At 47.6% G+C, this 134,462-nt stretch overlaps 2 protein-coding genes across 2 annotated transcripts; both read left to right on the top strand.

Annotated features, from left to right (window-relative positions):
• Positions 1-13,853: 13,853 nt before the first annotated feature.
• Positions 13,854-16,317, top strand: LOC144120076 (uncharacterized). The gene is made up of 2 exons (XM_077652541.1): positions 13,854-14,390; positions 15,850-16,317. The coding sequence occupies exons 1-2, from the start codon at positions 13,971-13,973 to the stop codon at positions 16,315-16,317; spliced, it is 888 nt and encodes a 295-aa protein (XP_077508667.1). The 5' UTR covers positions 13,854-13,970.
• A 36,632-nt stretch (positions 16,318-52,949) lies between these two features.
• Positions 52,950-113,287, top strand: LOC144120077 (monocarboxylate transporter 2-like). Its single transcript, XM_077652542.1, has 7 exons — positions 52,950-53,031; positions 66,595-66,719; positions 98,942-99,088; positions 102,610-102,753; positions 105,613-106,398; positions 110,285-110,434; positions 113,145-113,287. Exons 2-7 carry the CDS (start codon positions 66,617-66,619, stop codon positions 113,285-113,287), a joined length of 1,473 nt encoding a protein of 490 aa, XP_077508668.1. The 5' UTR covers positions 52,950-53,031; positions 66,595-66,616.
• The last annotated feature ends 21,175 nt before the right edge of the window (positions 113,288-134,462 follow it).

Consider the following 134,462-nt stretch of genomic DNA (forward strand, 5'->3'; position numbering starts at 1 on the left):
ATTCGCATATGGCCCCTTTTCGTGCAAATAAACATTTCGGGGTGGAGCCCTGCTACTAATCCCCCCAACCTTGGTGGTAATTGGTTGATTTCGCGATCGACGTCTTGCTGTTTCGTCATTTTGACGTCACGCTGTCTAATTTGAGAGCGATATTGAGAGCGGTACGTAACACGGCTCCAGGTTTCTCGAGCTCTTCCGTTTAAATACAGTTCATCAGACTGTTACCGCTTGCAAAGAAGTATTTCTTTTTTTTAAAAAGAAGCGTTCTGTTTAGTGGGCGACCGATCAAAGGTCAAGCAATTCTTCCTTTGTTAGACATTTATTGCAATAAAAAGCTGCCTTCAGCAGTGTAAAGGAAGGATAAGAAGTACTTGTATCTGGGAGTGATGGTGCATATTTTGGAAAGGCATAGAACCGGGTTCGCATTTTAGCACTCCTATGTCTTTCCAATGCTAGGATGTTTAATAAGAAAGGTGAAATGCACGCTTTAAACTGGTTTTCTTTAGATACACGCGAAAGTAATCGGCGCAGTGCATAAAGCTGCAGATTTGGCTCGCCGTGTCTGTGTTACGTGATAACAGGATTAAAATTTACACGTGATGCCTACGCGCATTTATAAAAAATAAAGGTCATACTGCACCCGATGGCCGATACAAAACGGAAGCCAATGTGCACAATCATGCGCAACCGGCCAATGCCAGTCTGTTCAGCGACTTCACGATGCTTCGGACGCAGTGTGCTGTCATAAACATTGCTTCCAACTGTCTTTTTTGGCTCTGCAAATATTGGCACGTCTTTACAGCGTCGTTATCTTAGTATGAATGAACCGCAATATCGAATGGTGTGATTCCTTCTCACCTGTCATCGGTAATTTGTGCTTTCATTTTTATTCGGCTCCAATCAGCAAAGCGAACTTCATCACCATGTTCGAAGTCAGCAGTGTCTGCCGTTAGCTGACAGCCCTCGGTTAATGGAGAATGGGCTGACTGTTGTTCCCATTATATGTGGCGTTGAATTCGGTTTCTCCTCTGCGCTCGGATACTAAATTGTGTTCGTACTTGAAGCAGCGCTACTCTCATCCTGTCGCTTAACATAGCCCTTGTAATTCTTTATTGGTTGCTGCGCTGCTCTAAATTTTAAGCATATTCCTTAATTTCTGTGTGTAAGCTGGAGATCAGATAAGTAAAAAGATCTGACTGTTAGATACCTTTATCGCGCTACATATTGTAAGTTGCATTATTTGCCTAACGGTGCCTGTAATTTCTGATCCATCTCATTTGTATTCTACTGGCCGTTTACCCCGCCAGATCTGAGCTTTCCACATATAGACCGATCAGCTGGAATTTTTAATTGGAGAGCAGTAAAAAAGATCATGTTGCTTTGCCGCTACAGGTAACGCGGTCAAATAATTTCTTTAGTAACATCTTAGCGAAGGGCACAATGCAGCCGACATGCTAGGCCTCTTTAGTTGTCCATCAAAATGCAATTCCAGGCCTGTTTTGATAGTCACAGTTGATCAGCAAGTCAAACATAACTGTGTTTCACTTCAATATTCGTTAAAAATCAAACTTTGTGTCCAAGCTGCTGATATTGAAACAAACTTAGTGTAGGTTATTGGCCAATATGAATTGCTAGTACCCATCAAAAGCTCATTTTGTTTGGACAAGGTTGCCAACATTCATATTAGTGAGCTGATTGTTAGCCGATTTGCATACCTGGTTTTTATAAAAGTGTAATTATACGTGGAGTGTGCAAAGTGTTTTTTATGAATGGCCACATAAGTACCGCAAAAATAACAACAAAGTGACGGAAGAGCACAACGTTTTCAAGGCACGGTGCTATATTATTTATAATCCTAATTTTAACACGCTAATCATGAATTATTCAATTCGGTTCATAAATATCAGTGATGCTAAGAGTATTGTTAATTCAAAAATGTGTGATAAAATATTAGAAAATGAGAGCGTCGGTTGTTTCCAGGTGACCTCCTGAGGCTTATGGTTCATGCCACAACGCGAATAAGCGCACACACATCTGCAGGAAAACAAGCGCACTTTTAGGTCGCCTTGGCAGATTGCCCTTAAAACATGGTGCGCCTAATGATAAACCTCATCAGAACCGCCACAAGGGCATGGTGAGCCATCATATCTGTGAGTGCACGCAGTCGGAGGATACGTGTGATACAAATCGGGCATGGTCTCCACAGCGTCAAAGTCCTTAACATCATCGCTGAAGGTGACCTTTCCTGGGCGTTTCGAAAGCGCCGACTCTCGCTCGCTCGTGCGAACCTGGGAGTGAGGAAGTCTTTCGCGCCGAGGGATAATTTTGGACAAGCACCATTCAGAACTGTCTATCGTCGGTGGCGTAATAATTGATTGGCCGCTGTTTTGAGGGTATTCTGCTTCCTCCTGGATTGTAACAAGAGAACTCTTGCGAGCGGCTTTTCCAGCCATGGGTAATCGAAGATTGACCTTCTTGGGCGTTCGTCTCGGGAACTGTTCGTCGACGAGAATAGCGTTGACGCACCTCCTTTTTGTGACAGCCGGGTTAATTACAACTATTTTTGGATTTGGCGCTGATAGGTGTAGCAGCGCCTTTTCTTCTATATGTTTTGAGCGACGGCTGGTTGTATCAGTTGGCGTACTTGATAAACTGCACGTACTCGTCATTGTAGTGCTCTCAGCCGAAGTAAATGAAGAACTCTCCTCGTCCGATGTCGATATTCTGTATAAGGCATTGTAGATGTCAACTCCTTCTTCTGTATATATCTCCTGAAGTCGCTGCCTCCAGGGCCTGCTCAGCATTAACATGTAACTGCTGCCGTCTCCTCGGCCTCGCCGTTTTCGGGAAATAGCTTCTTCGGCAGAAGACTCCGCTCCTTGAGGGGATGACAATGTTTGGACATCGCCTGCAGATGATACAAGCACACTTCCACGCGACGCTTCGCCCCTCTTCCAGAGTTCCGAGAAAATATTACGAGCTTTCTTGTTCTCCAAGGCAGTAGCAGGGCTTCTGGGAGTGAGATAACATTGAGACATTGCAAGCGCCAAGGGGAGAATCAAGGTCACGATAGCGCAAGCTATTCCCAGTGAAAGAACCATACCTAGGTGGCGCTGCAGGAACCTTTTACAAAACAAATCCATAGCGTTCCTTAGGACGTCATGTAGGGATCTACAGTTACCTGCCGTTGCTACTCTTTCTACTGATGGGGAGGGTACTTGAGGCATCAATCGCCTAGTCGTTTGGCTCCTCGTAGGCAGAATGAAGTAAGGAATTTCTGTAGAGTTGAAACGTTGAAGGCTTACAATGGATTCTCCTTCACCAGCGCATTTTGTGAACACGGTCGCTGGCCCAATGGCCGTGAAGAGGAGACCACGGTCGATGAAGGGCCAGAGCATCATTGACAGAGTATCTAAATGTATGAATCTATTCTTTCTATAAGGTGCACATATGTAGCACTCAGCCAGAACACCCGTAGTTGACATGGCCATCAAAAGTGGTATTGCCACTCCATAAAACACCATAACGAGTGCAGCATTCGTCAGCATGACGACTCCCGTACATCTGTTGGTGACTGGCGCTGTGCTGTATTCATTGACGTAGTTTCGAATGCTGTACCCAGTGCCGATTCCCAGTAAAGCAATGATGACACACAGGAGCACAGTAGCGATTGGGGCAGCAACCAGATCACTGACCGTAGTGGTTGCCCACACCTTGGTTCTGCTTTCGAAACTGTAGAAATTCAACTCCACCTGATCGATGCTGTCCATCGCTTGGTCCAACTGACGCTGCAGGCCTCCAGTAATAATATCACTGGTCGTCGGCAAAACAGCCCCAGGCATTAACATTTCAGGAGAGACGTTCTTGCAGCGCCGTAGCTTCGATGCCAGCGAGTCATTGGTTCTCGCCACAATGCAGTCGATAGAAGCGATGCGTTCGAGTACCTCATTCGGCATCACACTGTACAGGAAGTCGCGCACACTGCTTGCAATTTTATGGTCGGCATCGGTGAGTTCGACGAGGAGTTCTTCCACTGTCTGGTTTAGGTAGCGACGCAGCTCGGACACAAGCAGAGACGAGGCGACTGGAAGGCCACTCATAGCATTAGCGAGGTCGACATTCAATGCTATCATGGTGCTCAAGTCTGCGAACAAGAGAGCTACAAGTAGCCCGAGCAGTGTATAGCAGGTAAGGTGCTGGTGCAGCGTTGAAGGTGGCGTGATAAACGGGACGTGGCCGCCAGTGAAGCAGGCTGCGATGGCGACCGGCACAGCCATTCCAAAGACAGTCACACCGGTGACCAGGAGGCTGATGAGGAAAGCGCGCAGTCGGGGGTGCCTCTGATAAGTGAGGGTGAGGGCGTCCAACACTCCACAGTGAGATGCAAGGTCAGCCAAGAACGCCTCGGATTTGCCGCCATCCTCACATGAATGATGGCCAAGGAACTCCGCAGCGTGGCTGGCAGCGCTGCCCCAAGCGGAGAGGAAACTTCTGTGCATGGCCACTCGTGGTATCGAGGGAGCCGCCTTTGCGCGACCAGAAATTGGTGAAGCTTCACAAGGTTGCAACGAGACGAGGGTCCGGCACACAATGATACTGAGAGCCAAAATCCCTTGCATCGCTCTGCGTCCATAAGTCATACTGCCCCAAACATTGGTTCTTCTTCTTTATCATGCGCATGCCAGCGGTGGCTGGAGACCACCGAACGAAGCATTGCTTCTTTTTCTTTGCTTTTGGTCTCAAATTGATATCTACGCCTTGAGTGTTTGGTATCTAGACCTATGCCGCTGTTAAACAGGCCAACAGTTTTAACCTTATCATGTATCTTATATAGTCTAGGGAGAAATTAAGAGCACAATAACAGGGAAGTTTTGTAATATGGAGCTAGTGCAACAGATACAAAGTATTGGAAGGTACGCAACTCAGCTTACTTTTCGAAAGCAGTTTCTTTTGGCAGCCGAGGATCCTCAAGTCAAGAGAAAGGTGCAACTTTAGGTGACAACAGATCGTAAACTTTTGTCTGTGCAGGGGTTCGCTTGTTACAATAACCCTGCTTATAGGCTCTACATTTCATAGGTCAATAGGTCTCATCGAATCCTTTCAAAAAGCAGGTGCTTTAAGAAGCACCTCTCGAGACACTAATTTGTTCCCCATAAGGCGGAATTATCGAAGGCCAGTTTTTTCGGAAGTAATACCCGGACACTTGAATTTTTAAAACCTGTAACAAGATTAGATAGGTGAAAGGTTAAAAGAAGTGAACAGCGCAGAGTGGGTGAGGGAACAAACGCGGTTTATTGACATTTCACTCCAAATGAAGAAGAAATTGGCTTGGGCCGGGTTTGTAATGGGAAGGCAAGATAACTGCTGGTCTTTAAAGCGGTATTCACAAGGGGGATGTCGGCGCGGATGGATGTGGTTAAGAGGTGAGCGACGTCACCGATCCGCGGAAGTCCGCGCCTACTCTTAGATTCAGGATTCACATGGGTAGCAGGTAGCCGCCGAGAGGGACGAGCGAAGTGGGCGGGCTGTGTGGGCAGAGAGGGAAGGGTCGAAAAGGAAAAAAAGAGGACGGAACAATACCCCTTTCGGGGGGTTGTGTGGGTGTCTAGTCACTGGAGGCGAAAAAAAGAAGGAGGGGAAAACAGAATAGATGCGCTAAAGAAGGGAAGAGAAAAAAAACGAGAACCGCAAAAAAAAAAGACAGCAACGGGCTGCACGCCATCGAAGACCACATCTCCCGGAGAGACAGGGACTGAACGTACAAGCCGAACGACCGGTCCCTTCCTCGGTCGGCAGCAGCCGCTGGAGCAAAACCGGAAGCTGCGTCGCCGCGAGCACTTTCGAGGGAGCGACGTGTACGCAGCCGCCGTCACTTAGATAGGGATTACCTCGCCAGTGTGAATACCCCTTCAGGGCAACGGAGTGGATCCCAAGCGAAGGCAAGAGTAGCAGGAGGCGGCAGAAAGTTAGTTGGGCGGACAGATTAAGAAGTTCGCAGGCAAAGGGTGTGCACAGCTTACAATAGACGGGGTTAAAGGGGGTTAATTGGAGAAACATGAGAGATGCGTTTGCTCTGCAGTGGGCGTAGTCAGGGTGATGATGATATCTCAGAAGTCTGCCACAGATCACTACTATCCAATTGTCGGCGTAGTCAGGGTGATGATATCTCATTAGTCTGCCACAGATCACTACTATCCAATTGTCTTAAGGACTTTTTCTCATAATAAAAAAAACTGCCATTTTCTTTGTTGTGTATGCACTACCCTTTCTTTACCTTCCCCTTTCCCCCAGAACATCCTCTCTTCAGTACTCCTTTTTTATTCTGAACAGCCTTTCCCATCATATCCAAACAGATCTCGCGCATGTCTTTTCTCTGCATCATCTTTTTTGCGCTGTTGTTGGCCGGCAGTAATGATCATATCCATCGCTTTCTTCTTCAAGATTTAATATGTAGTGTAAAGGGGTTTATTCGAAGCGCAGGTCGGTTGGCGTTGGTCGAACGGCGACCTGACGAACACACGCACAGCCGTCACTCGAAAATCCCAGCTGCACTTCGTCTACCTCTTCGCTGCGCTGCTTCAACTCCTGCCCATCGGTCCCATTAGAGTTACTTCCCCGCCGAAGAAGGAGCCATTCTGGTGACTTACGGGGAGGAAAGCATGGGCGGATCATAATAAAGCTTAAGGCACTCGACGTGCACAGTTTCGCGCCCCCGGTCACAGTGGTGTGAAGGGGGATCGAGCGGCTCAACTATGTAATTCACGGTAGAAGTTTGTTGCACAACGAGGTATGGTCCGTGGTAGCGAGAAAGCAGTTTCGTGGCGAGGCCGGGAGGGGAGGAAGGCACCCAGTGCCAAACGAGGGCGCCAAATGGGTATGACGCGGGAGGGTATGAGGAACCTCGACGGTGGTTCTGATGTCATATGAACTGTGTAGCGAAAGAGCGGCCAGGGTGCCGGCACTCTTCGGCATACAGGTGAGCTTCGTAAAGTTATGTGGTCTCGGAAGGCTCAGGGCGATAGGGAAGGATGGTGTCCATGGTGGATGCAGGCTCCCCGCCATATAAGAGAAAGAAAGAAGAAAACCTCGTCGTTATCTGCGTAGCCATATTATACGCGTACGTGACGAAAGGGAGCACTTGGTGTTGGAGTGGTCGGTGTCAACGTACATGGCGAGCATGTCGCTGAGTGTGCGGTTGAACCGCTCAGTCATGCCGTTAGTCTGAGGGTGATAGGCGCTGGGGCAGCGATGAACGATTTGGCATTGCTTTAGCAGGGCCTCGACGGCGTCCGAGAGAAAAACACGGCCGCGGTCACTTAGCAGTTTTTCGGGGCGCTGTGACTAAGAACAAGACTGTGTAGAATGAAGCGAGCGACATCGTTTGCGGTAGCAGGTTTGAGAGCCGGCGTTTCGACATATTGTGCTAGGTGGTCAACGACCACGATGACACAGCGATTGTTAGCCGATATAGTTGGAAGCGGGTCTTACAGATCAATGCCGACCAGGGCAAGGTCGGCCAGGGCAAGGTAACGGCTGCAAAAAAGCGGCGGTGGGGTGAAGAGGTTTCTTGCGACGTTGGCAGGCGGTGTACGACCGAATGTACTGACGTATGTAGCGGTACATACCTCGCCAGTAATATCGCAGACGAAGGCGAGCATATGTTTTCAGTACACCCGCATGGCCGCATTGTGGAGGGGCGTGGAAAGAGGCGCAGATGGCAGCACGGAGCTATCGAGGGATCACCAACAGCCACTTCCGCCCGTCGGAGAGGTAGTTACGGCGGTATAGGAGGCCATCACGAACGCGAAGTGGTGGACTTGGCGGTGAAGAGTCCGGGACGAAGAATACGGCGAGGAGTTGTTCAGGAAGGTGAGCAGCGAGGTGATCTAAGGATCCTTCAATTGTTCGGAGAGCATATCATGGACGTCGAACGGCGAGAAATCGTAAGCACAGACGAGGGCAGAGGCGGAATCGCATGGGAGCGGTGAACGACAAAGGGCGTCGGCGTCCGAGTGCTTCCGGCCAGAGCGATAAATGACGTGAATATCAAACTCTTTGAGACGTAAAGCCCAGCGGGTGATTCGGCCAGAAGGATCTTTGAGGGAGGATAGCCAGCCGAGGGCGTGATGGTGTGTGACGACATAGAAGGGCCGTCCGTAAATGCAAGTTTGGAACTTGGAAATCACCCATATGCTGGCCAGACAGTTTTCCTTCGACAGAATAGTGCGATTCCGCCCTGGTGAGGGTGCGCTGGCGGAAGCGACAACATATTCCGGATACCCAGAGTTTTGCTGGGAAAGAACGGCGCCCAAGTCCACACCAATCGCGTCAGTGTGAGTTTCTGTCGGACAGGCGGGATCAAAATGGGGAAGGATCGGTGGGAGAGACCAGCAGGCGACGTAAACGGCTGAACGCGGTATCGCAGGCTGGGGACCAAGACGAGAGGTTCGGGCTGCCGGCAAGAAGCTGCGTTAAAAGGGCGATGATACAGGTGAAATTGCGAATGAAGCGGCGAAAATATGAGCATAAGTCTATAAAACTGCGTAGTTCTTTTAAGGCGGTAAGTTTGCAGAAGTCAGTGCAGTCGGAAAGTTTGGCAGGGTCAGTAAGAACGCCGTCCTTTGAGATGACATGTCCTAATATTTTCTGCTGCGTAGCACCAAAGTAACATTTTTTTCAAGTTGAGTTGTAGCCCGGCATCAGTAAGGCACGTGAGTATTCGCTGAAGGCTCTGCAGATGGGAAGGAAAATCTTTGAAAAAGGTGACAATGTCATCCAGGTAACATAGACAAGTTTCTCATTTCAGGCCGCTGAGAATATTGTTCATCATTCTCTCGAATGTGGCTGGAGCATTGCAGAGGCCGAAAGGCATCACATTGAATTTATACAAGCCGTCTGGGGTGACGAACGCTATTTTCGGCCGGTCAGCGGCAGCCATCGACACTTGCCAGTAGCCAGAGCGTAAGTCGAGAGATGAATAATACTCCGCTCCCTGCAAGCAATCCAGTGCGTCGTCGATTCGGGGTAGAGGATAAACATCCTTGCGAGTGACCTTGTTGAGACGGCGGTAGTCCACAAAGAATCTGATTGAGCCATCTTCTTTAGTCACCAGGACAACAGGAGAGGTCCAAGGGCTGTGAGAGGGCTGTATAACGCCGCGCTGAAGCATGTCGTCAACATTGTCACAGATGACGCGGCGCTCACTCGGCGAGACGCGGCACGGTCGCTGGCGCAAGGGGTGTAAGTACCAGTGTCAATTGCGTGAGAGACGGCCAACTCGCGCCCCCAGGAGGGCTGGGAAAGGTCAAAAGAGTTGGGGAAGTGGCAGAGAAGTTGCAAGAGCTGGTCACGGTAAGTGGACGGAAGGTCGGGAGTGATGGTACGATGAAAGACGTCGGAGGGAAGCGGATCGGGCGCAGTCGCGCAAGAGGGTAAGGAAGTAACTGGGGCACAGGCACGCGTATCGGAGAACTCAGAAGCAAGAGCAGGGTCTACTTCATCAATAGAGCTGATGCATTCGCCGCGAAGAACAGACGACGAGCAAGAAAATGGGTTGGTGACATAAACGGCGCAGTGGCCGTCGGAAATCGTGAGAACAGCGAAAGGAAGCAGACGGCAGTGGTGGCGGGTGGCGGCTGCGGTGAGTGAAAATAACAGGGATGCTGAGGGAAGAGTCATGTTGGAGCGGAACGAGGGCAGAAGAGAAGAGAAGTATGTCGGTGTCGGCAGCTACAAGCATCTTAGAGGAGCGCACAGGCAGGTCACAGAATGAAACACTACACAAGGAAGAAAGTTCAAGTTCAGCACGGGTACAATCAATCACTGCGCGGTGGGTCGAGAGGAAGTCGCCCCCGAGGTTGACATCGTGAGAGCAGGCGCTCAGCACAACAAACCAGATGGTATAAGCGACGACATTGATAGCAACGCGGACCGTGCAGGCTGCGATGGGTTGGATGCTCTGAGACGTGGCCGCACGTCGTGACAAGTGAGATAGCGGTGCTGTCACCTTACGCAGTTTGAGGCGAAGGGCGTCATTAATCACTGACACGGCAGCACCCGTGTCCACGTGTCCAAGAACAGGACGTCTACAACAGACACCTCAATCGCGTTAGCAGGAGGAAACGGGGGGCTTATCGAGTTCGCAAAACACACAGTTATTGCCTCCGGAACTGCGGCATTCAGTTTGCTTCTGGGAGGGGGTTCGGGCGGCAGAGCATCGGAGTACTGGTGGCTCGGCTCAGAAGACGAGCCTCCAAGGGCCAAGCCAGCAAGATCTTCTGCAGGCGCGCCGGGCTGCCGCATAGATTCGCGTTGTTTTTTCGTAGTTCGTCGTAGGTTTTGCACAGCTGGATGAAGGTACCGACAGATCGGGGGTTCTTCGCCAAGAGCATCTGAAAAGCGTCCTCAGCGATCCCTTTTGCTGGGTTGAGGAAAAACGAGAGCGTCGAGACGCCAACCGGACAGTTATATTCCAGCCCAGCGCATGCCGGCACGAGCACGAGACGCGCGCCAGTCGCCACGAGCCGCCGCCCGCAGCCAAGCCAAGTAACACAGACGCCTAGCCATTGCATGTTGCTACTGGCTACAACATCTCTCCCGACAGAAAAACAACCTCTTGGGAGGAATGACGCAACGTCCACACTTGGTGTGCCGGTGGGAGGCGTCAGCACAGGTTGTTTGGGAATCTTCCTGAGAAACTGAAATCTCATGGAGAGATTCGTCGTATACGTCGTCTTGGTGGCCTCTCTCCTATTTCGCAGGATTGAGAAAAGGGATAAGATGGGTTCGATTTCGCCGTATAGTGCTGTTTCCAGTGTCAACTATATATGACCTAGGCTCACTTGCGGCCGACACCATGTTCCCTTTTCGCTTTAGGTCTGTAACCCAGACTTCATCTCCTTTCAGAAGGGTCGGAACTTGCCGTACGCCATGTCGTCTAACGTAATCTCTTCGCTGCTGTTCGCGGTATTGGGTTTCGAAATTCCGAAGTTAAGTGGCGTCTGGCAAACGGGGAGCAAGCCTTCCGGGAGTCAGAGGAATCTTGGTCCGCAACCGCCTCCCCGTCAATAGTTCAGAGGGGCTGTATCAATATATTTTTCAACGGAATTGACCTGTAGGACAAGAGGGTCAGATACGGGTCTTAGGGCTTCTTCATTGACGTTTTGATGATTTTTGCCGCGGCCTCAGCGAGTCCGTTGCTCTGAGGGTATTGTGGGCTTGATGTGACGTGTTCGAGCCCGTATTCTTGAGGAAACTTTGCGAAGTCGGATGACGAGAACTGCGGACCATTATCGGAGACTACCACCTCTGGAATGCCGTGCTGGGCGAAAATTGATTTGCAGTGATTGATCACTGTACTAGATGACAGCTTCTCTAGACGAGTCAGTTCAGGATATCTGGAGTAATAATCAGTCACGATTAACCACCAGTGGCTGTTGAAGATGAACAGGTCCATTGCAACTCTCTCCCATTGTCTTGAAGGAAACTCGGTGCTTCGAAGGGGAATTTTCCGGGTGCCGGACATCATGACATTTTATCGTGGCTTCGATGTCTTTGGCAACTGTTGGCCACCAAATGGTGTCCTTGGCGCGAGCTTGCGTCTTCGTAATGCCGAAGTGGTCTTCGTGCAGAAGACGCAGAATTTCTTTCCTTCACGTGAGTGGGACAACCACCCGGGCAGCGTAGAGTAGCAGATAATCCTCTACGGTGAGTTGGCCACGATGCTCGTAGAAAGGCCTGACATCAAGGGGCAAATCCCGTCTGGTAGGCCAGTTTTTCTTGCAGAGTTCTCAGATATGCAATCATACGTGATCTGATTTTTGGGACTCTTTCAGCCACTCAAGGCAGTGCTGTTTAATGGGAAGATTGTCCTCACACAGCGGATGAACACTTCGATGTCGCCCTCCAACTCGGTGTCACCGGTCTGTTGAAGCGGCGCTCTGGAAAGCGTGACAGCGGCGAGGTCTTTCCCAGGAACGTACGCCACCTCGTACTGGTACCGCATCATCCTCATTTTGAGCCTCTGTAGTTGAAGTGTAAGGTCATCAAGACTCTTTGACATAAAGACTGGTACCAGCGGCTTGTGGTGGGTCTCGAGCACGAAGAACTTGCCGACGAGATAGTCGCTGAACTTTTCGCAAGCCCAAACCAAGGCAAGAGCCCCTTTCTCTATTTGCGCATAGCTTTTTTCTGTGTCAGAAGCCGGGAGGCATAAGCGATGACCGAAAACTTGCAACTGGCCTGTTTCTGTCGAATCACCGCCCCCAATTCGTAGGAAGAAGCGTCTGCACTGACTACAGTATGCTTTGCAGGGTCGTACACCCCTAGCCCTGGGCCTGACGAAAGTAGTCGCTTCCACTAGTCAAACGTTTGCTGCTTATGAATGTCCCAAACAAATTCCTGCTTTTTTGACAGCAAGCAAGTGAGCGGTTGGAGCACTTCATGGAGGTTGGGGACAAAGCGGGCAAGATAGGTTGCCATCCCAAGCACCCTTCGCAGCTCGCTTCTGTTGGTCGGGCTGTTCATCTTTAAGAGGGGCGTCAACCTTTTTGTCGTCCGGTTTGATTCCTTGCTGGTCAAGCTTGTGACGCAGGAATGTGAGCTGGTCGATGTTAAACAGGCACTTGTTCTCGTTTAGCGTGACACCTGCCTTAGTTAATCGTTGAAGAACGGTGCGGAGTGTCTCATTGTGCTCTGTTTTGTCTGAGTCCCAGATAAGGATGTCGTCCATGTGACACACAACTCTGTCGACACCTTCCTGAATTTTTGACATCTGCTTTTGGAAGTACTCGGGAGCGGACGCGATGCCAAATGGAAGCCTGTTGAAGGAAAACCTCCCGAATGGCGTGATGAAAGTAGTGAGCTTCTTGCTGCCTTCACTGAGTGATATCTGCCAGAACCCTGAATTGGCATCCAGCTACAACACCTACAACACCTTTAAGGATGTGGTTGAATTTATCAGTTTCGCTCATGAACGGATTGACACGCTTGGACAAGTCAACGATGGACAAGTGAACGATATCTTCGAAATAACTAGTGAATGACTCGGCAGAGAGCTGCGCTCGAGCACGAAGACGTTGCTCGGCGCGAAGTTTCCGGACGGCGGGGCGACCGAAAACATCAGCGAAGCTCGTATTAAAAGAGGACCAGGTGGGAAGATTGGCCTCATGGTTGCGAAACCAGAGGTTGGCAACGTCCGCGAGGTAGAAGAGGACGTTGCTCAGTTTAACGAAATCGTCCCACCGATTGTAAGTCCTGACGCACTCGTAGGAGGCCAGCCAAACGTCGACGACTTGGTTGTCAGTGCCACTAAATAGAGTAGGTCACGCTGGCGCTATACCCCGGAACAGAGGATGGGGGTAGGGATGGGCTGCGAGGGTTCGCTCGGACCTTCCAGCATGGTTGCGGGGACGAGAAGCGTGTAGCTTCGAAGTTCCAGGATGAGGACCGGGACGGGAACCGAGACACCTCCACCAAGTGTAAAGTTGTTTATTCGAAGCACAGGTCGGTTGGCGTGGGTCGAACGGCGACACGACAGAGACACGCACAGGCGTCACTTGAAATCCCAGCGGCACTACATCTACCTCGTCTACCTCTTCGCTGCGCAGCTTCAACTCCTGCCGATCGGTCCCATTACAGTAGCAATAAATCCCGGTTAACCACTAATAATTCCCGAAATCTGCGCAGGTGCATGTAATTTCTGTGGATATATGCACGCAATTGCTAACATTAACAGTTTTGAGCATAATTCCTTACTTCTTGGTATATTTCATTTCGTGTACTCCTAGCCCAGGCGCGTGGCGGTTCTTCCGAAAAAGAGGAAGAAGACCGCGCTATCGATTTGGTATGTGCCAGCAACGTCTGAGGCCTTCCTTTCTTCCTTCCTTCCTGTACTCTGTTTTTCTGCACCTGAAATATTTCTTCGTTCTGATATTTAAAGGCACCACCAAGGCAAACGCAAAGTACCTCCGATGTTGCCACCAAAGTCAAGCCCGGATGGCGTCCAGCCATCGAGATCCGAGAAGTCCTTTGAGAGCAGCACAGTTGGCATATACCACACTGCGCTGGAAAGCCACTTAGCGTCGCATTTTTCTCCTGCGTTGTCGCCGACAGAATCCGCCAATACAGTGCCCACAAACCTGTTGATGACTAGTGTTCCAGAAGTGGTGCCGTCTCCACAGGCCTATGAGGCTGTGCCTACAGACCTTTTGAGTACGCGTGTTCTAGAAGACACACCGATACGACAGGCTGGCGCGCCAGCCGCCGTGGCATATTATCCGCAGGTAAAGGAGAACGCGACGGCGAATTTGCCTGGCCAGCCGCAGTTGCAAGCTGCAGGCATCCCCACACCAGCCCCAACTGCATATATGCCTCTCGTCTCATCCTTGCCGGTAAGAACGCGCTCGAAATACATTGTGTTTTTATGTAGTCCGTCCGCAGGCCGCACATAATGAGTTGTATGTATACGAAACTGAGTGAAGTATTCAGGAGAGCCAACTATGTTGATGGAATGCTATGACTAGTTCTACATCGGGTGAAGCATTCGGCAGACGGCGTCGCGATGGGAAGAGAAGGGCCGTTATGCGTGTCTGCGAAGAGGCTGGTGAAAGAGAGAACGTGTGAGAACATGCAGCTTCCTCGCGTCGCTCCTGCCCATACGTACCTTACTCCACGGTACTTACTATCGCCGTTGTTATGTGATTTAAGTCTCCAGTCTCGGGAACTCTGTATATACGGTCATAGGTTGTACATCAGGCCTAGTAAAATACTTCATGCTATAGATTACAATTATTGTGGCCATGACTCGCCAGTATTGATTCCCTGCTGAAACTGGATACCGCATTCAACGATAGTCAGCTCCAAATTGAAAGACGCAAGAACGAAGGTGACAACATAGGGAGTGGTACAGCTCTAGAGAGTAGTTAGTTGCCCCAGAAACGGACAGGTGTGTGAGGTTTTGTAACGATCGCTACAATACGCAACCTATGGGCTTAAACATAACTGAGTTTATTACATCGCAGCACCAGGACCAGGAGTAAGCGTACCGAGATTGTGCTAATGCAATCATGGTCTGACAAACTGGTATGGTATGCTACCTAGATTTCGCGCTCTTGCTTTCCCTTGCCTCTATCAAGAATCGTTACATTTATGAACAGTCCATAACACCTACATTTATTGGCAATCGTTCAGTCCAGTCGTTGTGGCGTGAACACTCCTTGTTTGGTCCCTTGTCTTTTGTGACATTTTATTTTTTCTCAAGTTTCAAATTCTAGCATAAACGCTTTTACATGTTTTAACAGCAAGTATCGGGCATTCAGTCTCTTTATAAGCTTCTAGAATTCAAAAACCTGCTCTGTTATTCACAAGTACTAATTGTTGTGGTGTAAATTCTCAATTGAGTCCGAACTCCGAAGCCTGCTCTGTAGTATTATGGTCCCGAATCTACTCATGCGCGACGTGAAGGGGGGCGCTGTCCACTCCCGCATTTTTTCGCAAATAATAAAGGGTGGTGATTTGTTGCTGCTGGTTCATCACAGAAGAGTAAATATGCGGCGCTTGTGTTGTTCTTCAGTTGTCCGTGTGTTTTTGCGGTGCATATTAACTCTTCTTTTTCGGAGATATGGAAAACAATTGAGAAATTTTGCGACTAAAGTCTCCTTTTTTGCAAAACGAAACCATCCTTTTTTTCCCGTAATCATGAGTGTTAGTTAACCGCTTTAAAATATTCGGATTCCGACCGGTGTTAAGTGACTTGTTTACCTCACAAGTCAAACTCTAAATTAATTGTTCGTTCTATTTTCACACAAAAACCCACGTTAAACGTGAAATATATCGACGCCCTGTTCGCAGACTGTGCTGAGAGAGCCTTATCTTGCGGAAATGGTGAGCGCCAGCGGATATGTTCAACCCGCCCTGGCGACCTCCAGCAGCACCCCCTCCTCTGCGTCGGCCGGGTCGACCGCGGCGACCAGCTCGACTGCGTCGACTGACAAATGCAGCACTTCGTCCACATTCGCCAGAAATTACGGCCTAGTCGCTCACCTCGAGCTGTGCCTCGCCTTTGCTGTGCTTGTGTTCGCTGGCGTCCTGATACTCTTCATCTTCTTCAGCGCGGGAGTGTGGCCCTTCAAGGGGGAGACCACCGTTACTCCCCTGTTGGAGACGGTGATGGACGAACGCAGTCTTTCGGAGCCGTTACTTGCCATCGAAGCGTCCACTGTCACTGGCGCGACTGGCAACGCCAGCACCGAAGATACCGGGGACTACTTTCATGGCCTTACCGCGCTCGCCAACGAATCGCTGCAACTTTACTTGTGACGTAAAGTAGCCGGTGTTTTCTCTATACGGAGGGACACTTAGGTTTCTCTACTCTTGTAAACGCTTCATACAACTGAATCGTTTCCTGCTATAAAAAATGTTTTACGCTCCGATAAGCACATTGCCGAGTTCAAATTTGTTTAAATGTGCTTAAGTCACGTTGACCTACTATCTGGACGCGTATGGAAATGATGAAAAAATTATTCACCTTGTAGTTTTTAGTGAGCTGCTTTGGCAGCGTTAAGGCAGAGCCTAAGGCGAGGGAAGGATAAACACTGATTCTGAGCTAATAATATATTCCAAAAAGCAGGTGCTTATAACCGACAGAAAGAATATATTTGTTGAGAATCATCACTTGTCCTGTAGTCACCTTGCACTAGTTTCTAGTTCATTTAGCCTATTTTAGAATTCAGCATTCAGGCATTCCTGGTTTCCTCGTCGTATGCTCCTTGGCGTAACCGTTTTTCCTCGCATTCAGGAGGTGCTGGGTTTGATCACAAGTGCCGCCGGTTTTCTAATGGTACAAGATTTCCACCGGCCTGGTACTCGGTTCTTCTGGGGTGAAATGCTTGGGAAAAGGGTCTTGGACCAGAGGGAACCGCCACATGAAAGCCACGGGTAGATCCCAGAAGGTGGCTAGCAGCGGAACACCCAACCTGCCAGCCGTGGAGGGTTGCGCTTATATTTCGAATTACAGGATATCGTAACCGTCTGTCACTTTTGCGCCGCAAACAGCCCATATCCAGCTTGGTCAAATGATGTCCTGCTGATTGGGCGATTTCATCTGCAATTTTAATATTATCAAGATGAGTTAATGCGTGGTTGAACGTGTCGAATTTGCACCGTAGTCCATCTCTTAGCCGTCATCTTGTCCATGCTTACATGAGAAGTGACAAGCGTCATCAGGGCATACATAATGGTTTGGTTAGAAGTAACACAATTGTGTCCCGTTTACAAAGATTCACATTAGTGTAATGATCGCAGAAACAGTGAAGAGCTGAGTACTACGTTGGACTTTTAATTGTGTATATTTTACTGAATATCACATGTTAATTCCCCAGCGATAATTAAACACCTGGACATACACGACATGCTTCGAATGAAAACGATGAAAAAAATTTTCAATTGGCGGTGGTTTAGCTCTGGCTAAACCTAGAGTGACGTGGGTGGAACTTGCTCAGTTGAAATGCGAAGTCAGTTCCGCGTCTCCGTTTCGCTGGGCGTTCCTTCTTCATCTTCGCCCCACTTGAAACGGCACTTGCGCACAGCTGTTGCAGCTCCAATTGGACTTATTTTTGGAAAGGTGGCGGAGAGTTTGAAGTTTGCTTCACTTCCGTCACCGGTAGGCCCGGTATTGCCCTACCTCCGGGATCGGCCTTGTCTTTAGCGCGTATTTACTATCCTGTCTTTCTATCCCATTTTTCAACTCTCCTACTATCTGCACGTGGTAGCGATTGTGGCTCGGCTTGAGCCAGTGAGCAGGCCTCTGCACGTTCCTTTTCTCCCTGGCAGCAGCAGACAGACAGCTGCTCCGCACCACGTGGTTGGTCACGTGACGTGATTGGTCACGTCACCAACAACGTGACGAACCGCGTGATCAGCCATAGCGCAGTGCCGCCGGCAGCTGATGTGCACCACGTGACGAATCGCGTGACAGCGTGGCGGCGCCGCCACGCTGAAGGCTTTAAATTCTACCGTAATGTAGCTATCGCTACAACATTACACGGAAACGTTCATCAAATTGTGAACCAGGTGGTCTTCTACGACTACTGTATAGAGCTTAAAAATCTCATTTTCTTATTCAATGGGCTAAATCAGGCCTCACTAGGCTATGCATCCGCTGATTTTCCTCTAAACAGGCGTATAAAATTTTACGCAGGCCCATCGCTGAAGTGCATGGGCAAGTGAAAACAAGGCACTAAAGTGAAAGTTTAAGGGAACACCACAAAACAATATTTCAGCCGGTTATAGAAATTGTGCGTAACTTCCGTGTTACATATGTGAAATTCATTGAAATACAGTGAATTGAAGGCCTAACTCCTTCCGATATTCTCACTGTGTCTGCTGCCCATCGGCTAGTTTTATTCGAAGTATCCTTGTTCAACTGGCGCCGCTCTCCACTCTTCAGAATATATCCCGTGTCTTTCCATGTCTACTGTTTTGAATGACTCGGCATGAGAAGTCTTAAAGCTACGGTTGGAGCACGGAACAATATAAGACTAAAGGGTGCAAATAATAGCTGTTAATTTTTTCACAGTGTGGGGTTGACTAGGGGAGATAATAGTTTCTCCCCCCTCAATCGCGGCCGACACGGTTCAAAGCCGCCCTGACCCAACCCCGTGATCGCGTACGCTACCGAGCGCACGCCAACCACGGCGGGCCTTGCTCTGAGAGAACAAAGGAACGACACATTGGTTGACACAAACAGGCATTTATTGCTGCAGCAACAATAACGCCAGCTAGCGACAAGGTACGCTAATGAATCAAGGTCGTCCGACTCACCAGTAAGGTTCCGAGGGAATGCTCGCCCGCGCTAGGGCAATATAGGCACCCTGCACCTTCGGTTGTCGTGAAGCGCCACCGCGTAGCCACTTTTGCGTTCGCTGGTTTGCGTTCACTGTTATGAATTACAAGAAAGCAGAGGCAGAATAATTTTTAAACGACTTAACTTTCCTGAGAGGTTTGTGTAATTTAATCCTTTATTCAGCATGTCATTATTTAGGAATTAAGGAAGCCATTTTTCAAAGACCAAATTAATATTTAATGATCTTGTATCACGATACTGTTTAAATCGTGCAGGCTCTTGGGCGTTGAGCAAAGAACATATCACCAGTGCATTATGGTGGATTCAAAGGACATCAAAGACATGCTCCAGAATAGACAGACAGAGGCCTTTGGAGTAATAAAAGATTCTGGAGAGTCACAGCCACAAAGGTATATCAGTAGTGCTTAACTTCTCTTTTGCGCAGCACAGAACCTCTTCTGGTGTTCATGTGCACGTGCCAGTGCTAAAACAGCTGTGTTGTTTTCTTCTGCACGCACACAGGGACTGACCTGCAGTGAAGAGCTCCTCTATGACCGTGCTCAACGCATTGTCTCAGAAACACAGTTCACTGGTCCTGCGTTACAATACAATTTGGCAAAGGAGCCAGAGGTGAGATAAAAATTTGAGGCTGAACATGGTACAAGGGTCTCTCAATTTGGCCTTGTTGTATGCTGAGATGATCCATGGTTGGCGTGCTCTCCGGACGGGATTTTCAAGTAAGCAGTTGCATAAACATGTTTTGTCGTTCACTAAATAAAATGTGATTTCAGGGATCAAGACGGTGAAACAGTTCTGCTGAAAATAAAATTTTCCTACACAAGGAGAAACCAGCAGTTGACAGAAAGACCCTCGCTAAAGTACCTATGTGGCGACAAAGACATGCATTTAAGATGCAGTCGCCCATATTAAACACACATACAAGTTAGCTTGCATGTTCTTGGCCTCGAAAAGTGCTACCTGTATGTATATTCAAGTCTGGACTCCCTCACAATTCCTGTTGTGAGGGACAATCGATTCTTGTCTTCGGCAGTGCCAAAGCTGCGTCAGTTTTATTTTCAACACTTTTAGAAGGCAATATCTGAAAGCAGAAAAGTGTGATATTCCCCCCAAGCAGCCCTTTCACTGGCCATAAGGCTGAGCAGTCGTTTATTGCATGTGGATGCAGTACATTTTAATTATACTATTTACAATTGCTCCACTGCAGTCATTTTAGACAGTCGCATGTGTAGTACCACATTCTCTACTGTAATAGTCTGTCAGTGCAATAAACAGTTGAAATCAAGTGTAATCCTGCGTTGTGTTTACTGTCCGTCTTCCAGCCTTTCCAGCAAGTTGAAGCTAACAATTTGAGTTAATTGCAGCTTTTGACAATACAGTGCAGCATTCCGACGGTACCACTGCAAAAAGAAAGACATGAATCCTCTTTCTAGGCCCCTAGCAGCACATTGGTGTCACATCACAAGCAACGGTACAACAGCTTTGCTCATTGCAACAGCAAACACATAACTTAACAGTTCCACTTTGGAAAAAGGAAGAAAACGAGAAAAAATAGAAAAATAATGCATTGATCACCAAACATACTGACAGTGTAGTAATGAAACAAACATAAAAGAACAGATTGGCTTTGGATGTGCATGAAAGGTAACGAAAATGCACTCACTGCTGAGACAGAAAAATAACGGATTGTTTTTGAAGCACAGACAACCTGGGATACCGTTCCATTATTTCAATTAATGAAGTATGGCGTTTAAAAGCTAAGGGACTTGCCATGATGGTAAAATTGTGCCATAGGTCGTCCTATTTTTTGTTTTCCTGAATATGTGTTAGAGCACTTCACTTTTGGTTCAACGCATCAGTCACTGCAGTAATTCTTTGCGAAGATTCCAGGCTTAACATTAGTAATAACAGCAACCACATGAAAGAAGTCGTCAAAATATCTAGCCAATTCATGTGGAATTATGTTAGTTAAAATTTGAAATATCTTCACTCGTTGTATAACTCGCTCTACATGGATGCGTACCGATGCTGTTTCATAAGTAGCATCCACTTCTGACTCGGTAAACTGAGGACTTGTTGGAAAAGGTGGCATTACCAAAGTTGATTGCTGTGCACCTACCCCAGTTCTAATGGCTGGAAAGCCCTTGTCGGCCAATATAACGTCACCGAGTTCCAGAAGAGACAATAATTAACCCGTTAGGAGCTATGCCAATTAGATATTTCAGGGTATACCGTCCTTAGTAGTGAGAATACCACAGGTTACGCTTCTCAATGCCTGGTGAAATTTATATTTCAAGTTATGTGCAGTCAATAATAACTCTACAAATGGTGTAGTGCTTACGAAAGCTAGCTGGCATTGTACGTTGTACAACTAACCGTGACGGCCAGAATATCCAGGTCTTTGTAGCTGTCTTGAGGTTAGCAAGAATTGATTTGATAATTCGAGAAGCTGTAGTGCTGTGAATGGTAAATAATATTGCTAGAAAGGAAAACAGAAGGCTATGTTTTAACTTGATCAAAAACGAAAGGAGTTTGTCTTCAAGGGAAAGTTCATTCAAACGTTGTGTTGAGGCAGGAAGAACAGTAAGCAGAAGGGCAAAATTTTGAAAAGACACTGCTGTTAATGACTGCAGTGTAGATTCATCATTAAACAGCGCTTTAAACCCACCGAAGCAGGGCTGCTTATGCACTGGGCCAATGGCCTTGTCAAAAAATCGATATCACACACAGTTCCTTGCTCCACTGTAGATAATGTCTTGTGGGAAACAAAGAAGCTTGCAGTGCAATTAGAAGTCACCGAGAGAAAAATAAGCTCTCCAGTAACGCCCTCCGGTTGATCTGCTGTCATTGTAGATGCCTGCATTACAGAAATACTGATAAACAGCACAGAACACATTTTCATTTGTGTGGGAGTCCAATATGTATAATTCATCACTCGAGGAAAAGAACAATCGTACATCAACCAGACTACATTCCATAGGTGCAATTTCATTAGCTTGTTCTGCGGAGTAATCAATGGCAGGGATAGGTGAATCCGGGTGTGGGGCAGGATTCTGATGCTTTCCTGCAGCTTTCTTTTTTCCTTTCCATTTGCCTAAAAACAATAAACAATAAAAATCACAATGACCAACCGCAGCCTGTCTTTAACTGGAACGCATTTAACACTCTACACTTTAGAGGAACACGCGTGTACCTTTCAAATCGTCTGCTTGAGCCAGGAGTTTGTTTCTTCTTGTAAACAGACGGGAAGATGCTTGGATGATATGAAGGATGACCTTCTTTGTTGGCCTTGACTTTTCCGACAAAATGCTTACTGCATATCCTTGAGTTTTTCGTTGGAAGCCAACCCGTCCTATCTTCACTGCGCAGTACAAATAAAAAAAAAGCTGGGTAGAAAGACGCAATAAAGGACTTCATGCTAGCACAGCAGCACGCTGACGGTGCCTAAAAAGCAATAAACACAGTTCCCAAAGCCCGTAATATAACATAAAAAACAAGTACAGTAAGAACCCGAGTAACACGCAAAGGCTACCGGCGGACCTCTTCAAACGTTTAGCAAGGTTTGGAACCTACGATAAAATAAAATCAACAGCATTTTAAAGATAAATGCTTTAAAAGGTCACAAGCGCAGTGGAGAGGAAACACGCATACAGTCCGCGATGCTAGGGTCGTTGTGAGAGGGCCGCGGTTTCGTGTAAACGATGCTAGGACAGACGTGAAGATCGTATTCGACCGCCTTGGTCTACAAGTGCGGGCGCTTCTACACTTACGTTAGACCTCGTTAACGGAACGAAGATAGCAATCTGAGCTTCTTTCTTCGTGCAGTGGCTTCAAAACGATAAATAAAAACACCTCTGAGTGCCGATTTCCTAAGTATATTGTCAATGACATTAATAAGAACTAAAATCTTACTTTTGACGACGAGCTAGCTGTATCCAACGCTGGCTCCGTTCTCTCTCCCAGGGTCTCGATGGGAAGGAGGAAAACTTGATGCCTGGTGAGTTGCTGTACTTGCTGTTACACCCTACTACACAGCTATTTTTGTTGTTGGGACGCGGACCCATGGAAACGCAAGCGCAAAAACAAGGCTTCTCGACGAAAAAGCGGCGGCGATGCTACTCGGTCGGCGGGACTTGCTCGGCTGCAGCCCCCAGCGGACGCTCAGGCCGCCGCTAGAGGCGCCGTCGCCGGCGCCAAAGTTACATCTGCAGGGTGCCTATACTCCGAAGGCCGGACTGGACGAGTACGGGAGCCTGTCTCCCCGCCGCTTCCTCGCCCCGCCGGCGAAGAGCGGAGCCGCGATCGACATGTCCGCTCGCGCCGACGATCCCAGCCGAAGTGCCCCATCTCCCGCGCGCGGGCTTCAGCACTCTCCCGCGCAGCAAGGCTGGCGCCCTCTCTTGCCAGTTAATGTAACTGACAAGGGAATGCGTTCATACTTGGGGTGAGACTGTTGCTGCACGGTGCCTCGCTGAAAAGCAAACACAGGGGGCTGCAGGGCAGGTCCCCACATCCCCCAAACCTTAAATAGACCCACGCGCCTGAACGTACATGCTATGGAGGCGTCTCCGGGTATTCATGTCCTTGAGGCACGTCTTGCAGCGGAGGTCACTCCGAGAGCGTCCACGCAGTCTTCCGCGGTGTTCCGAAGGCGGCGTGAAGGTCTCTGCTGGACGACTCGCATGGCCCGCGGACTACCGTGTCCGCAGGCCCGCGAATAGAAGGTCGGTGGGAAAACTGCAGGCCAGGATTCTGCAGTAGTCGCAGGGCAGCAGCAGCCGGAGGTGACTGCTGACTGGTCTCGCCACAGCTGCCCCGGATGGATGCGGCGAACAGGGTACAGGCCGCACCGTCACAGCAGGTGGCAGCGAGACGATGTGCACCGGACAGCAAGCCTGGGTGGCTGCACCGGATGTGCAAAATTGCCGAAACGCTCTCGGCGTGCCTTTAAGGTAGGTCACGGGAGGGGAAACGGCATCCTCAAGGGCCTCGTGGCAGAATGACTAACTCGCTAGGAAAACGTGTCGGCGGCTGTCCAAACGCAAAGTTCGAGCGAACAAAGCCCTTTCTTGAGTTGAACGAGACTGCTCAGTTCGTGCGAGGTTACAAAAAGAAACGGGCGGGCAGCAAAGTGCGCCCCATCTCAACAACACGGTCCGGTGGTCGTGTCTCTTCTGACGTGGTGCAGGCAGCTCCGAAAAGCCTCAGGCCTAACTAACACACCGACAACGACCGTGAACACAACAAAGACCCAAAACGGGTTATGTGCGCGCAGCCGTGAGGAGACATCAGCTTTGTGGGGTGGTCCTACCCCGCCTACTGCACAAAGCAGCTTCTGAGCGTTCGGCGCCCACCGTATCAGACGGTGTCGGAGCGCCTGGTGCCGAGCTGCAATACCAGCGAGCTCGTAGCGGCCCCGTGGCCCCAGGCCACCCGGCTCCCCGAGCCGCGACTCCCAGACTCGAAAAATAGACAGTAGAGAAAGTATATACAGAAACTCGGACCACCCACGCGGCTTCCGTACTCACTCGCTTCGGGCTCGGCGACTCCGCGGGCGCTAGGCATCGCGCTCCCTCAAAGCGGACCAAGTGATTCTCGTGAAGAAACTCCAGGGAAATCTTAATTAAAAATGTGCTGAGCGTCTGGAAGAGTTCAAACATGCTGCAGCGCAATACACCTCGCACTCAAGAAAGCATGCCGCAGGTCCTAGCGATCACAATTCACTCTACGCCTAGCACTTGTCAAGTCCGGACAAAGAGCGTTCCTCGAACCGAACCGACAGTCGTCCAATGTTCCAAGAGCGGGCCACACGTTGGGCTGCCAGATGTAGGTTTACTCGGGGAGATCTCCCCGCTTAATCGTGGCTGACACGGTTCAAAGCCGCCCTGACCCCACCCCGTAATCGCATACGCTACCGAGCGCACGCTAACCACGGCGGACCTTGCTCTGAGAGAACAAAGGAACGACACATTGGTTGACACAAACAGGCATTTATTGCTACAGCAACAATAACGCCAGCTAGTAACAAGGTACGCTAATGAATCAAGGTCGTATGACTCACCAGCAAGGTTCCGAGTGAATGTTCGCCCGCGCTAGGGCAAGGGATATATACTCCGACGTCCGGACGGGACGAGTACGGGAGCCTGTCTCCCAGCCGCTTCCTCGCCCCGCCGGCGAAGAGCGATGCCGCGAGGGACACGTCCGCTAGCACCGACGATCCCAGCCGAAGCACCCCATCTCCAGCGCGACGGCTTCAGTTGTCTCCTGCGCAGTGCCGCTGGCGCCCTCTCTTGCCAGTTAATGTAACTGACAATTAATTAATAATAACAATTGGTTTTAATAATAGGTTTTTTGGGGGGAAAGGAAATGGCGCAGTATCTGTCTCATATATCGTTGGACACCAGAACCGCGCCGTAAGGGAAGGGATACAGGAGGGAGTGAAAGAAGAAAGGAAGAAGAGGTGCCGTAGTGGAGGGCTCCGGAAGAATTTCGACCACCTGGGGATCTTTAACGTGCACTGACATCGCACAGCACACGGGCGCCTTAGCGTTTTTCCTCCATAAAAATGCAGCCGCCGCGGTCGGGTTCGAACCCGGGTACTCCGGATCAGTAGTCGAGCGCCCTAACCACTGAGCCACCGCGGCGGGTGACAATTAATTTATAATTGGTTTTTTGGGGAAAGGAAATGGCGCAGTATCTGTCTCATAAATCGTTGGACACCTGAACCGCGCCGTAAAGGAAGGGATAAGAGAGGGAGTTAAAGAAGAAAGGAAGAATTAGGTGCCGTAGTGGAGGGCTCCGGAATAATTTCGACCACCTGGGGATCTTTAACGTGCACTGACATCGCACAGCACACGGACAAGGGAATGCGTTCATCCTCGGGGTGAGACTGCTGCTGCACGGTGCATCGCGGGAAAGCAAACACAGGGGGCTGCAGGGCAGGTCCCCACAACAGACATTAAAAACAAAATATATTGATTTATTCTTTACCGTCTAGGCAGCACGCTCCCCAGTTATGAAAAGGCCAGCTCTATAGGATCAGAGTAAAAGGTAATGAAACTGAAGACTTCAAACTATCTCATTTTGCCCTACTTCATGGGGCAAAACGAGGCAGCACGGAGCAAAATGAGGCTCCCCTCTGGAATCACCATAATCCTCAACCTTGAGACAGGTTCATCGAAAGAAGGCTTCATGGAGATCTAGACAACCTTTGGCCGCGTCTTCAAATGACAGGCAGTCTACTAAACCCGAACCTGGCATTGCTTTATTTCATGGCCCACTACAGTCTACGTAGTTGTACCTCTGAAAATTTTGCGCAGGAATTGTACACGATGTTTTTGAATTATACATTAAACACGGTTGCTTTCTGTTTCAGTGTCATATTTGTTGTTCTTTCACTAAGCCATGTTGAACACACGTGCGATTTGATTCGCTTCTCAGCTGGTGAACTCGAGTTCTTAAGAGTCATTGTGGGCAAGGCGTAAAGGAGGTTTCTGCATTGGCATATATTTCGCAAATAGCTGTTCATGCCGGCTGGATAGAGGGCAGGGCTACGGTTCGCATGCCTTTTTATACGCTGTCTTCTTTTCATATTCTCTCATTTTCTCTACTATTTTGCGGTAGGCACTTTTTTGGGAACGCCAACCTCTTGATGGCACCAATGCTGCTTGAACCTCTCCTGAACTTTCGTAAAGTTTTCTGTGCGCTACACAGAATTCGTTGTCTTCCTTTTGTACGTTCTGATCGACTGTGATATAGAGCGTGAAAACAGCAGTTAGTGTTTGCAGTAAGCAATAAAATTAATTATAATTACTTTGGCCGCACCAAACGGTAGCAGCGTCGCACTTCATTTCACTTGTAGCCTTTAGCTAAAGTAATTCTAAACCAATCCCTAAGGATTGCAAATTCACCAACTTCGCAAAAGATAAGTGCGGTAACCATGTGTGTTAACATTTGCATTAATCTAGGACGTCCGGTTGATAAGATTCACTGTTTTGAAAATGCCGCCAGGCAGATCCCCGCCCGTATTTGGTGACATTTGCGCTCACCAATGCTAACTTCACCATTCTTTGCTCAGCTTGAAAAAGGCCGATATGGTCATCGTTATACTCGATTGTAGAAAATGTGTGGCGGTTCATGGTTATATATTAGATCATTTCAAAATTTGGGGGCCACTAGGAACCTAATGGCGCATTTTGCCGCATGTCGCGTTTCGTCCCACCCTCCCTTACAGGTGCAATTTTGCACCGTTTCGTGATTACAAGGCACCTTAGTGTGGAACATAAGACCCTTAAATTGATAGGGCCTTCCATAATTTCTTATCCCTTCGTACCCATTGCTATGAGTACTGCGTTCACGATTGGTGACTAGCCATAAAAACGCAAAGGACATGTCAAAAATCTGCGCGGTATTCCATAAAACATGCGTGTTTTTGCTTGTTCGCCGCATTTTCCCGTCGTGCCAGTGCGGCGGTAGCTTTCCAGCTAGATCCTGCTAGCCAGAGTACATCTTCTCGTAATGCAGCTGTTACGTCACAGCGGCCTTTTTGTTCTAGCCCATTTGTCTAAATACAGACTGCAATACTAATAAAAAAAGTCGGCAGGGGCTATTAAGCCAGCTGGTTCGTTGTTCACCTTTCAACAAACAACGTGGATTTATGTCTATTGGTAATTTATTATTTGACGTTGTTCGTTGTGTCTGGTCGTCTATCGTAAATGTTCTGTGTTCGTCGTGCGGGACCTAATGAATGCAAAAGCCTGTCATAATTTTGTCTAGTACAGCTGACTACACGCTGCAGCACCCACTCGCCGTTCCGGTTGAAGGCAAGATGAAATTGAACACGCGTCGAAAACATGCCCCTGGCATTTCCCTATGTATTTAGAGAAAAATGAAGTACAGTCAGCTCAACGGTACCAGGCGCCATCTAACTTAACAATGGGTGTCGTCAGGGGATTCGCACATTACAATGATTGCCCTTGCGTATGCCTCTCTCTCATGCACGTGCCCGAAATGTAGCCGCGCGCTATGCCGAATGCAGAATAACAGCCATATAGAAGCGACCTACTGCAACCTGGATTGAAGAGTTAGGGACTTTCATTTTTCATAACCCTTATGCATCTTACCGTCTCATAGAAACTATGCTTCGAACAGTGGTACCCACAAACATCTTCAGAGCTCGTTAAAAACTTCATTGTTAAAGGTAACATTTTCCTTATGTCAATGCTGTCTTTAAAATTCATGTTCACCGAATTCATGAAAGGAAAATTTAAGTGTAAACCAGAAAAAGAGGAGGGTAAACGAGCGCCAGGATAAAGCGAACAGCCGAAGAAGAAAACAAAGAAGCTATGGCTGGCCGTCAGGTAGCAGCTGTTCAGGGTCTGACTCCAGCTCTGCAGCCTGACCGGCCATACTGGAAAGCAGCCCCGATGCAAGCAGATGCAGCCAAGCAGTTGGACGCGCGCGCAGCGGCGTTGTCTAAGAGAGTAGCAGCCAAGACAAAGTCTTACCCAAGGAGCGAACGCATAGAGCTCACGCTGCCTGATTCCTTGGATGACTTGCCGGACGAGTACAAGGACCTCCGAGCACCAGTGGCCGACCTTTCCTACGAGGCATCGCGTATCGCCATCAAGACGCCCAGACAACCCCCGTCGGCAAAGTCCCCCCGCGTCATATCTCGTTCCGCGGGGTCGCCGTTAGTCAAGTCTCCAAAGTCCAAGTCGCCAGCAGGGAGGACACCTGCTTTGAGGTCCCCGATGGCCAAGTCGCCTCACCGTAAGCTGGTTGCCAACGCCAATGCAGTTCCCTTTTTGCCACCAGGAAAAGGAGCAGTTGCTGCTGCTGATAACTTGCCGGCGCAAAAAGAGGCGAGGCCTACGGGTAAGAAAAAAAAGAACCTGGCCGGTGCGTCGCCCAAGGCTCAGTTGTTGACTGCAGCAGCTATCGCACCACCCCCAGGACATACTGCGGCTGCACTGACATCTCTTCCCGGAGCGGACCGTGCGCGGGCCGAGGCACCAGCAATCGACCCCCTGGCTATCTCGCAGCCCAACAGCCCATGCGCGAACGTTCCCCTGTTTAAGCCGCCGTTGCTCCCGCGACGATCCTTGTGGAGTCCTGGCACTCGATCGCTTGTGCCGGAAGGGGTTGACGACGGCCCCGCTGTTGTGAAGGACTATGTGCGGGGACCGCCGAGTCCTCTTCCGCCCGACGAACAAGTCTCGGCCAAGCAAGCTGCTATGGTCTTCGCGGTCATTCTCGTCTTCTTCGCCTTTGTTACGGCCTGGATAAGACTGACTAGTCGCGGTGGTGCTCAAGTGGACGATAATGATGTGGGCGGCAATACCACGCGCAATGAATACATTGACAACGACCTGGTAATTATGCCGAACTTGAAGATCATAAGTCCACGCGCAGGGAGCAACCCCTGGCGTGATGCGGCCGCTGGTAATTTCACCAGCCCCGAGCCAACTGCTGTCAACACGGACCTTAAGCTCTAGTTAGCGCGAACTGACGCGTCGCGTATGGCGTTTTGCATGCATCGCAATGTAAAGAATTTTGTCACACCGGTACCGCGTAATAAAGTTTACGGCTACGGGGCTATCTCTATAGAAAGTGCCGCTGTCGTGCTTACATGTCTTCGTGTGAACAGCCAAGCAGGAACATTGTTTTTCTTCCTACACAGATAATACATTCTTAGAAATTTATTCACTGCAAGAGAAAGAGTAGATGCGATTCCATAGGAAAAGTATTCTTGGTGGTGATTGGAACTTAGTTGCTCATCCCTTTACTACTTCCTTACACACGCCTGTCTTTAGAATAAACCATATTAAGGCCAATATCTATGAAGTTTACAGTATGAAAAATTCGCATGGCAGGAAATATACTGCACTGCAATGCAGTGCAGTTTGTCTTGCTGTCTTCCATGCTGAAAAGGAAAACTAATGTCGACGGCGGAGAGTGCCGTCCGGCCAGCAAAAGGGCTTTGCCGCCGAACTTATGCTCTCATTTCAGGGAATGGGCCAATGGACGCCTGGTAACGTGCGAAAAGCGCGACGGGCACCGGCGTACCGCCTCGCATAACTGCGTAGCAGCGTGACCAAAGCGGCACTTTCTAAACACACTAGGTAGCGTTTAGCCTATCGTCATGCAAAAAATTGCAAGCTTCTGAGTAACGAACATTTATGATTGGTTGAGAGTGTCGTGACATCATCATAACCGCGAAATTTGAACATCTGAGGAATAGAATGTTCGAGTACCTCTCGTTGGATTATCGTCTGGGAATATACTAAAGTGATCAACAAATTCACCTTAATCCGCCCACCAATGCCCAATAGTCTACTACTAATCACAAACGATCAGCGTTAATCCCCCACTAATCCACATTAAACCATTATTTGAGATGGGCCTGCCTCCAAAATTTTTGATAGTCATCTGTTATTCTGAGGTGGGTCAGATCACTAGTGCCATTGCATTTCCTTGTTTATGAATTGTTTATGTTTATGTGAGGGATGCCTCCAAATTTTATTGCTGCAGTGGGAGTCCCGTCATATACACACCATGAGCTGCTGTCGTTATGGTTTGCAGCATTATTGACCGTGCTGCGATAACGTAAACCAGAAAACTGACACACATGAACATGAAGAAGCTTTCTTCGGCTGTTTCAACATAACTTGCTCCCGTAACTTTGGAATCCTTCCCGGTACGTATTAAACTGGTGAGGTCTACACCACTTTTGTTCCTGGGAGCAAATTTGCATATAAATCATAAATTATGCTTGGTTCTCGGCCTTTTTTAAGCCATACACATGCCAAGGAAGAGTTAGTCATTTTATTACAGCTTGTGTCCCGCACGCATTATAAAATAGGCCAAACTTGCTGCTTGCCGTAGTGAGTAGTGGCACGAAGGGTATGAATGAAGAATCCCTAAATCATAACACTGATTGACTTTCTTCAGGAAAGTTCTACTTGCTGAGGAGAACAGTAACAAAATTTTGCTGCTAGCGAACTAAAATTGTTCGGAAGTTGTCTCGTTCGTTGTTGTTTCTCCGGCAACAAGATACGTATTTATTGCTGAGATGTTTGAATTCGAAGTTTTCAAACGTTTACCCCACCGTTCCAAATCAAACTCGAGACTCTGGTGATGTCTACGCGAAATGACTTAAACGAGAGCTCCGTTGCTGCTGGAAGCAAGCAGTGCAGTCTAGCAACAGCTGAAATTATAGTTCCCGGTAGCCGTGCATCGCAGGCATATTTTTTTAAACCGTTACGTTATTTTCACCAGCCTTGTAACGAACCTCGTACCCTTGTCTTGACTACGAAGTACTGAAGAACTCCTTTCTGCACCTCAGCGAACTCAGCTCGATATAACGTTCAATCTTTTTGAGGCTGTTCGACTAGCTTGATACCAAGAATACTCGAGCATCTAAAAGACAGCAGTGTCGGCAGCAAGAGAAGTTACTGGTGTGGCACCTTTAACTTCCAACCCACCTTGAGGACTGATGAGTATAGAGGCTGCTGCGTGCAGATATTTTTAAATTCTTTAAGGAACACTTCAAGCTGCGTGTAGTAGTTTGGAGGCTCGTGCAACGTTTTTGAGCCACAGGTGTTTTCCTCTGCTTTCTGCGAACCGTGACCGCAGAGTGCGCGAATGCAACGTTTAAAACCTAGTAGCAGCTATAGCTTACCGATATGTGGTGCGGCCTTAATAAGCAGCAGTCATAACAAATTAACATAAAAATTCAACAGCTTCACTCGATAATGTTACTGACACCAATTTATTAGCACAAAAGTACAGCTGCAGGCGTACCAACCACGATCGATAATCTTGTCACCTTGTAATCTTGTCTTGTGCTCCGTACTAACCGCAGTTCTTTTTTTCAACTTTATTCGCTATCGCGCACAATAATAGTGAAGAAATTAAAATCATTACAGAAGGAGGTGCTATATTACACGGCTCTCAGGGGGACCTCGTTGAGCAAAGCAAGTGGGTTAAAATCTTAAATAATTGAAGGCAGTGTATCAAGCAGTCAGCATAAAAATACAACCTCCAAAAAAGCGACGGAAACAAAAATGTGTGAAGAATCGGAACAAAAATACATACAGCAACAACTTTGGTGGAAAATACAGACAAAATAAAACTTTAAACAAGCGTTATTACAGTTTAGGCATGTGAACTACAAAGCAAATTAATTCAATATTCTTTAATGCGATGTTGGAATGAGTGAACAGCAAACGACTCCAATTTCACATGGCAAAGAATTCCAACAGGATATGCCGGACAACATTGCAGTAAATTTTGCGTAATTAGCTCTCAATTTAGGCAAGATAAGATTATTACACTGTTTAAACCTAGTAGGATTAGTACATACAAGCTGGTCAGTATATAGCCATCGATGTGATCGTGATGAAAAATTAGCTCTTATATGATTATGGTTAATACCACAGTGAATAACTGTTGAAGTGGAGGTATGCACAAGCTATGATAAAGTGGTAAAGAGTGTTTAGAATGAACTGAATGGCATGAGCCTGACGGCTTGATTCTGAAGGCGCTGAAGTCTTTCGATGTGAGTGAAATTTGTATTTCATCAGCAGGATAAACAGTAACTAAGGTGAATATGAAGATATTGTCCCCGAAAGCCGGCAGAAAGGACACACCAGGACTAACAAAGCAGTCAGGCTCAGTGAAACAACGCACGAGCCGGGAAAGAGAAGGAAGACCAGCGGGTGCATTCGCACCGCATGGCGGCGCCAGTAAATGGCTAACAGTGTGGCATTACCCCCTCCCTCCCTCCTCCCTGGAAAGGGCATCGCCCCGATGCCGCAGGATCACGAGAAGCCGTAATAAAGCCAGTGGCGTCAGACTATGGGGAATAAGTTCTAGCGGGCGTTGTAGAGCTTCATCCTGGCAACGTGGTCGATTTAGGATGCCGCCTGCTGCCTGGAGGAGCGAACAGACACTTGCGGGGAGCACTTTGTAGTTAATGTCACTAAGTTTGCGCAGTACCTCGCAGGGGCCGAAGTAGCGGCGCAGAAGTTTCTCGCAGCGACCCCGCAGACGGATTGGGCTCCAAACCCAAACTTGATCGCCAGGGCTTGTAAAGCACCGCCCGGTGATGAAGGTTGTAACGTCGAGCATCACTTTCCTGCTGGGTACGGGTTCGCTGTCTAGCTAGCTGGCGGGCGGCTTCTGCGCGCCGAACGAACTCCTCAGCGCCATCGACGGAGGGACGTGCAACATCAGGCAGTAACATTGCGTCCAGCATAGTCGTGGCTTTGCGGCCGTGCACCTAACGGAATGGCGTGAAGCGCGTCGTCTCTTGCAAAGCAGTGTTATAGGCGAACATGACGTAAAACAAGATCTGCTCCCATTTCTTATGGCCGGTGTCGACGTACAAGGAAAGCATGTCGTTAATAGCCTTATTGAGCCGCTCAGCAAGTTCATTTGTTTGAGGATGGTAGGCAGTGGTAGGAGGATGACTGGTGCCACTGAGACGCAAAACTTCCTGAGTAAAGGCTGATTTAAAAGCCGTGCCTCTATCCGTTAAAACGACCGCTGGAGCACCATGACGGAGGACAATGTTAAAGATGAAAATGATCTCAATTTCGGCAGCGGTGCCGCCGGGAAGGGCTTTCGTTTCACAGTACCGGGTGAGGTAATCGGTGGCAACTATAATGTACCTGTTGCCAAATGATGATGTCAGGAATGGTTCCAGCAAGTCCATGTCGGCCTGGTGGAAAGGAATTCGAGACGGATCAATGGGCTTCAATAGGCCGGCCGGCTTCAGAGGTGGTCTCGTCCGACGTTGGCACTCGCGACAAGAATTAACACAGTGCTGGACAACTGTAGCAAGCCGGGGCCAGTATTACCTCTGCCGTATCCGTGCCAATGTTTGAGAAAAGCCGAGGTGGTCGGAAGGAAGGTCACCATGGCATGCGTGCAGAACTTCCGTCTCGACGCACCGTTGGAACCACGAGCAGGTACGGAGTGTCCATGGGACCGTAGTTTCTCTTATAGAGGATGCCACTCCGCAAGCAGAACGACGACAGCCCGCCTGTGAAGAAGCGGGGCGGCGACGATGTGAGGCCTTCGAGGTACTCTATGAGTGGTCGTAGCTCGGCATCATCTCGCTGTTTCTGAGCAAGGGTGGACGTGGTTAAAGCGCCAAGATAAGCGGGATCATCTTCCATGTCCGCAGTGGTGTACGGGAGAGGAGCACGGGGCAGGCAGTTTACGTCGCTGTGTTCGTTGAAAGGTTTTTACACGATGGTAACATCGAATTCTTGCAACCGCAGGCTCCAGCGCGTTTGCCTCCCCGATGGGTCTTTAAGGTTCGCGAGCCATCAAAGCGAGTGGTGATCGCTCACGACTCGAAATGGGCCACCATACAAGGCAAAAGCGCGGAAAAGCGCGAGGACGGAACAAACACGATAACACGAGCGCGACTATACAAGTATGGGCGAAATTTCGTTACGGCCCAAATGACAGCAAGGCACTCCTTTTCCGTGGTAGATTAATTTGCTTCAGATCGTGACAGAGTGCGGATTGCATAAGCAATCACGCGCTCAACACCATTGTGCTCCTGAACGAGGACGGCACTCAGATCGACGTCACTGGCATCGGTGTGTAGTTCTGTGCTTGCCTTCTCGTCAAAGTGGCCAAGAATAGGCGTAATTTGGAAACAGTTCCTAAGGTCGTCGAAGGCCTTCTGCTGTTCTTGAGCCCAGATGAAAGGTTGATCGTCCTTTGTCAAGCGAGTTAGAGGCTCGGCTAGTCGGGAGAAGCCTCGCACAAAATGTCGGTAATAGGGGCAGAGACCCATAAAACGGCGCACACCACGCTTATAAGTGGGGGTCGGAAACGCAGCGACGGCAACCTTCTTGTCGGGATCAAGGCTAACACCTTCAGCGCTCACGACATGGCCCAGAAACTTCAGCCGTTGGAACGCAAAGTGGCGTTTTTTCCTGGTTTTAGCGAGAGGCCGACCGATCGTATGGCCTCCAGTACTGCACTCAATCGCTTGAGATGCTCGTCGCAGGTGAAAGCAAAAATGACATCATCATCAAGGTAGACGAGGCAGGACTGCCATTTGAGGCCAACGAGGACAGTGTCCATCATTCTTCGAAAGGTGGCAGGAGCGGAACACAAGCCGAAGGGGAGCACCTTTAAGTCATTCAACCCGTCGGGAGAAACGAACGCCGTCTTCTCGCGGTCCAGTTGATCCACCTCAATCTGCCAGTACCCACTGCGGAGGTCAAGAGAAGAAAAGTAGCGGGCATGACGCAGCCGGTCGAAAGAGTCATCAATTCGTGGTAACGGGTAAGCGTCCTTTTCGCTAATTTTGTTACGTCTTCGATAGCCGACACAAATTCCGAGTGTTCTGTCTTTCTTGTAGACGGTTGTATGACAGTATCCCGGAGCATTTCGTCCACCTGCAGTCGTATCGCTTCACGTTCCTTCCCCGACACGCGATAGGGGTGTTGTCTTATAGGCCGGTGAATGTCATCAACTATGATGCGACGTTTTGTTATGGACGTCTGCTTGACCTTAGAGGTGGTCGCAAAGCAGTCATGCAAATAGTCAAGGATGGTTTGCAAGCGGCGATGCTGATCAGCGTTCAAAGCAGGGCTCACATCAGCCTTAACTGTTTGACTAGGCCCTCCTGGAGGGGTGGCGGGCTCGCTAATTTAATCGAAATAGGCGATGGCTATATTTTTCGCAAAGTGGCGATATTCGTCGCTAAATTTCATAACTAGAAGCTGAGTTCGCTGGTTCTGCAGGGCAACGACGCCCCGTGCGATTCAGACTTGTTGGCTCAGCAGTAAACACGTTTGCTCCTGCGATGCCGTTGGACGCGCGGGGTTGTCGCAGTCCACCGTAACCAACAAGCCGGCACTCGGTGGTAGAGTGATGTGGTCGTTGGACACGCGGAAGACGGGTCTGCCTGGCGCACTGTCGTCGGCTAGGGTGCATGGGGCGGAGAATGTCACCATGAGGTCGCGGAGGTTGATGACAGCGCCATTTTTGTGAAGAAAATCGAGACCGAATATCAGGTCCTTGAACCACTGAGCCAGCACAGTAAGTAACCAGTGATGACGATACCGCAAATCTCTATATTAGCGGTGCTGACGCCGAGCGGCATCACCACATGGCCGCCAGTGGTTCGAATTTGTGTTCCGTGCCAGTGTGTCAGCACTTGTCTCAACAGGGTAGCAATACCACGACTCATAACGGAGAAATATGCGCCGGTATCGACGAGGGCAGTCACATGATGGTTGTAAGCGAGGACCAGCATTTCGGCGGAAACAACCTCATTTTCTGGAGCGCGCTTCGTGGAGGGTTCCGGAGAGAAAGGTCGAGGTGTTCGCCGAAACAGGGAGTCGAGCAGAGGCGGTTTTGGATGTCGTAAGGTAGTCGGAGCGGGGGGTGGAAGATTGCGTTGAAGGGTCAAGTTGGCGAGCGGAAGATTTTGTTCGAATTGCGGAGCAACGGCGGCCCTACCCCCAGAGGTTGCCGTCTTCATTTTTCCCGGCGTGGGCTAGAGGACTGCCGGATGGACGGCTGGCGACCTGGGGAAGAGAACCGAAATGGCGATGATGAACTGGACCGGCGCTGTGGCGAAAGCGCAGAGGGGACGCTGGCTGTGAAGTACTGCTCGATGTCACGCGGTCGTTCACCATAGCGTGGCCGGGGTGCGTCTGGTGAAAGCCCGCGCAGGCCCATCCGATGATACGGGCAGTGGCGCAGTATGTGGCCGGCCTCTCCGCTGTGGAAGCACAAGGGTCGGTTGTTCGATACGTGCCAGCGTATGCTTTGCTGAAGGGTGGTCGTGCGTCAGAGAGAGCAGGCGAAGTCGAAAAGCGTTGATGCGCTGCAGGAGGAGCAGGGCAGTAAAACGCAGGTGGTGCTGGCGTAGAGTTGAGTAACGCTTCACTGTACGTCATGACATACGGCTCAGGCGGCGGCTGGGGGACGGGCCATTGGCTGCATCGCTCGACGGACTTCGTCACGAATGACATCTGAGAAGGCTCCGACACCCGGGTGTTGCTCGACAGGAGAAGCTTCTATAGCTCTTTGAGCACAATGCTCCTGAAAAGCTTGCGGAGGGACTCACTCTCGGTGCGGGGCCGCGGCATGTTGGCGTCCATAGCATTTATATTCGCCGGACGGCCGTAATGCGCGAACCTCTACTGCAAGGCGCGCACCATGCTTGTAGCTTCCCGAGCAAAGTCAACCACTGTACTAGGAGGGTCGCGCACAAGTCCGCCCAAAAGCTGCTCTTTGACTCCTCGCATAAGATGGCGTACCTTCTTCGTTTAAGACATGATAGGATCAGCGCGGTTGAAGAGCCGCGTTATGTCTTCTACGAACACGGCGACGTTCTCGCATGGCCGCTGCGCTCGGGACTTGACGGTAACGACAGCTCGCTTCTTCCGTTCGTTGCTGCCGGAGGCGTCGAGCAAGCGTCGCTGGAAGTCTCGCCAGGTGGGGATAGCGGACTCGTGGTTTTCAAACTACGTCTTGGCGGAGTCTTCCAGCGCAAAATAGACATTGTGTAGCTTGCGATCCTCGTCTCACAGATTGAACGCTGCGACCCGGTCGTAGCTGGCCAACCAGTCTTCCACGTCTTCGAACTTGTCGCCATGAAACGACGCGGGAGTGCGAGGCGCATGGAGAAGCAGCGGTGGGGCACTGACGGTATTTTGGGTGATCTGGCTTGCCGCAGTGGACGTCATTGCGCGGGGTGGTGTCGTCAGGGGCCAAAACTCAGGATCCAACTCTCGCAAGCGACGGCTTGCCTTGTGGACAGGTGTCGTGTTCACGGGGTGCAGCTGGACGTGGTCGGAGGCTCCCGGGAGCTCTTTGTGCATTGGGAAATTACCAAAAGCCTGCACCAAACTGTCACCGAAAGCCGGTAGAAAGGGCATACCAGGACTAGCAAAGCAGTCACACTCAGCGAATCAACGCATGAGCTGGGGAAAAGAGGGAAGACGAGCGGGTGCTGTCGCACCGCATGGCGGCGCCAAAATATGGCTAACAGTGTGGCAATATGCATAAAGTAATGAACGTATGATGTGGGGTTGAAAACATGCGCTGTTTTGGTGCCGAACGAAGCCTTGTGCATGAGAGATTGAACATGAAGATGAAACTTCGTGCTTATCTAAAGTGACGCCCAGAAATCTGGAAGTTGCGTAGAGAGGTAGGCATGGTTATCGAATGCCAGTGATGGGGGAACATTTATGATTGTGACAGGAGAGTAAAATAACATGAAAGTTGTTTTTCTGGTGTTCATTTGCAGCGTGTGTTTGATCCTCTGGCTAATATTGTTTTAGGTCTATGTGAAGTTAATGTTTAAGTGCGGTGGTGGATTTGTGGGAAGGGTAAATGGTCGTAACCTCCACATACAACGCTCATTTTTTTTGTGATTTACCGCAACAGGTAGGTCATTAATGAACATTAAGAACAGTAAGAGGGCTAGTATTGACCTCTGCGGGACAGCTTGGTTCACAGTCTGAGGGATAGAAAATTATCATTAATAACAACAACTTGTGATTGGTTACTTAAATAACAGCGTATGAACTGAAGACGGGGGGCCCGAAATTCCAAATGATTCTAGTTTATGAAGTATTATGCGGCGGTTAATTGAGTCAAAAGCTTTTGCTAAATTGTTGAAGATGGCTCCCAAAATTGAACCATTGTGAATGGCTTGTTTGACATTTTCGATGAAAGTTATCAGTGCTAGTTTGGTTGAATAACCCGGTCTGAAGCCAAACTGTTCAGGAGGTAAAAGTTTATATGTAGTCAGGCAATTCTTTATCGGTGAGCAAAAATGCTTCTCATTTGCTTTGCTGAAGGAAGATAGAATGCCTCTACAGGGTAATTAAAGATGCCTTTACGATCCCCTGTTTCAAAAATGGGGATTATTTTAACAGCCTTAAGAAAATCTGAAAAAAACACCTGTCTTGAACAATTTGTTAACTATAATGACCACAAATAGAGATATGCCTCCCGTAATAATGGCCACAATTAGGTATATGTCTCCTGAAATTAGCTTGACTTTAGAAGGATGAATATATTCTTATCCTGCACGTGTTGTTTTGAGCGACTTTATGACTTGATGGACTTCTGCAGATGTAAGCTGTAAGAAAAGCGGGAACAACTCGACAAAGAAGGTGAAGTGGTTACATTCTCTAAACCATGGGAAAAGTTAGTGCTAGCTAGAAGCAGTGGATATGTCTGTTGGTTTATTATATGTCGCATTTTCACATCTTACCTGTGCAAGACAAGTTTCACGACTTTCATTGTTAAGAAATTGGTTAATAATTTGCAAAGTACGTGTATACTGTCATTTCCGTTTTTTTTAAATGCAATCTTGATAGTAATTACGCCCGGCAAGGTCCAGTGCCGCTGAAACAATCTTGGAATATTTTTTTTAAACCGGGATCTCAGAGCGTTGTTAAAAGATTGGGATTTCAGCTTTCTGTGTATTTTATTTCTTTTTAATAACAGAACGGATCCACGAGCTATTAATTCAAGAATTTCTCGTTGTTCTAAACCACCGCACAACAGAGATTCACATGGTGCTTTGTACACTGTATGCGTCAATTTTCGTCGAGAACTCATCAAACGCTTTACTTTGGCATTTTTCCTTCAATAATAATTGGTTTTTGGGGGAAAGGAAATGGCGCAGTATCTGTCTCATATATAGTTGGACACCTGAACCGCGCCGTAAGGGAAGGGGTAAAGGAGGGAGTGAAAGAAGAAAGGAAGAATAAGTGCCGTAGTGGAGGGCTCCGGAATAATTTCGGCCACCTGGGGATCTTTAACGTGCACTGACATCGCACAAAACACGGGCGCCTTAGCGTTTTTCTGCATAAAAACGCAGCCGCCGCGGTCGGGTCCTTCAACTCAGAATTGAAACAAATGCAGCGAATAAATTCGAGAAATTTTTCGCAGTTAAATGATGCTTTCTTATAGTTATTTATGAGGCTTTTGTTTTTTGAACCTTGACATAAACAATGCGATTGTGAACAGTTATTGAGTATCCAATTACTACTGCTGTGTAATCGACATTCGTATTGGTCAGTATATGATCGATTAATATATTCGAGTCAGCTGTGTCAGATCGAGTAGGAGAAAGAATTAGAGATGAAATGCCAATGTTCAGTTTACATTGTACAGGGACGTCCAAAATATGTGCGAACAGGGCTCAGCATGGCCGCGCTCTGCGGAGCGCCTGTGTGTCCGGCGCGGCCGCGCATCAAAGCGAAGCCGCACAAGCGCTCATGCACTAGGGGAGGTACTCCGCGTCGCCTGCTAGAGCGCTGGAGCACACCACTCTTGCTTTGGAGTGCACTTCAATGAACGCCAGCGACGGAGAGCCCAAAGCGGAGTTGCTGGAAAGCACACTTCACTCACAGCGCCAGTCAGCCGAAAAGCCGTTGTCTGTGGCAGTTAGTGCGGTCCCTGGTCTGGCCTTGATGAACGCAGTCTATAAACTGCATAACATGATAATGATGATACAGCATGACTCAGCATGCCACTAAAGCTATCGGCTCATACCCTCACGGCGTAGCTTAAAGGGGCTCTGAAACGCCTTCCTAGGAGAGCACATTAACTCACTTAATCACTGCACTGCGTTGCCATGAAAACCAGAGCCAAATAATACCCTTCTACACGCAGCAGACGACCCAAAATCGCGCGTCAAAGTTGGCGAGCCCTTCCCGACGACTGTTTCATGCTCGCACTCTCCTCCGTCCCCCGCATATGCGTAGACAAGGTAAAAGGTGGGCCATTGGATTGATTCTTTCAGACGTCAGGCAGCTACCGTGGCCGCGACCAATAAGCCGCTTATCACCGGCGGGTCGGGAAGCTCCGCTTCCAGAGGGGCGTGAACCTTCCAGCGTACAAAAAGTGACGAGAGGAGATGGAAAGGCACGAAGACGCTTACATTCAAATTTTAACTACATATAACTCAGCTTCTACAAAGCGCATTTAAAAAAAAAATATTTGCTGGACACTATTCATGAAGCGGCGTGCTTCAATATTTTGAGGCATGCCGCAACTTTATTAGAGATCCTTTCACAGCCCCTTTAAGTGTCCACTCCTCTTGAAGACAGACCACCTGTTTTCGCATGTATACTCGCTTTAAATAAGTTAACCCTATTTTTTTCGCGCTTATAATGCAGTCAGCTCCTGAATAACAGCCAGAAACATAATAAAATTTCTACCTGATCTCCTCACTGTGAACATTGGCGACCATATAGATGGGCCTTTTAACAGACACATTTATGTGAAAGCGCGCGTTGTGAAAAATGCTACGATTTAGTAGAATACATACCATAGGAAACCTAGCCGAAACATTCAACCATCGTAGTGTTGGCTTTCTGACATCCGTTGTTTACGTGAAGGCATTATTTCTTCCCGGAAGAGGCACCTCTCACAGAACAGGCGTCATCGCGCTCCACTGATGATTCCTGTTCACTTCTTGCCGGCATACAGATTGAAGCGACAATAAGGTTGTGCGCGGAGCTCCCAAGCTATTACAGAACACTCGCTAAAAGATATATTGAGCTAGTAGCCTTCAGGATGATACAGGAGGGGCCACACGTACGCAGACAGGGATGCCCTCCTTCTTGCTTGTCGTAGCGGCGTAGCATTCAACGGTTTGGTCCACTTCTGGTCATCCGCGCGGAACTCTATAATGCACCATCTCACCGACAATGCTACTATCCTGCTGTGACTCAGGGACGCCGTAGTTACTTATGACGTCACCATTGTGCTCCCATTTTTGTTGCAGCAACCACCCTCCTCATTGCCACGACGGCACTGAATTACAGATAAAAAGGAGAAGCAACGATGCAGTAGATTCGAGTGTATCTGTCGTTGAGCGGCGTATATGGAGGCACGAAATAGCAAACAGTGCTCTGGCATAGGATGAACTGCGTTGAATGCCGAAAAATCTAGCGTGGAAGCTGCGTACCTATTCATCAAATTCGTCCCAGTGGGACAGTTGGGTTCCCTCTTTTCCGAACAGCAAATCGAGGCGTACCAAAAACGAAACCACTTGGCCAAGAATAGCTGGCCGCGCCGCGAAGCGCCGAACACACCAAAATGTAACTGAGCACCTATGGTGTAGCCAAATATGGGCTTTATTTACAACATTAAGGTTGCCTTCTTTCGTATGTTTTCTGTGAAAAGAATGCACTGGCAGTTAAGAAAAAAATACAGAAATCAGTATTCGGACACTCAACTCTCAAGCACATTTGACAGCCCCAGAAAACGTCTTGGCTTTGGCCATTTTCGTCATCGCGCTTGGAATTGAAAGAGTGGCCTGCGGCAGCGAAACCTTCATTATACTTCTTGCACTTTTCTACCCTACCGTAGCTTTTTTTTTTCAGTAAGAATGGGGCTTTTGTGATTAGAAGCTGGCATTGTATCGATACAAACCAACTTCACTTTCTCATTAGTGTCAGTTTAATTATTTAATATTATTTGGCAACATTCTATCGACGTGGATGAAAGATTAAAAATGAAGCAGTTGATCGGACATGCTGAATGGACGTCGGAGTTGTTAGGCCTGCCTGTATATGCCATTAAGAATCATGTCGTATTCAATGTTCTCGAGTGAGGCTCTGTTGTCTGTGCGATGTCAGCGCACGCTTAGAACTTCAGGTGGTCGAAATTTACGGATCCCTTTGCTACGGCTTCCCTCTTAGCCTGAGTCACTTTGGGACGTTAAACCACCAAAAAAATATAAACCACGACATCAATAAAAGTGGCGCAAAGAAAGAAGCGTTTCTCGATATCAGTACGCTTGGGCGCATTTATAGGAGCAGTGAGGCCCCACTTGGGTACAGCCGCGTCGAAATATTCGTAGCAGAGCTGCCGCCTCGGCTTCGGGAGGTGGTGGGTTCAACTCCCGCTGCCAGCCGGTTACCCACTGGTTTCCTCAAAATGGGTACAAGGTTTGCCCTGGCCTGGTGCTCGGCTTGCTGGGGTTCCATGGTTTGGCAAAGGAGCCTACGCCTTCAAATCCTGTCTCTGTGGGTTTGGAAGAGACAGCTCTAAGTAAGAAAAAAAAAGTGCCACAAATAGGCTTCTGCCGCACGAGTCGGATTTAGGGTTGCTTGACGTTGGAACTTTCCTCTGATCTGTAAAGGCAACTGTGGTCAAGACCCTTTTCCCAAGCATCTCAACCCAGAGGTGCCGAGCATCATGCCGGGGGAAATCTTGTACCCATTAGAAAACCAGTAGAAAACCGTTGGGTACCCGACGGCTCTGGGGATCGAACCCGGCGCGTCCCTAATGCGAGGCGGATGCGCTACGACAAGGCCAGAACTTCGGTACTGGTTTCAGCCGACATTCCCTGGAAAGTCCCGGCCCCGCGGAATCGGGGGAAACGGAGTGCTTGCTCTTACACTGTGGGTGCATCAGGCACTCGACGCAGCTCCTCGAGACGTGGTTCGTCGTCTAGTCGGCCTCAAAGCTTTCGCACCGAAGTTTTCGACGGGCGAACAGCCATTAGAACTTTTGGTCGGTCATGTCATTAAGCACCTGCAGTCGGTCATATTGCTCCCAATATATATCATGTTCCTTGTGTATTCCTTTGCAAAGGAACTCATATTTTGAGCATGCTAGTTCGATTAGTACCTTTCCCAGTGAACATTTTTATATTGCAGATGCGTGTTTAGTGCGTACCAGCAAACTCGTTCTCTCGAGCTACTCTAGTTGACAGTCGCGACAAAAATATCAAGTGTTTGGGAACTACCTCAGGCTCTGCTGTGCACAAGAACAAAACACTTTCCTCTTTTATTAAATGTTCATATTTTAGATATTATTCTTTAACGTATTCGAAACACTGGAAAGGTTGGGCGGAAGAATGCACCACGTGTGCACTGCTCCCCACCTTCGATATACAGATGATATGCGCAAGAGAAGACGCGGCGAATAGAGGCACGGCAAACGGGTTAAAGTGTATGTTTTGACAGATAGCGGATAAGTGAGGACATTTTAACATGTGACACTACATTCTCTATGAGTCAGCATAGGGAATGATGATCGGTCACGACTGTAAACGGACAGATGTAGGCGGAACTTGTGGGCAACAAAGACAACAGAAACCTTCCAGTTCAGTCACAGTGTAGTTGCTCTCGGACTTCGTTAGCACGCGACTGGCATACGCAATCACGTGTTTTGCGCCAGTGTGAATCTGGACAAGCACCGCCCCAAGGCTGACACCACTGGCATCAGTGTGGATCTCATTGGCAATGGTAGGATAAAAGTGGCGCTATAGTGGTGCCGAGGTTAGAGCAAATTTCATCCGGTTGAAAGACGAAGCTCATTCGAAGGTCCATGCGAACTGCGAGTTCTCATGCATAAGGCACGAGAGGGAGTGCACAAGGTGCACAAAACCGGGAATAAAGGGGCAGAAATATCGCGGCAGTCCAATGAAATTCCAGAAGGCTTTTTGGGAAAGCGGTTTTTCAAAATCCCGAACTGTGGCAAGCTTCTGCCGATCGGGCTGGATTCTGTCCTTATCCAGTAGGAATCCCAGAAGGAGTCTCTCGGTCTCCCGAAGTTGCACTTCTTAGAATTTAAAATGAGTCCAACATTGTTCATGCAGTTGAGAACGATAGCGTGTCGTTCATTGTGGTTTTGAAAGGACTTGCCAAAAAATATCTCCGCCAACACTTCCTCAGTGTTCGACTTAAGAGAGTTAGCTACGGCAGCTTGAAGTGCTTACATCAGTGTGCTCAGTAAACGAGTGGATGGATGGATGGATGGATGGATGGATGGATGGATGGATGGATGGATGGATGGATGGATGGATGGATGGACGGACGGACGGACGGACGGACGGACGGACGGACGGACGGACGGACGGACGGACGGACGGACGGACGGACGGACGGACGGACGGACGGACGGATAGTAAGAGCTGCTCCTTTGAAATGGGGCTGTGGCAGTTGCCACCATGCTCGTTTTGTTGTATTTTCGTTCAACTCTGTTGTAAGTAAATAAAATTCGCCATTTTAATTAAATACGTCTTCCTAGACTTCTAACCTGATATCACCTCTGTGCTTTTGAGCCACCAATATTCCAATTGCTTTTTGCTAATTTCCACCGCAGATTAATTTACATGACCATTGTTAACTTTAAGCCTTAGGGCATCAGGAAGAGTGACTGTGCCTGCACCGACATCATGATAGATGCCATCACATTTGAGTATGAGGTGCTCAATTATTTCTACTAATTTAGCACACACACAGCACATGTGTCATTTTCTTCATTAAATTTTTTTTGTAGCTGCGCGTTCTAAGGCACCCTTGCCTAGCTTAAAAGAAGGGCGCTGCCTCTTGGCTTATCATAGAGCTCCTTCCTTCCTAATTTTCCTTTTCCATTCCCGTTATAGTTGTACACTATGCTTCTCATCCATTGAATTGATCCAATTTCCACCTTCCGCGCTTTTAATTTGTTATTTGATGCTCTTTCTTTCTTCCTCCTTTTGCCCGCAATATTTACTGGATAGTTTCCTAGTTCTTCTTCTGCCAATGTGAGTCAACACTCTTTCTTTATACGTATTTAAATACCTTAGCTGACTACCTGTTATCGCCAAATTTTCTCAGGCGTTTTTTATATAGTATTTTACTCTGAGCTTCCCGTGCTTCGAAAGATTCCCAGGCCATATCCCCCCGTACTGCCTCGTTTGTGATTTTCCCGTGGGCACCTGGTGCTAATCTTCCAACAGCTGTTCTGCTTTACTTCTTTCTCGAAGTTACTTCTAATCTAGACTGAACTTTTGCCCCTATAAGTACAGAACCGCACTCCCAAAAGTAAGCCCCGGCACCAGTCTTCCTTTCCAAATACCTCTCAGTACTTCATATTTGTTGTACCTTCATAATGCTCTATGTTTCATTATCCCGGCATCTCTTCGCCCTTTTGCCATAAGAGACTGTTCTGTGTACATCTGCCCTTCGTTTACCCATATCCAGACATGGGTAAACACAAGCACAAAGAGCGCCATCTATCTCATGAATTTTGCACTACTAGCGAGATTTACAGCCATATTCGCCTTATCCCGCAAGTTTCCTTGTCATATCAGATAATAAATTTTATAAACGTGTGCTTCAAGACAGGAAGAATCGTTTGACACCATCCGTTACCCCCCGCGACAAACAGGTTCTGCCGTAATGGCCGTTCCTTTCTTCTTTCACTCCCCTTTATCCCTTCCCTTACGGCGCGGTTCAGCTGTCCAACGATATATGAGGCAGATACTGCGCCATTTCCTTTCCCCCAAAACCAATTATTATTATTATTATTATTAATGGCCGTCAGAAGCTCCTCGGAATGCACGATTTGGGGGAGAAGGAAGGCTGTTGTTGCGAGTCCCACACATATTTTGGGCTTGTTCTAAATTAGTAATTTGGTCCTCAGGAACATGTGGAGTCATTTAACACCACTTAGGACTTTCTTCGTCCAACGGGTGGCATCCACTTCGTTGGCCACAATACTGGGAGATATAGAACGGATCAATTATAGGTATGAATTCAGGCGCAACGGGCCCACTGCTGCTATGTAACATAGGGTAGTGACGTAGTTGCTGTTTTGTTCAATTTGACCTTCATTGCAGACATACTAGCCCTTGACAAACGTTAGTCAGAGCTAACGCTCTTAAAAATAGGTGTTCATCTAAATAGAACATTTTTGGTTTATGGGGTTTAACGTCCCAAAGCAACTAATGCTATGAGGGACGCCGTGGTGAAGGGCTCTGGAAATTATAGACCACCTGGGGTTCTTTAACGTGCACTGATATTCGTAGTGAAAGCTCTGGAAATTTAGACCCCCTGGTGTTCTTTAACATGCACGGACATCGCGCAGTACACAGGGCTCTAGAATTTCGTCTTCATCGAAATTCGACAGCCGCGGCCGTGATCGAACCCGCGTCTTTTAGGTCAGTAGCCGAGCGCCATAACCACTCAGCCACCGTGGCGGCTAAATTAAAGAGAACATGTAGATGTCCCATTGTAATCCACGGAGGATCGTATCCATGAAACGCTCGAAAGTAGGGGGCACATTCCCAAGCCGAACGGCATGGCATTGAATTGGAAGAGGCCGCCGAGAGTCATGAAGGCTGTTTTCTCTCGGTCTGATAGATGATTCGGTATTTGGCAATACCCAGATCGGATATTACCGGACGAGAATTATGACGCCGAGTGCAGATAGTTAACATCTTCATCAAAGTAAGGTAATCGGTACACGTGCTTCTTTTTGACGGTATTTAAGCAACGATAATCGACGCAAAATCATTACGGGCGCGACCAACGGGCTGCAACGCTCGCGAATGAATTCTTTCTGCACATCTCTTGGACTTGATCGTAAATGATGTTGCGCTCGGGCGCGGAGACTCGATACGGTTTCTGACGAGTAGGGCTAGCATTCCTCGTATTAATTTTATATTGCATGCGAGAGACTATCAAAAAGGAAGTAAATGTGGCGCGAGTAAAGTTGAACACATGTGCATGTAGAGCGACAACGTCCTGAAATGCACGCCGCTCGGTAAGAGGAGCGACTTGTTGCGAATGGGCAGAACAGTGCGACATCTGGGATGAAGTGTAGTGACAATCGGAAACGGCCAAGATCTTGTCAAATCTTGTCAAATATTGACAAAATCTCGCGAGTTTAAAGCTAGACGGAAGACGCACTTCTTGTAGGCGAAGAGTCAGGACCCACACATGCGTGCAACCGTCCGATGTGTCCGTGACGGCTTGAGAAAGCAATACGTTTTTCTTCAACACGTTGGGTATGTCCGGTTCAATTATGATCTGTCAAGGCCCCAGTCTAATTCCAGAAAATTGCATGGAAATGAAAGCTGCTGTCTGAGCTAACAGGACCACGTCTTGCGTGAGCGAAAGCAAGCGCCTCGCGACCTTGAGCGAATCTTCAACTAACGCAAACAGCATCTGCCGTTGCACATAAAATTCTCCGGCTCTGATGCCTGGTGTAGGTTCCACACACACGCCAAAAGCCAATGCCCAGGTTCACGTCAAGCGTAGCACGTTCTAACACAAGAATTTATGTCCTGAAACTTTCTCTACCCAGTGCTACAGAGGCAAAGCAAAGACCTGCAAGGCTTAAAAGTTTCACATCTAAAGCCGCAAAATGTGGTGGCTCCGTCTCAAGCAGACGTAACACTCTGCCCAAGATGATGCCTAACGAAAGTGTCATTACAGACACAGCGGCCCCAGTGTCTACCAAAGCAACATATCGAACATTGTTCACACACGCAGACACTTTGTTATTCAGCATGAGAATGGGAGGAGGTATGAGTGAAGTTGACCGTCCGGCTTCCTTACCTCCATCGCTCGCACCAGCTGGTTTCCCTGTGGTGGAGGACTGGAACGGTGATGGTGCGAAGGGGAACGGCCAGTTCGCATTTGGGGCGGAGTGATGCAACGCTTGGAGACGGCAGACTCACCCGGTCGGTAAAGGAAGAAGGCGGCTGGCAAAGAAAAGCAGCCGGCTGCCACGGTGCATCGTCTCGGAAGCATAATTGGCGTCGTTCCGAAGGAGGCCCAATTCGACGGCGCGGACAATAGCTGGAGATGTGTCTGCTGTGGCCGCAAATGTAACAGACTGGCGCCTCTCTGTTGTCGTAGGAGTGGACATGAGGCTGCTTCGACTGAGAAAATCCTGCATGTGCGCAAAGTGGTGTTCCAGGTTGCATGGACTCTGGTAGGTCACCGGGTAGTAATTGGCCAGGTTGATGCCGGTGTTTGGGGAAGAGGACCCTATTCTTGCGCCATACCTGCTGCGCGACTTGTCATAGGTGTGACGAAACCAGATATTGGGCAGATTTTTATAAGGACAAAGCAAGGAGCGCGGGTGGTACGGGTAACTGTGAGTGACATCTAGTGGATGAGAGGTCAGCTGCTCACGCACGATCCGCCGAACAATTGATGCGATATCCTCCGATCCAGAAAGATCGACGCTGGCGACACTTGTGACATTGGATAGCCGACCAATCTAGGGGAACATCCGCCACGTCTTGAGTGCCTCAAATGCACAAAAATCCTGCATCAAGTCCACAGCGGCGGCCAGAGGCAGCAAACATGTTCTGATATCCTCCTTGGAAGGTGGTCCACTTTGTGCTTGACAAGCCCGCAGAGTCTGGGCATTCTCCGATGCACTTCTTGCACGGAACACAGTATCTGAGCTATGTGTGCAAGTGTCTGCTCAACTTGTTTCTTCTTGGCCGTAGTATCGTCGAAGCACTTGGTAACTTCGTCCACAAACCGAGTCCAAGTGGCCAAGGTGTCCTCGTGGCTCTCAAACCACAGCAGGGCGGTCCCTGCGAGAAAGAAGACGACGTTACTCAGTTGAGAATCCGGGCCCCAGTGTTTATAATTGCTCACACGTTGCTAATGATTGTACTTAGAAATAGCGTGCCGAAACGCAGACAACAGGAAGAAACGACATACACGAGCGCTGACTCACATGTTGTGAATCAGCGCTCTAGTGTGTCGTTTCTTCGCGTTGCCCGCATTTCATCGCACTGTTTCTAAGTACAATGCATTACCAACTAGCCCGGAACCTTGCTCTTCTGAGTTGCTAATGAGTCAGCCAGTCTTCAAGGTGGTCCTCAGATTCACCGGAAAACGTGCGGGGTTCACGATGAAGCGGCCAAACTCTGAGTGATCCAGACTAGGTCTAAACCTCCCGAGTGGGCAGGACGCTGACTTCCATTGAGAGTGATGGCAAAACAGTTATGCGCCTCGTGCGACAGCGCATCGAGCAGCTCCACCAGGCATTGTTACGAATAGAATAAGTTTATTTACAGGTGAATGGTGGGCCGACAAGGACAAAAAGAGCAGGCAACCAAGCGAACGTCCTTCGCGCATCTTCAGCCTCGTTCTTTTCTACTGCGATTGCTCTTCTACCTCGACTACCACGCTTCTTGCGTGGAGGGTGAGAATATTATTCAGCGGAGCGGGCGCGCTCCATAGCGCAATCTGATGTGTATGGAACATGGATGCGAGACACGCAGGGGCGCTCCTGCCGCCATATGTGCCTTTATCCCAAGGAACAAAGAGAGAGAGAGAAATTTCATTCAAGAACGCTCATCAAGCATTCGGCTCCAGCAAGTAGTGGGCATGGTTAACCACGGCAAGCTGTTCTTCGAGCTGCTCCGACGGCAGCCAGCCATTCCAGGAGGGCGGTGAATAGAAGGGGATGTAGTGACGTTACAGGCCTACGCCAGCAGGCGTAGCCGTGCTCTAGATTGGCACACACTGCGGGTTTTCTGATTTTATTGGTGTTTGACGTCCCAAAGGGACTTAGCATATGAGGGCACTCCCCTAGTGAACGGCTCCGAATATTTCGACCACGTGGATTCTTTACGTGCACTGACATCGCACAGTACTCGGGCCTCTAGCATTTCACCTCCATCGAAATTCCAGATGCCCGAGTACTGTACCTCCATCGAAATGCGACCGCCGCGGCAGGGATCAACCCGCGTATTTCGGGTAAGCAGCCGAGCAACATCATCACTGAGACACCGGAGCGGCTGTTCTCTTTTTTTCTATGATGGCGATGTTGTTGGGGTGTAATGCAACAGCCAGGTTTATCGCGACATCTTACAGTCTGCTGCTTTGCAGCGTTCCGCGCTATATTTGTTTACTGGCTGCTGTCGCGCAAACTTGTGTAAAATTCCGGCGAGCGCAGAACTTTGGACATTCTACACAGCATGTCTGACCACTACGTTTCTAGGGCACAAACTTAACGGAAACGAAGAAAGAATACAAAAGAAATGCGCCGCTCTCAGGACTGGTTTATTCCAAACAAATTCCGTCCGGGAGAACTTCAAGGAAGCGTTTGTTTAGGTTCCTGAATTTAAAGGACGAGACTTAGAACTCTTTCGAGACATGAACCTACAAAAGTCGTAGGCGTGTTAAAACTGGCCCTATTTGAACGCTTTCAGGCACTTTTTTTTCCCGATGATGCATAAACATAGCAGTCTGTTCCGAACCATCGTACTGAAACGAGGGACTTGGAAGAACAGGTCTCTGTACTTCCAAAAACATCTTTCCAAGTGCGTCCACATGCATCTTTTTGGTATTCCCAATTCATACCTAATTGTGACTTTTCGCAGAGGCCAGAATCTTGGTACTGCCTATGCCCTCAGTATTGAAAACAAGATAAGTATTATTCCTTATGGCAATATCGGCTTTGGTCATCCGTCAAGTCTCGCTTTATGGATGATGTTGATGAAATAAAAGCTTGTGAACGAGTCGACTGTTTGTGCAAAAAGCGTGGAATTTTTTTCCAGTCAAACATCGTTCCATAATGGTAGGGTGTAGCGAGGTGCTTTCTCTACAGAATTCTGGTATTTTCATAAGGCCACCTGCCGCACCTGTTCTGAGTAACATCCTTGTTTAGCGAAGTTGGTGTCCTACTTAGCCTAAGATTACAAGGTATGCATAATGGTATCTTTCGTTACCTTGACATTTTTTTAGTTGTAGTCGAGAGAGATTGCTGCAGTTAACGCGTTGTGAATATTTTGCAAGCCTTAAAAATGTGTAGCTCAGGCGTCAAGTTTACTCTACTGGTACCCAAAGCGGATGAGTTGCAGTTTTTACACAAGCTACATCTTAACCACGCGCATGTCTGCAGGAAATGTTCTCTTAGGTCCAAGAAACCGCTACTCAACCTAAGGTTCCAGCATACAAACTCAGGCAGAAAGGTATCCCTGTTCTATGTCTCCAGTCTAGCCCAGAAAAAAACTTGCTTCCATGTTCTGCGCGATAGCTTTATAGAACAAGTAGCTTGATTGAGATACGCGGGCTACCCAAATAATGTCATCGGACAGTCATGTAAAAATTTAATGAAATGGACTAAACGTTATTTATCCCCTCAGGAATCGAACTCGAGGAAATTTGCTGTAATCCCAATTATGCACCATTAGTCGCATGGTTTAAGAACATTACCTAACGATACGATGTCAATGTAGCTCTATCCGCCTCCATAAGATTAGGCAGATTTTACCCTCTGGTACAAAGAAAGGAGGAAAATGTAGAACGGTGTTCCCGAGTTTGTCAAACGAAACACATTGAAGTTAGTGCGTTGTGAATTGGTTGTCGCTTACAAGATACTTTCCTCTGCAGACTTTGTACTTAGGCTAGACTAAGCAATGTTTGAACAATTCTCTCAGAAAACACAAACATGATACGTCTGACGGAGCACATGGACACTACCGCGAAAGCAGAAACTTCCGGCCTGCCTTCGAAAAAAAATGCGTCCATTTTCTTCTTTCTTCATCCGCATCAGCACACCACAGCGGTGATGAAGACATTCCACAGCGCCTTGTGTGGAAGTTTGGTCAGGATGCTATCGCTTTCACTGGAAGAGAAATAATTCCAATATCTTAGGATACTCATATTTCGTTTTCTTTTTGACTTTGAATAGATGACTTCCGCCTTTTTCCGTTGTTCTTGTATTGTAGTTAAGCATCTGTTCACTTTCCAAGAAACAAGTTGTGAGAACAGCGCGTGTCTTGTGTATTCTGTCTTCCTCCTTGTTATGTTTGCTCCCACAAAATATCACGAACGGCTTCCAGCTCGCCCATCTTCTTTTTCTCTTGAGCCCCGACCATACCGCGAATTGGCACTCGTGGGCTTAGTAGGAGAAGTCACAGTGATGGAGGCAGGGTCACGTCATTGAAAATCTGCTAGCCAGCATTGCAATTTGGTCCATCCTGTGCATCCATGTTTATGAACAAAAGACGCGAGGAGGGCACGGCCGCGACAAAAAAGACACGCTGCGCTGGCTCAGAAGAAGAGATAAAAGAGGTGATAGCTAGCGCAGTCGAGAGCTCGTACTTTTACACTGCAGTGACATGTCGACTCGAAATAATAGTGGACGACCTCCGCCCTGCAAATCGCTGGCGGCTCTTATCGCTTGAGATGGTCGTCTTACCTCAAACCTAGAAATATGCGGGCATTGACCTGGGTTCATGCCAATTCACGGTTTACCTGAACAGAGCGCTGACGACCAGCCTCGTGCGCACTCTAGGAACCTGACGTCGTTGAAGATAATGTCGCAGAGAGCGGACCGCCGGGAACTTTGGGAAGGCATTTCCTGCGAGAAAGCATCGCTGAAGGCTGCTCTAGGTGCTTCAGGTTAGTTGTTTCCCTCGTGTGAAAACGGTCATTATAATGCGTCGTTAAAGCCGAGTTTTCTGGTGCTCGCATATATGATCAGCTTCTGTTGGTAGTGAGTTTGTTGTAATATATAGGTCAAGATATATCCATACATGTACTAATTTTATTGTAAACATACTGCATAGTGTGCCCCGTCGACAAAATTACAGGTGCGTGTTATTTTTAGTATCAAAATCACTGCCGTGCTTGATCTGCGTAGTTTATATATTAAACAACAGCTCTACAAGGGATGCACAGCGCCGCATGCCAGCAAAATACAATCCAAGGGCGAATGAGTAGAGATGGTTTTGTGTCTGTACAGTGGATCCTTTGCATGAAGGAGAGGTGTACAGCCGGTTAAGTTAGCGACGCAGAGGTCCCTGATGAATATGTACGCAGATGTTAGACTGTGGATATTATAAGGCAATTTTTTGAGTCGCTCCCTTTTAAATTAAGGTGACCAGCAGCAGCAAAGTTTCTAAGAACGCACCACAGTCAAAGGCAAGATGTGAACGCATTGCTCAGCTTTATTATTTACCACAGTTTTCAGCTACATGCAACGTCAGTAGCGTATTCAGCATTGTTTCTGACTTCACATTCTGCCTTTGCAAACGTGACAGCACCTTTCACCTGGCTTGCATTAGAGTAGTAATTGAACGCCTATAATTCAAGAAATGTTACGTATGGTTTACGTGCTGTCGCCTTATCCACTGAAAGACCTAAAACAAGCTATGGAAAACAAACTATACATAACCAATTGTGTAATCTTATCACTCTCTAATAAAAATCGCCGTAGAAAGCCATAGCGTATCTGGTTTTAAGAAAAAACTAAAGATTCTTATTTCCTGTGTAAATTCAGCTAACTTTGTACAATTTGTTTTTTTCGTTGCTTCCTTTACTGGCGAGTGTGCATATCGTGTTCTCTGCCAACTGCTGTTTATGATCTTTGCATCGTTTTTTCAATGTTCGCTATTTCTATCGTATAACTTTCTTTCCTTGCTTTGAAAGTGTATTGTTTTGCCATGTGGCCACTGTTCGATGTTTTATTTGGAGTCTAGGCCTCGTCAGGAGGTTTGCCTCGCCTCCCTCCTTTGTCTGACCTCGAGGGCATATTGTATTATATGGCCAAATAAAGATACTACAACTGCTACTACTACTATAATGTGATAAAAGGGTGGACCTATAGCCCACTTACAAGGGAAAATCTGCGCGAAGCCTTGACAGGGTCATGAATATTATCATGAGCCTTACTCATCCATTGCAGAGCAAGTGCTTCGTCGATATCGCTCGATAGAACCTTCGTTAAAGTGACTTATTTAATATACTCCGTTATAAAAATCAAGGAAGTTCATGAGCAAAGATGTTTTTTTAATTGAATATGTAGGTCTTCCAAATTTACTCTGTTTCTTTGTGTTGTGCGGGCAAGCAGTGCCTTGAGCCCCGGCTGCGATTTGGATTGGGGTATTCTGCAATGATTTGTCTTATTCTCTGCAACGGATCGGTGTTGCCTTTCTTACGAATGCTTTTGCACTATTTCTTTACGAAGTGCAGTCTGTTCAAAATATGTGCAACTACGTTGCGTACAAATTCTGTACACATCACTCAACTGGCATTTCACAAAACTTTCTCATGCACTTCCAGAGACAAGATTCTTTGTCCCTTTGACTTCCAGGGCTTCGACTGATTGACAGCTTCACCCTTAATATAGGCGAGGCTCAGAACAACCCAACTACATCAAAATGCAGATCTGGCACAGCGCAGGCCTAGTTACAGGTGAACGGGAGAATCATTCGTACCACAGTGGACATACTTAGGAAAGGTGATAATGATAATGTCATCATGTCTTCCCCCTTCTAATTAACTCAGGGAGCTAACTGGCATAACGGTCATTGCAAGCCAAAAGTCTTCGAAGTTGCGCTGTTTCCACCTCGAATTTATTTTAAAAATTCATGTAAATAACGCACCTTGCGTAGCGTAAGCGAAAAAATGTTTTTGGTGCGAAAAAATTATTCTTAGGGTTAGCTCATTTTCGAACGCTTCCAAATGGCGTGAAGCCACGCGCCGCTCAATGATTTATAAAAAATCTAAAAACTCTATAAAATATTCTAGAGGCCGTTCATTATCTGTCAACTTGCTTTTCCTTTACATCGCGCTTTGTTTTCGAAGGCTTCAAAGAACACTTAGCAACGAACGTTTTAATCTCACTGGGCTGGTGATTTTTGTTAGGCTCATGACTTCAAAAGCGATGCTGTTTTGTCTTCAATCACAGCACAACTTGCTGGCGAGCTGCGGCACTTAGAAGACGTGAATACCACGACGATGGAGCGCTGGTATTAAAAATATTGTGAGGCGTGTGTGTCACATATAAGAGGGAGTCTGAAATAAAGTATGAAGGAATGATGCTTGAAGAAGACAAAGAGGATAGCGATAAGGCTGACGTGGATTAACCGTAGAATAAAGATGAAGAAGAAGCATTCGGTGAGGTGGAGAGAGATGATTGGTGGAAAAGTGAAGAAGGGGACGGCGACGATGCTTACGTGGACTAACGCCAAGGCTATAAAAGGATGAGGGAGAGCGAGGCACGGGGGGAGGGGGGAGAACAGAGAAGAGGAGGATCCGGCGGGACAGGGACGCTTCGTCTAGAAGAGAGCGACGCTGGCTACTGCTCCGGTGAGCTCGCGTTCTACGGCTTCGCATTGTGGACTTCCTGCCGTTCCTGAGCCCGTTCCGGGGAGTCAACGGAGGACGCTACCACCTGCTACGGCCAGGGGTGTCTCCAGCGCTGTTGCCACTCATCCGGGTGGTGCCCCAACACCGGCATCACCTCCATGGGCGCTTTGACCGGGAGCTCGTACGACGTAGCCAGCGACGCTGCCAGCGACTCCAGCCGCAGCATGTCGAACGCCATCTCGACGCCAGCTACTGGACTTATACAACGCCGCAGCCGCACCTTACCAATCGTGAGCACGAACGCCGACCGCTAACAGTAGAGCGATAGTAGTAGACGCTGGTAGCAGAGTTCCCGGGTAGTGTTCATTTATAGTCTGTGTTTTTTTGTTTGTTAGTTAAGTTTGTGTGCAGGTGTGTATTGTCACGTATGGTGTTTTAAATGCGCGTCTGAGCGGGTACACCTCTCGCCTAGTTCATTCTTTCGGTCCGAGTCTCCTCCAGGAAGATCCGTGACAAAGATAAGTGGCGAGCCTGCGCCAGGATTCATTTCCTTGTTTCTTTTTTGCTTTGTCTTGGATCTTTACTATCTTTCGACAGCAGAAATTATGGATTGGGCTAAAACGTTAGAACTGGTGCTCAAGCTATGGTTAACCAATGAAGAAGCGATGCGTCTCTATGACGAGGGGGGAAAGAGGCACAAAGAGGAGGCAGACAAGCAGAGAGAGGAAAGGGCGCAAGCACGCACAGACGCTCGCGAAGCAGATGAGAGAGCTCGCGAAGCAGATAAAAAAGCACGCGAGGCAGGCGAGCGAAGGGCAAGGAGAGCTCGCGAGGCAGAAGAACAGGAGAAAGGAAGGATTGAACGGGAGAAGGAGTTTCTTTTGTGGAAACAGGCACATGTCGCGGGAGGATATGAGATGACACAGTGATGAACGTTCCTTAGCGGGTAGAGAATCTCCAAGAGCGGCCAGAGTTTGTCCAAGGAAGCTGATGGCTCCTTTCGATGACAAAAGAGATGATCTGGACGCATATCTGCAACGATTCGGGCGGATAGCTTTGGGGCAAGGCTGGGAGCGCAGGGAATGGGCCACCGCATTGAGCATGTGTTTAGTTGGAGAGGCGCTGAATGTGTTTGGAAGGATGCGTGCTGCTGATTCCATGGACCACGAGAAAGTAAAAAAGGCACTCCTCCAAAGATTCAGGCTTACGGCAGAGGGTTTTCGTTAGAGGATTCGCACCGCGAAACCTGAAGATTCTGAATCCGCTAAGAAGTTTTCCTGCAGGCTGACAAACTATTTTGTTAGGTGGCTTGATATGTCAAACAGAGAAAAAAAGTTTTGAAGGGCTGCGTGACAAGCTGGTCACAGAGCAATTCTTAACATATTGCAGCTCAAAGCTAGCACTATTCTTGAAAGAAAGAAAGTTGTGTTCATTGGAAGAGTTCGCCGACACAATAGACCTATTCCTCAGGGCTCAAAAGCTGAGAAATTTGAGTAAGGCAAAGGAGGAAACCCAAAAGAATTTTGAGACGGATGCGACAAAACCAAGTGCATATCGCGGTGCATCTAAAGGCGCCAATAAAGTGTTTTCTATGCGGCAAGGTGGGACACCGTGCAGTTGACTGTAGGACGAGCAGCGTTGCCCAAAAGACACAGGTTGTGTGTCAAGGTTGCAAGAAGAGGGGTCATACTCTCGATGAGTGCCGAAAGAGAACGCAGGACCGAACTGAATGCGTTGTCGACTCTCGGGCAGAACTTGGCGCACCTCCTGAAGTTCCACAGATAAAAGGAGAGCCAACGTCGCTCAGAAATGAGGCGGTGAGTGGAACAACCAAGTCGAAAGCAGCAATGCAGGTGGTGGTTGGGCAAATAGGCGACCGTTCTATATTGGTTCTTAGAGACAGCGGAGCCAACAGAGTTTTAGTTCGGGGAAGCCTGGTGAAGGACGAGGATCTTACAGGGGAAACGTCGGCCGTCACTCTTGTAGATAGCACAGTAAGGTGCCATCCCGAAGCCAGGATTCTAGTGTCCACGCCATATTATACTGGGCAGGTAGTAGACAAATGCGTAGAACAACCCATCTACAGTCACATCTTGGGAAACATTAAAATTGCAAGTATCGGAGACCCCGATCCCGATTGGAGGGTGCTCGATGTTGAACATCCAAAGGAGGAAAGGCCCGCGAAAGTTCAGACGGGTGCAGTCAGTTTCTCGTCGTCAGTGGAGACAAGAGCTCAAGCGACAACCCGAGCAATGCAGGGTCCGCTCCATACTCCTGTTACGATGTGTCTCAGTGTAACACCGGGCGAAATTGCAATTAGGCAATGAGAAGACCCGAGCTTGAAAGCCTGCTTCGAAAGAGTTGAAAAAAAGGGAAAAGAAAGAAGAGTCGTACGTCATTCGAATATCAATTGTAAATGGTCTTCTGCACAAGGAATGCATATTTAGTTCAGGAAGGCGGGTTCAATAGCTAGTGGTACCGAGAGATATGCTAGAGACAGTGCTACACTTAGGACATGACGCCATTATGGCCGGAGACCAGGGTGTTCAAAAAACGGTGTCTAGGATCCCCGAGGAGTTCTTTTGGCCGGGTGTTCAGAGTTACGTCAAGCGCTTTGTTCGCTCATGTGACGTGTGCCAGAGCACAGTTCCGATGGGAAGAGTTGGTCCCGTACCTCTGCGCAAGATTCCAGCCATCGACCTACCGTTTCAACGAGTGGCTATTGACATTGTAAGGCCAATCTCGCCGGTATCCGCCAGAGGCAATAGATATGTGCTTACTCTGGTTGACGTGGCCACTCGTTATCCAGACGCTATTCTATTGAAGGTAATTGACAGTATCCAAGTGGCGGAGGGTCTTGGGGAGATGTTCTCTCGTTATGGGTTCCCGAGGAAAGTTTTCAGTGACCGGTGCTCGAATTTCATACCGGAACTAATGTAGGAGGTTATCCGCCTTTTGTCAGTAAGGAAGTTACTGACAACGCTTTATCATATCATGTGTAATGGTCTTGTAGAGCGGTTCAACGGCACCCTCAAAAATATGATCAAGAAAATGTGCCAGGAGAGACCTACTGATTGGGATAGATATCTCCCAGCTCTTTTGATCGCTTTCCGCGAAGTACCGCAAACGAGTCTTTGTTTCTCGTCCTTCGAGAAGTTGTATGGGAGAACCGTTAGAGATCCACTTAAAATACTGAAGGAGCTGTGGGCTAATAACGAGATCGCAGCAGATCTCAAGACAACATTCACATGCGTTCTTGAGTTGTGGGACAAGTTGGAGGAAACATGCATGCTGGCACATCCAGGCCTGGAAAGGGCGCGCGAACGCTATAAGGGATACTATGAGAAGAAAGCCACTCACAGAAAGCTGAATCCGAGCGACAGGGTTCTTATCCTGCTACTCACGCTTCATAATAAGTTACTGATGCAGTGGAAGGGCCCTTAGTTTGTGATGAAGAAGAAAAATGAAATGGATTATGAGTTATAGATAAATAACACCAAGAAGGGTTTTCATGCAAATATGTTGAAAATGTACGAAGAAAGAGTTCCCGTACAGTACGCAACAAGGTAGCATGCTCGGTAGTGGCCGAGAAGACACATCATGTTGCCGACGTGCCCACGTGCAGTGGGGAGAAAAATGCAGGAGGGGATGAGGTACTAATCAAGCCCAATTTGAATGAAGACAGACGATCAAAGCTCTACTCCAAATCAAATGGGAGGGGTTTTCAGATGTGCGGGGCAAGACGGAGGTCATATGTTTCAAATAAGACCTCTCTACAGATAGAGCCAAATAAACGGCTCTAGGTATTTCTGGATAGTATCTTTTTGGTCTAGTTGATTTGTTGTTGTTGCTTGTGTTATGTGATTTTGCAAGAGAGTGTGTTGTGGACATCAACATGTTTATTAAGGACACCGTACGGACAACGGCAGTGGTGTGTTAATGTTCCGAAAATGCAGTTTGGTGTGCTGTGCGTGTTCGTGGTGAGCTTTTGGTGTTTGCTGGACATCTGCTTTGTTTTGTGTGCTGGGTCCAGAGTCGCCACAGAAGATAGTCGATCGACTGGATGGATTGACGATAATGACGACGTGAACAGTCTTTTACGGAAAAACTCTTGACAGAGAGGGTCCTAGTCACATATAATAGGGATTCTGAAATAAAAGTATGAAGCAAAAAGGTTTGGAGCAGAAAAAGAGGATAGCGAAAAGGCCGACGTGGGTTATCCAAAGAAATAAGAAGATGAAGGAACATTCGGTGATGTGGAGAGAGATGATTGATGGAGAAGTGAAAAAGAAGAGGACGATGACAAGGCTTACGTGGACTAACGCCAAGGCTATAAAAGGGCGAGGGAGAGCGAGACACGGGGAGGGGAGGGGGAAAGAACCGAGAAGCGGAGGTTCCGGCGGGTCAGGGACGCTTCGGCTGGAAGAGAGCGACGCCGGCTACTGCTCCTGCGAGCTCGTGTTCTACGGCTTCGCATCGTGGACTTCCTGCCGTTTCTTAGCCCGTTCAGGGGAGTCAACGGAGGACGCTACCACCTGCTAGGGCCAGGGGTGTCTCCAGCGTTGTTGCCACCCATCTGAACGGTGCCCCCAACGCCAACAACACCGGCATCACCTCCACGGGCGCTTGGACCGGGAGCTTGTACGATGCAGGCAGCGACGCCACCAGCGACGCCAGCCGCTGCACGTCGAACGCCATCTCTACGCCGGCTACTGGACCTAACCGACCGTGAGCTCGAACGCCGACATCTAACAGTACAGCGCTTTTAGTAGCCGCTGGTAGCAGTGTTTTGTGTTAGTTTGTTAGTTAGTTTTGTGCGCTAGTGTGTGTGTCACGTAGGGTGTATTAAATGTGCGTCTGTGTCTGTAAACCTGTCGCCTAGTCAGTTCTTTCGGTCCGAGTGTTCTCCGGGAAGATCTGTGACAGTGTGTAACTTTGTTTTATTAATGACGGAACCCTGTCTGTATCGTATGCGGCGCCACTTCACGAGCATTGTGGCGCTAGATGCCGGCGCGTTTGGCGAGCGTCCCCGTTTAAAACACCCTTAAAGTGTGCGAGCTGTAACTAGTCCCGTCTGTTAGCCGCACCTCTCCCGCCTGCTGACCCGTCTATGCATGTATGTAATTACAGATCAGAAGGGTGGAGACTTGGGCTTGTTGGTTGATTTCAACGGTAGAAATGTGTGAGAAAAAGAAAAAATACAGGGGCACAGAAAGAGCGCTGTGTGGTGTCATCTTTCTGTGTCCCTGTCTTTTTTTTTGCGCTACGTTTTCTACCCTTAATTATAGATGCTGCGAAAGTTATGCGCACGCTGTCTCCAGCTCAAATACTGTGTTCTTGAACAGGTTCAGCTGCAGCAACGAGATTATCTTTAACGTTTTCTGCGAACGAACCAAAATATGCGAGCAGCCGTCCTGCATTTTTTGTTTTGCTCTGAGGTAGTGCAACACTGCTTATTTCCCTAGTAAATGCCGAAATACTGCAGTGACCGCGTACGTCGCCTAAAATGAAGGTTTTGCAGGTCTTGTGGTTGTTGAGAATGAGGGGACAGAGCCTCAGTTGGGTATTCATTTATTTATTTATTATTTCTCAAAGGTCTCAAGGGGGAAATACATGAGGGGTGGGCTACCAAAATGGAATTATTTCGGATACAGGTGTTCTTTGATGGAAAATTTGAAGTGACCAGGATTAACGATGGTCGCCATTTCGGCTGGAAGGCTATTCCAGTCGTTGGCTGTTCTAAGGAGAAAAGTCTGCTGGTATGCTACAGTGCGAGATTGCTCGGGGTATACGGCATTGGGGTAGGAATTTCGAACATCTGATGAGCGCGTGTGATCATAGAGCACTGGGTTTAAAGGTGTAATCAAATCTATAATACGCAGAAAGCGGACGATTTGGTTACGACAGGATGGAGATAGAACTGTGATTTTAGTGCAGAAACTCTATTGTGATCAGATTAGTCGGAAGAAATGAATCTGGCAGATGCTTCTGGACAGATACGGGTGAGGTTATAAGGTTAGCAAAGAAGGGATCATACGCGGCACCTGCGAACTCACGTTTTAGGCGTATAAAATTTCAAGCAGGCAACAAGTTTTATGGTCGTAAAGCTATGTAAGCGGAGCATGATTCAACCAGAGGTCGTAATGCATTGGGGTCTACTCTGCGATTACACCGCAGCGGTGGCGAAGTGGTGGAGCATCCGCCTTGCATGTGGGTGGTGCGGATAAGATCCCCAGTGCCAACGGGTACCCACCGGTGATACAACGAGTTCAAGCTTTACCCTGGTCTGGTGCTCGGCTTATTTAGTGCGCAATCCTGGGGAAATGGGTCTTTGAACCCACCTTGAGAAGTGTAAAATACCTTGCGCAATGGCGCTTTTTGGCCATAGATGCCCTTGTGCAATGAAAATCCATCATCATCATCGACTCTGCGATTACACTGCGGATATTTGAGAACAAGAATGATGACTGACATCGACGAGTTTGTTTTAAAGTGTTATTCTCTCAAAGTAGTTGCTAGTTATTGACCTAAATTACGTTATTAGTGGTGGGGTCGAATACATATGCCTTATTCCCGGATATTAGCCTGTCATATCGCGTTTGAAAGGAGAGTTTAATTATTTACCGTAATCATACAGGTATTCAATGGAGTCTCAGAGTGCGGGAAAACGCAAGTACTGAATATCTTAAACACACATCAGTAACACAAGCCGCAACACTGAGCTAAAGGCTTTCACCTCACCGCACTTTAGGTCAACAAAGCGCCCCATGAATTTTTTCGGTACCATGCCATGATCCGTTATTGGTGCCATCGACGTCGATTAGGCGCATATCACTTCGGCACACGTCTCTTCTGCTAGTGATCGGCAGCAATGCGCACTTGAAAAATCTGTCACTCTTTTTGCATTCGCACCCCTTCCTACACCCAAGTAATCTGCATTCGGCCGCTCAAGACCCCGCGATCAGCCGCTTGTTCACCTGAGGTTGACAAGGAAGGTAGCTGACGCAGAGAACTTGGAAGATTACGGGAACAATGTTCTTTCCGGATATTCTGCACTGTGCGAAAAACCGCACTATACGAATGATGTATTAAAGCATCGTGGATAAGGTTGATGGTCTAGTTGACACAGCACTTTTTACTTTTTTTGCGCTCATGACTGTTGTGCCATCATTCATTATAAAAAAATTAAAAAATCTTCCAAGCAGACGCCTCAAGATTTTAGAGGACAGTTCTAGTTACCACAGACCACGCCGGGTTATTCGTATCGATTTCAAGCACTTATCGTATCAGAAGTTTTCAAGCTTAGTGCTCTGGAAGCTTCATTTTTGTAAATTCGGAGGTCATAATCTCAACAGTGTGGTTTGGTTTGGTTTATGGGGGTTTAACGTCACAAAGCGAGTCAGGCTATGCGGTGCGCCGTAGTGAAGGGCTCTGGAAATTTCGGCCACCTGGGGTTTTTTAACGTGCACTGACATTGCACAGTACACGGGCCTCTAGAATTTCGCCTCCATTGAAATTCGACCGCCGCGACCGAGATCGAACGCGCGTCTTTTGCGTCAGCAGCCGAGCGCCATAACCTCTAAGATACCGCGGCGGCGCCATCATCTCAACAGTAAAGGCAACAATGCGCTGATAAGTTTCGCCTGCTTCCTCCACCATTAATACACCGAACGATTTAGCGCTGAATTCAGATACTTTAAAAATAAAAGAAAATATCATTGCCCAAAATTCAATTCAGATCAAACAAGATTTAGCAACGAGATCAAAAACACATTTTTAATATTATTTTCACCTTCTGCAGGTATTCATTATATGGGCAGGCATGATCATTGGAAACATAACGCTTGTTTATTTTCGTGGCTGGATTGAGATTATGGCGGGTCAGTTGTTACTGATATTAGGAGATTCCACGTGTGCAACAACATCTTAGCCGAAGCGAATCTTGGTGCAAATGTTGGTTAATGTCTCTTAACTTTTTAAAAACATGTTTGAATTTGTTACATCGTCGGCAGATGCATACACCTTCTAAATACACTCTTTCTAGTTCGGAAGTGTTGTCCGTCTGTCACATATATTAAGGAGCCTAAATAAAATTTTAAAGGAAAAAGGTGTGAAGAAGACGACGCGAATTAACCGGAGAATAAAGAAGAGGAAGAAGAAGCATTCAGTGAGGTGGAGAGGGATGATTGGTGGAAAAGCATTCGGTGAGGTGGAGAGAGATGATTGGTGGACAAGAAAAGACGACGACGACAAGGCTTACGTGGACTAACACCGAGGCTATAAAAGGTCGAATGAGAGCGAGGCCCGGGGGGGAACAGCAGAGAAGCGGAGGCTCCGGCGGGTCAGGGACACATCGGCTGGAAGAGAGCGACGCCGGCTACTGCTCCGGTGAGCTCCCGTTCTACGACTTCGCATCGTGGACTTCCTGCCGTGCCTGAGCCCGCTCCGGGGAGTCAATGGAGGACGCTACCATCTGCTACGGCCAGGGGTGTCTCCAGCGCTGTTGCCACCCATCCAGGTGGTGCCCCTAACGCCAACAACACCGGCATCACCTCCACGGGCGTTTGAACCGGGAACTTATACGACGCAGCCAACGACGCCGCCAGCAACGCCAGCCCAAGCACGCGGAACGCCGCCTCGACGCCGGCTACAGGATCCATACAACGCCGCAGCCGCACCGAACCAACCGTGAGCACGAACGCCGACTACGAATAGTAGAACGCTAGTGGTAGACGCTGGTAGTAATAATTCATATTATCATATTATTAATATTAATTCATATCATCATATAATATTATATCATCATAGTAAATCATATCATAGTAGTAGTGATTCATATCAGCACCATCCATTTTAAGAACGCTATCAATACCATTGTAGATTAACTTGTCCTGCCCATCCCTCATGCAATGCCCTTTACCGGGGGCCTTTGAGGTATCAAATAAAAAAATACATGACCACAGATTTAGTGGAGGTGAACGCCGCCGCCTAAACCACCATTGCCCGAAAGGGGAGCTACGAATTACTCATACACGGCGTAAAAAACCCGCTTCTCATCCACTGCATGCTGCTGTAGGTTTTTAGCGGCAGAAATGTAATAGCATGCATATGTTTGGCGGCAACTGACGGTTCTAATAAAGTCAGGTTCTTCTCTGCTCTTCTAGAGCTCAGCTCAGTTTCGGACGACTAGTAGCACACAGTCACCTGAGCAAGGTAGACAAACACCAGACAAAGAACAGCTGAAATTGTACTTGATACACACAGGTATACGGTGAAATAGGCACGAAGTGTGCTCAAAAGCAAAACATTTATTTAACACTCAAGAAGTCAGCTACGAAAGCTGACTGAAAACTTGCGACCTCCAAGGCTGAGACCACTTTATACTCAGCTACAAAAGCTAGTGACGACTTCCCAAAAGCCACGGCTCGTCTTCTTTCGCATCGCAAAGCCTGTCTGAGAATCGCTGACTGCAGTGCTACACGCTCATTTATCGCAACGCATGAAATTTCCAGAAGCTAGCAGAGACGCTCAGAGATAGAGTACCCACTGCGGAAGGTCGTGCAAAGCTGCGCCTCTCTCCCCGAGCCTACCCGATTGTACTCGAACCTTCTAAGCTCTACAGGAGAGCAGGACATGACCGCGTTAGAGAGCATTCATTTAGTTCCCTTCAGTCTCTTGCTTTGGTAGAAGCGCCAAAAACGCTTACCTTTTATAACAGAGGCCTTATAGATTCCACCGGTGCTAAGAGTACTGCTGGGCAGTTTTTGCAAAATATCAGGACAAATAAGGATGGCGACTGGCCGTCTGCACACGCTTGGTTCACCTGCTTAAATCTCATGAACTGTTTTCTTTTGACATGCAGAACAATTGCAGAAATCACAGCTCTTGCATTCCACCGCACTTCGGAGAGTGAACTTGTCCTAGTTCTCGCTATAGGGGCACTTTTCTATATCGTGCATATTTTGGCGCTAGATGCCCAGATTTCCAGAGAAATAGTGCCCAGCGTTAACGAAATTACAAAAAATAATCAGTATTACTAACGGCCGGCTACAAATAAAGAATATCAATCGACATCCTGAATGTAAGTTCAGAAGATTACCATCAGAACGTGGTTAACTGGCGTACTATTTAGCTAGAATCAACTTTGTCCTGATGTCCGCCATCAATGAGATTAGAACGCTGCAGAAACCATCTGTGTACGTTAATAAACAAAAAAGGATGGATAGGTGGGAAAGTTGGTATTAGTTCCGGTTTCGTCCTGTGTCTTGTCTGCGCTGCACTTTCCAATATGGACTCAATAAACAACCTTATTTAGAAATTATTACCGGGCCCCCGGAAACACCTGCTTGAAGCGATGGCACAAACTTGTTCACATCACTGCCTTGAGCAGCGTTTCCTACACTCTTGGCTCCCCTCTAAGAGGGCAGCACGAGGAAAGCATCTATCAGGCAGGGACTTTCCAAAGTATGCAGGGTGCGCAGAAACTGCCAAACCCTAAGCCTGGGCAGTGGAAGGCCATGGCCCTGGACTAAGGGCCCCTCCAAGTTATGGGGCGCAAAAGTCTTTAGTGATTAAAGTTTATCACAATCACCATCACCAAACAGGTGCATAATTCAGAATTTTCCGCGTATAAATATTTTCTTTGCCACATAATGAACTTTAAATTCGTGCTGAGATCTCTCCAAAAGCTTTAGTTTCGGACCTCCTGGTGGAAAAAAAATCTAAAAATGTCTGCATTAATATTTCTCAAGATTGATTTCTTGATTGTTTTGAGAGTCGCTCGGCTGCATGTCAGTCGACCACCTCTAATATATTTACGCATTACCGCGCTATGGGCCGTGAGATTGTGGACTTGTTCGATCCTTGTCCCAGGAACCCCGAGTTCCGCATTGGAATGGAAGTCAGGGTGCCCAAGGATGGGCAGCGCCGTCTCTGGAAATGGGACACCGGAATGCGCCAGCATGGCCCAGACAGCGTTCACAGCTGGCTTGTGGCTGGTAAGTAGCTAAATGCTTTAAAGAATAATTTCTCACAGTGCACCTTTTCTTGCCACAGTTGCTTAAGTGCCGGTCATGCTTGGTTTTCGCAGCTCTAAAATTTTTGCGGCTTTGCAGTGCTTATGATGTCCCTAGTGCCAGCTGCTCCATTTTGTGGTCGAAAGCAGCTTCGCGATCGCACATATAGGAGTTTCTTAACGTGGTGTGGCGCTTACGTATACTACCTCATTCACACACGGAGGAATTTCTTTGAGACTAAAGACGCAGCTTCGCAGAGTCATACTGATGTGGCGTTTGCCCGTATATATTGTCTCCATATAATTCCAGCTGCTGGTTTCGTGGACTTCTTACGCTGCTGAGGGCATGCCAAGCTGCCATTTAAAATAATAAATCTTTTTTCCTTGACCGCTACAAAGGCGAGTACCCGTGGTGTTACGAAAGACTGGACACATACCACGAAACGCCGGACTGTAAGGGTCCAAAACCCTCGGATATCATAATACAATGGGAGGCATCTCTGCTCACCCCAGAGCTCACGACGCAAATGGAGATTGTTGCTCAAGCAGGAGCAGCAGGCAAGGCCACTGGGGTCTTGGGACAAACACGCCAACTGTTGTACATTTTTCTACGAGTCGCAATTTTCTTGTAAATAAATGTTTTCTACTACTACTACTACAGGCCGCCACATCGACCTAAGTGTGCTCAATCGCGGCGCTGCCGCTAGTGTATGCCCCCTTTGAATTCAGCCGTTCACAGCACTGCAATATTGCCACTGCGTTACCATTAGTACATTTGGCGGACGATGCTTAATGAGCGTCACAAAATTTGATGCACATGCAAGAACGAAGAAGGCTCCAGAACGATGGAGCATTACCTTCGATTACGAGTTGAATGTACGCAACCATGTGCGCGTTGAGTTATGCCTTATTCCCTCTGCACGCAAGGGGCGGCGCCTGGTCTCATCGGGAAAATCCTGAATGTTCCAGAGAAAGACTTTTCATCTGGTCAATGGGAGTACGCAAAATGGCTGAAAGAAATGAATGCTGTTTTACAGTAAACGTTGCGTGTATATGCGCACCTAGCTCAGCAAGAATTGACGAACAGAAGCGAAATGTCCTATAAATGAAAGACGTTTAGCGTCGGCGAGCAGCCTGCGATGTAGTTAACTTCATAAGAAGCGCTCCCGCAGGACTGACGAGGAGCAGCACTGATCGGCCAGGTATTAACCTGCGAGAAAGCGGTCGCCAGTCTTAGGGATGGCCTCATCTTGACCCTTCAGTCGTCGAACTGTCGTAGTGCCAGTGAACAATTTGCTCTTACTTGATCTACCTCTCTCGCGCATTAGGGTACTTTTGGTACAAGATCTCTGTCTGTAATTTTCCCTCTTTTATGCAGTGAATGATGTATTGCTATGCTTTGTAGCATGTATGTGTTCAGATTAATGGTTTACAGTTCGTCTCTATTACAACTCCGCTGTGTAAACTTTGTTTTGGCTCGTCAACATTTGACTCCACCCCTCTCCGTCGCGACTGGTGAAAGCTATGTACCAAACGACCGCCCCCTTAATCACCTGTTATTGTGGTTGCGGTTCAGCTTGTCAATTCAAGGGCATCTCGTGAGAGATCGGAACAGCTACCCCCACTCGTTCTAACGACGTCTGGGAGCGTACACCACCAGTGGGCATGTGAACCAAGAGTGCGTGGCGCAGTATGTAATGCACGCGCGTTCGATATAGTCGTAAACAGTCCGAACGGTAAATGTTCCGCGAGCAGTCACTAGGTTCCCGCTTTTAGCCGTTGTCCCCCTTCCCTTTCGCTGATATAAAGGCGACCAGCTACACGCCCTAATGACGCACGTGAATGGGACATTGTTATTGCTGCATGTAGCTCTGCACAAAGCGCCTGTGCCACTTACAGGATGTGGCATGACCTACACAGATGTTGCGAATTTTCGCAGTGATTTTGTGGTAAAGAATTCGGACGCGACAAGACGGTGATCGACTACGATGTCACACACTCGCACTTTGCATATGCAGGGAGGCCTGTGCTCTGTGTCTCACAGCTGTCTCGCCTCCTGTGCACGCTACGTCCGCCCGCCGTCTCGCGTTCTCACGGGCTCAGCCCAGAAGCCACACCTACATAAACTGTTCACCCTCTTACCAGTGAGCCCCTTCTTCATGTAACAACTAGCGACGAGGATTCCAACGAGACCTGCGCGAAGAAGTAATAGGTGAGCTAGATTTTCGTGGTTCTCGCTGCGGGAATACCAGCTGCCGAGGCATCCACGAATGGTATGTTTTGGGACAAATTGGCCAAAGTGAGCCTTGTCACGATTCCTCGAATGGCTGGACTTCGTACAATGAATAGTTATAATGTCTCTTAAACTCAACGCAGCGCTAGAAGAAAACAAAGCTAATGCATTCTTTAGCTTCATTTGACCCAAGACCTGCAGCCTAACGAAGGCTCTGACCGCAAGATGTCTGTCAAGCAAGAGTTTCGACGAGCTGCGGAAGTTACTTGTAGACCAACTGGCTTCCAGGCCGTCTGTAATTGTTGAGCAAGACAATTTTTACTGTCGTTCAAAGCTTAAACCTGTGTCTAGCACCGTGTTTGACGCCGAAATTTAGGACTCTCTCATTACATTGACTTTTCAGTATTTTTTATTCTGGCTCTCAGAGACAGATTCGCAGTGGCTGGAAGATGGCTGACGTGTTTTTTGCAAGGTGGATAAAGGGTTGACGCATGAGAAAGCTGTCGGACAAGCCCTAACGCTGGAAGCCGCCACGAAAAGCGCCATAGTAGAGCATAGGGCCGCAGGTTTTTTCTGACGTGCAGAAGATGCATACCGTGAAGAACCCGGGACAATAACTGATTTCATCTGCGAGGCAGTGTACGGGAGCAATGATCAAGGATGACAGCCAAGGCTTGTTTCCAATCTCGTTCACCAAATAACAGTAGCAGAGACTGTACGCACGTGTCCGCTACGTGCTGCTGTTAAGAAGGGCATGATCAGCCTGTGTGCCAGGCGGACAAAGGGTCACTGTCTTCAAATCGAATGAAGACATAAAAAATTGGAGGCTTATCAAATTTAAGCCCAGTGGATGCGAAACACCCTCGGAGCGTTGTCGTCGAGCCGCATATTGAGCGCGCCGCTTGGCTAGGCGTTCTTCGCGTTCTTCATCGGTTTCCGTAGCACGCTGCAGCCTTCGTTTTGCATTCCTATTATTAACGTCCTTAGCGTTTGGAGGCATCTTGACCGCATACACGCCCGGCGCAAAGACGCTGGCGCGGTTGCGGGCACAGAGACTGACGCGACGGCGGGTGCGCGCCGCTTCATCCCTGGCGTGACGTCACTTATCACGTGATCCAGCGATGGTGGCGCCGACGGCGCGAACCGAAGCGTGGAGGCCTCCGCCGGGCGACGTCCGACGGCGCGATATGAGGCCCCATCTGCAGCCGGTGTGACGTCATCACGTGACGTCACATCATGCGATCTCACTTCAGGGTCAATGGTGGCCACCGCCAGGAGGCGACCGACGGCGCGATATGAGGCCCCATCTGCAGCCGGTGTGACGTCATCACGTGACGTCATGTCACGTGACCTACTTGAAGGTCACTTGAAGGTCAATGGTGGCCACCGCCGGGAGGCGACCGACGGCGCGATATGAAGCCCCATCTGCAGCCTGTGTGACGTCATCACGTGACGTCATGTCACGTGACCCCACTTCAGGGTCAATGATGGCCACCGCCGGGCGTCGCGCGAAGGCCCGAAACCTACGTTAATATGCTTCGCATAAAAGATTTTTCCGAGGTGAAAGATGGGTCTGAATAACGTAAGCTTCGCGAAGCAGAAGACAGTACAAATTCGCATCATGTTCAACGCAGCAATCTTGGCGGTATCAAGAAAGAAGCAATGTGAGCCATTTGCTCATCTCAAGATACAAACCACGAGGATGCGCTGGTGGACAGTCGCATAATGTATCAATTACCTTCAATTTTCCTCTCTGCATCATAGCTTGACTTCTCGACGTTGTCCGCAGAAAGGGCCTAAGAAGAGCCATAGGAGTTCCTCAGGCGGCTGCGAACAAGGCAGTACTTCATGAGTCTCTATCGAAACTTCTTAGCCTTGTCGCTTCTCAGAGACTACTAATGCATTATGGCCGCCTAGGAGAGACGGTAGCTGGGCGATCCTTTCTCCTGCGGCTCTACAAGAGATGAGAGTCGAATGCCTACTTGGCACTTAATATTCCTAGTTCTTTAGGCCTTAATGTCCGAAGGCAAAGGAAATGGTTGAAACCCACCTGGCATTTTCCGACCACCGACTGTAAGGTCACGATTCCCCATGTGAGCGCAAAGCGCAGCTCTCCTTTGGCAGGAACGCGTTCGCTTGTACTTGAACATTTGGAAGCAGAGTATGCCGCCATCTTCAAATTTTCACGGATGGTTCTGTGGACAAGGTCAAACAAGCTAGCGCAGTGGCTTTTTACATTCCTTCTTTGGACTGTAAGTGGTCCGTACGCTTCACTGCTGTCGTATCCTACGACACGGTCTAAAGTGTTGCTATTGAGGCAGCTTTACGGAAGTTGGGTCATCTACGGCTCAATCTGTTGTCATCCTCACTGATTCGAAATGTGCCCTTCAGAGGTTAGAGCGCGGATTCCCTACTGATGCCATGTCTATAAAATTTTTACGCTTGGTGCAGAATCTGCACAGCAGAGGCTTTACTCTATAATTTGAATGGGTGCCCTCTCACATAGGAGTCAGAGGCAATGAGGGGGCAGACAGTCTCACCCATAAAGCTCTGTCAAGGAATCCATAAAAAAGTACCTCAAGATGGAAACCTCTCTATAAAAAAACGGTGCTCGATCATTTCAGTACCCTGTGGAGAGCGCCCCACAAGCCATGTGTGACCAAGGAACGGAAAAGATCCTTGGCCACTCTACTACATCGAATTCGCCTGGCCTCTGATGGCACTCCTGCCTGGACGCAAAAGACGGTCTTAGCATCGTCTCCGCTATGTTCTTTATGTGGTGTGTGCGAGGATATCGAACATTATATTATGTACTGCCCAGAGCGCAACGTGTAAAGGTATGTGATGTTCGCTTCCTTCAAGAAGACAGGAATCTTTTACAGTACAGTTCAGGACATTTCCTACCCGAGTCGAAACCAGACATGCAGAAGGGAGGCTGCACGCCTTCTTTTAACATTTCTGCAGGACACTGATATTGTTTTTAAATTGTGACAGCAGGGACGGACTTGTCGGAGACAAAAGAGTTGAGACGGCGCCGTGCGGTGCGCGATGTTATCGGCCAACGATCCCAGGACGACGGGAGTGCTGTGTGTGTGTGTGTGTGTGTGTGTGTGTGTGTGTGTGTGTGTGTGTGTGTGTGTGTGTGTGTGTGTGTGTGTGTGTGTGTGTGTGTGTGTGTGTGTGTGTGTGCACGTGTATGTGTGTGCGCGCGGGCGGACCAGGCGGCGGGCGCCCGGATGAACCGGGCGGCGGTCTGCGGGGTCATCGGCCGGCTCGTTTGCCTGTCGCCGCTTTCCAGGAACGGCGCGGGAAAGGAGGAAAGGGAGGACTCGGCCCGGCATCGGGACAGTGGTTGTGCGGGACGCTGAACGGAAAGGCCGTGTTTCCAACCTCTGCTGTAAAGTTTTCTTTTACCATTCGGCCAATTAAACAAGTTAAGTTTTACCGGATTATCTTTTTTCCTTGTGACCGGAAATATAGAACTCGTACGTGGCGCACGTATTCTTTCACGTACAACAAGTTTGGTGCCGAAACCCGGGACTTCTGCTGTGGATTTGTGAGATCATCGCTACATCGCTCCAACGCTCACGATCAACGCATCCACTTCACGTAAGTCTCGGCAACGACGAATATCGATGTCAACAATCCGGTAAACTAATTGGCTAAACGAACTGTAGAAGAGAATGGAGCGCCTTTTAAAGAAACGAAGAGTATTACGCTCGCAAATTACGAAGCTTGCCAACGAAACTGAGGAGCGACAAGCGTCCCTCACGATTACAGAAGCTGTATCGTTCCACGCTCGACTCATTAAGCTGCAGCAACAGCTAGAGCACGTCAACGAAGAAATTGAGCCATTAGTACCGGAAGAAGATGCTGAAAACGAATATCAGCAAGTGTACGATTATCAAGACCGTATTACAGCGTGCCTTGCTGTACTGCAACTTCGAGTCGACAGTGGTTCGTCAACAACGCAGGCTGAAGTGAATCCGGCGGGCAGTGGCACTGCCATCCAAACGAGCACGCCAGCCCCCATAACGACCACGTCGGTGAAGACGAGAGTAAAGCTGCCGAAAATTGAACTGATCAAATTCACCGGGCGGCGCTTGGACTGGCAAGCCTTTTGGGAAGTGTTTGAGCAGGTAGTGGATAAAAACGAAGACTTGACTGACACAGACAGGTTTCACTACCTGCGAGCATCGGTGACAGGCGATGCGGCTGCTGCGCTGGCGGGCCTTCCATCGACGTCACGATGTTGCAACGACGTTATCGAACTCTTGAGGAAGCGGTTTGGAAACGAAGAACTTCTTGCGCAAGAACACCTCAAGAGTCTAATTGATTTGAAGCCGGTGCGTACTTCAGATGATGTCCGTGGTCTTCGCCGTCTCTACGACACATTGGCGGCGCACATCAGAGGACTGGAAGCGCTCGGACGGAAGTTGGACACCTTCAGTTCATTGCTACTTCCGATTGCACAACGAGCAATGCCACGGGACATTCTGCTAGACTTCAACCGAAGGTGCGTTGCCGACACCGACCGTCTCGCCAGCGAGCAACAAGGCTCCGTCTCCGATGCCTCATCGCACACTACGGACGAGACTGGAAAATGTACCGTCTCTTCATTTTCTAAGTTACTCTCTTTTTTTGAGAGTAGAGGTCGAAAGCAGAGAGAACTTGGCTGCACTGCAAGGCATGGACCTCTGTCGACAACCTAAAGAAGGCACTAAAGAGAGTCACAAGCAGCTTCGTAAAACGCATGACAAGCATGTCCGATCCGCAGCGATGTTGCATCAGAGCTCGAGCCCGCTGACCTGCTTCTTCTGTGACTCTAACGATCACCAAACTCACAACTGCGACGCCTCAAAAGGTCTAGAGGAGAATAAACGACTTTTGCAGTCGTCCGACCGTTGCTTTAGGTGCACGAGAACTGGACATCGGTCACGAGCATGCCGCGTAAGCCTGCAATGCAACAAATGCCGCAAGAAGCATGCCAGCACGATGTGCGACCCGACGTACTCAAGTAACAGGCCACCCGAAGCGAACCGAACAGTGACTAATGCACAGATAAGCCTCGAAGCTACGACCACGGGAGACGGCTCCGCTCTCAAAAGAACAGTTTTGCTACAGACCGCGACTGCGTTATGCAGTGGAGAAACTTCCAACGCGCATGTGCGAGTCCTGTTCGACGGCGGAAGTCAGCGCTCCTACATCACCTCTCACACCGCACGGAAAATGGGATGCACGCTTCTCGGGCATGAAAGGCTGACTGTCGGTGTGTTCGGAGGCCACCAAGAGGAACGCGAGTTCCGAAGAGTGAGAGTTACGCTAAAGACGAGGCGCGGATGTGAGCGCGAGCTCGAAGTGCTGGAAACAGATGTAATTTGTGACCAGCCGATACCCTCGCCACCGGGAAATGTACTGCAAAAGTTGATATCCCTCGGGTACGAAGCAGCTGACTTCTCAACAGACAGCGGTGCAGAAAAGGTTCAGCTGCTCATCGGGTCTGATCATTTACGGGACTTCACGACGGGCAGATGTGTCAAATTAGGAAAAGGACTGAGGGCAGTAGAAACATCAATTGGGTGGACTTTTCAAGGGCCTATTGAGAGCGATATCGAGCAGACAAACTGCCTCCACACCGTGACACTGCGAACTTCAGTGATTGAAAAAGAAACAACTGATATTCTGACCAAATTTTGGACCTTAGAATCAATTGGGGTGAATGAGAGCGAAGACAACGAAAAACCATGTGAGGCCTTTGAGTTTCTTTAGGACAACATCAAGCGAGACGGTAATCGTTATGCAGTTGCCTTGCCCTGGAAATCCGAGATTTCACTCGAGGACAACAAGGAAATTGCGCTGAAGCGACTCAGTCAGCTGGCCAACCGGCTCAGGAGGGCTCCTGACCTGCTCCAAGAGTATGACACGACCATTAGGCAGTATGGCGTCTCCGACATTGCAGAACGGGTAGATGACGAGACCAACCGCAACCACTGCGTTTATCACATGCCTCATCAAGCGGTCATTCGCGATTCCCGAAAACTGAGGGTCGTATTTGATGCTTCCTCCCGCGGAAAGAATTCCAAGAGTCTCAATGATAACTTAGAGACTGGACCCAATCTAACTGCGGACCTCGTGGGGCTCCTTCTTAATTTCCGCAAGTACCGAGTTGCACTTGTCGCTGACATCCAACAGGCCTTTCTGCAAATTGGAATCCGAGAACAAGACAGAGACGCCCTTCGATTTTTTTGGTTCCGAGAGACCCCTCAGCCCGGTTCTCCGTTGCCTCCCATTAAAACGTGGCGCATGAAGCGAGTTCCGTTTGGAACCACCACGAGCCCATTCTTACTCTCCCCTACTCTTCAGCACCACCTGAAATCGTGCGAGGAAGGTTTTCCCCACACCGCGAGCCAGCTGCAGCAAGGCCTTTATGTAGATGACCTACTAACTGGTGCAGATGACGAAGAGGAGGCAGTGAAGCTATACACCGAAGCCAATGCAATCTTCCACGCCGCCTCGATGAAGCTGCACAAGTGGTCGTCGAACAACGAGAGGCTGCGCCAGCTATTTGGGCAAGACTGTAACGAAACCAAGCCTCTGGGATTTGTGTCCGGTGTACTCAAGGTATTAGGACTGGCATGGGAACCCATTACAGATCGCCTGACCTTTGCGTCTTGCGTCACAGACGACACTGGTAAACCAGACACCAAACGATCCATGCTACAAACTACGGCACGGATTTACGACCCGTTGGGATGGCTGTCACCCTTCATCGTGCGGGCCAAGATCTTGTTTCAGAATCTGTGGCGACGAAACGTGGAGTGGGATGATCCCCTACCAAGTGATGTAGCCGAAAGGTGGCTTACATGGCACGGTGAATTAAAACACCTCTCTGATGTACAGGTGCCGCGGTACTATGGGGCGGACGTAAACGGGCAGTCAACAAAGACGGATCTACACATCATTGCGGACGCCAGTCCCGTGGCTTATGGGGCGGTCGTATACCTTACCATCGCCTCGGAGGACGGCCTGAATTCAACGGTCGTGATGAGCAAATCGAGAGTGGCCCCCCTGAAAGAACTCACTCTAGCGAGGCTGGAACTCATGGCGTGTTTGCTCGCTGCTCGACTATGCAGCTACATCCTAAGCACGATTGAACTGCACCCTGGTCGAGTAATTTTGTGGACCGACTCTGCGATAGCGCTCCACTGGATACGAGGAGATGCGGGACGCTGGCAGCAGTTTGTGCGAAACCGTGTATGCGAGATTCAGCGCGTCACCGGCGGCTATGAATGGAGGCACTGCCCAGGAAAAGAGAATCCTGCGGACCTCCTGACGCGCGGCGTTTCCGTTTCTCGCCTTGCGGCCAGCGACATGTGGTGGACAGGGCCCCAGTGGCTCTGCAAACCTAATGGCGAGTGGCCACAGGGACTAGTGCAGAACGCGTTCTCTGATGCGGAACTGGAGCTAAAACTGCCAACGAAGGCGCTGCCGGCCATGTCATCCCAAGTGCAATCCCCTTCATTAATGGACATTCAGCGCTACAGCTCCTTCATCAGACTGATCAGAGTCACAGCTTGGGTGCTTCGATTCGTCTCAAGGATGAGACGACGCAACGATGAAGTCGGAGCTCTTACCGCCGAAGAACTCGATCAGGCTGAAATATTTTGGATCCGCAACGAGCAGAGGGAAGGCTTTCACAGAGAGCTAAAAAGCGTTCATAACCAGCAAGCTTTCCCCGTCGACTCTCCACTCAGAAATGCTTCTCTTATGGTGGACGACAAGGGAATCCTGAGAATTGATGGACGGCTACAACGTAGTCACCTGGACTATGACGCTAAGCATCCCGTCGTGATACCTAAGCAGAGCCACCTATCGAAGCTGCTTGCTCTTTACTGTCACCGCAAAGTGCTGCACGGAGGGATACGTTGCACCTTAACGCAGCTCAGGGAAAGGTATTGGGTGATCGGAGCGAGGCAGCTGGTGAAGAGGACTCTAAAAGAATGTTGACATGCCAACGGTTCAACGCTCAACCAGCAAATCAAGTGACTGCTCCACTACCTAAATCCCGCATAACCGAGGCCCAACCCTTTCAGGTGACCGGTGTTGATTATGCCGGGCCACTCGTTGTCAAGGGGACCTCTCCAACCAAGTGCTATATAGCGCTGTTCACTTGCGCAGTCACTCGAGCTATCCATCTGGAACTGGGCAGCGATATGTCAGCGAGCTCATTCCTTCTCGCATTTCGAAGATTCACCGCCAGACGAGGACTTCCGAGCACCATCTACAGTGATAACGCTCTCACATTCAAGAAAGTGAACAAGGATTTGGGACGTCTCTGGGATGCGATGCGAAGTGGCCAGGTGCAAGAGTACATTGTAAGCGCTCGGGTTCAATGGAAATTCATTGTAGAACGCGGACCCTGGTGGGGTGGCTTCTACGAGCGTCTTGTCGGACTGACGAAGCAAGCGTTGAAGAAGACTCTCGGAAGAGGCTACCTTACACCTGAGGAAATGACAACTACGCTGACCGAAGTGGAAGCTGTACTGAATTCCCGCCCACTTACACACGTTTACACAGAGCCAAATGAACCGGAGCCCCTTTGCCCTGCTATGTTTCTTACCGGAAAACGACTGACCTCTCTACCAGCGCTACAACGAAAGGAAATCGCCGCTCTGACCTGTGACCACCTGCGGCATATGATCTCGACTCGTGATAAAGCGTTGGAGGGGTTCTGGAAGCGCTGGTGCTCTGAATACTTAAAGGAGTTGCAGCTGACACATTCCAAAGGCGTTCAATGTGGAAGACAAGTTGACACTGGCGATGCGCAACTCTTAAAAGAAGCTCTGCAGCCGCGCCAAATGTGGAAGCTTGGAATGATTGAAAGGGCTTTCACTGGAAGAGGCAAGGCAAGAGCTTTTGAGGTCCGAATGCCAGGGGGGGGCAAGACTTCGGCGGCCGATTCAACTTATATGCCCTTTGGAACTCTCCGGCTAACAAATGACTTCCATCATTTGGGGGGGAGTGTGTCGGAGACAAAAGAGTTGAGACGGTGCCGTGCGGTGCGCGATGTTATCGGCCAACGAACCCAGGACGGCGGGAGTGCTGTGTGTGTGTGCGTGCACGTGTATGTGTGTGCGCGCGGGCGGACCAGGCGGCGGGCGCCCGGATGAACCGGGCGGCGGTCTGCGGGGTCATCGGCCGGCTGGTTTGCCTGTCGCCGCTTTCCAGGAACGGCGCGGGAAAGGAGGAAAGGGAGGACTCGGCCCGGCATCGGGACAGTGGTTGTGCGGGACGCTGAACGGAAAGGCCGTGTTTCCAACCTCTGCTGTAAAGTTTTCTTTTACCATTCGGCCAATTAAACAAGTTGTTTTACCGGATTATCTTTCTTCCTTGTGACCGGAAATATAGAACGCGTACGTGGAGCACGTATTCTTTCACGTACAACAGGACTATGGTCTACTGGTATTGAATGTGTGCGTATATGGTGTCTTCTGGAGTGGACTATGTTATACTGTGAGTGAATGTGTGTATAGACTGTGGCACTGCAATGAACTATGTTACACGGTGACTGAATATGTGCATATATGGTGACTTCTGGAGTGGACTGTGGTGTGGACTGTGTGGAGTGATTGTGTGCATAGATGGTGACTGCGGGAGTGGAATATGGGCTATTATCAGTAACTGTGCGCATAGCGGGGTAGATCCGACAGGTTTTAGGACATTATTAACATAGAAGTGACGCTACGGTGGAGCAATTGCCAGTAGAAGAAGCAAGGCTAATCTCACCTGTAGCATTCAATACATCAACTCAACTCTGCAATTTCGAATGTACACAGATGTCTTTGCGAGGCTCGCAACGGCGATCCAGGTTGATGTTGAACACAACGAACAAATAGACGTTTCCTCTGCACGACATTGAATTAGGTGCTCCGCCACTCCTAGGTCAGCCATTGCTCGAAAGTCTTCGTTTGGACTGGAATGTGGTCTCCTCATGCAACAAGCTGCGTCCAACGCATGGCGGCATTACACCAGAAGCGGAGGTCTTGGTGATGAACCAAGCTTACGCACAAGCATCGTGACCTCTCTAAACAGATCTAGGATGCATCAAGGAAGGGATCACATAATTGTCTAATGCCGCCTGTCTAGGTTCCTAAAGATGCGGCATTTACCTTGCTCTCTTCTACGCACTGGGATTAAAGAGTTAGAAAGCATAAAATAAATGGGCACGATGACACCCTTCGGAAAAAACGAATTTCCGACTCCGGCACTGCCAGTCGTCAAGAAAGAAGGTAATTTTAGATTGTGTGGGAACTATAATACAACACTTTACCCGAGTATTTATTATGAGCTATACACTCTACCGCGTGTGGAAAAAACCTTCGCTGCAGTGTCTACAGACAAGAGTTTTCGAAGAATGAATCAAGTAAGGCATACCAGCAGATTGTGCTTGGTGAATTTTGGCGCCAGATGTTCGATATCGACATTCACAGCAGCCCTTTGTTTGCTTTGAACAGTTTCCCTTTTGGTATTTCCTCCATGCCTGCAATTTTACACAGAATAATGAATGCAATGTTCAAAGACCTGAACGATCTGGTATGGCATTTCGATGACATCCCACTGACTAGAAGTACGAGAATAGAGAACCTGCAGAGGCCCTTGGTACCACAGTATGGGGCAGGCGCAGCACTATCGCTCGTTTTTTCTTGACGATACTGTGCGCTCCATGGCATACAGACCAATAGGATTGTCAGATGAGAAAACGTACAGCCAGCTCTAAAAAGAAGTGCACTCGCTCATTCTCGGCATCCATAAATTTCACGTTATTTGTATGGTGGCAATTTCATGATCATCACCGACTTCAAGCTATTGCAGACTATACAGTCGAGCCCACTTATAACGGCCGGAGTTATAACGAACACTCGCCTGTTACGAATGAGGGTGATGCTACAGTCAAAATATGCATTCGGGCAATGGGACTGCGTCTCAAATACAACGAACAACCGTGGCGTTTAACTAGGTTGGAACTATCTAAGAGGCGCCCTATAAGCGGGGCCTCGCAGTCGAAAAACCTAATGTTCCGGTAAGCGCGCAGTTGGGAGAGTCTCTTTAGGCCCCAGTGACACCCTGCTCCGAAAAAAATACTGGTGGTTTAGCTCTGTTTAAACCTAGAGTGACGCGATAGATACAGCTGGCCGAGTGGAACTTGGTCACTTGACCAACCACGTGACAGTGTGGTGGTGCAACCACAGGGTTGCGGCGCAGTGACAGGGTGGCGCACAGTCACAGGGTTGCGCGCCGCCACACTGAAGGCTCGAAATGCTACTCTAATGTAGCTATCACTACAAAATACGGCGAAAGCGCATGCCTTGAAATGCGACACCTGCACTGGTGAAAGCCACGGCGGGCTTTTGCGTTAACATCCTGATGTGCAAGAGGACAAATGGTAGCGACTAGCAACTGCCCTTTATCATCGACATGTGTCGGGCACTGCGATGCTTTGGAAGCTACGTATTCTTACGCAATAGGCCGAACACAAATGAGCGGATAATGCGTGAACGTTTTCACACGGCGCGCGTGCAACCAAGCATAACGTTCAATGGCGCGATGGGCTTTACGTACGACTTCCTCGCCTAGTGGCTTGTTGAGAGCGACCATGACAGCGAAAAGAATACGAGATTCAACTGGCGCACCCCGTGTTGCTTTCTCTAGCTTTGGTGACAACGTTCTCGTCACCAAATGCCACGTGCACAATTGAGCCAACGGATATGGGGGTCATTCACGCACCCCAGATGTCCTATCATCGGTGCGTCATCAAGCTCATTCTGGCAGCAATTCATACAATAGATGGCGATGTTCCGTTTGGGATATCTTTGTTTTGCTGCTGTGAAAATGGTAAAGGCTATCATGGTGAGACTGACAGCGGAGTGCATCAGGCATTGCTTTCGTAAAGCGTGCTTTATGGGGTATTTCGCGACTGAAAACACAGTGGAACCTCTGCGTGATTAGAAGCATCTGTATTTATAGCAACGTGTTGTTGACGCACAGAGAGCCGGACATGGTTTAGACTTAGATGCCTGCGTTGGTGCGGATCATGACGATACGCTGACGAAGATACTGTATGCGAAGCACGAGTGCTGCCCGACTGCAGAGAATCTGATGACGATGGCGATGGAGCTTATGTTTCACTAGTTGCCGTAAATGTTTTTGCCATGATTAGCTAGACCCTGTTTCTAATCCAGCCTAACTGTTTGCACTTATGACCTTGGCGAGGAACATAAAGTATGGCTGCTCTTGAAGGCTTGAATAGTGCCGTGTTCCAATGGGCATAACGAACTGTTGTAAGACATCAACGCCAGCTTTGTTAAACTTCTCATTACTGGCTGTAAATAGAGAAGTCCTCTTAGTACAATATTTGAATACGACGAACGCATTCCGCGCGACTATCAGGCTCGTTATAAATGGGCTCGACTGTACTTGGACAGAGACAGTGTACTCCGAACGCCGCAGCGGCACAACTGCAACTCTGTTCACTGACACGTTTTTCATACGTATGTACGTTGAATTTCAAGCCAAGTGGCCACAGAAGCTTGCTGTTTTTCCCACTTGCCACCGTAGACTACTGAATAATGTGAGTGTGATGAAATGTACTGCAGGCAAATTTCAGCGTTGTTGCCAACTTGCAGAGACATAGAGTGAGCAATGTCGGAAGATCGAAAGAAGCTGTCCAAACTTGTTCCTTATACGCATCTGAAGATGGTTTTCGACAGGTGCGCTGAACAAGCAATGCATCATGGTTGAGTCTTTATCGCTATGCACGTTGTCATCCCACCTAAGCTGCGACCAGTACTTAAACAACAGCTTCAATATGAACACGCATGGCCAGTCACAAGCACAGAGTTAGCGCGGAGCTACTATTGGAGGTCTACCTTTAAATCTGACATATTCAATCCAATCAATCCAATTCAATCCAATTTATTCCAACATCAATATCAACAGACAATGATGTAACGAAATGCTCCGAACACCTCTCCTTTGCAACCATGGTCATGACCAACATCTCCTTGAAACTGTAGGCGCATTGTTGTGGCAGAACTATCAACACATTTTTTTTCTTGTCGTCGACATAAATTCTAAATGGCCTGAAATGTCCAAAATGAGGAACACATGTAGGAGAGGCACAGTTGCGCAAATTCTTGCGATATTCTCCAACTTTCTGTACATTTACATTGTTCTCTATTACAATAAACCATGACTCATCATGAGGATTCATAGCGCACAAAATTCAAGGGACACAACACGAGGACTTGTGTTGTGTCCCTTGAATTTTGTGCGCTATGAATCCTCATGTTGACTACCCACTGTTGTGCTCGCGCTCTCTTCCTGCTCTTGAGTTCGGCGAAGTTGGACATGGGAGAGGATTCCCTGAAAACCACCGCGAAAGTGAATGAGCCCTCTGGAAGAAACGTGGCTGCAGGAACATCGTGTGCAGCGACGATGATAGCGTCCCCACGTATTCGTTCCGGTCATCAGACGACGAAGTACAAGATCAGTGTTGCCCTCTTCAGTCACGCTGGGTTTGAACAATTGCCCGAGTGCCTCGCATTCGCAAGAGGGTCCGCGTTCCGGTCATCAGTACAATATCTTTCAACTGCTGCTGAGAAACAGCCTGCATTCCTGTGTCACGCAGGCGCCTTCCGGGTCCACATGGGCGCGGTCCGGACACACGGGCGCGCCCACCTGGAGGCCGCGTGGACGACAACGTGACCGGGTCCTGTTCTCTTTCCCTCGACCGAGCTGCGAGAGAACTTTAGGACCGCCCTGCCGTGGGGTGTACCATCAGGGCCATCGTGTGATTGGACATCATTCTTCGAACTGTATTCCCTAGCTAGGGATTTGGGGAATACGAAGAGTATTTAACGAGCTGCTGGTTTGGTACCAGAAGAGAGCCCCCCTCTTGAGAGATACCCTTTGCTGGGAGACACTCACGACTGCTAAGAAGCTCTCTTTGCTGAGAAGCACTCTCAGTTCGCCTTACTTGTACATTATGTAAATAATCCTTGTATAAAGTTTTTCAGGTTTTCTTCCTCCGATCGTCCTCGTCTCTTCTCCGGCCCAGTCACGCTACCTGAATCCCAACACCACTAGCCCGAACCCTGACTCTTCCATGATTCACGCCAGCAGAATTCGAGGCATTCGTTAAGGAATTCGGTGCACGTCTTATCACTGCGGCACCGTTTCATTCAAGTTCGAACGGCTTGGGCGAACGTCTCCTGCATTCATCAAGAATACATTGCGGAAAGAAAGCAGCACTGACAGCCTGGAGGCAACACTTCAGTCTGTTCTATGTACAGAAACACTTCTCATGCTACTGAGAGAGCAGCTCCTGCCACCCTCAATTATGAAAGCCGTTTTCGGGCTAAGGTAACATCCTTAAGCTGGCAGTCCAGCACAAGCAGTTCTTGCGACCCTGTCAAAGTTATTATACTTGACGCGCCTTCGGAGTTAGGTACTATATTTTGGCTCGAAACTGCAGAGGAATGTCGAAGTAGGTTCAGAGCTCGATAATTAAACGATTGGATCGCGTTTTGTGCATTGTGAAGGTACAAGCACATGAAGGCACCCCAATTGGCAATGTTACCGAAATCAGCCCCTACGCATGTCTCCGAAAGCTACCTCGATTCCAGGGGCCAAGACAACCCATCGGAGTTACGCATGGTTCCTGGTGCAGCGCCGAACAGTTCGTTCATGCTGTTTTGGTGATAGCACAATGTGCGAAGTCCGACTTTGTGCTATGCGCTTTTATGGATTGGTTCAGTTTGTGAGGGTTTAACGTCCCAAAGCGACTATAGCTATGAGGGAGGGCCTAGTGAAGGGCTCCGAAAATTTCAACCTCCTGGGGTTTTTTAAAGCGCTGTGACATCGCACAGTACATGGGCCTATAGAATTTCACCTCCATCGAAATTCAACTGCCGCGGCCGGGTTCGAATCCGCGCCTTTCGGGTCAGCAGACGAGCGCTATAACCACTCTGCGAAACGCGGCGACTTGCTTTTATAAAACTCCGGCGTAATACGAACTGTGGAACCAGGTTCTTATATGAGTGGAAGGAAATGCGGTGTTTTTCAGTGCTCTTTTTGGTAAAGGCGTCAGCAGTGACTAGACTTTAATCGACATCGAAGTCATGCGAACAGGCTTTGTAGGGGCAGGAAGCCCTTTCCTTTGTCTCTCTTGTGTCTCGCCTTACTCGCTCACCGCATCTGCCTTGTCATCTTAGGGTATCACGGGCTCAGGCCGGAAACGACATTCAAATACTGTGGTCGCCTTTCTAGCAGTTTCGTCTTGGTCACATAACAATGGTGGCGACACAATACTACCTGGAGAAAACGGATTCACAGCACAGAAACAAGTCCACACGGCTATGAGCTGACGCGTGCCGGAGCACCGGATGATTGCTTCTTCAAGGGGGCAATCACTTGCTTTGTAGACGACGGGGTCTCGCTAAGACATCGGTGGCTAAGCTGGTGAAAACCTCCTCTAGACACGCCCAAAGACCTTGCGCATAGGTACCATCTGCGTCTACTTGACAGAAGCAAAATTCAATTATATTTACACTTGATTAAAATACTCAAGAAAGTATAAAATTCTTTGAGTTAATCAGATATAAAACCGGTTTTCTGGACAGCTTCTGTAAGAGTAAAAAAGAAGAGGGTGATTTACTACAAGAAAGAAAGAGATCTTCTTGAGTGGCTTTTGCGGGCTAGCAGCAATCCAGCCGAAGGAGATTTTCGCTTTGAATGCTACAAAGCTTCTGGCGTAGCACGCCACGTTACGATAAGTGGATTGAAAATCAGAAGACAGTACTCACACCTTTCTAGTTAATTTGAAAAAATTGTGAATTTTATTACTGGTGTTATCCTGTGCATTGTCGCGTTGTTTAATGTCTAATGAATATATAAGCTAATCAAGTTTACAATAGCGGTCTAGGTTTTACTGCACACTCAATCCGTCTATAATCAAAGAAACGTTGAATGTTGGGATTAGAGCATAAGGACGTTAATGTCCGTGATTTCTAAATTGGCATATTCCAGAACTAACTACTGGAAAGCATGACAGACATCACTTTTGGTGCAGTGCCGCAAATGCACACTAAAAGTGGAGCTCAACGCAAATGCATACTGAGGTTGAAAAGCAAGAAATAGTAAAAGACACGCTAGCATAACACTTCCAGGAAGGCAACACGAAGAAGGTAATGCTGTAAAATCATTGAAAAAACGCAACATTATATTTAGCACTTTATGGTCGTAACACCTCTTTGCACGGAAGATCACGCAATGTGCATAAGCATGGTGGTGATTTTGCCTGAATGCTTTTATGATGAAAGTTTTTCAAGTGATGTCTTTGTTTACATGCTTTTACAATTTTTTTTGCATCAAAATTTCTCAACTTGCGCCAGTTGATCCTTACTAGAACTTGCCGAACTAATGCGTTCCTTTTTAATAGGCAGACTTCCCTTGGCTTGCCGCTGCTATGTTCTTTGCGATGAACAAGTAACCGTAATGCTTGGCGCTGTTGTTTTCGCAACACCGCGAGCGCGTCGGGACACCTCCAGCATACCACCGGATCCTTGCTTGCGTCTGACATCTTTCCTGACGCTCGGGACAGGAAGCGTGAGCAATGACCTTGGAATGCGCTGAACACTAATGGGCAAAGCCCGTGGGGGCACCGGTCTTGGGAGCGAAGAGACACCCTTCAGCAAGCAAGCTAGATCCTTTAAGCGCGAGAGGGACTTCGGCGTGGCTCCGCGTGGGGATTGTGGTCGTCGCTGACTGTCACAAAATTCGTCGCATTTCCGAAAAAAAATCGGCGCAGCACAGAAGCCCGCACGCCCCATAAATAGAACTAAAACAGCGGAGAAGGAACTTGGGAGAGCGCGTAACTCTGCGTGTGCTGCTGCCCTTTCCACTGCGCTCTCCGGCTCGGCAGTAAGGGAAACATGGGCGCGTGAGCAGTCGATTTCTCTAGATTTAGTAATTTCTACTCAAAGTCGACGAAGATGGCGTATCCTCGACCGGGCTAAGTGACGAACTCTCCTCTTCGCTCTCGCGCCGGCGGTGGCGGCACGCTAGAAAGATCTGGATGCTTCTGGAAACCGGTTTCCGCGCTCGGCCAATGGGCTCGCGCACCCGGCACGAGAAGGAGGACATTGTGCAGTTGGTACTGTGTGAATGTGCGCGCCTGCTTTGTCGTTAACAACGAACGGACGCGGACGGCGCCTATAAATGAGGGGCGTTAACCGCTGTCTGTCAGCCCGAGCCGCCGTTTAAGTTTCAGAGAAGCGCGCCCGCTAGACTCCCGGGAGAACACTACTCGCCCAGCGCCGTACGTATCAGCGATGCAACGTGCGCCAGCCTGCGGATCGGCCCCGTCGTGATCCTCAGGTCGTCGGACTGTCGCAGTGCCCGGTGAACAAATTGTGTTTTTATTATTTGTCTCTCTCTGTGTTAGTTCACTTTAGGTGCAAAGATTTTGTTGAATTGTTATCTCTCTGTAATGTTACTTTTCACGAGATGCATTGTATAGTAAATTACTTTTTGTGAGCTCGTACAGGTGATTGTGAAATCCTCTGTATCGTCTCTGCGCTGTATAAAGCGACCGCCTCCCCCCCCCCCCCCCCCTTGTCACTTGTTCGCTGGTCTCCGGCTGAGCTCGCCATGCTGAGTCGAGGCAATTTCCTTTGAGACCGAGACCCCTCCCCGCGCGCTCTAAGGGTATCTGGGAGTGCATGCTAAAGTGCGAGAAGTGGTGACACTCGAGCATCGCAAGACGTGTATGGCTAACGAGCAGCGGCTTTTTCCCTTATCGCCCCAGCCTCTCGGTATCGGCACTGCATCCGGACCTCTAGTCATGCTATCCCTGGGGCGAGTGTCGAAAGTCGTTTCTCTCTCTTATCTCGCTTGCAGGTTTGTGTCTTGGAGGACAACAGTTTTTTTGTATGCCTTGAGTTGATAATCACGTCACATTTCTTAGTGTCCTCTCGGCCCGTGCAAAATCTGTCTTTCAAAATACCAAGTAGAAGTATTTAAAAAGTGCAAATACAAAGAAAGCGAAAGCGACACTGGATTTCGACAGAAAAAATAGCATAGTGTTAAGATAGATCTGCCTAAGACGTCATAGGCTGACCTAGGCATCGTCACGAGGGTGAGCCCTCATGCGGGCGTCTCACCCTCACATCATGAGGATTTCATTAGGCGAGGTGAGGACAAGAAAGGGTAAAAGGCACGGCCTGTGGGCGAGGGCCCAAGCCGCACTCCAGGCTACAGTTTCTTGTCTGTGCAGGCCCTTACGATTTCCCGCTAGTTCCTGGGAGATGTTGTTTATGCAATGAGGAGGCACACGAGGCGAACACGAAAGGCGAGGAGTAGCACGCCTACTCCATCGCCGCGCCCCTGCCCAGTTGAAACACATACAGAGTTTTAAGACAAAATGTCTGCAGTCTGTAGCCTTGTATTTTGGGCATGTCTTATGTAGCCTGTCTTGTCATGTGTAGTATGTCTTGTGTGGTCTGTCTTGGCTTTAGTAGTTTGTCTTGTGTAGTGACTCGTACGCTGTGTCGCAGTCCCAACTGCGTTACCGGTCAATTAACACAGGTTTTGTGCATTCTGCACTAAGTCATGCACAAAAATGCATAGCTTGTTAACGGTCACCTGCCAATTAGCACAAGCTTTGTGCATTCCAGAGTAATTCATGCACTAAACTTCATAGCTTCATTGAAATGGAAATGATCAATTTATTTACTGCTATATGCTATGTAGTTTCAATGAGATCAGAGATGGCGTAGAGGCACAGCGTCCACCTCGAGTGCAAGAGGACCGGGGCTCGAGTTGCGGTGAAGCGCAATTCTCTACCGGGTTTGAATAAAAACTACGCGTGTAGATGGAATTTCATAAGCAGGCCTGGGGTCCGGCCTGATCTCGGTGGCCAGAACCCTCAACGCACTTCATCACCAGAACCGGTTTTGGCCACCCTGGTGAAATACATGGCCACCACCTTCTATGAACAAAGTAATTAACTCTCGGCCCTCAGTCCCGAGCGGGTGCGGAGCAACTGAACAAGGCAGTGGTCAGACCTGTGACGCAGCGGAGGGTGCTAAGAATTTCTGGCTCCGGACAAGCCGCCATTGGAATCTGAACCTGGCAACGTTTAAAACTAGAACTTAATCTAGTGAGGCTAGCCTAGCAGTGCTGTTCGAGGAACTAGCGGAAATCAAATGGGATGTCATAGGGCTTAGTGAAGTTAGGAGGACAGGTGAGGCGCATAGAATACTAAAGGACGGGCACATACTGTGCTATCGTGATTTAGAGGATAGACGAGAACTAGGTGTGGGATTCCTCATCAGTCAGGATATAGCTGGCAACGTTGATGAGCTCTATAGCATTAACGAAAGGGTGGCCGCCATCGTAATTAGGCTTAATAAGAGGAACAAGATGAAGGTGGTGCAGGCCTACGCACCTACATCCAGTCCCGATGACCAGACTGTTCAATGTTTCTATGAAGACGTGGAATCGGCAATGAACAAAGTAAAGCCACAGTACACTTTACTGATGGGCGACTTCAATGCGAAGCTGGGCAAGAAGCAGGCGGCTGGCGACCGGGCGGTTGGCAACTATGGGATACGTTCTAGGAATAGCAGGGGAGAGCTATTAGTAGAGTTCACAGATAAAAATAATTTACGGATCATGAATACCTTCATACGCAAACGAGAGAACAGGAAGTGGGCCCGGAAGAGCCCCAAAGATGAGACAAAAAACGAAATGGGCTTCATACAATGCACTCAAGGTGGCATCGTTCACGATGTGGACGTAGCCGGAAAGGCGCGTTGTAGCGACAGCAGAATGTGAAGGTCTCGAATTAGCTTAGACTTGAAGAGGCAACGGAAGAAGCTATTGAAGACGAAGTCCATTAACAAGCTACCGGTAAGAGGGAAAATAGTGGAATTCAGAATATTGTTGCAGAACAGATATTCAGCATTAACTGAGAAAGACGATATTAATGTTCATAAAATGAACCAAAATCTGACAGCTAACAATATGGAATGAGCAGTAGAATTAGGTGGTTGGATGGTTCGACAGGATACCGGCAAGCTATCTCAGGAGACGAAAGAGCTGATGCAATAAAACCCATTAATTTGGAAGTGGTGACCCTTTTTTATGTCACATTGTGCATTCTGAACTGTTACCTATAGTTTTATCAAGCCTTCTTTTAACGGTGGCGCAAAGGCCTCCTATCTTTCACTTAGGTGTTGTTACACTTTCGTGCACTTTAGCGTGCACTCTCAGACACCCTTAGAGCGTGCGGGGGTAGCGGTCTCGGTCACAAAAGAGGTGCCCTCGGCTCAGCGTGGCAAGCTGGGCCGGAGACCAGCAACCAAGTGACAAGGGGGGTGGTCGTTTGGTGCCCAGCTTTCGCCGGTCGCGAGCCAGAGAATGGGTTGAAGCCAAAGGCTCACAAAACAACAAGTTTATATAGCAAAGAGAGGATACTGAGTATTTCACAATTACTCGTATGAGCACATACAAAGGGATTTACAATACATTGCAACTCGAGCAAACTAACACTTGAGATAGATTACATTTGAACATAATCTTTGTCACCTTAAGTGCACTAACACAGGAGAGAGACAATCAACAAAACACAATTGGTCACCGGGCACTGTGATAGTCTGAAGACCTGAGGAACACGAGCGACGGAGTCGTCCCGCAGGTTGGCGCACGTGGCCTCGCTGGCGCATGGCTGGGCGAGTGGTGTTCGCCCGGGAGTCGAGCGGGCGCGCTTCTCTGAAGCTTGAAGGGCGGCTCGGGCTCACAGACAGCGGTCAGCGCCCCTCATTTATGGGCACAGTCCGCGTCTGTTTGTCTTTCGCGCCAAGGCATGCGGCACATACACGAAGTTCACAATTTACGTCTCCTGACCTCATTGGTGAAGCGCGGAAACCGGTTTCTAGAATATTCAAGGGCCTTCTCGTCTTGCGCCGTCGTCGACGCGAGAGAAAATGGGAGAGGGCATCACTTAGCGGTGTGAAGGCTACGCCTTCTCCATCGAAAAGGAGTAGAAATCACTCGGACGTTCTTGAACAATCGACGGCTCGCGCGGCATGTTTCCTTTGGCGCCGCGCCGGCGAACAGAGTGGAAAGGGCTGCAACACACGCAAGGTTATGTGCTCTCCAGGGTTCGTTCTCCAGTGTATTAGTTGTATTTACGATGCCCGCGGGTGCGATTGCTTTCGCACTGCGCTGTTTTTTTTTCGAATATGCGCCGAATTTTGCGACGCTGCCCCTTCCTTTAAGAATAATGTGACACAATATTCACAAAAGACGAAATTTGTGTGTACATTCTTGCGTTCAAAACTCAGTGGCGAATGCAAAAATACATGCATCAATACAACAATGTCTCAACGTAAATAATACTAGATAATTGTTAAAATTTACTTCAATACAAGCCGCCACTCGGCAACACATTAACGCAACCTTCCAGAGAGGCACGCTTGCGCCTATATGTCCACATTCGGCCTGCATGGGCTCAGAACTGCACAATTTCCCTCAAGCTTTCGGTCGGGGTTTTCTCTTTCGCACGCGACTCTGGCATTTCTTCCTCTGACGATCTCTGCTCTTCTTCCGCCTCCTACTTAGGCTTTGGTTCCTCGCGCGAATTTGACTCTGCTTCCTGCTCGTACACCTGATTGGTTTCGCTCCAAGAGTTCGATCTCTTCCTTTTTCCCTGCGGCTAACGCGTCTGTTGCGAACTAATTTAATGCCATTTCTTCTTCTTCTTCTTCTCCTCAAGTAATACATTTCGCTCTTGGCGGCTCCTCTTCTCCTGTCTTCTTTGTTCTCGGCGTGCGCTCTACTATTTGAGCTTGCGCCCCAGAGTGAGTCATTGCTTAACGGTGGACTCGTTCGTCTCAGCTTCTCCCTCACTTTGCTGCGATGTTCGTGCAGCTCGTTTACAAGCGACTCAGCTGTCTTCAGCTTTGTTCTCTCCTATCCCAGTTTCTTCCTGAATTTTCTCCAGGGCTTCTGCTGTTCGGGGTCCCCTGCTTCGGTGGTGTCCGACTCGCTTCTCTTTGTTTTTACTTTTTCCCCATTCTTCTTCGGGCAAGGCCAGTTCATTTTGACTTGCATCATCCGAGATGAGTTATCGCGATGAAGCCGCAGTTTTAGTCGCATTTTTTTCTTCGAGGACTGATCTTTTTTATTGGTCAGATGTTTTCTTCCTTCTCTATCGTACCTTGCCTCGTGTAGCGTGCTTAGAGCACGGCTCACAAGAGTTTAGAGTTTGGAGACTCATCCTCCTCAATTGCGCTGAATTCTTCGTCAATTCCTTCCTTCAGTTGGTCAGTTTCAGTGAAGTCTTCACAAGACTTTTCCTCGGCCTGCTCCTTGCCTTTCACAGCCCATTCGCCCGCCTCCTCGCTACTTGAGGTTTCATTAGGAACAAGTTTTGGTTTTTCACTTGATGTGCTCTCTGCAGCTACAGTGACGCCGGGGCTTTCGTGCTCTTCATCATTTGACAGCTCTATCTCACGGTAACCACTGCAACTCTCAGGCAAGTAGCACTCTGGCGTCTCAGCGCCTCTAAAGCTTTCTTCCTCATCTTCAGGTCACTTTCTTAAGGTTACCTCTGACTAAAGCGTCAGGTTGGCCTCCTCCTCAGTGCCTACTACCTCGGTGTTAGCTACATTTTCACTTTCTTGAGGAAGCGACACTCTGGTGTTGCCTTCACTCTCTTCGATCTCAGTTGTAGGGTCCGGCTGTTCCACAACCACACTCTCACTAGTGGAGCTAGTTACAACCTCTTCCGTGGTTGCCAACAAATTAGACTCGTTAGTCTTTCAACAGTCCTCTCTGGGGTTAAGCTCCACTGGCTCACTGATGATGTTCAAACGCAGAACTGCAGCAAGCTCCCTCGCAATAATTGCGTACTTTCTTTCAAATTCTCTTTCTCGCTCCAAGGCGAGCTTCGCTGTTTCTTTCCGTCTCCTCTGCCATTCTCTTTTTCTTCTTGTGCACTTTGTCTTTATGTATAGGCATTTAAATCCCTTAGATGCCCAAGTGTTATCGTCCAATTTACTCAGGCGTTCTTTGTATAGTATTTTACTCTCAGCTTCCCGTTCTTGGAACGATGCCCAGCTCATATCCTCCTGTACTGCCTCGGTTGTGGTTTTCCAGAGGGCACCTACTTCTAATCTTCCAACAGCTCTCTGAGGTACTTCTAATCTCGACTGAACTGCTGTCCTTAAGCACAGAACCACATTCCCGAAAGTGAGCCCCGACACCATTATTCTTTTCCAAATGCCACAGAACTTCATATTTTGTACCCCCATAATGCCCTATGTTTCATTATCCTTTCATCCTTTCGTCCTTTTGCTATAAGAGACTGTCCGTGCTTTTCCGTGTAAATCTGCCCTTAGTTTACCCATACCCAGATATATTTGTATTCAGCCACTCGAAGTATTTCATGCCCTTGTATTGTAAGCACCTGGTAAGTTGCATCGTTGAAAATTATCGCACCTGACTTAGGTCGGCTAGAACTGCAACCTAGAGTGCTTCCTTCGTCTCCAGAACAATTAACCGAAGTTTTCAAATCTTCCTGGCTATCTTTTGACAGTACAATATCATCGCATACATTAAACCCGATAGTCTTTGCTCAAGATCCTTTCCGCCTAATCTGTACGCGACATTATAACCTTTATTGCTTCCTTGTAGCCTTCTTTGCGTACTCATCAAAGAAAGCATGAACAGCAGCGGTGATAGAGGACACCCTTGCCTTAATCCTTTGTGTACCTCGACAGTTGTCGTACTCTTAATTCCTTCACAGGTTATGGCAACTTTATTTTCTCGACATATTTCCTACGGTAAATTAATTACCTCACAAACGATACCTTCATCTTTTAATATGTTCCACAGTAGTTACCTTTTCACGTTGTCGTATTCACCGCTTATGTCCAGAAAGCCTAAATACAGCGGTCTGTTTCACGCCTTAGCTATTTCTGTGCATTGAGTAAACACGAACAGGCTATCCTCTAAGCGCCTACCCCTTCTAAACCCCATGTGAAGTTCTCCGAGCATCCTTTTGCTTTCTACCCATGACTGCATTTTTAACTTCACCGCCTTCTTTGCCAGCATGTATACAACTGATGTTACCGTAATCGGTCGGGAGGATCTTATGTTCATCTTATCGACTTCTGCTTTATAAATCAAATTCATTTTAATCTGTTTCCAGCTTGTGCAGAATTTTCTTGTTTGTTATGACTGCATCAAATGCTTTTATGAGCGTTTCTTTGCCTGTTGGCCCCAGTATATTATTTAGCGTGGTTGGAATTTCGTGTATCCCTGAGGACGTGCATTTAGGAATATTTGCTTCTGCCTTTTTCGAGTTAATACTGGCCAGTTATAAGCTGTTTTCTATTGTGCTGTCCTGTGTTGCTCTCTCATTTGAGGTGATTACCCTATCGTCTATCTTAAATGACACAGCTATAACTGATGAAATGTAGTTCACAGCATCGTCTCCCTCTAAATATTTTCCCTCGGCATCGTGAATATGATCCTGCTTTCTGTGATTCGCTTTGCGCAGCCAGCGTATATGGTTCCAGAATTTTCTTAGCACCCGTTTAGTTGCATCGCGAGCTTCAGCCAGCCAGCGATCATAGGGCTCCTTTATTTTAGCCTGGGCGATGACCAATACTTCGTTTTTTTTTTTGTCGAAAAGATTCCTATTTTTGGCCTATTTCCTCTTCAGATAACTGCGCCCTCTTTGCTTCTCTGTGTTCCTATGAAACCAACCGTTGTTGTTCGATGGCCTTCCAAATTTGCCTAATTTGCGGTTTACTCTATTTGCTTGTTTTATTTTTGCACTAATGAGCGGTTCTAACTGGTCATAATTCCATTTTTCCATGGGGCGTTTCTGTACTGCTTCCTCTGCGCCGGCCGCTATTAGCGCTATTTGTTAATTTATTTTGCGTTCTCTTTTCGACTTCCTGCGTTTCTCTTTTGGTCAGGGCTCCCAACTGTAGACTAATACACTTATGATCACTTTCGAGCGAGTCTGTACTACCCCTCTTCGTCTATTTCCATTATTGCGAGCTTTCTATACGCCCCCTGTCACATTAAGCACTAGTCATTGGTCGTCTGCCTGTTACGGGATTCCCACGTGATTTGTCCCTCACATTTAGTTTCTCGATTTACAATAACTAGGTTGTGTCGCTCACAGAAGTCTAGCATGAACATCCCTTTACAGTCAGTGTATCCATCCAGATCCTCGATGTGGCCATTCATGTCACCCAGCAGAATATTATTGGCGCCGTCTCCAAACTGCTTTATATCGCCATTGAGACACTTAACAAGATCTCTGTTGTAGCAACCGCTATATTACGGTAGCATTTCTAGCCCTCAGCGTGACGCTGGCAAGTGACCGTGGCGGCGGCACGTGGTTGGTCACGTGACCAGCCACGTGGTGCGGAGCAGCTGTTGCTGCCGGCGGCGTGGCGCGACAGCGAAACACCGAGCTGCAACAGCTGTGCGCATGCGCCGTGTCAAGTGGGAGGTAGATGAAGAAGGAACGCCCAGTGAACCGGCGCGGCGAAAGACTGACTTTGCAATTCAACTGTGCGCGCGCATCTCAGTGCGAGTCTTCGTTGTTTTCTTCCTTTCAATAAAACTTCAGTTGTTAGTCCAGCCTCGTCTTGTTTTCTTCTTCCTTTGTGTCGCGTCTTCTGGCTGGTTTAAAATGAATACTTACCAACTCGCCCAGTCCTCAACCTTGTTGAATTTCAGAAAGTTCCACTCAACCAGCTGTAGTTGTCGCGTCACTCCAGATTTACCCAGAGATAAACCACCGCCAATCATTTTCTTGCCTGCATTCATTTTGCCGTCAATTGTACCTTTTAACTTGACATGTTCTCTGCAAGTTAACGTAATTCTTTGCCAATTTGTTCCTTGATGTATCAGCGTACCTACACCTCCTCCCTTCCTCTCCGTTCTTGTTCTGTTGCTCCCTTCCCGGAAGTACCTCTTAATAAACGGTGGATCTTCTAGATCCCTGAGATGTGTCTCGCATAGCGCGTATGCACCTACTTCTTCATCCTTTATATGCTCTTCGATTTCCAACCATTTCGCTCTTTTTATTCCGCCTTGCATGTTTATGTACCTGATGCTGGTGTTAAGTTTCATTTTAGTAGCTTTCTTCCTGAACCTCCTATTGGTCATTTCGGCGGCCTCAACCACCATTGTTGCACTTTCTACTTCGCTTCTACCTAACCCTACGCCCTGAGTTGCAGTGGATCCCCTAAAAAGCTACTGCCCTGCCTGCAAGGCGTCAGCCAATCTCTGCTCTAAGCCTTCCACTAAAATTGATGCCATCTCATGCAAAGCTTCTGCCAAAGCTTGCTTTATGCACTTCCCTGTTTTGTCTGCCACTTCAAAGCACTTCTCCTAGCTTAACTTCCTTATCTCTCGAATAACCATAACCACTTCCTTGCGACCTCTCCGTTCCGTCCTTGGACCTCTGGCACTGTGCACACCATGATCTGCACTTGCTGTGCTATTGCCCGTATATCATCAACTAGCACCGCTAATCTCTCCACTACTTGTGCGGCTTCACCATTCGCAATATCATTTATGGTGTCTTCGACTGAGCCGCATTGCCTCCGTGCCGGTGCTTAGGAAGTGACGTCAAACACTACACGAGTGGCACGTCCACTTGCACCTCATCCGAACGTGCAAAACATTCTCCGAGTGCCGTTACTCTTTCTTCCCTCTGTTCACCGTGGCCTCAGAGACCCTCACAGATCTCAGAGGCCATTTTTACGAGCGGCCGACCCCAACGACTGCAGTCAGCAATTTGTACAGTTAGCGGCAACCTCTTCAGTAACAGCGCGCAGCGCCGGCGTTCATGGGCAATGCGGAAACCACAACCATGCTCATGAAATACTGCGACTGTGCTTGTGCAGGTTTGTCAGACGCACCACGGCGTTATGCTCACTGGTTCTGATGGATATGCTTTAGAGCAGCTAGAGTGACTGCCGAAAATATCTGCCGACGATTCTCAATCCAATCTCAGCTCCCTACATTGTCACTGTATTGGTATATCTTTTAACCTATGCTCACGTTCACAAAAAGTATGATGTCATAAAGTGCAGGCGTGCCAGATGAACCGCATTTGCCGTTCGCCGCGCTAAAGACACTGACGAACCTTTAATTTTTTCAAACGGTCAAGGCACAGCGCTCGCTGGCCGGTGGCTGCATGATTGCAGCGTGAAAGCATTGCAGCCGCTACAATATTCAACATTTCTTTAAAATATGCCCACTTGTGATGCTTCGCGTTTTTTCCTCTTCGTCGATGCTTCCTATCGGCCACTGTGTAGTGATATTGTCTGCGCCAACAGCATCGTCTGCCCGCGACGTCTGCTAGCGCGAGCAGCACGACGGGATTGCACCGCGCTCCACCGTCGGTCTCCACGGTGGCGCGGCGGCGCGCACTCGTGTCGTGCTCGTCCCAGCCGAACGTAAGGCACTGCACGAGTGGCATCCAGCCGAACGTGGAGCACCGCACGAGTGCGTGGAAAACTCCACGAGTGCCGTCAGCCGAAGACGCCATTTGTCCCGCCGCTACCGCAACCAATTTGCGCTCTGCAACATACTTAGAAAGTTCGCTGTTAGTCTCGCAGTGCTCTAAGCGAAAGTGACCTTTTCTGCCTCAGTTTTGGGCTCTCGTTCGGGACACTCTACTAGTTCACTCTAACGAGGCTGTTGCATAATGGGATAAAATAGTAACAGGTGGCATCATGGTGCTCGAGCACCACAACTCCAAGGTAAACTTCGTCGATGCGGTATATATATATCCCTGTCTGTCAGGCGTCAAAGTAGGGCCACGTAGTTGCGGTAATCGTGTAAGATTTTCGGGCCACACGTTTGCCGCAGAATTTTTCGGATGGTGTCATACGATTCAGCGCTTCGTACAGCTTCAAACTTCAAAGTTAGAGCGTAGCTGGCGGCAAGGATTCGAACTGGCGAACTATGTACCCCCAATTTTACGTCTTTATGAATCCCCGTATAAACATTGCGGCTCAACCGTTTCTCGAAGTGTGTTCGGGATGATGGTATACTGATTTCGCGTTTCGTGCAGCATATACTTACTAGATAAGTTAGTATCTAGCTCGTGGAGGGATTAAAACCGGCGACCTATGTTAGGTGTGTTAAAGCTCGATATTCGATCACTGCCTCAGAGTCGGCTCATTTCTTTTTAAGTGTTTGACTCCCACAATGAACAGCGAACATATTGTATTTGACGCGTTATACTTTACATAATTTGTTTTACTACTTACTATTACCCACCCCTCATGTAATACCACAATCTGGAGGGCCTTTAAGGTAATTAATAAGTGAAGTGACACCATGTTTTCTAGCACAATATTTCGTTACTACTAGTTTCGATACTTGAGGGGGGTTGATATTTTCGGCAACACTTCCTCTCTCATTATCTTCTTCATTACATGAGCTAATGTATGTGCAGAGCTCCTCGGCAACTTTTTCTGTCTTTACCATATTCGTAATGGCATTTCCTTTCCTGTGTATCAGCGCACACGTCGGACTTCTTCATATCATTCGTTTCTTATTGACCGCTCATTAGGCTACCTACGTCCTTTACAGCATGCTCGGCTCTCTCCACGTCATACTTCGTTATATCTGTTGCCTTACTGTTATGGATAACTATTGATAGCTCTGTCAGCTCTATTCTGTCTGCTGAGTTCGAGGCTTTATTGTTTTGACCTTTCTAAATCATCTGTTTTGTCTCTTGCGAAAGCTTTCCAGTATCTTGACTGACAATCGAAACCTACCTCAGGTATCCAGTGCGCACTCCCAAATGATATCTATGAGAGAGTTAACTCGCGGCGGAATGGAAAAAAGCCACATGTGAAGCGGCAATAACCGATGGCTCCTGTTCAATAATTGTCAGTCCCGAGCAATTTACTCAGACCATGCAACTGTATGAATTTGTAAAAAATTATGCGAACCTAGTCTTGAGCACCTCTATTATCCAGCATGCACCGACTGCTACATCAATACCAAAACGTTACTGGTCAACCTGAAACCTTAAAGCGTGAAGAACTCGAGTCTGATTTCGGAATGTGTAAGGAAAATTCGTCGTAAGAACAGGCATTGCTCACTGCGTTTGCGCTGTCGTAATGAATCCTCATCCATGCTCCCCACAAGCCAATGAAGGACATGTCGGCAAATATGTAGGAATTGCTGCTCCGGAGCACAGCTCACACATGTTCCTCACAATGATAACACAAACAACAGAGACTTGTGGTACCACGCATGGTACCACATCTAGCAAAGAATTCTTATGTTTCGAGTGCTCCAAAAGAAAAACTTCAAAAATCGCAGCAGGCGGCGGGGAGCAACTGGCTCCCGCGCTGTTGTTCTGCTGCGCTCTGCACGATGAGATCCAAAGGCAGGCGTGTCGGACGTAAGTTTTGCTCGAGCACAAATATTTGTTTCTTGTTTTCATGGCCTGGTTTCAAGAAGCAACAGGCTTAGGTAGCCAAGAATGAAAAGAAACTTTTACTTCCTTTTATCAGCGCACGAGGTTCACCAACTCTTTTATAAGTTGTAAACGGGGGGCCTCGTCTTGTAACTTACAGGCTACCAAAACGCAGCTTTCAGTCATACTGACCAGGCAAATACTATGAACTATTGTATAACCCGCCGTCTTCAGGCATTATAATCTTTACACCGGCCAATATTTTACGAAGCATAAAACGAACGTCGCCCTGACAGTTACTTTTGAGGTCAGCATGCTTGTAGCATTTGCAGAAGAAGCTTTATACGCTCCAGGAATTAGAGCGTGTTAGGAACTATGCTATGTATGGCGGAGGTAAAGATTTGCTTTTGATGTAAGTTATTATCTTACGCAGGGGCCTGCGCGCTGACCAGCTTCTTTGCACTGGCGGGGAGGCGTTCTTCAGGGTTCCTCTTCGTCGCCATACAGGATACCTTCCAGACTAACAAGAGCGATGGCTCTTGGCCTATTATGGCCATGGGCGCTGTCATGTATCTCGCTGGTAAGGAAAAGCTACTATTTTCTACATTTTAAAATAAGCTCTTATTCTCTGCTTATACATAATGTAAAAATGCTAATTGAAGTGTAAGTTCTGAAGGCTGCGGGAATCTACGCACCGACGTTTAGTCAGGGTGAAGAGATGGTGGAAATTAAGGTTCCATGAAGATGTTTAACTGAGTGTGATGGTAAAAACACTACTGTTCACTTCTTAAAGGTACCTAAATTGGGAAGGTAAATAAGCATGGAATAGGAAACTACGGCTAAGTACCACGAATTTAATAAGAAAAATATTTTTGGTAGCAGGTTTTGGAGCAAGAAAAAACCTAAGGCTCCTGAATACCTTATTCCACAAAGGCGAGCAGAACAGAAAACGGGTGAGCCGGAATGGAGGCAGCGAAAATATAATAGACTGCACATCATGCGCACACCGCGGCATAGCGCAGACTATATACATGCTAGGTAAGGTGAGGTGTAGCGACGGTGACTAGAAATAGCACAGATTTGAAACGAGAACGGGAATAGCTAGTGAGGGACAGGATGTTCGATTTAGGAGTAACTAACAAAGCCGACGCAGCAAATCATTAGTAAAGGAAATCGACATGAGGGTTGTTATTGTCTTCTCAGCACCGAAAACAAGCGAGGCTCGTAACATGCCTACCAATAACCACAAAATGAAGAAAACGAGTCATTTTAGAATCGATAAAACGAAGGTCTTAGTTTGAAATTACAACGGTTATGGTTCGGGGAAATGGGTACTTCACATCAGGTTCCATAGCGCAAAAGGAGAAAGAAACAAGACACAAGCGCTAAACATCCACTAAACGCTTTAAATGGCTGCGCTCACAGTAACCAGCTAACAAGAAGAGGATACAGAACACTCGAGCCATGCCAGTTGAAGGGTTGCTGCCATTGTCAGAAAGAGGCTCGCCATTTCCTCTTAAATACTATACTGGGGGCCAACTTCTATATTTTCAAGTTGTAAATGGGCGTTCAGTAACTTACGTTTCGACGTATGTCAAGTCATTATTGACAGTTGTGGGGGTTTAAATTAGGGAAATAATGCGTTCTCCCCACTTAAACGCGGCTGACACTGTTCAAAGCCGCCCGGACCCCACCCCGTGAATGCGTACGCTGCCGTACGCACGCCCTCCACGGCGGGCCTTGCTCTGAGGGAACAAAGGAATGTCACATCAGCTGACACAAACAGGCGTTGATTGCTACAGCAACAATAACGCCAGCTAGCAACAAGAGATGGTAAGGAATCGAGGTCGTCTGACTCGCCAGCAAGGTTACGAGCGAATGTTCGCCACGGTAAGGCAAGGGATGCTCCGATGCCGGAAGGGACAAGATTAGGAAGCAAGTCTCCTCGCCACTTCCTTTCCCGCTGGCGAAGAGGGGAGCCGCGAGCGACACGCCCGCTCGAGCCGACGATCCAAGCTGAAGAAAGAGACCCGCGAAGAGAAGGCCGGTTGAAAATTTAAGACCAAGATTCTGCACCAGTCGCCAGGGTAATAGCAGCCGGAGCTTACTGGCCTCGCCACAGCTGCCCCGAATGGATTCGGCGAACTGGATACAGGCCCATCCACCGCAGCAGGTTGCAGCGAGACGATGTGCACCGGACAGCAGGCGCCTGGGTGGCTCCAGCGGATCTGCAAATTTGCCGAAACACTCTCCGGCTTTAACGCTGGACACAGGAGGGGAAACGGCATCCCCAAGAGACTGGTGGCACAATGTTTAACTCGAAAGCATAACGTGTCGGGCGGCTGATTAAACGCAAAGTTCGAGTGAACAAAGCCCTTCCCTGAGTGGAACGAGACTGCTCAGTTCGTGCGAGGATACAAAAACTGGTGGGCAGCAAAATGCGCCCCTTCTCATCCCCACGGTCCGGTTGTCGTGGCTCTTCTGACGTGGTGCCGGCAGCTGCGAAAAGCCTCGGGCCTCGCTACCACACCGACTACGACCGTGAACAAAACAAAGACCCGAAACGGGTTAGGTGCGTAGCAGCCGTGGGGACACATCAGCTTTGTGGGGTGGTCCTACCCCGCTCACTGCAGGAAGCAGCTTCTGAGCTGTCGGCGCCCCACTTATCGGACGGTGTCGGAGCGCCCGGTGGCGACCTGCAATACCAGCGGCGCCCGGTGGCGACCTGCAATACCAGCGAGCTCGTAGCGGCACGCGTGGTCCCAGGCCACCCGGCTCTCGGTGCCGCGACTCCCAGAGTCTAAAAAGAGATGGGAGAGAAAAATATATACAGAGAACTCGGAACGCCTACGCGGCTTCCGTACTGATTCACTTCGGGCTCGGCAACCCTACGGGCGCTACGCCTCGCGCTCTCTCGCTACGGATTAAGTGGTTCTCCTGCTGAAGATACTCCAGAAAAAATCGTGCTGAGCACGTCGAAAAGTACATATATGCTGCAGCGCAATACACCTCGCACTCAAGAGAGCATGCCACAGGTCCTAGCGATCAAAATTAACTCTAGGCCTAGCACTTGTCAAGTCTGGCCAAAGAGCATTCATCGAACCGAACAGACAGTCGTCCAATGTTCCGAGACCACGCCCCACGTTGGGCGCCAGATAAGGGGATTTTAATCAGGGAGATAAATACCTTTGCGCCATATAATCGCACGCGCCGAGCACAGTGAGCCTTGCTCTGAGGGTGCAAAGGAACGAAACATTGGCTGACACAATCAGGAATTTATTGATACAACAACAATAACTACAGGTAGCAACAAGACACGCTAATGAATCGAGGTCATCCAACTCACCAGCAAGGTTACGAGTGAATGTTCGCCCACTCTAGGGCAAGGGATACTCCAAAGCCGGACGGAGCGAGATACGGGAGCAAGTCTCCCCGCCACTTTCTCGCCCAGCTGGCGAAGAGCGGAGCCACGAGCGACACGTCCGCTGGCGCCTACGATCCCAGCCGAAGAGAAATATGCTGTGGGCTGCGTCCCCCCGCGCGTGCAAGCAGTCTCGCGCTGCAAAGTCAGCGCCCTCTCTTGTTAGTTAAGTTAACCAGGAAGAGTCACTTGGCGCGCCCCGCATCGAGGCGATGTTGTTGGTAGGGGGTGCATTGTGGGAAAGCCAAACGAAAGGGGACGGCGGGCCAGTGCCCACACAGTTAAGCGAATTACGTTTGAATGCGAGGGCGTGAACGGTGCCGATCGTATCTCAGGAGGTAGGGTGATCGTTGACCCTAGAAATCAGAGGAGAACACCCGTTCGTGAACACATTGGCTTGACGTTTAAATCAAACGCAGATTCGATTTCATTCTGACAACGGAGAAATACGCTGTCCGCAACCTGTGTATTCGCGAAGTCTCCCGCTTTCCCATTAAATATTTTTAGAGGTACATAATTTTTCAGCATTTTTTGCTATTACCGCAATAAAACCAGTTCCAAAAAGTATTCTTATTGTTTTTGTTTTTTAGTACTTACTAAATGTGGCTTTTGATATTAAAAATTCGGGGGATGCGGAGTTTGCAGTGCGCATAAAGAATTTTTATTGCTTTTGCTTCCAGGGTTGATAACGGGTCCAGTGGCTCATAGGTTCACTGCGCGGCCAGTGATTATAACGGGAGCAACTTTGGCAAGCATTGGCGCCATCGTGAGCTACTTTGCCGCAGACATTGGCGTCATGACGTTTACAATGGGCGTTGTACATGGTAAGACGCTAAATGCTTCGTAGCGCTGAAACACAATGCTAACTTACTAAATTGTGGGTTTTCCCCTCCTGAAAAGTCACATCCCTTAGCGAAAACATACGTTTGGAATATACGGCGGGATATTTATATTGTATTTAAAACATATTTTGTATTCATGATTGCACTAAAATATGCCGGAAATAGGTTCCTGACTTTTGATGCTTGATATTCGAAATATATTCTTAAAATTTCCCAAAAAGACCTCAGTTTAAGCATGCTTCGAACACGTTTCAAATTCGTGAAAAATCATGTATGCTGTTTGAGCATCTTGTCAATGCATTAAATGTGTACTTTCGCAAGTATGGAATTAATTCGTCTTAACTATTCTTCAAATGTATCAAAGGGGCTCTCCTTTTAAACATATTTGAAGCACACTTTTAGCTGCTGTAGGACAATCTAGTGCGCAGAATTGCGTTTCAGGATATGGTCTTTGCATGTTGGCAATCTATAGAAAGTGTGCTTTAGGAAATACGAAATTAATACTTCAATTCTTATGAATGAATTGTCCGTGTAACCTTATTTGCAGCACACTGGTTACTGCCTTCGAACAGTCAGTGCTCGAAATTGTGTTTCGGGACATGATGTGTTGGCAATGCATTTAAAGTGTACTTTCGTAATTATGAAATTAATTCGTCCACAGTATTCTTCAATTCTAACTAATGAGCGGTCCGCGTATGCATATTTTCAGCACACTGCAAGCTGCCGTTCAACAACCTTGCGTTGGTAATCGCATTTCGGGAAATCTCATTTGCATGTTGGCAATGTCTTTAAATTGTGCTTTCTTAAATACGAAATTAATTCGCCCAAAGCATGCTTCAATTCTAACAATTGGGTAGTCCGCGTCAACATATTTGCAGCACACTTCAAGCTGCCGTGGAACAACCTAGTGCTCGAAATCACGTTTCCGGGAACAGTGAAAACTCTCCCTTTTCTGTTGTCCATTCATTTATGGCAACTTCTAGCAGGAAGGCAATCAGCACTTAGTTAAATTACGCGTTGACAGTGTGATATCATTATACCGGCAAGGGCTCCATGCCCACCTCTGGGCTCGAACATGCCATCAAAAAGGACCCCGACTGGCAGGGCCGACCGGCTCCCATAGACGCCCACGTATTTGTTGGTTGACAGTTCGACTCCTGACCGCTGCCTGACGCAAGTTACAACTAGCAATTCTGTTCTAGAGAGACCGCAGATTTTAAAGCGACCACTCCGACACTTGGACGACAATTTGGGGGCCCGCAGTCTTTGCGCAAAAAACGCCTCGCCGGGTAAGATAATGTGTCCCCTCTCTGCAGGTATATATAAGCCAAGCCAAGTATTACGCTTGTCGCAGCCGTTCCGGTTTGCTTACGTCACTTTCCGTTGGAATTTCTTGTGTGGCGACATCTTTCCTGTTCAGGTCTCGTCACGTGACATTCCATTGTTATAGACAACTTGAGGTCAACGCGTTTTCACTGGGATTGTCTGTTTACGTCACTTTCCGTTGCAATTTCTTGTGTGGCGACATCTTTCCTGTCAAGGCCTCCTCACGCGACATTCCATTGCCATAGACTACTTGAGGTTAACGCGTTTTCTCTGGGATTGTCTGTCTCGTGATGCTTATAGCCAGTTCAATCATTACTTTTGCTGTTCAGAACGTTGATAAGTGTTATCCGGTGAATCCAACTAGTACACCGTTTTCAAGTTTAGCCGAAGTATTGTTCATGTATTGAATGTATATTTTAGTGTATTTTATGTAATGTATTTAATGTATATTTTTAGTAAATTTTAATGTAGGTAATGTATATTTTAGAACATCTTTAATGAATTTATTGTATATTGTAGAAAATGTTTAATGTATTTATTGTATATTTTAGTACATTTCTAATGCATACTAGATATACAAAGCGGAGAGAAAATGTTCAAAATATTACTCCTAGCATACTTAGAAAGCATTCGTATTGCAATTTAAGCATAGGGATAAAAAGTTCAAAATTAATATGAACATAATGCAATGTGTTCAAAATTCAATTTTAGCACAGACTTTTTCTCTAAGGGATGAGCTAAGAGGCACGGCGTAACAGAAGGCTCTGTATTAATTTAGACCATCTGGGGTTCTTTATTCAACATGCGCTTTATTCAACCCTATACGGACATTTTTTTTACTTCTACCTTCTTGTAAGTATGGGCACCACGGCTATAAATATCCAGTGACCACGAAATATGAAGCCGAGCGTAAAAACACTGAGTTACTACGAAGGAACCGCTGAAAAAAAAACGACGTATAAAAATTTCATTGTCTGATTAAAAGAGCTGACGTGTCAGGTTTCCACTTTAAAGCCTATTTGTAGGAGCTGTAATGCGAAGGCAAGATTGTCGATGGCCCTTAAGGGTAACAGACTCGAATCCAGGAAAAGAGAAGCGTAGCAGGGGGGCGGAAGAAAGTTAGGTCGGCGGAGGAGATTAAGCAGCTTGCGGCGACAGGTTGCCCGTAGCTAGGGCAGGTTTAATCGACAGATTTGGGAAAGGCCTTTGTCCTGCAGTGGGTTTACTCAGGCTGACGATGATGATAATGATCGATGATGTATGTCTATTAAATCAACTAAATAGTATTCATGTGTTATTTTTTAGCTTACTTCTTCGGTCGTTCCGATGGCGGAAAAAAATTCCTGCAATGACTGCTCATACTGCGGCAGTCGTTTGATGTTTGAATCCTTGGAGACATTTTTGAAATTAACAGTGCAACATTCCAAAATGTTTGCCTGTTGTTGTCTAAATAAAGAAATAGCACAGCAGTGTGTACATAATAGTGACTAATTTGCTATAAATTTTCTTTTTCAGCGGTCGGCACTGGAATGGTGTTCATCATTGCACCCACAATCATCAACGAGCATTTCGACAAACACAGGGGTCTCGCCATGGGCCTAAACTATACAGGTGTCACCATGGGCCTGTTCGTGTTCCCCAAGCTACTCGAGTACCTCACAGGAATTTATGGCCTGCGCGGCTCTCTCCTCATATTCGGAGCAGTCCTTATGAACGGTTTAGCTTTTAGCCTCTTTCCACGAACTCCAAGGTGGAGAATTTGTAAGGACCAAAACCAGGGGATATCCGGAAATTCACCAACTGCCAGCCTTGAAAAGAAAGATAGAACGCTGCGCTATGGGCTCACGGTCTTCAGAGACCCTATTTTTTATCTCATTATGTACAGCTTCAACGCATTCTGTCTCATGTTCGAGTGTTATCTAGCACTTTTTGTCGACTTCGCCATCGACCGAGGGGTAACTTTGGCCAGTGCCGTGACGATGACATCATTTGGAGCAATTGCCGAAATCGCCGGGCGACTGATGATCCCATTCGCTGTCGACCGTGGCTTACTTGGGAACAAAGCCATGATGTTGATTTTATTGAGCGCAGGCGGCATTCTTCTTATTCTTTTACCCATAATCTCCACTCAAGGGCTAATCTTTGCCACAGCGCTGGGTATAGCGTTTCTTGTCGGCACTGGCTTGGTGCTTTTTCCCATGGTTCTGGCTTCTTACTTCGGGCTCGAAAGATTGTCCATGTCGTTTGGAATGGTGATGGCTTCTGCAGGACTGGTGTCATTTCTGAAGCCTTCTCTCATAGGTATGTACCTGGTTAGTTTGCATGATGCACTGAAAAACACATCGACACATGGGAAACAATATGAACAAGGGTCGAAGAGGCGGAACAGCTCGGTAGCGAACGCATCGACGAGAGAACTTGTCTAGCGGACGCAGACACCCTATTCACCACCGTTCATTTGTTTTGTGCTGTGAAGAATCCCATCATTCAGCCTTCTCCTTGTCGTGGACTCAAACACGTGATACTTGACTAGAAGTCTTAGAACCTATAAACTGGGGACAGTGCGCTGCATGATCTGAAAAGACCTTTGTGAGGAAATCTATTCACGGCCAAACATCATATTCGTAGCTACGGTGATTGCTGGATGATGCGTACGTAATAGATATAATAAGTAAATTCCTAAAAATGATGTGCTCTTAGTAGCTAATAACCAAATCTTCAAGTTTTATACTCTAAGTTGATCTTGTGCGAAGGAGCGTGAGACGGCTCCTGTGACAACAGGTTCCCAGAGTGAATTGGAAATTAAATTGCTCTGAAATAGGCAGCAAAATCTGTGACGGTGGACGACTGGGAAACAATAGACTGCTTTATAAATGCGGTCGCCGTGACAATCAGGATCACGTATGTCCTTGTTACGTGAGTAGAACAGTTTAGCCACCGCGTGAATATTACGTATTCAACGCACAAACATAGATTCTTCAAGTAATTCCCACGTAAACCTGCTTTTTAAAAATACTGCACTCTACGAACGGTCAAGTCACACCAAGAATTTATCAACCATAATCAATACACACAAACAAATGCTTCATTGTTGTCTCACTATAGGCAAGTGTTCTTTATGGCTGTTCGTAGCACTCAGTTCAACTACGAAGCGGCAGTGACGTCAAAATATAAACCCTGCACTGCACACTGATTGCAGTCTGGTAAAATGTGCCGCAGGAAACCTTCGAAGAAACAGAAATGCTAAAGTGGACAAATTGGCAAGACACATTGGGCCTCTTTCGGCGATGTACCCCTTTCCCGCGTGCGCAAATTTTCATCCCTTAAACATTAAACGATTTCAAGGAATTGCACCATAATAGAAGAGGCCTTACTGAGTCTTAATATAGTGCGTGTATTTGGCACTTGTCAAGATTGACCAAAAATAGAAAGTAGGTCACGCGCCGAAACGCCACATTTTACGAAACATTTGTGTATGTGAATGCAGGAATTACGGACGGACAGCTTCCGGGTTTCAAATAGGTTAAATTATATGTATGTCCACAGAACGGCCTTCGGACAACAAAAGAATTTATGGCTTCATATTCCTCCCATAAAACAGGTGGCGGTGTGGCCCTTGCAGTAATTAGCCTTAGGTGAGGCGTTCAGGATGTCCTAGGCCAAAGTTACAAGTTCGCAGGGCAGGCCGAGGTCACGGGAGGCAAGTCGGCGAAGCTAGAAAGCAGGTGAAAAAGCTAGGAGAAAAACTGTTTAAATGCAGCTTACTGAATCCGTACCCTGAGACAATAGCAACAGGTTGCGCATCTCAGGTCACACAGAGAAACGAAAGCACTACAAACGTAATTTAGCCATCCCGGAGCAGTCAAGCGAGGCATAATTCACGCGGAAACGACTCCTTCGTATTTTATTACATATTTGGTACTGCTTAGAAGTGCAACTTCCACTTAAACATAAACGTGCCTACAGTGTGTAAAAAATACATTAGAAAGAGTAGCATACTTATTAAATGAAATGAAATCTAGTTCACTCTGATTAGGCAGCAAAACACCCTTTTTAATACGATTCAGCAGCAGTTCTAGAATGTGATCATTTTTATACGCAACAGTACCTAATTAGTATAATTCAAATAAGATATTGCGGGTAAATTTACAAGGCAGTCAAAACTGGCTCTCGATGGCAACATTTTCTTGGAGACAAAATGCCAAAACACCCGTATGGTGAACAATGTCAGAGCTCGTAAGAGGTTCAAGAGTGGTCAAAATCAATTTAATAATTGAATGATGTCTTCGGTGATGAATAAATTTCATTGTTTTCAGAATAATGCAAGCTCCCTGCCGCTTAAACTGTTTCCTTTGATTTTATTCACCTATAAAATAGAATTCAATTAGACAACACCACTGATTGAATAAAGAATGCAAGATGCTGTTAATGGTGTGAATTTCGCGGGGAAGCAAACGGGTAAAGATTTAAAGGCTGGCCCCTCAAACTGCTTTTCTCGCAAAAAAAAATGCTTTGAAATATGCTTCGCTCAAAATTTCTAATACTTACAGAACACCTTTGTGATACTCAGTAATTTATGATTTTCAGAATTTATTTTCGTTTTTCAGAATTCAGTGATAAATTCAGAGTTACCTTTACCTTACGTCAACCTTCTTTGTATTCGTTGGCGTCAGTAACATTTGCATTTACGAGGAAGGGCATTAGGAAAGCTCACAATTACGCGAGCATAAAACCATTGAAGTGTGCCGTTTGTTAACATCCGGAAGCTTCTTGAAAGCCCGTGTTTTTCTGCGCGATGTGGCCAAAGTTTGTTCGGCCATGGTGCCGACGGTGATTGCGTTTTCGAAATTCTAAAATCTGATAAAGGCATTACTTACAGCGGCTTACACGCGTCTTAATAATTAAGGAGGCTAGTATTAATAGTTAAAAAGTTAACTATGCAGTATTAGTTAAGGGTCCTGCTAGTTAGCAAGTCTTAGCTGTATTCTGATGTAGCACACCACTTACAATGATATGCTGAAAAAATCGCTCTTCTAACTGAAAAAGCCTATATTTAAAACTCTGCACAGTCTTAGGAGAACCCCTTGTTTATTCTTCCTGCAACAGTCTGTAATGTGAGTGCGCCAATTAGAACAAAACATTTCTTCTTTGAAGCCTGACCTTGGAACCCAAAGGTTAGCTCTTGGCGTTAGTATTAATTTATATGTTTGCTCTACTGTGGCCAGCTTTGGTAGCTCCCCGGTTTTAGTGTTCGCCGACTGAGCCCATGGTACCGAACCAAAATACTGGCCAAGTCTGCCGTATTTCGATGGAGGTGAAATGCTAAAACGCGTGGGTATTGTGGATTTTTCACCCGTGCGGATGAATTGTAGTGTATTATCCCTTGGCACATGTGTTACGTCGGGATGTTGAACTCCATATACAAAATAACTCAGCACATACTATTTTGAAAAAATATGTTGCCGTACTGTCCTTAACTTCAATCAGGGGAATGAACCAACCGTTGAGATGTGGTTAGATATCGTTTTTATTGTAGGAATAATTTTCTTTTGTGAATTTCCCTTAAAATATATTTTGCTGTTTTATACAGCTTCAAGCCTCATGTACAGCGAATATTTGGTTTGGTTCATGGGGCTTTCACTTCCCAAAGCGACTCAGGCTGTGAAAGACGCCGTAGTGAAGGGCTCCGGAAATTTCGACCACTTGGGGTTCTTTAACGTGAACTTACATCGCACAGTACACGGTCTGGGATCGAACCTGCGTCTATCAGGTCAGCAGCTGGGCATCATAACCACTGAGCCAACGCAGCGGTTTGTACAGCGAAGGATATCAAGCGATGTATTAAGGACAACTAAAGCCTAACAAAGAGAAAGCGGCAGCACGCGCACACGGCCCACTATTGAGACGGTGTGTGTGTGGCCAATTACGCAGTGGCCAGAACCTGATACACGTTTAGGAATGAAATTGCAAGCGGCTTGGTTTTCAGTTAATGCAAAGGCGTAGGTTTTAAGCAGAACACTTGAGCTGCAAATAGGAAATTTCCTTAAATTGATCGCTATATTATTCTAGGGTGGGACACATTGTGTCCCACTAAGACCGCAATTTATTTTTTTTTGCTCTGTTTTACAAGTCACCGCTGGATAGCCTTCTGGCTTGTGTGTAATAGCAAGGGGTCCTCTTTTTGCAGGTTACTTCAGAGACAAAGTTGGAGCCTACGATTGGCTCTTCGTGATTTGTGGATCTGTCAACCTAGTTGGCAGCGCTGTCTGGGCTTTGGTCCTGACGTCGGAGGCAAAGCAAGAGGAGAACCTAAAGATCCAAACAGCAGACCATAAAAGCAAAGCCACAATCATCGTAGAATATAGAAATGCTAATAAACCCCAACTAATTTCTTGATAACAAATATCTAGTGATTTTGAATCGCTAATTTGGACATCGTCGTGAACTTTTCTTGTCCACTGGAAGAGAGTTTTTTTTCACGCACTGAACCGGAGACCGAGTGCGAAGAAGTTTGTGGGTTTCGTTGAGAGAACAACAATTCTTGAATCACAACATGTGCTTCTCTTTTGACGATTGATGAACATAAGAGGCGCTTAAGTCAAATCCTACATCTTAACAAAGGACTGAATCAGTAGCTATTTCTAATGCATCCGAATACAAAAGACCTGCAATTTACGGCCCATCTGTGAAAAAAAAAACGAAGTATTTCATTTTATCCTCGAACGGGGAGCGCGGGAAACGCAGGCGAAACAATTCTTGGCGTTTTCCACAGAATGGGTGGAGACAGGCACTTTGATGAACCCGTCGTCTTGTCGAGTTCAAGAAATTTATCGAATTTAAGTGGTTATGAAAATGTCCTGCAAAGCCTGAGTTTCTCACCAGCTTTAATGACTCGTCTAGACTGTAGCAAAATTTTGCGATGAAAATCACAATACTCCTCTACCTAACGACGGCTGAGTTTGATCGGCTTCTTGCACCACTGTGAAGGTATCTGATTGATTCTGTACGATCATTATTTTGTCACAGTTATGATCAGAACCAATGTTTTACAATGCGGTGTCGGCAGGCACCTTCAATGCACGGTTCGGTTCAAGCAGTGCACCAGAAAGAGAGACAGGTCCACATGTCCTTAGCCATGCGCGATTATGCATGCCAGACACCAACTTCCGCCCATGAAAAAGATGCTGGTGGGTGTCAAACAAGTGTTGTCTCTGCTGTAACCTCTCACAGCGGTAGCTGTTAGAGCGACGTTCCAGCGAAAGAGGATGTCGGACCTATCACCTGAAACCTTTAGAGGCTGTGAAAAACTACGCATCCGCCGAATTGTTAAGAGGCTATAGATAATAAATAAGGCGGATTTTTGACAATAAACAGCAGAAAAGTACTAGCGTCCCAAGGAGAGATCTCCGGATTTATTGATTGTATTGCTGGAATCTGGCGGTATGAGAGAAAGATGTATTCATAAACCACTTCCCCGCAAGAAACCCATTTGTCCACAATTTCTCAGTTTGGCAGGAAGCAATTCTCGCTTTTTATTCCATCACTGTTAGATTGATTGTCCTCTCTGACGTTTTCGAAAGTGATGAGAGTGAAAGATTCTTTAAAATCATGGCTTGCTTTGCCGCTTGATGGGCTGCATTTGCTGGGAGAAACCTTCATGTCACGAGCCAAAAGAAGAAGCGGACGGGGCGGAACTGGTATTGAAACTGCTCATTTAATTGTACGTTCAGCTCCGTCCTGTTGGCTTTGTCTCTTCTCTGGCCTTCTTTTATATTACCTTTCGCTATCACCTTAGAGTTGTTGCAGTGAAACGATAAGTCCTGTTCAGAGGCGGCACCATTTTACACATATAAGAGCGAGTGTTTTAGTTTTTTTGCAGTCACATGCCCAGTGCCAAGCACAGTGAATATTGGCAGAAAAACAAGTGAACAAATTGGAGCCGCTAATACTATTAGGCAAAAAATTTGCCTGTGGGTATTATTTCAGGGATAAGTCAGGCAAATTATCGACAGTAATTTCTCACTCTTTCTTCCGTGGTAGCTAACAGTTTTCTTTGGCCAACAGTGAGGCGAGGGTAAGAAAATCGTTGTAAATAAAATGCTGCGCTCATCGCATGTTGTTGAAAGTATCGCGTGCAATACGACATGGCGCACGCGGAAGATGGAAGCAGCACGCTGCGGGCAAATATGGTGGCACCAGCATGTGACATGCCCGAGAACGAAACGCACATGGTCTGGCGTTCCGTTTCTGCGCATCACCAGTGTCACTCGCTGAGCTGTCCCCCGCGATGCCTGCTTTATTCCGAATCGTTAAGAGTCTCGCAGAACAATGAGGGCACTAGGTGTGAAAGGCGGCTTTCTGTAATGTGCCTATGATGGACGGCTTGCACAACCTTCGTCCGTAAAATTCTCAGACTGAGTCCATTAAAAAAATGTGTTTAACATTGAAATCTTTTGTGCAGCACCCATTTGAAATAGTCTCTCTTGCAATCTATGCACAGCTTCCAACGCTTCTTAGAGTATTGAAAAATGTTCGAAAACACTTCTTTTGGCAAGGCTGTCAGGTCCTTTGGCGTGGCGTCTTGAAAGGCCTCCGCGCTCCCCATCCAGCGACCTTTTAGGGCTCTCTTCATACGTGGAAACAGGAAAAAATCGCATGGGGAGAGGTCAGGCGAATATGGCAGATGGGGAAGTACAGTAATGCTCTGCTTGGCGATAAATTTTGTCACGCTGAGAGCAGTGTGCGGCCTTTCGTTATGGTGCAGAAGGCTCCATTGTCCAGATGCCCATAAGTCAGGGCGACGGCTTCGCAGTACGTCAAGCATGTGTTGGAGCACGCGGATATAAAAATACTTATTCACCTTATACCCTTGTGGGACGAATTCGTCGTGTATGACACCTTCGGCATCGAAAAAATCTATCACCATCGTCTTTGTTTTGGGCTTCTCTCGCCGCACCTTTCTCGACGCCGGAGAGCTTGCAGACCGCCATTCGGCGCTCTCCCTCTTTGTTTGAGGATCGTATTAAAACGCCATGTTTCGTCTTCAGCAATGATGTTGTCGACAAATGCTGCATCCTTCTCTGCTTCGGAGAGCAAATCAGCGCTCACTGACGCCCGCGTGTCCTCCTGGTCCTGTGTGAGGGAGTACGGCACAAGTCTGGAATTCAGCGTTCGTTTCCCCAAGTTCTAAAGCAAAATTTGGTGGCATGTTGTCTTAGTGATGTCGAGAGCACCTGATAGCATGCTGACTGTAATGGTGCGGTCTTGCTGTATGATTTCCCCGATCCGATACACGTTGTTTTCAAGCCGTGAGGTTGAAGGGCGCCCCTCCCTTAAGTCGTCTTCTACCGACGTTCTCCCCGAAACGAACCTCTTGTGCCACTCGGAAACTCGCGTCGGCGATAATGCCTCGTTGCCGTAATTGTCACGAACGAGCTCATACTTCTGTGTGGCTGTCTTGCCAATCTTCACAGACAATTTTATGTTTACACGCTGTTCGAGGTATACGTCCACCTCTCCAAATTCACTCATAGTAGAATGCGCAGACTAGTGACAACGTATTTTTCTACGTGCAGTGCCATCTAGCGGCTGTCACAGCAATTAACATAATTTGCTCAGGTTATCCCGAAAAGATGGCACTACACATAGGCACCAACATTTGTTCAAGGGAATAATTTGTAGAGAAGAAAGTGAATCATGTCGAAACTTTGCAGAAGAAGGTTGTATGTTAATTTAGAAAGATTATCAAAATTAAATATAAGGAAATGCTCCCCAGTGTAATGGGAAAACAGGTGCACCGGGAGTAAAGGTTCGAATGAAATAATTCGTTTTCAGTTCCCTGCACTGGCACGTGACGCAGCGATTGCATATCAATTGCTGCACTGAGGTTTTTTTTTTTACCACGTCTAGAGAAAACTGTATATGCGGCTGTATGAAGGCACCGGATCGTAAATATTGACTAGCGCTACATTTATATCAAGCGTGTTCCTGAGTATTCTGATCCATATTTGTAGCTACGACTTTTACTTTTTAAATATATATTTGTAAATATCTTTTAATTAATAAGTGTTGTGTTGTTTTGGGTTTAATGGCTTCAAACCCGCATCTTTTGCCTGGCTTAGCGCTTTTATAGATGCTCGCAGTGCTTGACCTTTGTTGCACTGGAGAGCATGGTGTCGTCAAAATAAACCGCCACCGCTCGCAATGAAATTCCATACCCTTTTGAAAAATGGCTCGATCCGAAGACACATGCAACGAATTGTGCTGGAATAGACTGAGGGGTGTGTTGATTATGATATATTTAATTGTCGTCAGTTGCAGCTCCTACGGTACGCGTCACACAAGCGTAGCTTAGAGAAACACTTTCCTCTCATTATCATCATCATCATCATCATCATCATCATCATCATCATCAGCCTTACTACGCCCACTGCAGGGCAAAGGCCTCTCCCATGTCTCTCCAATTAACCCTATCCTTTGCCAGCTGCATCCACCCTTTGCCTGCAAACTTCTTAATCTCCTCCGCCCATCTAACCTTCTGCCGCCCCCTGCTACGCTTACTTTCTCTTGGAATCCACTCCGTTACCCTTAAAGACCAGCGGTTATCTTTCCTTCGCATTACATGCCCTGCCCAAGCCCATTTCTTTCTCTTGATTTCGACTAGGATGTCATTAACCCGTGTTTGTTTCCTCACCCACTCTGCCCGCTTCCGATCTCTTAACGTTACACCTATCATTTTTCTTTCCATGGCTCGCTGCGTGGTCCTTAACTTAAGCTGAACTCTTTTCGTTAGCCTCCACGTTTCTGCCCCGTAGGTGAGTACCGGTAAGATTATGCTGTTGTACACTTTCCTCTTGAGGGAAATTGGTAAACTGCCACTCATGATCTGCGAGAATTTGCCATATGCGCTCCACCCCATTCTTATCCTTCTAGTTATCTCCCCCTCATGATCCGGATTAGTTGTCACTACCTGCCCTAAGTAGACGTATTCCGGCACAATTTCTAGGCTCTCGCTGCCAATTGTGAACTGTTGTTCCCTTGCTAGGCTGTTGAACATTACCTTGGTTTTCTGCATGTTAATTTTTAGACCCATCGATCTGCTCTGCCTGTCTAACTCGTTGATCATGATTTGCAGTTCACCTCCGGAGTGACTCAGCAAGGCAATGTCATCAGCAAATCTCAGATTATTTAGGTATTCTCCATTTATTCTTATTCCCAACTGTTCCCAATTCAGGCCTCTAAATACCCCCTGCAAACATGCGGTGAACAGCATTGGCGAGATCGTGTCTCCTTGCCTGACGCCCTTCTTTATTGGAATTTTATTGCTGACTTTATGGAGGACTATAGTAGCTGTGCAGTTGCTATATATATCTTCCAGTATTTTGACATAAGGCTCTTCTACCCCCTGATTACGCAATGCCTGTATGACTGCTGAGGTTTCCACTGAGTCGAATGCTTTCTCGTAATCAATGAATGCTATATATAGAGGTTGGTTATATTCTGCGCATTTCTCTATCACCTGATTGATAGTGTGAATATGATCTATTGTGGAATATCCTTTACGAAAGCCTGCCTGATCATTTGGTTGATTAAAGTCTAACGTTGCCCTGACTCTATTAGCGATTACCTTAGTAAATACTTTGTAGGCAACGGATAGTAAGCTGATCGGCCTGTAATTTTTCAAGTCCTTGGCGTCTCCCTTCATATGAATTAAGATAATGTTTGCATTCTTCCAAGCTTCTGGTACAGTCGAGGTCATAAGGCATTGCGTATACAGGGTGGCTAGTTTTTCTAGCACGATGTCCCCTCCATTCTTCAACAGATCTGCTGTTACCTGATCCTCCCCAGCTGCTTTTCCCCTTTTCATTGCTTCTAAGGCTTTCTTTACTTCATCTTTCGTTACTGGCGGGATGACGCATTGCTGTGCACTGCTGTCTTTCTCATTAGCGCTCTGATTACATTGGCTACTGTACAGGTCTGTGTAGAACTCTTCGGCTACGTTAACTATCTTATTTATATTGCTAATGACATTGCCCTGCTTGTCTCTTAATGCATACATCTGGTTTTTACCTATGCCTAGTTTCCTCTTCACTGTTTTTAGGCTACCTCCGTTCTTTAAAGCATGCTCGATTCTTTCCATATTAAACTTCCTGATGTCGGCTACCTTGCGCTTATTTATTAACTTTGATAGCTCCGTTAGTTCTATTCTATCCGTAGTGTTAGATGCCTTCATGTTTTGGCGCTTCTTAATCAGATCTTTCGTCACCTGAGATAGCTTCCCGGTATCTTTTCGAACTGTCCTACCGCCTACTTCTACTGCGCACTCCGTAATTATTGATGTCAGGTTATCGTGCATTGAATGAACATCAAGATCATCTTCCTCAGTTAAAGCCGAGTATCTGTTTTGCAGCGCTATCCTAAACTCCTGTGCTTTCCCTCTTACGGCTAACTCGTTAATGGTCCTCTTCTTCGCTAGCTTCTTCCGTTCCCTCTTCAAGTCTAAGCTAATTCTAGACCTTACCATTCTATGGTCGCTGCAACGCACCCTTCCGAGGACGGCCTCATCCTGAATGATGCCAGGTTTAGCGCATAGTATGAAGTCGACTTCATTTTTAATCTCACCATTGGGGCTCTTCCAGGTCCACTTCCTGTTTTCTCGTTTGCGGAAGAAGGTATTCATGATACGTAAATTATTTCTATCTGCGAATTCGACTAATAACTCTCCCCTGCTATTTCTAGAGCCTATCCCATAGTCACCTACCGCGTGGTCGTCAGCCTGCTTCTTGCCCACCTTCGCATTGAAGTCGCCCATCAGTACAGTGTACTGCGATTTTACTCTATTCATTGCTGATTCTACGTCCTCATAGAAGCTTTCAACGGTCTGGTCATCATGGCTGGATGTGGGTGCGTAGGCCTGCACCACTTTCAGCTTGTACCTCCTATTCAACCTAATTACTATAGCTGCTACCCTCTCGTTAATACTGTAGAGCTCCTCTACGTTGCCGGCTATATCCTTATTAATGAGGAAACCCACACCTAGTTCTCGTCTATCCTCTAATCCGCGATAGCACAGTATGTGTCCGTCCTTTAGTACTGTATACGCCTCTCCTGTCCTCCTAACTTCGCTAAGCCCTATCACATCCCATTTAATTCCCGCTAGTTCCTCGAACAGCACTGCTAGGCTAGCCTCACTAGCTAAGGTTCTAGCGTTAAACGTTGCCAGGTTCAGATTCCAATGGCGGCCTGTCCGGAGCCAGAGATTCTTAGCACCCTCCGCTGCGTCACAGGTCTGACCGCCGCCGTGGTCAGTTGCTCTGCAGCCGCTGGGGACTGAGGGCCGAGGGTTAATTGGTTTGATCATAGAAGGTTGTGGCCAAGTACTACACCAGGGTGGCCAAATCCTGCTCTGGTGAGAGAGTGCGTTGTCGGTTCTGGTCACCGAGATAAGGCCGCACTCCAGGCCTGGTTATGCAATTCCATCGACACGCGGATTTTTTCTTTTTAAACCCAGTGGAGAATTGCGCGGCACCAGGATTTGAACCCCGGTCCTCTTGCACGCGAGGCGGATGTTCTACCTCTACGCCATCGCTGCAATTTCCTCCCATCAATAGGGCCCAATTGCGTCTATCCTAGGTGCCGGGCACACCTCTGTAAGATCAACTTTGTCATTAGTGGGCTCGAAATCTCCAGAAATTTTCCCCTTATAATTACTGTTCAATGCCAGCATCAATTCGTGTGTCCCAATCTGAAGTACGTACCGGAGATTTCCGATCACGCTTCAACCTTGTCAATTCCTGCGAGACTAAATCTAACAAAAGCGAATGGTACGGATCGTGCTCTGCAAAAGATGGATTAAACACCTTTTGGTACATGAATATTCGCCGTCACGCTCCCAATTTTAAAGAGTTCTCCAGTAAAGACTACCTGATACTTTAAAACTAGGGAGAGAGAGAGAATGAAAAGGAAACGCAGGGAGGTTAACCAGATGCGAGTCTCCGGTTCGCTACCCTACACTGGGGATGGGGGATAGGGGTTAGAAAGATGACAGAGAGGAAAACGCAAAAAAAAAACCACTGCGGGCATGAAGAATCAATTGGCCATATATTGTGCTCCTGCCTGCAGTACAGTCCACAGAGGGCATGCCTTAGCTTCGAACTTGACCAACTGGACGACCAACCGCTATACGAAAAAAGATTTCTACAACATCGAAAGGACCTACCGTCGCAGAAGAAGGCCGTGCAAGCGCTTTTGCACTTCTTACAATCTACCGGCCTGTGTGAAAGACTTTAACTGGAACGCCTTCTGTGTGTTTGTCTCCATGTGGGCACGTTCTTTTTTTTTACAACTAAATTGTCACTGCTGCTTGCCTGGTGGACATTGACTACCTGCACAAGAGACATGTACTGTTTTGCCCAATTTCTGCCACAAGGCTCTTCGTCACTCTTCTACCACTACAAAGGCATGCGCGACATCCTGCTAAAACTGGCAGACCATTGCCTTATGAACAACAGAAGAAATTTGCCCGAAATCTCCTCTGAGTTTCTTGTTCGATGGTTTGAGAACAACTTTCGAGAATCGCCTGCGAAACTCTCCTACCTCCATGCCAGCAAACACCGCGCCCGGTATCCATTTCATTATTACGCCATCACTTGCAACGGCAGTGATATGGGCGGAACCTTCTCCTCAGCAGTTTCGTGAGCTTTTTTGTTATTTCCACTCTGGCACCTCTTCGGCAGCGTCCTCCCAACGCACTCTGCATCGGAGCCGCCAGTATCTTCGTAGTGTGCTCCCAACATGTGCACGCTATCTCCTTCCGTGTTGCTTTTAGTGTGAAAGAAATAATCCTGAGGCTCACAGCCTAGCAAACTCTCCTCTTGACGATTATGTCCGAGAAGCGCGATTTTATGTCGAAGAAGGGCGACCGCTCCGTTCCGCGGCACTCCCTTCTCATTGGCGTCTTATACCCCTGTCACACGGGCATTTCAAAGGACCTCGAACCCACAGTCTATCGACTCAAAGGCGATCGAGCGCTGCTACACGGGCAGGTTAAATAGCCATCGAGTCAATAGCCTATCGAGTCAACGGAGCAGCGCGGAACTCCATCGAGATTTCGAGGGCCTTCGAACGCTGCCCATCGTTGCTAGCATTGCTTCGAGCGGCACCAAGCGCAGATTCGTACGATACACTCACGGCACAAAAGCATGGACAAGCATTATTCACCTAAACTTTAATGCAAGCAGTCTGTACAATAATTTTAAAATTGTATCAGACTGTTTTAAGCGCATTAGCGCATTAATTTTGCGCTGCGGTCTGTGCGTCGCTTGCGTACTTAGCGTTGACAACATTCGGCGCCCTGCCCGCCCGCTTCACGGCGATAAAAGCTTCGTCGCTAATCCCTCAAAGCAATATCCTGTTCGAAATGAAATCTAAAGTCTGACGAAAACTCGTCTGGTCGGGTAGAAGATTCATGTATGAAGAGAAAGAAACGCCGACCAAAAGGTTGTTGTTTAAAACGAAGACGTTTCGGCTTCCATACGGAAGTGATCAAGGCTTCCGTATGGAAGCCGAAACGTCTTCGTTTTAACCAACAACCTTTTGGTCGGCGTTCCTTTCTCTTCATACATCCTGTTCGAAACTGTAGTATTAGCCTTCGATTTGCTCATTCTTACCCTCGCATAAAGTATAAAGAGACAAATAGCTTTTGTTTTTCAGATCTCAAGGCGATTTCCCAGGTTTTAAGCCTGGCGAAGCAGCGTTCCGACGCAGTTTGAGTGGCTTGGTTTTGGTAGTTTTGGCTCGTCTTGTATTAGAGTGGCAACAGCAGTGTCTGCATCTGTCTGCATCTGTCCGTCGCGTACGTGCAATTAATAGCGTTTTAAACGACATGCGCGTATGTGTGTTTTTCAGCATTTAGTTTACATTTATCAAATATTTTGTTATTTTTGCAAAATCTAAAGTAGCGACTGTGGTGCCACACAAGCTTGTTGTAAGATTCTAAAACCATTTCAATGGCCATTGAGATTTGCCGTGTAGCAGCGACACAACTCCTTCGATTTCGATGGCGATTGAGAATTTCAAAGGCCCTCGAGGCGATGGCCATTTAAATTGGCCGTGTGACAGGGGTATTATACATGCTTCTAATCCGTACTTTCGCGCGGATTCTTATGTAGTAAAATTTCTCTGTCATTTTTTCCTGAAACCGACAGGTTGTGCGTCCGAGCAACGTGTCCCAGTTGCCGGCACTTGGAACACTTGAAACAGTGAAAACCTTCGTTATTGGTCTACCGGGGTCTACTGAGGCGTTGTACCCGGGTTCGAACCCGAGCGCGGCGGCTCATTATCTGAAAGAGAAATCACCTTTCACTCTGGTTTTATCTGAGTTTAGCTGGATTTTAGAGGCACACTTCACATGTTGCTTTTTCGGTCTAGCCGTGCTAATTGTGGGCGCTCATCCTTGGCATCGCTAATATTTTTACCGATTTCGCGTCTTCTCATGTTTTTTAGGTAAACTGGCGCCCTGAACTCTGTTTTTCTATTTTTTTATATTTTTTTGTTTATTCACGCACCCTCAGCTCTGTTTATTCATTGTTTTTTTCCTTTCTTTTTCTCACATGTCATTCTTGCTTCCTTTCACAAAACTCGTTGTATAATGTGACTCTTCTTATGTTTTGATGCCCGGTTCGTTCGCAAGCCTTGATTACTCCCCTTGGTTGGCTTTTACCTGGTGTGTGTATAGAAGTGCGGGTTCAGTTTTCTTCGAATAAATGTTGGAAGTTCAACGCTCTGCACTATCCTGTCCTTCTTCCTGTTTTGTGTTAGCGCTGCTTATACATATCGCCAAACGCTTGCAAGGAATAGTCAGGATTCGTGGATTTAAAGCGGGTCATCGACCTAAATATATGCGTGCACAATTCAAAGCCACACTGTATATTTCACTTCAATCTGTTTTTAGAACAAGGAATTTCAAGGAAGCAAGTTAAATATTGAAGGATTTGTAAAATATAAATAGAAAATACGATAGACGACCATTAAATAGGATGCCACAAGTCAGCGGTAGCTGTATTCGTTTGTACATTGATCGCCTTCCCATTCCGCATTTGAATTTGACATTGACGAGGCCTTCTGGCGGGCTGAGGCTTCTAGTAGCAGAGTTGGTCGGTGCTTGCTCGCATGTTTAAAATGCATTTTCACCGGTGGGCGCCGGAAGTGTAAGTACCGGAGGATGCTGCGGTGGTGGCACCTTGTAGGGCCGAAAGGTTATCCGGTCTACTCCGATCCCTCCCGCCACAACTCCGTTTCAAAGGAGGCATTCTCTGCATCCATCCATCTACTATGCATAACTGGAAGCCACGGCCGCTTCGGTCACGGGAAAAACGGCAAGACATTCCACACAAGTTGAGACGTTCTACTACGACGCGTTGGTCTTGGTGTTGCGCTGAACGTGGTGCAGTTATGCTGACGCGCCCTGCGCCAGAATGCAAACCGCAGAGGAATGAGTTATCTCATAAAGTTAATTTCGCATGGTGTTCTAAAACGCAGGAACGAAAAAAGAGAGGACGCAGACTACCCTTTGTCTCTTTCGTCTCTTTGTTTAGTGATGTTTTGTTTAAACACAATGACTGAAGCCCGACTAGCCCGATTTGTTGCAATATGAGAAAAGTCGCGTCTCAGAACTCCTTTCTGTTGAGCTCAAAGTTGCTATCTATGGTCTCTACGTGGTGTGCTGCCGAGCTAGTCTTAGTACTAGAAATGTCGTCGTAGGCAGTCTCGCTGGCATTTTCGCAAACGTTTTCAGGCAGTAGGGTTTGATTAAAAGCTATATCGTGGGTCACCCAAGCCCCCCTGAAATCCGTAACCTCTGGAATGGTCAGGAGAAGGGTTTTAAGTACCTTCCATAAAATTTTAAAAATGAAGACTTTGGGTGGCTAAACGAAATCGACACCTCAAAAGCAAGCTCTATGTGGCCGGCAGACCTTTGACCAAGACTGCACATTAAAAAGTGCGGTCTGCCTGCCCACCATGACCGGCAGACACTGCATACATCATCGTAAAATGTGAGCGTCAGTGATACTGGAGAAAACAAAAAAAAACATAAGTCAGTGCGCATGACCGCCGCCGCTGTGGCTCAGTGGTTAAGGCGCTCGGCTGCTGACCCGAAAGACGCGGGTTCGGTGCTGGCTGCTGCTGTTGAATTTCGATGGAGGCGAAATTCTAGAGGCTAGTGTACTGTGCGATGTCAGTGCACGTTAAAGAACCCCAGGTGGCCGAAATTTCCGGAGCACTTCTCTACGGCGTCCCCCATAGTCTAAGTCACTTTGGGACGTCAAACCTAATAAACTAACAAAATAACTAGTTCGCATGACATGTGCTCGAAAGCCGAAATATTAAAATGTTGAGCCCTCTTCAGTGCACACAAGATTGCTTTCGTGGCACTGCGTTTTTTTTAGCGGCATGGAGCAATGTATTATTCGTCAACGCAACAGGGGAAAAGAAGAAGAAAGAGTGGGTTACACAAGCACTCTGTTTTGTATCCCAGTTCATGTACAAAATGCCGAAAAATTTACCCACAGAAATGCGAACAAGAGAAGCCAGCAAAGGAAGAAGAATCTATAGATATCGCAAAACTTAAGATAGGACGTAAAATTGCTTGCGTATAAGCAGTAAAGTCTTTTCTTCAAAGGCGAGTGAAAGAGCTGATCCAAATTTTTTCTTCGGTAAAAATCGACACTTTCGCTGTGTTGAGGTTTTTATGTGAAGGAAACACGCATTTATTGCAGAGAAAAAAATAAATTGTGATGATTTCAGTTCATTATTCTGATTTTTTCTTCACATTCACCTCCCTTCGGCTTATCTTGAGTTGACTTGTTCTTCAGAAAGCGCACGAAAATTTTTCTTCGGATTTTTTCCCGTTTATTCGGGAGACAAATCTGTTTTGGTAGCCGCAGAAGGCGGTAACGACATTACTCGTAATACGCATAGCCAGTTAATAACGTATATGCCCCCTTCTTAGATGAGATATCGCACCTAAGAGATTGAATGACGTGTCTATAGCTTGACTTCGCGAAGCTCCACGGCGACAATGAATTTCATGCAGCAGACGCCATTACAACAATTGATTTGGAGTACAATATACCGGCTTTCTTTCAGTTTAAAGTTTCTAGGAGTGGTCTTTTGGATGCGAAACGAATAATTACGGTATGTCGCGCTCTCCGCTTCGCCTTATGTTTCTCATGGAAAGGTAAACCTGTTAGCTCCACGATGATGACCTCGCATGAAGAAGTATACTCGGAGGCTTAGACGGCAATTTCTTTCGTTACGTTTTACTGCAGCTGAAACTTAATTGATCAAATAAACTCCCAACCACACGCGCACCGATTGCTCCTATAATGCGATTTCGCTCCGGCACTCCGTCAATGCCTGTGATGATTAAACTTGCGTCAAAAGATGTTCAGTGACAGAACAAAATCCGACCTGAAATATCACTATAAAATATTGAAACGTTTTTATTTTGCTTCGCATCTCAGAGCCACGCAGGTCGCTTTTTTCACCCGTCACGGTGCCTTACCAACTACGGCGTTCAGCTCCTGCACCAAAGGTCTCGCTGTCGAACCCGGGCGCGGCACCTGCAATTCAATTGAGGCGTTACTCAAACACGCCCGTGTCTTGTGCGACGTCGGTTCACGTCTTTAATATGCCATGCGCGCTTCAAGACTTCGTGTCCTCCATACAGTACCACAACCATGCCATACCATATTGTCACAAAGTGGTGTCTGCCATCAGGGGAGCTGAATGAGAGCGAAAATGGCATCTGAACAAAACTATTTTTTTGTGGGGGGGCTGGCTTGCGCCCACAATGGACTGAATCACTCGGCGGCGGCGGCGTAGCAACACGCGTGCTCGGCGGTCGTCGAACAAAATGGCCGCCGCTCTTGGCCATGCTCAACTGAAAGCTGATAGCGAACTTCCGAGATAAAGCGTGCAAAGCTACTAGAACATTCTGGAACAACCTAAAATAGGCTCCGCCTGGGTGCGAACATTCGAGATAAATCAGGTCGCGTCTTGCATCGCAAACAAAGCGATAAAGCGGCTTGCCGGCCGGCAGCTTTGAAGAATGAATAAACAAACACTACAAAGATTCACGGCAGTACTAGTAATGCCCTCCCTATTCAAGAAGAGATTAGGTTATGACGTTAGGCAAACATCAGCAAAGAGCACAATTAATTGTTTATAGCTTTGGTTTAAAGGAATTGTGCCTACGAGACTTTTTTTAGCATCTGTGCAGAGGCTAGAAAAGAATTTGTTATTGTGTTAAAACTGGTGTTCACTTTTATACTGGAGGTATCTGTATACCAATCAAATATCCAGTGCGGCTAAACACCTTTTGGGCTAGACTTGCGTCATAACCTCGATTAGTGATCTACATACCTGGATAACAGTCATATAGGAAGCGTTAGAACGATGCACACTCTTAGTTCGCACAGTTTGTGAATAAACCTCCGACAATAGGCGGCCTAACAACCTTTTTATTTCTTGCTTATCGACGTCTGACGGTTTTGTGTTGGAGCGCCGGATATAAAACTTTGTGAGCGCAGATATAGTAGGACTACTCTGCGGAATCTGACTTGCATTCTGTGTGCCTATTCAAGCACGTACAGACCTTGCCGCTGGAATCGTAGTCCGAACGCCCTGAACCCTTGTCATTGTCTCATCCGTGTGCACACGCCTCATTCATTTTACAACTTCTCATGTCCTTACAAATGGGTGTCGCCAACAAAACGAGGAGGAAATTTAAATTCCTAAATGTTTCTCAGCAGTGTAAATCCCCACAATAGCGTTGATTAATGGTTAGCTAAGAATAACTAAACGTATATTGCACTGCCTGGCCACAAATAGCAGGTAAAAGCAGTGTACATTCTCATTATTACAGTGCATTTGTAGCAAGTTTTGTGAGCGTTTTTTTTTGGCGGCCAACAAAATGTTTTTTTTTGTATGCTTTCGAAGGCCGGTTTTGATTCCTAGTAGTTAGTGTGCTTCTCGTAGTAAATATTCATAGTTCGCGCGCTCCGATCTTTGTTTCCTTTCGAGTATAGATTTATGTCTTTTCCAACATTTTTGCAGTTGAAGTTACAAGATGAACACCCTGACGCAGGGTCTCATTACGACTACAAGGATAGCAATATTTTCAACCCTAACATGCACTGCAGTGCGCCCTATATTTCACTGCACCTGCGAGCCTACGGATTAAGAAGTGAGGCCATTCGCGAGCTCAGGCTCCGTCTTGAAGGATACATCACCCGAAGTGAGTTTGAGTATTGTCACGTGGGAGTAACGGCGTTCAGAAAGTGCGACGTTGATGTGTTAAAATGTTTTTAAACACATCGTCGTTCAAAAACTTTTTGGGACGTTCTGGATCGTGAAAAAAAGCAATTATTTGCATACTACATCTTGGCATTAAGTGTATGGAGTGACAACATTAATGCTTATTTGCTACTTTTTTAATTATTGCCTCTTTTTAAAATTACATTCTCATTAGCATACACCAGTAGGCATACTAGGCCACCTGGTACACTACAAGAAATATTGATCTTTTATTTAAGTAAGCGCTATCCCGCAATGAAACGCGCGCCGTACAATGCTTCACAGAGCTAAAGTGGTGAATTGTTCGGGCTCAAGTGTGGCACAAAAACAGCATTTGGTCGGCAAAATTGTCTTATACTACGTTTGTTTGGTTGCAGTCGCGAGTAGAAAGGATCAGCGCAACGACGGCACGAGAGTACTGAAAATCGCACCTCGCGGCTGGCGCAGCGCCTTGCTTTACGAACACACCCTGATGTTTTGTTATCGGCCTGCTGGTAACCGCTGCGCCCAGCATTTCTATCTACCGCTCCTCTGGTGCGTCACTAGTGCTAATATTTTTTTTTATTTTCGATTGTGCTTTCCTGAATCGATCACTTCGTCTGCGGCGACGACAAGAAAAAACAGCTCGTTACCTCAGGAGTTGCACCGATTGTGTCATCTCGTTTGTCGGCTATCTGGATTCGACAAATAAGGAAGGTGGTGTGTGTTTTGCGGGAAGTTTGAAGACGCTTCGGACTAGTACTCCAAACAAATGTAGACTAAACAATTCCACCGACTAAGTTCCAATTCGTTGCGAAATTTGAGCTCGAAAAATTCTCCATTTTAGAAGCGAGAAGCATTCTACGGCGCCCGTTCAGTTGCGGAACGCTCTAGCTGTAGACGAACGAATGTACCTCACTGGCCTGGTGGTACCTTCTCTAACTCTTCTCATAAAAGCATAATGGTCTTGAGTTCTATTCCGCGAAAATACCTCAACTTTCTTTTCAGCGTCATTTCCTTCGCATCCTTATACGCCATAATGACATACAAGTCATGCTAGGATCTGATGTAATCAAAGTCGAACTCAAGGTTTAAACGTTTTTGATTCATACCTCAACGTGCGACATCAGAACCCTCTAAACCAATACTGACTTAGAGTGAAAACGCGCATGGCTTTTTCTCCGGACTACTGCGCTGACGTTGTCGCTTTCAAATAGCTTGATGACGTAGGCGATGAGTAGAATGTACTCCCGGCCCCTCTCCTGACAGGTTAAAGGCGATATCGAAGACTTGAGAAGACGCACCTATGAAAGCGGAAAACTTCTCGAACTTAGCAGAAATTGTCACGCAAGATCAACATAGTTCCAGACCAATCTGCCAGTTTTTGCCATGTGAACAACGGTTGGACTGCCGCGTGCAGAGGACGATTACTGAAATGCATAACAAACAAATATATCTAAGCGGCATGCGGCGCAGAATACAAACCACCGAGATGGCAGTAAACAGAGGGGTAAGAAATTGCACTTACTTTTGGTTTCAACAACTTTAGTGCTCCCTGCCGACTGATAGAGAACTGGTGCATCACCGTCATTATCGCCATCAGCCTGACTACGCCCAGTGCGGCTCAGTGCCTCTCATGTCTCTACAATCGACTTTTTCTTTTGCCAGCTGCGGCCACCGTGTGCCCCCAAACTTCTTAATCTCATCCGCCCACCTAACATTCTGCCACCCCCTATAGCAATGCCTTTTCTTGGAATCCAATCTGTTGCTCTTGAGGACCAGCGGCTATCTTGCCTTCGCATTACATGCCCTTTCCAAGCCCATTTCTTCCTTTTGATTTCATTAGAATATCATTAACACGTCTTTGTTCCCGCACCCACTCTGCCCGCTTCCGATCACCTAGCGTTACACCTACAATTTTTCTTTCCATAGCTTGGCACGTTGTCTTTGAGCTTAACCCTTTTATTTAGCCTCCACGTTTCTGCCCCTTCGGTGAGTACCAGGAATATACAACTGTTGTGTACTTTTTTCTTGACAGATATTGGTAAATTGCCATTCATGTGAGAAACCACCCCTATGCACTCCACCTCATTCTTATTCTGATACTTATTTCGCTCTCACGATCCGGACCAGCAGTCACTACCTGCCCTTAGTAGACGTGTTCCATTACCACTTCCAACGTCACGTTACAAATCGTTAACTGCAGCTTCCTTGCGAGACTGTTGAGCATTACTTTCGTTTTCTGCGTGTAATTTTGAAACTCACCGTTGTACTCAGCCTGTCTAACTCATTGATAATGCTTCGCAGTTCATCCCCTCAGTGACTTAGGAAGGCAATGCAATCAGCGAATCGCCGATTACTAAAGGTATTCTGCATTAACTCTTAACCCCAACTGATTCCAATCCAGGCTTCTTAACACCAGCTCTAAACAGGCGGGGAATAGCATTTGCGAGATCGTGTCTCCTGTTCTGACACCCTTCCTGACTTTTATTGCTGACATTATGAAGGACTATGCTGCCTGTGCGTTCGTTATCGATATCTTCCAGTATTTACACATAAAACTCTTCTACACTTTGATGATAATAATAATAATAATAATTTGTTTTTTGGGGGAAAGAAAATGGCGCAGTATCTGTCTCATATATCGTTGGACATCTGAACCGCACCGTAAGGGAAGGGATAAAGGAGGGACTGAAAGAAGAAAGGAGAGAAGAGACGCCGTAGTGGAGGGCTCCGGAGTAATTTCGACCACCTGGGGATCTTTAACGTGCACTGACATCGCAGAGCACACGGGCGCCTTAGCGTTTTTCCACCATAAAAACGCAGTCGTCGCGGTCGACACTCTGATTCCGCAGTATTTGCATGGCTGCTGATGTTTTCACTGAGTCAAATGATTTCTCGTAATCAATGAACGCTGTATACAGGGGTTGATTATATTCTGCGCGTTTCCCTATAACTTGATTGATAGTGTCAATATGGTCTATTGTCGAGTATAGTTTACGAAAGCCTGCCTGAATATTTGGTAAATTGAAGTCTAAGGTTGTCCTGACTGTATTTGAGATTATCATTGTAAACATATTGTAGGCAAAGGACAGTAAGCTGATCGGTTTGAAAATTTTCAAATCCTTGACATCTCCTTTCTTAGGCATTACGATAATGTTGGCGTTCTTTTCAGCTTTTGGCGCGCTCCACGTCATAAAGCATTGCTTTCACAGAGCGGCTAGTTTTTCTGCCACAGTCTCCGCTCCATCCTTCAGAAGGTCTGCTTTTACCTGATCCTGAGCACCTCATTTACACTTTGCATTGCTCTTAATCCGGTCTTTACTTCCTCTTTCGTTACTGGCGAGATGCACTATTGCTCCGCTCTACTGCCTCTCTGTAAATGAGCAATTTCTGTGGATGCAAGCAACGCTAGAGAATGCGCAGATGGCCCTTTTCGCCGGCGGTGATTCGAATCCTAATCGGGCATGACTTTTTTTCTGGTTGTTACCGCCTCTAGGAAAGAAATTACACGCACTACTTGGTTTTCCTTTTCCCACTTTGGGAAGAATTGGCGCTGATATCTGGACAGGCTGCACAATGGTGTCTATGTAAAATGTAAAATGTCCTACATCTGGTTGACATGCCTTAGCGTACAAAGTGCAAATGGTTTAACACTACTATAACATAAGGAAAATCGGCACCACCTTCCCACAAGCAAACACTCCAACAAGAACTAAAGCAGGCAGCCATCTTCCACGTTGTTCAGACTAAGCCTTGCCTCACTGCACTAACAACACTGATCCACTTTTGATGATGTGCACAACTCACCGTCGCAATTGTCCGGAGACGAGCACGGCAACAGAGTAGTTTGTATGCACGGTCGGCGTTTGAAGACACAGGCGGAGTTCGGCGAAAGCCACGTCTTGCTCGCGGGTCCAAACAAAGGTGTGGCGTCGCGGGTGACGTGAATCAGCGGTTCTGCGAGGTCAGCGAAATTCTCGATAAAACGTAGATAGTAACTGCAGAGTCCTAGATAGCGGCGAACAGCTTTCTTTTCGCGTGGCGGTGGAAATTCCGCAACCGCTGCAAGCTTGTCGGGGTCGGGCATCACGTAGTCGGCGCTAACGACATGGCCGACAAATTTCAACTCCTGGTAACCGAAGTGGCATTTTTAGGCTTCAATATCAGGTTAGCTGAATGAAGGGCTTCGAGGACCGTCCACAGGCGTTCAAGATGTTGACTAAATTGACCTCAATTTGCCAGTAGCCACTTTTTAGGTCGCTGGACGAAAAATACCGAGCGCGCTGAAAGCGATCGACAGAGTCTTCAATATGTGGCAATGGGTGAACGGCCTTCTTTGTGACTGCATTCAGCTTCCGGTAATCGACGCAAAAACGCAACATGCCATTTTTCTATTTAACGCGAATAACCATCAAGGACCATGGGTTGTTGCAAGGCTGGATAACGCAATCTTAGAGCACCTCCTGAACTTTCGACCTAAAGGGGCTCTGAAAGGGGCTCTAATAAAGTTGCAGTATGACTGAGATGATAAAGCAAGCCTCTTCCCGAATACTGTCCAGCAATAAATTTTCTAATGCGCTTTGTAGAAACTGAGTTATCTGTACTCAAAATTTGAATTTCAGCGCCTTCGTGCTTTGGCCTCTCCTCTCGTCCCTTTTTGCACGCTGGAAAGACGGCGATCCTCCGCCGGCCCCACCTCCGGGGGAGAGCTTCCTGACCTGCCGGAGCTACGCAGCTAATTGGCAGGAGCCGCGGTAGCTGACTGAGGTATGAACGAATCTAGCGAGTAGCCACCTCTCAACATGTATACGTAGATGCGAGCGGCGGAGGAAGCTGAGAGCACGAAAAAGTCGCCGGGAAGGGCTCGCCAACTTTCGCGCGTGATTTTCGGTCCTCTGCTGCGTGTAGGAGTGAGTGTATTATTTCGCTCCGGTTTTCATGACAACACAATCCAGTGATTAAGCGAGTTGATGTGCTTTCCACGGAAGGTGTTTCAGATCCCCTCTAATGACTTCGCGCTCTGTAGACGATACGCGATAGGGGTGTTGACGGATATGGTGCACGTCATCGAAATTCACGATATGGTGCTCGGTTACGGTAGTTTGACGCACTTTCGACGAGGAGGCGAACACTCTCTGAATTCGAGCAACAGTGCACACAGTTGTTCCTGTTGGCTGGTTGACAGAGCGGAATTGACGTCGGAGTTCTGCAGGAAGAAGGAAGGCTGCACTGGTTCTGAGGGCAAGAACTCGGAAACATCGGATATGCGTTGGGCAAATGCTGCGGTAGTGCCGCGAAAAAGATGCCGATGCTCGTGCGTAAAATTGGTAGAGAGCTGCTATGATTGAGAATATTAGTATTATGCCACCACATACTGTTATTTTTTTGTTTTCATAGGCCAAGGTATCAAAGATTATTTGTAACTGCGAACAAAATTCGATTCAAGATGATAACGGTGAGAGACAGAGCGAGGACCCTTAATGAAAAAGCATAGAATTTTGTAGGCGTGTAAAAATCGGTTGCATGCTACTCTGCATGGGCAACGGAATTTTTGGAGATAAAAATGGAAGGAGAGCGGTGCGGGAAACGTTAAATTATACAAAAAAAAATAAAGAGGGAGAACAGAAAGTGCGACCATTAAATGCCACTAAACTGCATCGGATAGAAATGATGTACTCGTAACATATGAAATGATGAAGTTCACAGTTTGACAAATGGGTAAATAAAGTTCGCTGCAAAAAGAATGCATGAGGGCAACATGCTAGATGAAATTAGAGTTGATCGATATGTCCAATTGTCTTTAAATACGTAAACAAAAAGATCATTGCATGTCTCTGATGCCGAGGTCAGGCTAACGGATCTAATAAAATCTAATAAAGCTTTGTTGCATGCAATGTTCGTAGTACCCACGCTTGTCCCCATATGCAGGGCACTCAAGCAGGATATGTTCCAAAGATTCTACCGAGCCTCAGTTATCACAAAGCGAACTGTTCGTTTGACTGAAACGGTATCGCAAGCCGTTTGTAAATGCAGCGTTCAGGCGAGGTCAGTGATAAATTGTTTCCACGTGGTGAAGAATTCTGGGCCGGAGTCTAGATCTGAGATTCGCGTCGACTGAGTAAAGAAATTGGTAGTCATGACTCGGCAAGCTCCAGAGTAAATATATTTCTTTTGAAGCAAATCTTTTAGCGATTGGGACCGCATCAGACATCGTGTAGGAGGTCCGAATGTATCTCCGATGTTGTTGGCCTTCACGAGCCGCTTGAACTGCTTTTCATTGGAAAAGATGCGCAACCTTTACAGAAACGAAGAAATAATACACAAGAAGCGTGCCGTTCGCAGAACTGGTTTATTCCAAAAGAATTCTGTCAAAGAGAATTTCAAGAAAGCGTTCGTTTAGGTTCTTGAATTTAATGGACGAGACCTAGAACTCTATCGAAACATGAACCTGTAAAAGTCGTACGGCGCGGTGAAACTAGCCATACTTGAACGCTTTCAGGATTTTTTCCCCGAAGAAGCAAAAGCGTGGCAGTTCGTCCCGAGCCATCGTGTTAGAACGAGGCACTTGGCAGAATCAGGTCTCTAGATATTTGCAAGAACATATTTCCAAGTTATTCCACATGCATCTTTTTGGTATTCCCAATTCATGAACAATTGTGACCTTTTTCACAGGCGAGAACCCTGGCGCTGCTTAAGCCCCCACTATTGGAAACAAGTAGTATTTCTTATGTGGTCATCGGCTTTTGTCATCCATCAGGTCTCACTTTACGGATGATAATTATGAAATAAAAGTTTCTGAATGAGTCTGTTGTTTGCGTAGAAAGTTTCATGGAATTGTTGACAGTCAACCTTCGTTACACAATTGTAGGTTGCGGCGCGAAGATTTATCTACAGAATTCCGGTCTTAGGGCCAGCTGCCGCACCCATTGCGAGTAACATTCTTTTTTAGCGAAGTTGGTCTCCTACTTAGCCAGTGATTGCAAGGTAGGCATAATTGTATCTTTCATTGCTTGCAGCTTTTTAAGTTCTATTCAAGACAGATGGCTGCAGTAAACGCGTTGTGAATATTTTTCAAGCCTTCAAGCCTTGCTTAGCCGCGCAAGGCTTGAAGGCTTGAAAAATATTCACAACGTGTTTACTGCTGCAGCTAAGAATCAGCAACCCTTTGTGGAGCTGGCAGAAGCACAGCACGAAGCACAGCTGCAACGACTCAAAAACACGGCTAAAGGAAGAGCGCACCTGACAAGGTTGGGTCGTGAACTAAAGGGGCATCTCGATCGATCCGCCTGTATACCTGACGAAATCCGTAAAACCCAGCAGGTCAATCCCATTCCGAAAAAACATGGAATGAAATCTCCAGGCGGCCAGGAGACAGGCGCGCGCAGATTATGTCGAGAGGTACTTAGCCAAATTAGAAAACACGGTCTTCACGGATGCAACCATGTATCCATGGAACAGACGCGAAAGCTACTACAAGACAGCTTCGGTGGTAGTTGATAACGCAGACAATCTAATCACCTGCGCAACTACACGTAGCGTCAGGATAGCGGAAGCGGAGGAGGTCGCTGTTGCGCTGGCAGCGGCTGAGGGCTATCGGAAAGACGAATCATTGGTCATCCTAACGGACTCAAAAGAGACATGCAGAAACTATACGAAAGGTAGAATCTGCAGGGCTGCCTTAGCTATCCTCCGCGAAGCAGTACACCTCAAAAAAAAAACACAAACCCGCAAATTAACCTGGATTCCGGCACACACGGGGATAGAAGGAAACGAAAGGGCAGACAGCTTGGCTCGAGAGATCACGTACCGAGCCGAGTGGCCGTACGCCCTGGGAAAGCACTTCACCGTGGAGATCGGATTTTCAGAATACCTAAACTATCAAAGAGGCAGGAGAAATAGATACTCCCCGCCACGTAAGGGCCTCACACAACAAGAAGCAGCTAGTTGGCGGAGGCTGCAAACGGGAATATTCTTTAACCTACATATACTTAGCAAGATGTATCCTACACACGCTACCCCCACGCTTTACCATATAACCTGGGAGTGTAAGCGAAACTACAGGTTCCACCAACACAAAACCCCGAGTGCGGAGCAGTGGAAGAGCCGGCTCACCAGCTGCGAGCTTGCCGCCCAATGGGCAATGGTGCAGCACGCAAGCGAAGCAGCGTGACTCAGTGGAGCCCTGGACTAGGGGCCCAACCCTGCTTTGAAGGTCAAGAGTCTGCAGTGATGCAGACGAAGACCGAACGCTAAACACTTAATGGACCAAATAAAGTTTTTCTCTCCCTCTCTCAAGCCTTCAAAACGTGTAGCTCAGGCGCCAAGTTTACTGGTACCGAAAGCGGATGAGTTGCAGTTTCTACAAAAAAAGCTACATCGTAATCGTGCGTGTCTGCTGGAAATGTTTTCCTGGGACCACAAATCCGCTACCCAACCAAAGGTCCGAACGAACTCGTGCAGAAAGGTACCGCTGTTTCATGTCTCCAGTCTAGCCCAGAAAAAACTTGCATCCATGTTCTGCACGATAGCTTTGCAGCAGAAATATCTTGATTGAGATACTCGGGATACCCAAATAATGTTAGCGGCCAGTCATGTAAAATGTAACGAAATGGACTAAACGCCATTTATCCCTTGAGTAATTGAACTCGAAGAAATTTACTGTCATCTCAATTATGCGCCATTAGTCGCATAGATGAAGAACGTTGCCAAACTATAGTGCCTAGAATATACTGGCTAGTGTGCCGAGCGCCAGCGCTGCGCAATGGGAGCAGGTGGCACCGTTTGCAATGAAAGCCCACCGATGGCGGCAGAGGGCGCTGCTTGTCGGGAGGGTGCTGCCGCAGCAGACGACGCGGTTTTCTCGCTTCGGAAGGCAGCGACCTGGTCTTGTGCGTGCGCGACTAACCTGCTTGTGCACGAAATTTTGTTGGCTGAGGTGCAGTGTATGTTGTTCTGTGTGGCTCCTTGCACATGAAAGTCGACGCATCCGCTCCTCCGAGCAGTTCTGTGGTGATTTCGTCGGTTTT

Source organism: Amblyomma americanum, chromosome 2 (assembly GCF_052857255.1).
Source record: "Amblyomma americanum isolate KBUSLIRL-KWMA chromosome 2, ASM5285725v1, whole genome shotgun sequence".
Classification (NCBI taxonomy): Eukaryota; Metazoa; Arthropoda; class Arachnida; order Ixodida; family Ixodidae; genus Amblyomma; species Amblyomma americanum.

Bases quoted from the DNA above. Each gene is read 5' to 3' on its own strand.
- LOC144120076 (XM_077652541.1), top strand. From the start codon at position 13,971: ATGTTGCCACCAAAGTCAAGCCCGGATGGCGTCCAGCCATCGAGATCC. The intron at 14,391-15,849 runs GTAAGAACGCGC...CCCTGTTCGCAG, and splicing joins CTCTCGTCTCATCCTTGCCG to ACTGTGCTGAGAGAGCCTTA.
- LOC144120077 (XM_077652542.1), top strand. From the start codon at position 66,617: ATGGAAGTCAGGGTGCCCAAGGATGGGCAGCGCCGTCTCTGGAAATGG. The intron at 99,089-102,609 runs GTAAGGAAAAGC...TTTTGCTTCCAG, and splicing joins CGCTGTCATGTATCTCGCTG to GGTTGATAACGGGTCCAGTG. The intron at 110,435-113,144 runs GCAAAGCCACAA...TTTCGTCTTCAG, and splicing joins CCAAACAGCAGACCATAAAA to CAATGATGTTGTCGACAAAT.